We start from the raw sequence: 139004 nt of genomic DNA, 5'->3' as shown, positions 1-139004 counted from the left end.
AAATTTGTCATTCTCATTCTTTATCTAACAAACAACTATCAAAAAGGAGGTGAGAATATGAACAGCATATTCTATCATCAGGAAATTCCATATTTACAATGACTGCAAGCACGTTTACTTTTATCGAAGTGAAATGCTTTCCCGTGCAACTAATTAAATAATCAGCCATTAATCATCACGTAATGACACTAATTCATAACAACTTTTATTCACTACTAATAACGTATATGTATTAGGTATCAAACAGTAAGTTAAGCTATTACGTAATATTTTATGTCCGGCATGGCCAGGTGGGTTAAGGTGTTCGATTCGTAATCCGAGGATCGTGGGTTCGAATGTTGGTGGCTCTAAACATGCTCGTCCTTTCAGCCGTGGGGCGTTAGAATGTGATGGACAATCCCACTATTCGTTGGTAAAAGAGTAGCCCAAGAGTTGGGGGTGGGTGGTGATGACTAGTTGTCTTCCCTCTAGTCTTACACTGCTAAATTAGGGACGGTTAGCGCAGATAGCCCTTGAGTAGCTTTGCGCGAAATTCAAAAAACAAACAAATAAACGTAATCTTTTCTTGATTCAAAGTAATCAGTGACAATAATAAATTATAATCAGAATTATTAGGTACGACAGTTATATCTTAATAAATATGTTCCTATATTTACAACGTTCAAATCAGAGGTTTGATTCCCCTCGGTGGACTCGGCACATATCCCAATGTGTCTTTGCTTTTGGAAAACATACATACACACCCTATATCATTTTGACGTCAATTGCATTGCTCCTAGGCATAGTCGTCGTATGGTTACATACTGACTTATTATACGCCAGCAGCAATTTACTAAAATGAAAACACGTAGCCATCGACGCAATCCTACAACATTTACCCCTGCGCAATGATGACACGCAAAATCGTGAAGCGTTCCACATTTTTTTTAGCCCTGAAAAGGACCAAAATAATATTCAGTTTTACAATTACAAATACCAATCTGGCAAGAACATAAGTACGGGGAGGAGGAAGAGGTCATAGAAAACCTGACCCTCCAGGGTATGAACTTTTCTTACCCAAACACCGAGAGAGAGAGAGAGATCTTTTCTTGATTCAACTTTACGTTTGGTGAAAAAAAGAAATTTGTTAATATATAGTTTAATTTTTCAAAACACAAAATCACTCCTCTGCTCATTACGTTTGTTTGTTTTTTTAATTTTGTGCAAAGCTACATGAGGGTTCTCTGCGCAAGCCACTTCTAATTTAGCAGTGTAAAACTAGTCATCACCGCCCACTTCCGACTCTTAGGCTGTTCTTTTACCAACGAATAGTGGGATTGGCCGAACACTATAACGCCCCTACGGCGGAAAGAAGGAACATATTGGTGCGACGTGGATTCTATCTAGCAACCCTCATATTAAGAGTAGAACGCCTTAACTACCTGGCGTTCCGGGTCCAACGCATCGCTTTCAGCTCAAGTAAGAACCTGAATATCTAGAAAATATAGTAGTTTAGAATAATATCTGGAACTGATATTTAATATATAAATATTAGTGAACCAGTTAATCAGTATGTTAACATTGAGTCAGTTTGCATAGTTCAAGAAAATATTTAGAGTGAAGTGTTAGTTGCTGCATATATCCAGGTACTCTTTTGTTTAATCAAGAAATCGCGCTGTTAAGTTAATTTTGTTACATTACTCGCAGTACCATTAACAGGGAACTTCTGTTTGAGTATTATTTAAGAGGTTATTTAGGCCCAGCTTCAAATTTAAAAAAATTAGCAGCGGGAGATGGTCCAAATTTTATACCTTTTTTTCCCGAGTTTATATTTAAAAAACCAAGAGGAAACCCGCCGCCCAATTACAAGACAATGTAACAGCTGGGGATATGCCTGTTTTAGACAGAAACGAAATAATAAGGAATGGATTTCGAATTATTTTCAAACAATAATTTAAAAGAATTCACCCAATGAAAGTTTGGATTGATTAAAATTTCGCTCAAAGTTACATAAGAACTAACTACGCTAGCCATCTCTAATTCAGCAGTAAAAATCTAGAAGGAAATCAACTAGTCATCACCATCCACCACAAACTATTGGGCTATTATTGCAATGGTAGGGCGAAAGGGTGAAAGGGTGATCCCGACCCTAGACTCTTACATTATAAGTCAAAAGCCCAATGAAAGAACAATTGGTGTCAAAAGTTACTTTAATGAAAATAAAATAAAACTCATTTGAGTGCGGATCGTGATGGGAAACCAACTAGAGACTGTTGTTTCAAATTACGCACAAAGCCACACAATGGGATATCTGTGCTCTGCCCACAATGGGTATCGAAACCCGGTTTTTAGCGCTGTAATTCCGAAAACATACCGCTGAATCACTGGGGAGCCCTACTAAAGATAATAAAACAATAAGAAAGGAACATAGAGAAGAAGACGGGTCATTAAAAGAAACTCAAGCACAAAGAGATAGAAAATAAAAATAAAGAAAATGTAAATTTGATGAAAAGGACAGAAAATCAACCAGAAAATCCTAGAAAGTATCTCAGATTTAGAATGCTCATCTCTGCCAGTTAATCCCACGTATTGGAACTTTTGGTCTTTGTATATGTACAAAGTTGATCACATTGATGTTTTTGATCATCAGATTAGTTTTCCGGCACTGATTATCATGCTATAACTTGTAGGTGTTTTCTCGAAGTATTACATCAACCAAGCTAGTTCATGCTCTTCCCTCGCTGAGCCATCAATGTGTCTGTAAATCGAATGTTAGTAATTGTCTCCAATAGTGACAGTACCTGCATGATCTTCCAAGGTATAAGTCACTCATATCCATCAATATTTTAGTAAATCCAATGGTAGTGATGATCTCCAACACTGACAGTACCTGCATGATCTTCCAAGGTATAAGTCACTTATATCCATCAATATTTTAGTAAATCCAATGTTAGTGATGGTCTCCAACATTGACAGTACCTGCATGATCTTCCAAGGTATAAGTCACTCATATCCATCAATATTTTAGTAAATCCAATGGTAGTGATGGTCTCCAACACTGACAGTACCTGTATGATCTTCCAAGGGATCAGTCACGTCAATACCATCAATGCTGTTTGTAAATCGAATTTTAGTGTCTCAAACCGATTGTCTCAAATACTGAGAGTAGCTGCATAATTTTCAAAAATACCAGTAACGCTAAGCCATCCATGTTGTTTATAAATGGAATGTTAGTAACTGCCTCCAGCACTGAGAGTAACTGTATGATCTTCAAAGGTATCAGTCACGCTGAGTCCATCAATGTTGTCTGTAAATAAAATGCTAGTTATTGTCTCCAATACTGATAATACTTGTATCATATTCCAAGGAATAAGTCACGCTAAGCCCATCAATGTTGTCTGTAAATTGTATGTTAGTGATTGTCTCCAGTCGTGACATTACCTGCATAATCTTCCAATGTATCAGTCACGTTACGTCCATTAACGTTCTCGAATGTTAGTGATTACCTTCAATACTGACAGTATCTTGATGATCTTCCAAGATATCAGTCTCGCTAAGCCATCAATGTTGTCTGTAAATTTAGTGTTAGTGATCGTATCCAGAACTGACAGTACCTGCTCTATATTCCAAGGTATCAGTTATAATCCTTACTATAAAGTCGTTGAAGGTAGGTGAGAGGTAAGAGTTTACATCCTTGTCGACCTCCAGCTCTTGTTTGAAAGGAGTCCCCAAAACTACCATTTATGAGGACTGCATCATAGTCCTTCTGAAACGTTCTCATTCACTCAAAGAACATCAGTGTTGATTATGTACCTCTTCATAATTGCCAAAAAGGCCTTCTTAAAGTCTGTGAAAACACAATAAAGATCTTGGTGATATTTGAGATGTTTCTCACAAAAGATTCTGAGATTGAAGATCCATTCTTTAGTGTTTTATCTTGTTTGAAACTCCGCTTGTTCTTCAGTAATGGTGTTTTTCGCTTAGAGGCGTTTGAGCCTGTTTAATATGATATTTAATATTAATTTAATTACGTGATTGATGAGGCTAATCGTTCGGTAATTTTTAGCACAACTGTAAGTTTCCTTTCATGAAAAGCTTGATAACTTCAGACTGGATCCAAAGGGTAGGCCATTTTCTTGTCTGACAGATCATATTGCAAATTGTTGTAAGGTCTTCTCATCCATCTTGAATCAGTTCTGCTTGGTTGTTTACTTCACCTGACTTCTCTTTCTTCATTTATCTCACACCAAACATGCTCGCCCTTTCAGCTGTGGGGGCATTATAATGTGACGGCCAATCCCAATATTCTTTGATAAAAGAGTAGCCCAATAGTTGTCGGTTGGCTGTAATGATTAACTGCCTGCCCTCTAGTATTAAGCCCGACATGGCCAGGTGGGTTAAGGCGTGCGACTTGTAGTCTGAGGGTCGCGGGTACGCATCTCCGTCGCACCAAACATGCTCGCCCTTTCAGCCGTGAGGCGTTATAATGTCACGAACAATCCCACTATTCGTTGGTAAAAGAGTAGCCCAAGAGTTGGCGGTGGGTAGTAATGACTAGTTGCTTTCCCTCTAGTCTTACACTGCTAAATTAGGGACGGCTAGCGCAGAGAGCCCTCGAGTAGCTTTGCGCGAAATTAAAAAAAGAAATAAAACCCTCTTGTCTTACATTGCAAAATTAGGGACTGCAAGCTCAGATAGTTCTCGTGTAGCTTTTTTCGAAATTCAAACCAAACCAAACCAATGATATCACTGCATTTTATATTTCTTAAGTTATTTGAGGCAGCGTAGTTCCAATGAGGCTCCATTGGTCTTGTGGTTGTGTAGCCTGTCGACAGATGGAGGACTCCTTATTTTTGTATGATATATTTTTCTGATTTGTCTTGGACGGTTGTGGCTGGTCCTTGTTTTCACGGTTTAAAGTCTTTTATAAGTTGATATGACTATCTACTTTTATCGTGTTCAAGTTTTCTTCAGTTTTGTTGCACTATTTTTCTGTTCGTTTCTATACAGATATGAATAAGGCAAATATTTTTAAATTTTGTTGTTGACTTCTTTGTATTTTTGTACTTCTTCAAGATTGCTTCTTCTCTTTTCCAGTTTTATCTTTTGTCAACTTGGTGAAAAAGATCTGGTATGACCCAAATATTCATAGTCCAATGGTGTTGCCAAGGATCTTGTTGGCTGTGTCAATTACTGATGTGTTGAGGGTGGTGACGATCGAATCTAGGTCTGTGTTTTCGTCAGCCAGGATGGTAAGAGATGCAAAGCCCCCTACCAATCATTGCTTGCAAGGTTTTTATCACATCCAGGTTCTTTTGTTTCTCAAGGTTTGCTGATTTTCTTCAGATTGAAGATGAAAAGTATCAATAAATCGTTATCACTTCTGATGCCTGCTTCTGGAAGCCTTTGTGTTCTAGTCACTTCTGATGTCTGCTTCTGGAAGACTTTGTGTTCTAGCTACTTCTGGAAGCCCTTGTGTTCTAGCTAATTCTGATGTCTGCTTCTGGAAGACTTTGTGTTCTAGCCACTTCTGATGTCTGCTTCTGGAAGACTTTGTGTTCTAGCAGTGTTAACTCTTGTTAAAAGACACTTTTTTACCATTATGTAGTCAATCTGGCTGTGATGTTCTCCTTCTGGACTGTGTCAGATTCATCTTCTAGTTGGTTTGTGAGGACCAAAAGTACTAGTCAACATCAGATTGTTATATGTAGCAAATTCCAGGCGCACGAGTCCTTTTTTATTTGATTCAATATTGTAGAATCGCACACAGATACCTTGCCAGTTTGCCTGTACATCCTCACCAATTTTTGTATTCCATTTTTCTTGTATGACATCAACAAAGTACTAAATGACATAAGTGAGATAAATAAAGCCATTAATGTGGCAAAAAAAAACCATCAATGAGTACAGAAAATAAATTATTAAATGCAAGGATCAAACCAACCACATCTTTTTCTGTTGACTCAAGTGCTCCAACCAAAACATCACCTACTACAAAATATGGAATAAAATAAGTTATTTGGTCTACGCCTATTATCAGCAGTTCATTTTAATTTGTTACTGCAGAACTGTGTCCGGCATGGCCAGGTGGTTTGGGCGCTAGACTCGTAACCTGCGAGTCATGGGTTCGAATCTCCATCACACCAAACTTTCTCGCCCTTTCAGCCGTGGGGACATTATAATGTGACAGTCAATTCCATTATTCATTGGTGAGAGAGTAGCCTAAGAGTTGGCAGTGAGTGTTGATGACCAGCTGTCTTCCCTCTGGACTTACACTGTTAAATCATGAACGGCTAAAGCACGTAAACCAAATGTATCTTTAGGAGAGTAGTCAAAGCAAACAAACAAACCTTTGTGGCTTATTTGCCTTCTCGACACGGGTGTTTGGGTTTCTTGGAACATATTACAGTGTCTTTGTCAAAAATATACAAATTTTCAGCAAAATGTTTTTGCATTGCATTATTAGCTAACCCTTGCGAATTAAGTGTTAATTACAAAAATGTTAGTGTGGCGAGACACACTTTTAAATAAGGAATGCTGTGCGCCAGTTCTAAAATAACCATTGTAATTTTAAATTAATATTTTGCGTAAAATAATCATTGAGAGACTGTAATTAGTATTTTGTAAAAAATAACCATTGAGAGACTGTAATTAATATTTTGTATAAAATAGCTATTGAGAGACCGTAATAAGTATTTTGTATAGATTAAAAATACGTATTTCAAATCTTTTTATATATGTATAGTTTGTAATCTCAAATATTTGCATAGAAAGTGAGTGTGGTTATTGTTAAGGATGACAACATGTGTGTGTGCTTTAGTTCTAAACGATCCACTCCGAATCAACTTGAAACTTAAACAGTGAGCTAAGTCTGTAGAAATAGAATTCAGCCTAAACATATCCGTATACTGTTACAAGTGCTATTATTCTAGTAATAAAGACAAAATATAAAGCTTCTTGAACACTCATGAATTATGTGGCAACAAAACTGAAATGTAAGTAATTTTTAAGTATATGTTTTAAGTAAATGAATCAAATGTTGAATTATAACTACTGTATATGATAATGCTAACTTCATTAAAATACATCAATGATAAAGTTGTTTAATTTTTTTAATAATCACCGTTGGAAGCCTGGTACCGAATTTCAAACTAGTTCTCTTCTAGGCTAAACCTTGTGGCTTCTTTTCTGAGGAAGCTTCGACAGTCAAATGTTGGTCTTCCTAGGTCTCTCTGTGTATCTTGCCAATGATGTGGATGATCGCATGGTAACAGCTGGAGGCACTGTACAAACCCTATGGCTTGTCTGCACTGCTGCTATCTTTGTCGAGATCTCTTTTTTTTTCTTGAAGTTCCACGATTCGGACACCATTTGGAATACACCTAGCACAAAAAATTTCCTTTGATTTCTGGATGTAATGATCCCTCCAAGAGTGTAAACACATCTGCCAATGTTACGAAGTATCTACGCTATAACCAATGATGGTACAAGTCAAAAGGATCCTCTAACATTTCAACTTCACCTGTATGGATAGTATCAATAACCAAAAAGATTCCTATTGCTGGGCCACTTAGAGGCTCTGCTCCGTCAGATGATATTGCACTGAAATGGTTCCATGCTGGGACTCCTATGGACTTTCCAGTAGTAGGGCTTTTATGAGTGATTATGGGCTGGTCAACCCTTGAAGACCTTAGGCTGGCCCATTCACTGAAACTGTAAAATCTCTCAAGTCAAATGCATGGGCAAATAACACTTATTTATCCATGGGTTAATTGAATGTTAATGATACCTTGGCACTCCCTACCTCTTTTAAAACTTCATGCTCATTGTTGTAAAGGTCATCCTAGTTGTCTTGAAGCAGTTGCAAGACTTTGTGGCTTGAAAATGAATCCATGAAAATGAAGAAGATTTAAGCAGGAACTTTCTGGATCTAAAGATACTGATTTTGGCTGAATTTTGAGGTTATATACTAAGAATGCAAACGGTTGAGCTAGTTCTAACTGTTTAAAAGTTGATTCAAGTGCATATGTCAATGGGGACTGGTAACTTACAGTTATGAGAGATTACATGTGCTGGTCAAATAACACTCTTCAGGCGTAATTCACGCTCGTGGTCGCCTGTATAACACATATTAAATGGAATGTTAGTGATCCCCATACCCTTGGTTTCCATGGATGCACTTATGATCAATCACTCTTGGCTGTGTTGCACTTGGTAATTCCTACAAGATTACAGACACATTCATACCACGTATCTGGTCTGACTTCATTGACTTACATCATCTGATTACCATAAAAACAGAACTCCTTTCCAATTGACATTACCTCTGATTGCAAGAGATCATGATGCCCTTTCATTGCATGTTCATACAAATCAGCAGAAGGATGATCAGGCTGTAGTCATATGGTGTAATACATGCATGGTATTTCATGCCACAAATGGTCACTATACCTTTCAAATAATAAGGCTTCTGACCTCCGTGATTGTTTTACCTATTATGTGATCGAATATAAACCCCACAGTATAGTCCATACATAATGTACTCTTAACTACTTGATGGCTTGTAAATAAGATTGGTAATATCCTTTCAACAATTTGGTACTCAATCTAACGATGATTTTAGCTTTTAAATAATTAGCTTATCCTATCCATATCGATCAATGAGTTCTCTGTCATATGGGGCCGACTCTACCTGGCTTGTCAAAGGCCATCAGACTGGCACCTTTTGTTCCTTCTTCAATGAAGTTAACTACTTTATGGTCGGCAGTCATTATTTCCAGAATGTCTATGTTTTTTACTTCCTCATGGTCTCCATGATCAAAAACTCTAAAACAGATAAGGTCTCGCTGAATTGCGAGATAACACAATCAAGTTTCGGTGTTGCGGGTGCAGGCAAAAACCTATTGAAAAGTAGTATTCTTGGTAAAATTGTGGCTCAACATGTTAACATCACCATTGTTTTTTAAAGTTTACTCACTACTTCAGTAAAGCAGGTCAATTCAGATGAAGAACCATCTACCATACAAGTAGTGATAGTAGGTTTTGATGAAGCAACCACAGTCTAGCAGTTTTTTCTACATTGTGCAGTACATGCAGGCAGGAACTACAAGCATTCAACTATCATATCCGAATATATTTTATACTCCATCCTGCAAATACGATAGCATTGTTTTCTCTCCATCATCAAAAGCATTAATGTCCATTAAAATTTCACAATCCTAACAAGAATAGGCCAGCAGTGAAGTTTTCACTAAAGTCAGTTTTAGGGATCAGAAAGCTTACTTGCTCTTCTAACTTTATCCAAAGTGAGCATCATCTTCTGAGAGAGCCAACAATGATGCTGCTGTCTTCAAGAAATAAAAAAAAACTCTACTAGGACACGAAACTATAAAAACTGAGAATTCTTACTTCGTCACAGGTCGAGGCAAATATTTAACCATAGTTATCTTAGCTGTAGTGATTCCATCTCTCTACACTATTTAAATAAGAAATGTATACGACCGTTCACATTTTTGAACACTTGTCGAGCTTCAGTTTCAAGCCTGCTTTTTGATTGCATTAAAATACCATCTTTAGATTCTCAGACGCCAACTCATATGTAACCAAACACTAGAATACTGTTGACATAATTCAATCCCCTGAATAAATGCTCTATTGACCATTCAAAAGTGGTTGGAACATTACACAGATTGAATGACATGACTCAGAACTTGTACAGTCTGTCTCAAAGGCTAAAAGCAATATTATCCTTGTTTTCATTCTCCAGCTAGAACTCCTAGTATCTACAAGCTAGATTTAACAATCTAGACTAATTGAAGCCTTATGACATATTCAGTCATTCATATGCTCACTGTATTGGGACAGTATCAGTCCTAGTTACTGTTTTTACTTACAAAAATATGAAATTTAACAGGAAACAATTTGTGGTTCATTGTTTCTGAGCTCGACTTGAGTGGCATTCAATAACATTTCCATAGATAATTAGCTTACGTGTTATACAGACAAAAATGATGGATAAATTTCATTGCACGTCTGTTCATATTAGGCCTATTCCAGATCTTAGGAGAAGACTAGTTTTATTCTGTGGCTGACACTTCCTAAAATAAAGCATAGATTTACTTCTTCACTAACTCTACCACCATTTACAAGAATAAAGTCAGTGTCTACTAGTCAAAATGGTCATCTGTCTTGGAGGACTTAATGGATTGCAAGATCCACTAAGGTTCTTGCTGCTCCGTTGTTTACCAAGAACTCAATCCATTTGTTTACCAAAAATTAAATTTCTCCCCTTGTACCTTCATTGGTATATATCAAACTCCACTCAGCCTCTACAAGGCTGAAATGACCACCGAACTTTTTGATGCATTCTTTCACTGTGGCCTTTTAAGCCAGTCACCACATTTGACTTGAGCTCCATTAATTTCCCAAAGAATTTCCCACTATGCCTATTGCTTGTTGCTCCACTCTCTGAACTTGTTGGTTCAATGGTTGATATCGTCACTTCTGCATATCTTGTATTTTGACAACTTGTTGACATAATAAATTGGTGAGCATCTGTTAAGACATTGGTTGAACTCAATAGTTTCTCTGGCTTTGCTGTTTTGGAAAGCATGAACATTGTCAGTACCAGTGAGTCATTTGTTCACACACAAAGTAGATGTTTTGCTTTTACCATCTTCTAAGACAGATGGTGTTGATAGGTAGCTCATGGGTGAGCCTGTTATGTTTGTATGTACTGTGGTGCAGGTGTTTGTGTAATAACTAACATGTTCTGTGACAAGTACCCTTTAGGAGAAGCTAAATAGTTCTGGCCATTCACCAGAACACAATGTGGTTGTCAATAACCTCCATTGTGAAGATACCCAAGCTGGGTAATCCGTAAGATTAGTTGTCAATACACCAGTTATTATAGGTTTCTCCTTCTCTAATAGCCAGCTCAAAGTAACCACTTTATAGTGCATGGCTATCGATACTATTTCTGTGAGGGTTGCCGTGTCTTTCACTTCCAGGATTTACTGCATAAGTTCATTGTGCAAACCCTCAACAAACTTGTCATCCAGTATATTTTCTCGATCTGTTGAGGCCATTGATTGGGTAATCCACTCATACAAATGGAAAAGAATATCTATGTAGGTGTCTAATCTTTCACTGCAATTCTTTTCATAGCCTTAAACTTGGCTGGATAGATTGCATGATCTTTCACAGGGTTGAATCAGCAGTATAACTCATAAATAACAGTTGTCCAATCATCTTACTATGCCTTATCCAAGTTGTTGGTTGCATCAAGGCTGGTCTATATAAGATTAGAATAAATTGTTGTACAAACTACTAATAAATCTATTTACTTCAAACAGTCACCCACTTGAAATTCTTCAGAAAACAGTCTAAGTCCTTTTGTGCCATCCCCTTAAACATTGGAAGGGGGGCATGATCTGTCTAACATCGTTTACAGAACACTGTATTTCAGGTCTAAACCTTTCTTACTCCTAAAGAAAGCTGGGAGTAGTTGCCAGTGATTCTCTTATTTCTGGGTAGAAGACACTCACAGAGACACCAACAACTACTCGCAAGAGAGGTACATCCAATCTCTTTACACCACTGACTGGCAATCTTTACAGGAGCTGGAGCTGAAATACATAATGTGGCAATGTTCTGGGAGGTTGAAATAAACTTTGCAAATATTCTTGAGCTTTTCAGATGACAAACCATTTTGGCCGAACGTAACTGTTCACTTTTTCTCTCTCCAAAGTCGACTCCCAGGAGTACTAGCTGCTCAAATGGCCTTGGTGCTTCGGATGTGAGCAAACCGTCCTCAGTCAGCGGTTGCAAGTTAACCAATTCCATGACCATCACAACATCGGTCATAGTTCCATATCCAGGAGAATGCTTCTAAGCACAACGATTCTCAATATGAACATTTCTCTCCACTTGTGAACTCTTTCCATTAGTTTCAAAAATTCAGTTCCTTCTGTAAAAGCATTTATTAAAACGTTTTAAACTCAAGAGGTAAAGTAAGAGCTATTACACGTATTATGGATCACAAAAAATCCACAATCAATTATCTTTTGCATATCACACACGTTTGTCAATACTTTTATACTTGGGTCCAAAACAATTTCACTACAAGTATAAGATAAGCTGTGTTTTGCAAAAACAGCTGATTTAGCCTAAAAAAATGGAATGTTCCGTAGGTTAAAACGTAACCTGAGTACCTTGAGTGTGTGAATAATAAAAATACAACATAAAATTTACGATAGAGCACACAATCTATATCATGTTAAATAGAAAAAACAGCAAGAGTACCTTTGTAGAAAACAAAACAGTTGATCATACTAATATATTTTTTAATCTCTTCGTTTTCTTTTCTGGAATATCGACTAATTTAGAAACTAAAATGCGTTGTATTCCGGAATGAAGATCTTTCTTATCGTCTAGTAGAAATCGTTTCTCCAGAGTAAAGAAGATGTGCTCAAACTTCCAGAGAAACTTATTTTTGTCTACTCCACAGCACTCACGTCATGATTTTCATCTACCCACAGTATTGGTTAGCTGTGACATTTAGCGACGTAATCATCGGTCAGCAAACAAATATCACAATGTTAATTCTTAAAACCAAATCCTTCCTGTACTACTTCAGTATTCTGTGGGTTCGTCAGCTACTACAAAATAAAGAAAAAAAGAGTAAACAGAGTACTAGAACTTAACTCTTCCTGGACCACTTGTTGCTGCCCTGACAGTAAAGAAACCTAATGAATAAAAATGTTTTTAAAATCCCCATATTACTACAATAGGTACAAACTATATACTATACCCGAATGTTACAAAGAGTTGTGTCCTACAGCTTTAAAGACGATCTGCTTAAAAATAAAAGAGTAGCACACAACAGAAAACAGCAGGAAAGAAAATCACAAAAATCCACAAAATTTTGAAGAAACAAAAAAAGCTTATTAAGTCACCAAGGATGTCCCTTCCAGCTTCCAACCATAACCATCCTGTACTAATCATGTACTCAACCAGTCTTTACATGAACTCAGTTAACTTTCCTATTTCTACCATTCTTGAAGCCAACTTATTCCAAAGAACCACCATCCTTTTTGAAAAGTAATGTTGTCTAAACTGCAGAAGACTTCTACGCTGCCAAAATTAAAATTATGAACCCATAAAAGTTTGATGTATCTATGTTGTCAATGCTCCTAATAATCTTAAACACATCAGTCAAATCTACTCTGGTCTCAGAGAAAACAAGTTCAGAAATTTTAATCTCTTCTCATAAGACAATTCTACCATCTCAAGTATCATCCTAGTGGCTTTTTTCTGGATATTCTCTAACAACTTAATCCTCTTCTTGAGGAAGGGAGTCCAAAACTGTACACAGTACTTTAAACGGGTATAGTAATCAATACCGTGAAACAATAACATCTATTTTCTTGTAATCAATATTTCTATAGATACTACTCAAAATTATATTATTCTTATTGCAAGCTACAACACACTGTTCAGTTAAGTGGTTTTCAATCGCAACACCAATATCATTTTCTTCAACCACAGTATTTAATGTATTCCCATTTAAATTGTAACGACAGTTTTAAATTGCGAAAACCTGCATGTATCACTTTACATTTCGGATAGTTAAACATAATTTGCTGCATATTAACCCAATAAGTTAAATTATCTAAATATTCATGCAATCTGTAACATCTTTGATATAGTTAGTTCCCCTAAAATCTGACTATCATCTGTAAACTTCAATAATTTGTTAGTCATTTCACAGTTAATATCATTAATGTGAACCACCTGAAGCACATCGCTTATAAATGTGATCCAATCAGAGTTAATTCCATTTATTATTCCTCCAGCTATCCAACTATATTACTCCAGCTATCCAGCTATATTACTTCTACTATCCAGCTATATTACTCCAGCTATCCAGCTATATTACTTCTACTATCCAGCTATATTACTCCAGCTATCCAGCTGTATTACTTCTACCATCCAGCTATATTACTTCTACTATCCAGCTATATTACTCCAGCTATCCAGCTATATTACTTCTACCATCCAGCTATATTACTTCTACTATCCAGCTATATTACTTCTACTATCCAGCTATATTACTTCAGCTATATTACTCCAGCTATCCAGCTATACTTCTACTATCCAGCTATATTACTCAGCTATCCAGCTATAGTACTCTACTATCCAGCTATATTACTCCAGCTATCCAGCTATAGTACTCTACTATCCTATTACTCCAGCTATCCAGCTATATTGGCTTCTACTATCCAGCTATATTACTCCAGCTATCCAGCTGTATTACTTCTACCATCCAGCTATATTACTTCTACTATCCAGCTATATTACTCCAGCTATCCAGCTATATTACTTCTACCATCCAGCTATATTACTTCTACTATCCAGCTATATTACTTCTACTATCCAGCTATATTACTTCAGCTATATTACTCCAGCTATCCAGCTATAGTACTTCTACTATCCAGCTATATTACTCCAGCTATCCAGCTATAGTACTTCTACTATCCAGCTATATTACTCCAGCTATCCAGCTATAGTACTTCTACTATCCAGCTATATTACTCCAGCTATCCAGCTATAGTACTTCTACTATCCAGCTATATTACATCTACTATCCAGCCAATTTTCTATCCAATTTAATAGCATCGCTCCCATGCCTGCAGATTTAATTTTTGTAAGAAGAAAAAAATAGTAAAAATACAGTATATCTTCTTCCCAGTAGGAGAGATATAACCCTAACATTTTCTCTTCCTGGTATGGCCTTATTGCTGGGGCATTGGATTAACATTCTGCTGGTCGTTTGATCAAATCGCGTCATTCAGTATCCTTATTCCTTCAGCCATGAAGGCTTTGAATGTAACGACCAATCAATCTTTTCGTTTGGAAAGAGTATTCCGAGAGTTAACGGTAGGTAATGATGTTTAACGTTGGTTTACTACTTTAAAACTAAGAACGGCTATCTCTCGAATATTTTTGAGCGAAGTTCAACAAAACAAACATAATTTCTCTATTACAGAAATGAAGATATTAGAAAAAGTGAAGAATGTCCTCTATAAGACAATTGAAAGTATCAAATAAACTGCCACTGTCTCTCTCTAATACATCTATTAATAAAATAAATGATTATATCAGGGTAAAAAGTGACAATCCAATAGGTGCAGAAATATGGTTAAAGTAAAATATAATACGTAGGATGCAAACAAATTAATTAAAACAATATACACTGCTGGCCAAAATCTTAAGGACAATGAACATAAAGAAAAAATATGCATTTTACGTTGTTAGACTCAACCATTTATTTGAGTAGAGCTTCGAAAGATGAAAATAAGAAAAGGAAAAAAAAATAATATTTAATAGTGAAAATGTGAACATTATGAAATTAGCCTAAATACTAGCTAGTCAAAAGTTTAAGACCATAATGAAACGAAGCGTTAATCGGTAAACATGTAACGAAATGTAGTTATTTCTGTTCAAGCATTAGCGTTGTCAACATCTCCGACTGACATCTCCTGTGTTACATTGGGTAAAAACATGACATAGGCTAAAAAGTTGACATAGTTTGAACGTTGCAGAATTGTCGAGCTGTGAAAGCAAGGTCTCTCTCAACGTGCCATCGCTGGTAAGATGGGAAGGGACGTAGATTTTTTACACCCGTTGGGGAGGATGATTTTTACAAGCACTTCTATGGACTGTTCAATTTGCAAATTAGTAATTTTTGATTACGTGAACCTGAAAGCTGTAAACATGCAGTCACAGAGTAATCTTGTTGCCACGATACTTCAAGGTTTCCATGTAGGTTTGTATAAGTGAGATGTTGTGAACAAGCTTCAACTGCATGTTGCATTATTAAATTAGCCTTGTGTGCTCCGCAGTGATAAAACAAAGCTGATGGTTGCTTCTCTTTTATTTTTGCCTGGCATCCACTCTACGCACCACTCATGTTAGCGGCTCCATCATAAGTTTGTGCTCTTAATCCTGACAGTAGTAAATTGAGTCTAGTTAGTACATCAAGCATAGTCGAGGATATTGTTTCATCAGTTGTACTGGAAACACTGTACAAACCAAGAAATGTCTCATGGACGTCAAGGTTCCCATCTACGTATCGTACACATATTGCTTCCTGTTCGGCACCTATAACATCTTGAGTGCCATCAACCATTAATGCAAAGATTTTACTTTGCCGCACTTCGTGTGCTATGTTCCTCAATATTTGATGGCTGAACATCTCCATTATTTCATTCTGAGCCTGGGGTGATGTGAATGTGGTTTTCTTTGACAAGTAGGCTGTCAACTCAGGATCTTTCTCTTCCAGGAGCTTCATTAATTGCAGGAAGTTCCCCTCCGTATCAGTATGTCCACATAATGCTAAACCTTGACGCATTAAGAAACGTAAACTTCTGAATATTTTGGCAAGACTTCTTTTGCATTCTTCCTGCTACTTCTTTCTTCCATCATGTAGCTGGACAGTCACTGGAGCTAAATCAAGTGAACCTTCTGGAGATATAGCGAATCTGTGTTGAGAGGAGGATTGGTGTTCGTTGAATTTCTGTTTTGCCTTTTTCCAGTTGCAAAAACCGGTGGATATGAAGGTATACTCCACTGGCCTCTCCAATTTCTCTGTAAAAAGGCCTCTATTTTTCACCTTGGCACAATGAAAGCATATGACTTTTTGAATCTGATTGTCGAAGTGCAGCCATGGAAACTCATCAAACCACTTGTCCTGGAAGTTGATATTTTGAGATTTTGCTTTCTGTCGTGGTATTAGTTGTGCGTCTGGGTGATATGGCTTTCTACACTGTATCTGTGTAGTGTCAGATTTTTCATTACTGCACAAACTTGTTTCACAACTATCTGGTGGTTCATGATGTGCAATAGTTGCACAAGCATTTTCAGACTCGTCCCCTGATGAACATGGTATTTTCTCTGTATAACAAGTTTCTATTCCTTTGCTTGAGGTTGTTGGATTATCTGTATCTACATTGTCACTTGTAGTACTAGTAACTGGCTTATAGAACTGTCTAATATTGGAAAGTTTTAGACGCTTGCTTGTCATAATTGGAATCTGTTTCCCAGATGACTCAACAGGCTAAAATACAGTCTTTATTGAAAAACTCTAACGTACAACGAACGAAGATAGAACAGAATGGAAGTAGGACTGAACTGTACAATGTATTTAAGTCGAACGCGCGAACCTCACAGTGACAAGCGAGCCCACTGACCGCCTTGGCATCGCTGGGACAATAATGTGTGCTAGTTACAACATAAGTAATTGCAAGTTTCTCGAAAAATACTTAAACAATCACAAATATATTATATTCCTGTTAAAGCTCATCAAAAGGCAAACACGTTGTGATATAATGTCTATAAGCACGTCTATTAAATGAAAATACCTGAACAAAAACTAGCAATACAATTAGAGTAGAGGCTTCAGGTCGTTGAAATCGCTCCTTTTGTGTTCTAATTATACAAGAAAATACAATATTTTTACTATCTATGATAAGAGAATATATTGTTCTTTTACCATAAAGCAAGCACCAGCACTTTATCAGAGGGAGGTGATAATCTGAAATTTCATAGATTAATGAGGGCCACAAACACAGGTCTAATGAGCCCTGTTGTAAAATCAAGGCTCAGACTAAAGGGAGCGGAGGGGGGTGATGTCGGGAGCGTCTGGATCCGAGCGCCCCAAACCTGTCGTTAACTATACACTAAACGTACACTATGGTCAACGTCTTGGCAGCTAAAGAGAGTAAGGCGTTCGACAATAAAACCGGCTAGACATGCATAAGAACAAATGGCGTAGGAACACCGCACAATATACACATAAGATTGATGCAGGTACAAGCTACAAATGGCCTACCAGATCTAGATCACAGGAGTTTACGCTTGGTAGTAATATTTTCGAATTTCGTGCTCTGTTCACTCTGTTATGATGAAAATTTTACTTAATTTTACACTACGTACAAGACATAGGTAGATTATGTGATAGTGTTTACAAGCCTTACATGTATACTTAGGCCTACTGGCTGATACTTACGAACTATCGCTTAGATTGAAAAGCTTAGAAGCGCGCCTATATTAAAGATATACATTTCGACTACTGAAAAAGCCTAAATCTAGGTCTAATTATGTAATTCGATTGATATGAACACGAGAATCAGAAGAACAAACACACGATTTGTAGGCCTGTGATGCAATAAAATAAGTCAACAGACCAAACTGTAGGGGGATGATTGTATGCATCATACCTCCACCTAAAATGAAGGGGGTGTATCACTCCCATCCCCCCAGAATCTACGCCCCTGAGATTGGGCGTAGTAAAAATGCTGTTGCAAATTTCTTAAAAGACTCTGAGGGATACAGAACGAGAATTTCAAGTGGTCGGCCCAAGAAAATTTCGCTGGCATTGAGTAGGAGGATTCAACGGGTTGTCTAGCAAGATATCAGACGATCGTCGAACCAGATTAGAGCCTTACGGACGCAGAATGCAGCTCAAGAACAATAAGACAACATCTACGAGAGAAAGGCTTTAAAAACCGTAAATGTCTTCAAAGGCTACGCCTCCTTCCACACCACGAAACAGCTCGGTTAAACTTTGCTGAGAAGCACCAAACATTGAACATAGGTTTTGTTCTCTGATGAGAAAACATTTAACCTGGATGGTCCAGATGGCTTCCAACGTTACTGGCAAAATAAGGATATCTCACCAGAGACATATTCTACACGACACAGTGGAGGAGGTTCCATTATGATCTGGGATGCTTTCTCCTTCCATGTAACAATGGAGCTTCAAGTTATACAGGGGCGTCAAACAGCAGCTGGCTATATTTGCATGTTTAAAAGAGCATCCTTATTGACTGAAGGCCCTCGCTTGTGTGAAAATGACTGGATTTTTCAGCAGGACAACGCTGCAATACACAACACCCACAAGACAAAGGACTTTTTAATGGCGAATTACGTGATTCTTTTGGACCATCCAGCGTGTTCGCCCAAACTGAACCCCACTGAAAATGTTTGGGGGTGGATGGCAAGGGAAGTATAGAGAAATTGACGTCAATTCCAAACAGTACATGATCTTCGTGAAACCATCTTCACCACTTGGAATAACATTCAAGCCAGCCTTCTGGAAACGCTTATATCGATCATGCCAAAGCGAATGTTTGAAGTTATTCGCATTGACGGCCGTGCAACTCACTACTGAGACCTCTTGTTGGGCATTTCCTACCCAAAAGAAGTTTAGAACTTCTTTTTTTGTGTGGTCTTAAACTTTTGACCACCTGGTATTTAGGCTAATTTCATAGTGTTCACATTTTCCCTATTAAATGTTTAAAAAGGTTTTTATTTTTATTTTTCCTTTTCTTATTTCCATCTTTCGAAGCTCTACTCGAATAAGTGATTGAGTCTAACAACGCAAAATGCATATTTTTTCTTTATGTTCATTTTCCTTCAGATTTTGGCTAGCAGTGTGTGTTTATCATATAAAACACAAATTTTATGCGTTCTTTCTTATTATTTTTTAAATTGAAATTATTATTACTCGGCGTTGCAGAAATTTTCTCATTTTATTATATGTATTTGCTTTTGTATACATTATATGTTGTGATTTTCTAAACAAGGGCCCTTTTATATCTAAATCGAAAATTAATTAAATATATTCTTCGCAAAGTAAACAATGTCATAAAGATTGTAATGTCAGTTACGTTAAAGTATTTTGTTGTTTGTTTTTTAATAAAACAAATTAAGTTATTATATAAAGTTATTTTATATTTAAAACTTACAAACTTTCTGAGCCTGGACCACATGTAAGTCAAAATTAATCTCCATTGCACATACGTAATAATATGCAACTCTAACTATGCAATACACTTTACTGTCTTTTCCCGTTTATAAATAATTCTATATATGAAAAAAAAAAGAGTTATAACACAAAGTTCTGTAAATCGTGACAACAATCAATCAGACTAATTTTCAAATAAAGGCTACAATTGAAGAACTCCAGGCTTTTCATTTAATAAAATTACGTAACTGGTATTTTTATTTTCATGTATGCTCCCAAAATATATAAATAACAAACAGCTACCGTTCTCAACGTGGGTGTAACCAAAATGAGAAATTCTAATCCTTGGTACAACTGAAAGTGATGATCTGTATACATATGTGTAAGTTTTACAGAAATATTACGAAATATTCAACAAAATTTCTACACTTTTCGTGTTTCAAGTTGTAGTTTATAATTTTTAGAAATTATTAATCCAGGGGGGCCGTGTCTTTTAATAATAATATGCTTGATTTAAAGGAGCATGCGTATTGCTTGATGACGTATGTTCTCTGTTAATGTTATGGCGGAAGTCGAAGCAAAGAAGAGCAATAGTGGAAAAGGTCAGTTTGAAAAATAAGCTTGTTTTTATTTCTGGTTGTTGTAATTTTCATTCTTTTACAAATAATTACCATTCACAATTCATTTTTATTCATAAGCAATTGATGGAATTTACATTATTTCTTCACTTTAAGTTACTCAGAAGGGGAGGGGGCTGTAATTTGTAAAGTGACTTTATTTCATTTTAGACTCTTCGTACTCGTATTATGTAGACATACTGATACCTGGGTGAATCAAGATAGAGACTTCAGTCGTAGGCTAAGGTTTTTGAAAGGAAGCCTTATATCTGGTAACATAATAACTGATCTGAAGTTGCTACTTTATTTTAATTAATAACCTAGTACTAGTCAAAGGTTTAATTACCTATAATATTTCATGCGTGTGTATATATATACACACACATACATACATACATACATAGATAACATTAGTATTAATCGTTAGTATGATTTTAGTTAAGAGTAAACCTTAAACCTTAAAGAGTAAATAGCGAAAAAATCACGCCCAGTGGCTCGCATTCCATCTACGTGACACTTGCGAAGCTCAAAACCTTGAAGAGCTTCCACATTTCTGTCACAGAGAAATAAATCATATTCTTCTGTTGTTTTTTTTCTATTTGCTTGTGTTTCAAAATATTAGCGTTCTAAACTGTAACTTATGAAAATTGTTATAAAATGATAACTTAAATTTCATTATTCATTTTGTACATAATTCTAAAACTTCTGAAGTTATAATAGAATAATTTACCTCATGAAAACATTCATGTAATGCTAAAATTTCTCAATAATTCATTTTATAATTGATTTCTGGTAGCAAAGGCAAGTCTTTCTTTATTGTAAATAATGTTTTTAACTGTAAATTAGCAGTAGGTTATTGATTTCTGATATTTGGTAGTGACAAGAGTAGACTTTACATTTCTAGTATTTAGTGATGACTAGAGTTCAGCAAGACATCTTAGAAGTTTTAATAGAAATATTGGCAAGAATATTTTTCAGTAGTGAATAGTTTAATCATAAAAAAAAAAGAATTGGCACATATTTGAAAACTGAAAATCTCAATGATAAATATGCACCCTAAAAACTGAGATGTATGCAAATTAAAGTACTGAGGTATTACAACTGTAGAGGCATTATTTTATGGTCATTTCTACTACTTGTTGATAAGAGTAACAGTTGGTAATGAGCAATGCAGACTAATCACCTTCCCTTTAGTCTATCACTGCTGGATTAGGGATGGCAAGTGCATACAGCCCTTGTACAGCCTTGTGTGAAATTGAATTATGAATCATAGGTGACTGTGGCTTTTTTCATAGCTTCAGCAATTTTGGTTTAGATGTAATTTTTGAAAACCATAACTGACAAGTTTTCATTAGTTTTGTTGTATTAACAGCTCTTTAAATTTTTAACTAATGTGACTAGGAACTTCATGAAGCTTAAATTAAAAAGAAAAAAATTACACCATCCTTGTAAATTAATAAAGGGTAAATGTAATAGTTTGTGGAATGCAAAGCATTGTAGGATGTAACGTACTAAATTACTGTATGGTTTCATATTTAATTCTATAAACCAAACTTGGTTATACCCCCTGATAAGAAAGCTGTAAGTCTTAGGATTTAACATCCCTCAAATCTATTTCAGTTCCTTATGGTTGTTGCAACAAATAGCCTAATGTGAATTTGATGTAACACAAAGAAACAAACCAGGTGATGTATAAATTTATGAGCTCATTGCTTAATTGTTATTTTCAAAAACTAAAGTTTCAAAGTAATTTGTTATCTGTGTTGTGGAATAAATAATAAATATTTGCTATTCAGTAACAGTTGAATCTTGCATTTCAATTCCAGTACGATTTTCAGTTAAAACGTATAATAGAAATCTTTGAAATTTGGGCTGCGAGTTAATCCTTCTCAGACAGGTAAAGGCCATGTCATCGCATTTGTTGACTTGCATTGCAAATTGCTATTTTATGAAATTGTCAAGCATTTTGGAATCAAAGTATATATTATAATTGAAACATTAATATTATATATGATTTAAGTTCATAATTTAAAAGCAAATATTAAAATAACCCATGTGAATATAATTTTAGTGAGTATCGTGGTATGTTTGATGGAGCACTGTTTAAAATTAGATTTTTCTGATGTCAACATACTTAGTTGATAGCTCCATATAAATTAGGATCTCAAATTACACACACACACACACACAAGCTAGAATATAAAGTAAGAATATCTTGATTTTATATTTCCCTGAGATATGGATTATGTACTGACTCAAACTGTCATAAATTACACTTATTTCAGTATATGGCATGTAAATAACCAATCAACAGCTTAGAATGACCCCTGAAGGATTATTCAGCCATTTTAGTCTGTGAAAAGGCTGCCCCAATTTGATCAAACCAAGATTTCAAGAAACTATGCTGTATCTTTTGTTTGCTTGAAGTTTTATATTTTTTAAAATCTAAGTAAATTTTAGTTACTAAGTTTAACATATTACAGTAGATTTTTGTGGTATCAGTAGAGTGATTTATTATTTTTTGGCTATCCAACTGTATATATCAAAATCTAAAAATTCATATCCATGTGCAAAATTTTAAAAGGCTCAGTAATGAATGCCATCAAAGGTCATAGCTAGAAGAGATAATTGTTTGCTTTACATTATTTATTGATCTGTATTTTCTAAATGGTAATAATCTGTATACATGTATAATAATTGAAATGTGACTGTATCAGACCAGTAAGAAAAAAATGTATTTTCACAAACAATTCTTTAGTAAAAATATTTCATTAAAAAATATATTTTTTGTGAGCAAAATACTTGTAATCTTGTATCAAAAGTTACAGTGCAAATACCTGACGTGCAAGTGTGTAGACCAACTTGTGTATATTATGCCAAGCCCATTGTGAAAGGGTTAAATGGAAAACAATTTCTAGTTGTGTTTCATTTAGTAAAATCCTGAACACTGTATCGGTAAAGTTGTGCTGCCTGTGGTCCCCAAGACAAAGTTCACGGGGCTTATTTTTTACTGTAAGCTGACCTTTATACCACACATCAAGCAGCTACGGGTCATATGTACAAAGCAGTGAACATCTTCTGTGTCCTCTCTTCCACCACTTAGGGTGCAGATCGATGTTCTGTGCTGAAGATATATCGTGCTGTTATTCAGTTGAAACTCGACTATGGATCACTTGTCTATGGCTCTGCCAGACCCTCGGTCTTAAGGATGCTGGACCCCATTCATCATCAAGGACTTCAGCTCTGCACTTGGGCTTTCTGCACTTTCCCAGTTCAGAACTTATACACAGAATCTCATGAACCATCTTTTCACTTCTGCCATTTGCAACTGTTTTTACTATATGATTTGAAACTTTGTTCCTTACCAAAACATCCCACCTGGGGTTGTGTTTTCCTTCCATGGTGGGCCATACTTTTTCAGAACAGATGATCTGCCATTGCTCCTTTTGGCCTTTGTATCCAGGCACAGTTGGATGAATTGAGTCTGTTTTTGGATAACATTGCAGAATCCACTGGTCAGCCCATCCCACCATGGCTTATTACAGTTTCCAAATGTGACCTTTCTTTAAGTCATATGAGAAAGGCAGATACTCCTGATTGGAAGTACCGTCTTTTATTTACTGAACATCTTTTGAACAATCTTTCCATTCCAATTTATAAGGATGGTTCCAAATCAGGTAATTTTGTGGGCTCTGGCATGGTTTGTTGCAGTTCGGTGGTTGCGTGCAGAATCCTCACTACAGCTTCTGTGTTTACTGCTGAACTGTACACCATTTCTCTTGCCCTGGATCACACAGAAGCTAAGCAGTACCCAAACTACACTATTTATACTGACTTGCTTAGTTTTCTACTGGCCCTGGAATTGCTTCACTTTAGTTCACGTCCTGTTCTTGCTGATATTTAAAACTGACTGGCTCATTTCTCTTGAACATCTACTTCTATACAGTTTTTCTGGATGCTGGTATTTGAGGGAATGAGCTTGCAGATACTGCAGCCAAATCTATCTGCTCTGGCACTATCACTGCTGTGCCTATTCCATACATGGACTATGGTCCTGTATTCAAGGCTTAGCTCTGTGCAAGCTGGCAGTGACTTGGAGTGAGCAATGCAAAAACAAGCTTCTCCAAATAAAACCCTATATTGGACTTTGGCCATCTTGCTTCCATAAGGATTGGAAAGAGGAAGTTGTTCTATCTAGACTATACATTGGTCACAGTTTTTTAACTCATCATTTTCTTTTATCTGGAACTGATGTACCAGTGTGTAGTTTGTGTAACACTCAAGTTACCATGAGCCACATTTTACTTTCTTGCCATTGTTACGACTCTCAACGATGGCACCATTTTAAACATGTTCTGTTCCAAGGCTTGTCCGTAACATCAGACAGTGTTACTGGTGATGGTGACACTGTCCACCTTAGTTATGTTTTTAGTTTGTTAAAGGACATCAATCTTTTTAATCCCATTAAATTTAGATCTTTTTTAATGTGATTCCCTTTTCAGAATCACAGTCTCTCTAGTTTGATTTGAAATTAGAAAATGGTTGTAATGTTAAATAACTCGAAACCAGGACTGGAAAAGCCAACTTCAGGTGACTAACACTGCTGTTTGAACTACCCATTAGTTATCCTGGGGAGTTATTATTAAAATTTTGCTACAAGTCTTTTAAAACTTTCATACTTTTTGAAAATGGCTATAACATCAAATAACTTGGAACCAGGACTGGAAAGACCAACTTCAGATGACTGACTGCAGTTTTTGTACTTGCCTGTTAGTCTTCCTGGCAAGTTATGATAATTACAGTTATGCTACAGAAAGTCCTTTTAAAATTTGTATTACTGTAATTGTTCTCTTAATGTTGTAGACTAGATGTAAACATTGGTTTTATGCTGTTTGTTTTTTTAACTTTGTTTTGTTTTACCTTAATTTCCTTTTATGAATTTTACTAAATTTTAACTTTTTACCAGATGTTCGGTGCAGATAGCCTAGCTGCTTTGTGCCATAAAACACTAAATCAACCAAACTTCTACTAGTGCTAGTAGCATTTAAATTTGAATTTTCAAAGTTATTTTAAAGAGAAGCACCTGGTTTATGGAGCATAATTATTGTGTAATAGACTGATGTTTCTATTATAATGTAGTTTAAAGCCTGCTTAATAGATTGTTACAACAGTATTTACTAGATGTAGATCACTGAAGTGATAGATGTGCATTATATTTTGTGTAAGTAATTTTTAAGTTTAATCATAATTTTATGTATCAGCTACAAAAATATTGATATTAGAAAGTAAATATTGAAAATAATAAACAATGAGGGTTCAAAGTTTTCAAGATGTTTTATTTAAATACTTAACTCTCAGTAAACTGTACATGATTCAACCTTTTGCAGACTGCCATTAAATATGGTATTATACATTTGATATGTGAGTTATCAACATTTCATGTGACTGCTGATTGCACAAGACTGTGTGTGAAAAATACTTGATATGGTAGACATGGATATTGGATGACGCTTCAGATAAAGTTTTAGAGATTGTGCAAACGGAATGTGCATATTGTATAACAAAAGTATCTTGTTCTCACAAGAACATTCTGTTCTGACTTGTCAGTCTTCAATCAGGTTGCTTTCAGAATTTACCAGACCCATTATTATTATTATTATAATAATATCTGTATTCAATAGATTTGTGCTGTTGACTGAAAGGGTGTCACACATCTTAAAGATACACTGTGTAAAGTAGTTTGTTGTCATCATTACTTCCAGATGGGGTTGGTTCATTAAATTGACCCTGTGCATGTTAATATGTAATTGTATAAGAAGTAGAATGAATATACCAGCAGAATTCAAATATAGGTGTAATTGAAATTTAGTGTTTCTCAAGGTCACGTGCTAATGGCAGTTGTTATTAACACTTTTGCTGTGGGTTCTGTATAATATACACAATTTTGTCTACACACTTGCATACATTTAGTATTTGCACTATATCTTTTGACACAACAAGTGTATCTTTACTAAATTTGGTAGACTTTTAGTTAAGATTACAAGTGATATTCAAAAATCAGATTTTTTAATTAAATATTTTATATTTAAGATGTGTTTGTGAAAATAGTCTGTTTCATTACCACTCTTAGTGTAAAGGGATTTCATGTTATGATTAAAAACCAATCTTTCATGTATTACCTGTGTAAACTCTAAAACCTCATAAATATATTTCAAATATTTATTTTCTATAAGACTATTTTCTATATTCTTCCATAAGGTTTGTCACCTGACCAACATTGTAACCACTAAAAAAAAAAAAGTAAATAAATATAAGTTGTGCTTTTTTGTGCTAGAAATACTACATATTATACCAAGCAAATAAAAATACTTAGTGTAAGTAGCTTCAGTCTCATAATGCTATATATGTATTATTATTATTATTATATTGACCTGCCAGTCATGCCTACCTAACATTACACAACTTGGATTGATGCAATGCATGTGACATCAGGTCACCTATCCAGTAATTTTTGAAACTGACCTTCAGTCTTCCCTGTCTTGGCTGTGCTTTAGTGGACTAGTATTTGGTAATATACAGTCACATTTCAATTATTATACATTACATATATATGTATAGATTATTAGTGCTAAGAAATAAATTATTAAACTTATTTTTCTTAAAATATACAAGAGTAAAGCAAACAATTCTCTTCTCACTACAAGCTTTGTACATGGTTGTTGCTGGACATTGGCTGCTAAACCTTTTAAAATGTTGCACATGGAGGATATCAAACAAATTATTTTAAGTTTTTTTATACTTGTACAATTGAATAACCAAAAATTCATAAATAACTACAGTAATACTGTGGAATTCCACAACAATGTATTAAGTTTAGTAACTGAGATTTATTTAGATTTTTAAAGAAATGAAACTTCGAGCAGACTAATGATACAACCTATCTTATTGATATCTTGGATTGAAAGAATGGTAGTCTTTTCACAGATTAAAATGACCTGAGAAAACCATTCTTGGAATATTCTAAACTATTGATTGGCTATTCTCTTGTCATATACTTTAGTATGAGTAAATAAGCTGTTTGTAAAATTTGAATGAGAAGAACAGGTCCACAATTTTTGTTTCAGTACATAAACCATATCAGGAAAATATAAAGAGGTTCTTATTTTATATTCTAGCTTGTAGATATTAGTAAGTTGAGTTCCTAATTTGTTCAAAACTATATATTTTTAGTATTTTGACATCAGGAATGTGTAATTTTAAAGTGCTACATTTAACATTCCATGCGACTCACTAATGTATATAATGTTCTTTTAATATTTACTTTTAAATTAAGAAATTAACTAATATATAATATTAATGTTTGAATTACAATCTACAATTTGATTCTGATTTATTCACATAAATTCATAAAACAGTTGAATAAAATTTTAAATTCAAGTCAACAAATGTGATGACATGGCCTTTGACCCATGACTTGTTGTGAAAGGGTTAACTCTTCCATTACAGGTTGGATAGAATCCACCCAGCTCATAACCACAAAGATATCCATGGGAGTAAGCATATTATGACTTTTGATGATGTACCCATATTTACAACATTTTGCAGGTCATTTGTTAAACATTAAAAATATTTTTATGCATCAGAAAATTTCAAAATATTGCATGTGAAATCTTTATATCTTCTGATAATTATAAACTGTTTTTTAAGATCGAAGTTTATACTTTGTTTTCTCTATTAAACTGGAATCTGTACATTTTCAGACTTGACAGATCTTATAACCACCACAAAAACATGAAATATAAATTTTCTTTCTAGAGTGACTACATATAATTCAAACACAAATGTTTAGTCTAATTAACATAAATAACATTATACATTTATATATGTTTATTACTCTTAGTATACTGACTTTTCAACCATTATTGGATAATATCACAAAATTTATAATGTAATGAACATGTCTTCATGTTATCATATCCAGTATTATAAATGTCTTGACTGGGTTTAAGTACAATAGTATTTTGTAGAATATAGTCACATTTCAGTTATGTTATTACTATTTACAAGTAAGTATTTAAACTTGTTTTTCTCTAAACATAAGACAGTAAATAAGGTAAAGCAAACAATTATCTCATAGTTACAATCTTTGCACTTACTTGCTTTTTGTTGTAGCTTGCTAAGCTTTTGGAAATTTGTACATGGAGAATGTGAAACAAAATTTTTAAGGTTATATATACATTAGAATAACCAAAAACTCAAAAGTAATATATCAATATCATAGAATTCCATTATTTGATGTTTAGTAATAAAGCTGTATTTCAGTCTTTACAAAAGGCATAAGATTTTGAACAGGTTACTTTACCTGGTAGTGCAAATAGTGCAACTATTTCACAACAAACTTACTGACAAGTTAAATAACATTTTTAGTGCTGGTCAACAAATGTGATCCATGTGGAAAGGGTTAGTGTAAAGCTTTTATTTTTTCTTGAGAGGAAGGAATTTAATATTTGGAAATATCTTTTAGAACATTCACATATGTCAGACCAAGTGCACATTTTTAAGGCAGACTAAACTCTAAACTTGTTCTGCTTCAGTTTAATAATGTTAAATATAAACTAATATAACTTTAAATATTTCTGAAGTGCATCTACCTGGGTGTTCTGGTTTGGCAATGATATAAAACTTCTTCTACCTCAACATTCCAAACAGATAGTTTTCTCTGCCTAAAGAACTTCTATTTCTAAAACTTAAAAGGTGTTTGACTTGTATTTTTCATAACTTTGTTTTATTCAGGAACTCCAAGTTTTTATAATGCAGTAATTAAAACTAAGTAATCTATTTATCCTTACCATGAGAGGTCAAAGGCCATGTCATGTTCAAAATTGTACTAAACTGCCATTTATGAATTTATATCAGTAGGGCTAGTACCATATTTTAGTTATAATTCAAACTATAGTAACAGACATTAGCTAATTTATTAATGCAAGAGCATTAAAATATGTGCCAAAAATAGATTTTATTGAGTTGCATAGCAGGTTGAGTGTAGTACTGGTTCAAATAAAGATTTGAGTTGCATAGCAGGTTGAGTGTAGTACTGGTTCAAATAAAAAAGATGTGAGTTGCGTAGCAGGTTGAGTGTAGTACTGGTTCAAATAAAAAAGATGCGAGTTGCATAGCAGGTTGAGTGTAGTTCTGGTTCAAATAAAAAAAGATTTGAGTTGCATAGCAGGTTGAGTGTAGTACTGGTTCAAATAAAAAAAGATTTGAGTTGCATAGCAGGTGGAGTGGGGTACTGGTTCAAATAAAAAACAGATTTTGTGGAGTTGCATAGCAGGTAGAGTGGGGTACTGGTTCAGATAAAAAAAACAGATTTTGTTGAGTTGCATAGCAGGTTGAGCGTGGTACTAGTTCAGATATAAAACAGATTTTGTTGAGTTGCATAGCAGGTGGAGTGGGGTACTGGTTCATATAAACAGATTTTGTTGAGTTGCATAGCAGGTTGAGCGGGGTACTGGTTCATGTAAAAAACAGATTTTGTTGACTTGCATAGCAGGTTGAATGTGATACTGGTTCAAATTAGATGTTTGTGATGTCAAAATACCAAGTCTGTAGTTTTCTAGGAATTAAACTCAAATTACTAATATTGACAAGCTAGAATATAAAGTAAGAGCCTCGTATCTTTTTTAATTTGCTTAGATATGAATTGTGTACTGAATCAAACACAGTGGCCCTATTCACCTCTTTCCATTTTTGGAAACAGTCCCATGTATATACATTTCAATATATGATGTAAACAACCAATTGACAGTCTATAATGTCCCACTTACAGTTTTCTTAGCCATTTTAATCTGTTAGAGTGCTACCACATTATTTAGAACTAAAATTTTAAGGAGGTATGTTTTGTCTTTAGTCTACTTGAAATTTCATAATTTTTATGCTTAAATATAGCTTAGTTACTAAGCTTCATAAATTATACATTTTTATGGTATTTTTGATATAGTAATTTGATTTTGCTGGTTATTCAGTTGTGTGTATAAATCTTAAGAATAGTTTGTTTTATGTCCTCCATGTGCAACATTTTAGAAAGTTTGACAACTGAGTTTGATGGTTGTAACTGAAAAATATGACTGTTTGCTATACTTCATTTACTGTTGCTTATTTTAAAAGAAATCTTTAATTTATTTCTAAATAGTAGTAACCTGTGTACATATGTATTATAACTGAAATGTATATTTCACAAAATACTAATTAGTAAAACACAGCCAAGACTTTGTAGTGACTAAAGATAATTATTGGACACAGTAAGATCAGTGCACATATACCATGCCAATATATAAAAAATATATGATATTATGAGACTTAAGCTATTTAGACTAAATATATAACACTGTTTTAGTTTGTTATAACTGTGATTTAGTCTGTACTTATTCTGCAATGATAAAAACTGTTTATTCATATCCTGATTTTTTTATGGTGGTTAGAATGTCAAATTTTATGGACCTCACATTCCTAGGGTAGAGAAAATAATGGACCAAATATAAAGTCTTACTAAAAACAAACATTTGAAATGTATTTATGTGGTTTTACAGATTACAAAAACAATATTTGATATTTGTGGTGTAAAGAATAGTTTTCTTAATCATAATAGTCACTTTCTACTCAGACTAGTAATAAAACTCTATTTTCATAAATAAATCTTTAATAAAAAATATTTAATTAAAAATCTATTATTTTTTTATTAAATATACTTGTACTATTTACCAGAAGTCTACAAAAGTTTGTGAATGTACACGTTTTGTATCAAACATTATAGTGCAAATACTTAATGTGCAGACAAACTTATGTATTTTATATGAAATCCATTGCAAAAGGGTTGTATAATGTTCAAAATAATATAAACAGGTTTGTTGTCTCTACGCTATAGGACAGGTTGTATAATGTTCAAAACAATATAAATAGGTTGTTGTCCCAAAGCTACAGGACGGGTTGTATAATGTTCAAAACAATATAAATAGGTTGTTGTCTCTACGCTACAGGACAGAATAAGAGATTTGTTTACGTACCACATATACAATTTACTTCATCTTCCATTACAGAACTTTTTACAGGTATTGTTGAACTGCTTAACAAGTGGATGTCATAAATGTGTAAGTTAATTTTAGTAGCATTATGTGGAGTGCAAAGTCTTGTTTTCCACTTACTGTGTTTGAAATAGAATACATGCAAGCAGCATAAAATGTTTTGACTTGGTAAGTTACTGTAAGTATGTTTTATCATTAGTATGGTATTAACTTTTATTTTTCTTGGTTTGTTATTAATCAACTATTGGTAGAATTTGATTATTTGGTATTTGCTAATTCATTTATAAACTGGTTCATTAAATCTTTCAGCTTGGGATTGGTTTCGGGGACCAAACTCAAACATTGAGTGCTTCTTTTAGGTTTTACGATATAGCTTAAAGTAGCAGGCATATTTTCAAAACTATTTTGCAGATTATCAGTAAACATTAAAAGGCTTTCATTCACAAATTATCAGATTTCTTTCTTCATTTTAAGGTTTAAGTGATGCTTTTCTCATGCTTTTTTTTCAATGTTGCTTATCCAACATGCAAAGTAATTTTGATTTTAAGATTTAAAATATTTTTGTGCTTCATATGATTTTCAAATTTTACATGCAATATCTTTATAACCTCCAGATAATTATCAAATATTTTTTTCAGAACTATTTTATCTGCATTATCAAATCTGTATGGGTTTGACCAACTTTGTAACCACCATTAAAATTATGAAATAAAATATAAATTATGGTTTCTGTGTTTTAGAATGCCTTAAAATTATAATAAAAAATGTTTAGTCTAAATAGCTAAAATGTCATAACATTATACATTTATTCTTTTTATTATAGTAACCTTTTAGCCATGCCTAGCTAACATTACAGATGCTGCAATGACATAAGTACACTTGTGTTACTGTATCCAGTAATATAAAACTGACCTTTACAAAGCCTTGGCTGTGTCTTAGTGGACTAGTATTCTGTAAAGTAAAATCACATTTTGGTTATGATACATTATTACTGTTTACAAATAATTTCTTACATTTATTTTTCTTAAGATGGAGAGCACAAAATAAAAAGGTACAGTGAACAATTATCTGTTTTAGTTACAAATTTGTACTTTTTGCTACTTGCTGTAGATTGCTAAGTTTTATCAAATTTTGCATGTAGAAGGTGTGAAAGGAATTTGTTTTAGGTTTTTGTACATACATTTTAAAATAATGAAAAATTATAAATTGTATACAGAATTTCACTGTATTTATTAGGCTTTGTAACTAAGTTATATTTGGGTTTAAAAACATCAAATTTTGAGCTTGCTGAAGTCTTACCTTTCTGTTTGCCCCTGAAGATGAAATAGAAAACCTTATAACCTGCATGCCTTGGTTGGTTCAATAAAAATATGAATATCTCATAAAACAGAAAAGATAGGAGGTTTGTATTTTATATTCTAGCCTATCAATATTGGTAATTTGAATATCTACTTTTTAAGAAACTGTAGACTAATTTGATACCTGTTTTATTTAAATACATTCATAAAACAGCAATTCAATAAAATTTGGATGCTCGCCCTTTCAGCTGTGGGGGCATTATAATGTGATGGTCAATCCCATTACTTGTTGGTAAAAGAGTAGCCCAAGAGTTGGTGGTGGGTAGTGATAACTAGCTGTCTTTCCTCTAGTCTTATATTGCTAAATTGGGGAAGGCTAGCTCAGATATTCCTCGAGTAGCTTTGTGCAAAATTAAAAACAAATCAATAAAATTTTTAATGCAGATCAGCAAATGTGATGATGTGGCCTTTGACCTATGTCAATAGGATTAATTGATTCGTACATTAAGCTTCCTACAGGTCATGTTTATTTAAGTAATTTATTTTGCTAGATACTTGCTAAATATTGTCATTTGTACATATGCAGAAAATATTTTCCCATACATTGTATGAACATTTCCTTCTTGGCAAAAAAATGATTAATGATGCTTAAATACAACCATGCAGTCCACATTGCATTTGTTTTACTAATGTGCAGTAATGCCATAGTGATGTCAGATTAATTGATAAATAATAAAAACTTGTCACTTTCACAATAAGAGTAATATTTTTATATAGAGGACATCACACTTACAGTACCCAGTTAGACAATATATTTATGTACATTATTTGAATGAGATAAACATAAAGTTGAAATTCACTAAAAGATGACTCATCTTGTATTTGATACCATACTGGCAAAATTAACTTATCTGACAGTTTTATCGTATTTGATAAGCATAATAATAATAATAAAAAAAAGTTTACGAACACTGAAACTCAAACTTCAGTATGTCTGTTAAAAAAATGAAAACAGAGTTTTTAAAGTAGAACCAAACTCCTACAAAATACCATTTATTAAGCTTTCTGCTGCTTATATATATGTTTATAGGTGAGCAACTTAAACCTGATAGCAAACATTGTACATCTGTTACCATGTTAATCTTTTAGTAAAGTTTCTTTGTTACCTATTCAATGTATCTAAACTGTATAAAATTGTTTTTCTTATTGAAGACACTTTTTGTAGCTATCACAATTCACAACAAAAGGAACATTTATAGAAGCTGTAGAAGAAACCTAAACTAAATATTTATATATTTTTTGGGTCATAGTTTTACCATGGAATTTTTACATGTGTGATTGTCCAACATGTTTTTGTAGTAGTGTATGTATCACTCTGTCCTAAAATCATTTATTACATGTATTTGCATCAACCCTAAAAAGGTGGAGCTAGAATGCTTGACCCAAACTCAATGTTAGTTAAACCTTTTGTTACATGTAGCTGGTATATCATAGATATTACATTATGTTTAATTTTCCTGTGTCATGCATGAGCACTGATGTTTCTGGTAGAGGAAATATGAAACAGGAAACATGAATGGTAGGACTAGAACAGGGTGGAACTGATGATACTGGTAGAACAATTCATTTTAATTATCATGTTTGTCTACTGTTACTGTATGTAAAATAAACTTGTACAGAATTGTATGAACTTTTGCTTGAATTTTTTTCATACATTTTGAAATGATGTTTGTAGAATCTTAAAAACATGTTAGCAATAATTATATGTACTTGTGATTTTAATGATTGTTTGAAGAGAACCCAATAAATGTAACCAAAATAGCATTATTCATTATCTTCATACTGAGCAGAACACTGAACCTAATATAGAAATAACTTGTAACTCAATATTCTACAGTTTCTGTTCTATCATTTATTTCTCTGATTTTTAATTAACAATAAATATTGCACATTATTTCTAGTAGGTTCCTTGACTGTTTGGTGAAAAATACCATCTTGAACAGTTTCCAGAAACATTTCACCTTCATTTCCCAATCTATATGCCCAAAATTAAAATCATCTATGATTATGACTTTCTTAACAGCTGAAATATTATATTTTCTCTATATAGCCATTAACATAAACCCAAATGGATTTCTCCTTGCTGTTATCTTAGATACCCTTAATTTTGGTAGGATCTAACTCACATTTTACTTATAAAGCCACTTTTCTTCCCTTCTTTAATATTCTATCTATATTAAATAGCCTGTAATATATTTTTCAAAGAAACGTGTCATGAAATCATTAAACTGTTTCAGTTATTACCATTATATCAGTCTTTTGTTCCTACCAGTGCTCCAAAGTTTTCTTATACTTCTAGCATAACAATAGTAACAATTAAGCCTATACATAAAACTACTTCCACACTCATTTCCTATAGTGAACATTTTTATGCGTATTATAAATAACACTTGTTCATTGCACATAACAAAGTGTGAATGCTTAACTCCTACACTAGTCTTGCCAATTGTATTTATACTTGTAGCCTGAAAGTAAATTCTTTATGCCAAATACCAGTAGCTTATTTGTTAACACTTAGTATTAAGCCTAACGTTTAAGAAACAATTATATTTTATCACTATTTTATCTTCAAGCATATAGAATTTAATAAGTTAATTGTTAGAACAGTCAAACAGTAAACCAGTTTTAAGACTGTTTTATTTAATAAAATAATGTATTTTCCCCGGTTTCACGATGTATCTGTAACTTATAATATACTAAGCCTAAAGTACCGCCTATTTTTAGGTCGTAATAACATGTAAACCACTAAACTTTAATTGAAAACTTGACCATCATACTGTTATTTACTAGAATTAATATATTTGGTTACTGTTGTGTTATTCAAGTTAAATTATTACAAATTTGAATACTAATATTAAATAACATTCAGAAATCTAACACTCATTAACAGCATAAGAGCCTGACTTTTCGACCTTCCTCTTTACTGTAGGCCTGCTAGTGAAATCATATAACCGTGTGAAAAATATTTTTATTTTCATCCTTGACTTTGAGTTAACATACAAAATAAAAAAGAATTCAAATACATATAAATTTTGAGGTAGACCTGCATTTGTAATAAAAAATATTTATACAGAATTTTAGATATGGTAGTAATGGTACAACATGCATCGCTTTTGAAACCCAAGTCTTACGATGTACCATTAGAGGGGGGGGGGTAGTCAACATAGTCCGACTACTGTCTGAAGGAAGAAGATTGTCACTTAATTTACAAAACGTTGTTAATATTGTTCAGTGAATGTAATTTTAAAGTGATAACATTACATTCAAGTCTTCATATGTACCTGGACAGTGCGAGGGAGGAAACTGCTTGTCACGAGACAGGAACATCTGGCTTGATGTTGGTGAGCTTAAGACGATTTTGAGCTCAGGGGCAAAACGTTTCAAAGAGGGTATCCTTATTTATTTTCTTTCCCTGTCGAATACCACCGGTAATAATTCAGTCACATAATGAATATTGTAAAGATAGATATAGAAATACACATTTATTATAAGCCAGTTATTAATCGCATGTTTTACTCTTTCACATTTTGGCCTAATAGTGGTTAATATTGTATTTCTTCGTACTGATGTATATTTTAGAGAGATTTTAAGTGACGGATTTAGAATTCACTGCTTTATCTTTCGTTTTATATACAGCGATGTTCACGTAATTATTTAGGTTATCTGGTTTCAATGTGGGTTTTATCTCCAGTGTTAGAGCGATTCCATAAATCTGTTACAACACTGCGTATTCAGTGATGTCGAGAAAACCCACTTGTAGAGAAATATATATGCAAAAATGGCTCGTTTGGGTTGAGAAAATATTTTTGTGAACCTGACGATGACCGAAGAAGGTCGAAACGTCGTTCGCTCTTCTATATAAAATATTTTCTCAACCCAAACGAGTCGTTTTTGCATATATAACACTGCGTATTGTCCAGTTCATTAGAAATTACCATGTTGCTATGGCGACAATGACTGCAAATTCTTTATAAATTACATAGTACAGTAGATCATGTCTGCTGGTTTAGATGCCAACAAGACTTTGATGTTCAGCTGTTTCTGTGGTTGAAGGATAAGTTATATTTATAATTGGCTAAAGAAAACCAACGAAGGTCAGGAAGTTGTGCATACACCAGTTAGAAATATTCTACCCGTCGTGACACCCACGCGCGCAGTCTGCCAATAATATACAACGACCAAAAATGGAAAGGCCACACCGTTGGATGGAAGTACGTTGAAATGACGTGGTTCTCCAAAGACGCGACGTGATTAATTTGTTGGCGTGACACAAAATGATGAATTTCAAACATGGTATTGAAAGGTTTACTTTTATAGATCGAGTACAACAGTACTGATAATTTATGTAAAAAGCTTGGACTGCTAGAGACAATATAAACAGTAAACTGGAAGGTATCTGCTGTTAATATTAGATTTAGTTGTGAAGATAGCAGAGTCCAAGTAAGACAATATTATCTGTTTAATGGACAACAAAAAAAGTGTTGAGATATAGTATTAACAGTGCAAATGAGAATTTCAAACCTTTGTCTTTTACAAAGTACCTGTTGTTAAATGTATTGGGATTAGCTGAGCAACAATACTTAAATTTGTAAATATATTTTAATAAATGGTTGGGTCACTTTTATTAAATGAAACCAACATTGTCCAACGAACTTATGATAGGATTTTGATGTTTTTATAGGTCATGTACTAGCATGTTTTCCTCAGCATGGAAAAGTATTTATTGTATTATCGTGAAGTATAGAGTTAAGGTGAATAGTAAAGTTTAAATTGTTCGATCAGACGTACCTAACGTGTGTGTCGGTTGTTTCGGTAAACAATGCAAGTTGTTCGATCAGACGTACCTAACGTATGCATTGGTTGTTTCGGTAGAGAAGTAGGTGCAGAAAGATTGTTGTCATAATGGGTGTTGCTGCTTTATAAAAAATTAAATCATTTAGAGTTGGACAAATAAATGGTAGATGGGTTTTAATTATATTAAGTGTAAGAAAATGCATGGGGGTTATCATAATTTGAATTATAAGTATAGTGGAGATTGGAATAACCTTAGCAGTGTTGTGAAACAAAAGGATCTTGGTGTAATAGTCAATCAGTCTTTAAAGCCAGCCAAGTAGTTTGCTGTTACTAGTGGTAAGGCAAATAGTATTTTAGGTTGTATCTCCAGAAATATTGAATTCAAGTCTAAACAGATTATATTTTCGTTGTACAGGTCACTGGTCGGAATATTGTGTTCATTCACAATAGACACTGAATCGTTGAAAAGAAGGGTTCCTAGAATAGAGAGGTTGTCATAGAAAGAGATTGAAATCTCTCATATTGTTTTCTTTTAAAAGTTACGGGAATCTGATTGAGGTGTTTAAGATGTTAAGTGGAACTGACAGTATTAATGAATCTTTTTTTTTTATCATATTTAACAGTGAGAACAGTGGGACTAGACAACACAAACAGAAACTTTAGCAGGGTATTAATTATCTTCCACTAAGTTTCATTTTTTTAATAGGGTGGTTGGCCTTTTGAATGGGGTTGCCTTCAGAGGTTGTAGAGGCAGTAAATTTAAGTGGGTTTAAGGAAAAGTTCTTAATAGGTATAAGGACGGCTTCTAAGATTTTATTTTTTTTTAATTGAGATTTGAATGTGTAATAGCAGAACTGGATGAACAAGTCACGTTGTTATATAGTTATTATGTTTGAAACATTTGTTTCTCCATTACTGATTAGTCTATTTGTATAGTTACAATGTATAACCTCTTTTCCATGTTAGTTATTAATCAAATGTTATGTCACATATACTTAATAGTATAAATATATACTGTTTCTGTTGATCTCAGTATTCGTATACAGTCTGTGACTTGTTGGTGATAAATGAATAATTAACATGCACTCCACTTGTTTTAAAAAGTATTTGTGTTCAGAACAAGTTAAACATATGTACAACATATCTTTTATGCTGTAGAGCTTATAGACTTTTTATGAACCCTATATAATTGTTTTCCTCTTGTCAAGACTTAGGCCTTTTTAGTTGCTTTAGAAATTCAGTTAAGGCAATTACTTTTCTCTGTTACTATTGCCAGACTACCCCAGCATAGTTTATTAAAGTTTCATTGAGTTACCACAGATGTATCATACTAAAATCATCTGTGTTTTTCAGTGTACACACAGGCAGGTTCAATTACTTTAGAATTCTCTTTGACAAAATGAAGTCGAGATAAAACGAATAGTTTATGTATCAACTGGTTGGGCGTGTATTATTATTAGACCTTCATTCTCTATCTGAACGTCTCGTACGTGACTTTGTTTCTCGTCTTTTTCTGTATCCAGCTCGTCTCTTATTGCTTATATGTTTATTATTAAATTGTATGCTTGCTATATATATTCTCGATATCAATAAATTTTACGTAAAGTTTCATTATTTCGACATCAGTGAGTTATAAACATAACGTACAACTGTTACCGAGTTGGTCATAACATTTATTTTAAAATATTGTCATGTTGTGAACGAACTAGACAATTATAACACACAAATTGGATAAATTAATATCTAATATTATTAGTATTGATTGAGTTACTTTAGGTGAGAAGGCTTTAACAGTATTTATCTCTTCCTAGTTCCATTACTTGTTAGCCTTGATCTATATAGTGACTGTTTCAAAAGATTAACAGTTTTATATTTTCCATTATTTGTTAGTCCTGGTTTATACTGTTCAGAAGGTTCTAACAGTGTTTATTTTCACCGTTATATAAGTCTGATTTATAGTTACGTTTATTTACAGTCCAAGAGTGCGTTTAAAATGCTAATGTTTTATCATCTTTTGGTATATGTGCGCTGTTCTTTTGTTAACTAGACTGCTAAGTCTGTTATGCAATGGAATTCCAATATTGACTCATTTCGTTAGTCACTCTGACTGTTCTTTCAGACGTTGCTTACTATTTTTGCATTTACCAAATATACACTATTAGCTTCGAAACGCTAAGTATACTCCTGTGTGATCACGCGCAGCACTCACGTCTGAACTGGAATAAGACAATGAACCTGAAGAAGAGCTCACTGCTGCTTTTACTCGGGTGTTTCTATGATATGGCAAAAGTCTTATGAACTTGCATAAGTATTTAGTATTTCATTTATTTCGAAACTCTCAAAGCGACACCTTTCTCACGGTGATGTTTCATGCACAGAATTGTTGAACTATCATGTCTATATAATGTTTGAACTAAAGGCGTTATTAAGTGCTAAAGTATTCGGGGCTCAGACCCAGGGATGCTGGAATTTTCGGCGTTTCAGTGTGATACCGATCATGGTTTTCTATTCTGAATTTTCAAGACGCTAACTAGGGATTCAGGGCACTAGAATCGGGGTAGGCACCTTATGCCAGAGCATAATGACACTTCTGTTTTGAAAATATTTCTAGGTCAGAAAATGTTAAAGAACTTGCTTTTTAAGCATGGAATAAATTGACCTTGCCAAAGGGCAAATCAATACGTGTTCTTACTGTGACGTCAAACTTCATAATATCGTTTTTGATACACGAATGTAAAAAAGACTATATAGTGTTAAGAAATTCACCACATTTTTTGTGTTCATAGTGTGATGCGTGATATTTCCGCCTTATATACTGACCACTGTTATTGGGTTCAATGGTGTTTTTTTTTTTTTTCAATCGTTGTTTCGCATGTTGTCTGTGTTAACAGGAATGTAACGTTCCGAAATGAAACGTATCAATATTATTTTTCTTTTCAGTCTTTTATGTATATCTAATTTATGGTAATTATTCATCTTAATAGAACTTTCAGATTTTTCCATCGATTGTTTAATGGTCGGGTCTGATTTTATTTCTTATTCTTAATGAGTAAAGGTACTTATATCTACTGTGTAGTGTTCTCACACTTAGGGTGGGTTGAGGTACCTCGGTAATGGCATTTTGTTTAGTATAAAACCCATAGCAATGATATCTTAGATAGTTACGAATTTTGTAAAGAGATGAGAGCTATTACGTACGTAAATGTGGTAGAATATCGGTGTATTCTGGGTGTAGTGTTAATTGAACGGTAATATGTATATAGTTTGTTTTATTGCAGTGTGAAGAGTGATATATTTCCGTAGCAAATAAATGACCAAGGAACTTGATACTAGCACGTTTTGATCCAGGTAAACATTTGTGACTGAATGCTTACCATAAGAAAAAAATCTTAGTTTTTGTTTTCGTTGGGTTGTTAGTTGTACTAAAGATACGAACCCCCTAATGGCCTAGTTTCTGTCTGGACTTAAGACGCTAAAATTGTGTTCGATACCCGTGGTTCGCACAGCACAAATAGTTCATTCGTTCTGTATCTGTGCGTTTACCAAAAAGCAAACAAACCAAATCTTAAAAAATAAAAACAGTACTAGTAGGCAGTAAGAGACCTATCATGAAGAGACGTTTTGTTCTAAAACCTCAAAACCGTAACTTAAAAAGTAGAAACACAGCAGTAAGAGACAAACAACCCATTTGTCCTTAAATTGTAACATTTGATATGCTGACTACGCGAGCTATATGTGTCATGTGACTTCTAGTTATTGATAAGTACTAAAACAAACTGGTTGTAAAACTGTCATGAATGTCGTGTTCTGCCTGAGTCCACATGGCTTTAGTTTTGTACACAGTAAAAGGAAACGGAACATGATTATAGTTTAAATGTATTTTGTTTGAGGGCGCCACATTCTTAGAAAGGACGCCAACAACAAAAGGAGAATAGTGACGGTGAGTGTTCCATGTGTGCACGAGCTTCCTGTAGGTTTTTGGCAAGTATTCGAAATGCAAAGAAATAGACTGGCGAATCAGAGACCTGGTCGAGAAGGTCGACGTTTCTGGTGTTTTGGAATATGAGTTGTTTTACCCACAGTAAATGTGTATATTATTATTGTATTTTACTGCGGTATACGCTGACAAGTGTCGAATATAGTTGAAACTAGGCCATTAATCGTATAGGTTAAGACGAGAACATTAGCCTCCAAATGTGAGGTATAGGTGAGATAGTATTTCAGTGGCTAGACTAATTTTATTCAGTTTATATACTATATTTGGCAATAAGATGTAACAATGTAAATGTTAGTAACAACATAGAAACGTAGGTAGCATTAGTGTAGAACTATCTTTTCACCTTTATTACGTAATTGTTACTAAGACCCCGCGTTTTACGAGCTGGCAAAGATGTTTTGTACCTGATGGAAGGCACTAGTATTAGGCCTGCCTATTACATATTTATGTGATTGAAATACACATAATACACTTCTAATTTTTGAAATTACCTAAGGGACCAGATGAGGAACATAATACCAATAGGCTTTCATAACACAAGCCGTATTTACACGTTTCCGGATCGGTTGCTAGGTTTCACCTGTGTGAAATGTATGTGTGCAATATTTTTTTTTAACATAATTTAAGTTCTTCGATCTCACGATCTCACGCTTGTATTGAGGAGGGTGGGAATTTGACGTCATCAGATGTCATAGGATGTTCCAATGCGAGCTGTGATATTCTGTTTGATGAAATGTGTATATGAAATATTATTTTTAAACGCATTTGATTTGAAGTCATGAAGGAATTATTAAAAGGAATATGAAAAAAACAAAACAAACGTGCAGTCAAAGTTTCTAACTTGTTAGGACTGTTAATTTTCAACTGCAGAACAGATTGTGTTCAGTACTTACTGTATGAAATACAATTTTAAATTGTTGGTATTCAAAACTTTGTAGGTTAATCGTTGTCTAGTGGATAATACTAGTAAAACATTCGTTACCAGTTTATACTGTTAGTGACACATTGTCTAGTGGCTAATACTAGTAAAACGTTCGTTACCATTTTATACTGTTAGCGACACATTGTCTTGTGGATAATACTAGTAAAACGTTCGTTACCATTATATTGTTAGCGACACATTGTCTAGTGGCTAATACTAGTAAAACGTACGTTACCATTTTATACTGTTGGCAACACACTGTCTAGTGGCTAATACTAGTAAAACGTTCGTAACCATTTTATACTGTTAGCGACACATTGTCTTGTGGATAATACTAGTAAAACATTCGTTACCATTTTATACTGTTAGCGACACATTGTCTAGTGGATAATACTAGTAAAACGTGCGTTACCGTTTTATACTGTTAGCGACTCACTGTCTTGTGGATAATACTAGTAAAACGTGCGTTACCGTTTTATACTGTTAGCGACGCACTGTCTTGTGGATAATACTAGTAAAACGTGCGTTACTGTTTTATACTGTTAGCAACACAGTCTTGTGGATAATACTAGTAAAACGTACATTACAGTTTTATATTGTTGGTGATTAGTGCATTGCTAGTAGATGTGCTAGTTTCAGGTTTAATATGAAGTTATCTAGGAATGGTGGGGTTGGGTATAATATATAGTCATCTAGGAATGTTGGTTTCATGTGTAGTATGTTGTTATCTGGGGATGTAAGTTTCAGGTTTAAAGGTGAATTTCACAGAAAAAAGAAATAAATCTTTGCAGTCAAAAGAACTACTCATACTGATTAATTTTGCAGGTTCACATTTGTTATGAAAAAAATGTGCTAATAAATGAAATATAGAACTTGGTACAGAAAGAGCTCTTGCCGAGTGGCAATCCAAACATTTTAGTTTTTATGTTTTTTGCTGGGAAAATTACTGTGACATAATAGTTGCCAAACAAATTGCCAATGCCAGTACATTGAATGTAAATAAACATGGCCAGTACGTACGGAGAAACAGAGGCGGAGTCTGTTTTGACTTTGTGTTCTGAACAGTGTTGAGTAGCACCGTATCAATTCGAATCTACTCTGAACGAACCTAGAACAGTTACTTTTGACAAAGATCTGACAAGTTCTAGTGATGAGGACAGTTCCACGAGTGAGAGTAGTGGAACTGTGAGTGATACTGATAGTGCCCAGGCTGGTTTCGAGTCGGTCATACCTCAGTGGAAGAATGGTAAGCCTAAGGCATGACAACATATATGGTCTGTATTATTTCACATGCAATTTTAAGCATCTCGAAACCTGTCTGGTGTTTATAAATTATTGGTATCACTTACAGGGTTTTATTTGTTTATAATTTGTCGACTATGGTAACTAATACTCGGCCCCTCCTCAATCATTGTGCCGGGTATTTATGACTCATAACAAAATGAATTTCAATTATACGCCTTAATTCTGTCTATAAAATCAAACTAGATGTAGCATTCTGAATAGTTAATTTATCTTGAAATGCTATATTTGAAAAATGAAATTCTTCAAACTTTTCCATATTTAAAAATGATACAAAAACATCTACAGAATGATCTACCAGCTTTTAAACTTGGAATATACTCTATTTGGGATAGATTTGTCCACTGTCTAGACTAGGAAATCAAGGTTTCACTGACTTTCAGCTGCCACGAATGCAAAACACGCTCATGAATGTGAAATGTGTATGTCTAGTTACATTCTTCAAAAACTTGTACTTTTTAAATTATTATATTATACTAGTTATTGTTTATCACTTTATTCTGCACACATACCTTTAAGTTTGTTCTTTTCGTGATGGCAAGGGATGGCGTCAGAGGGGTGGAACCTGTACACTGCAGGCTGAGATCAGTCCTCAGCTCTACACGAGGAAAGATGGTGGGGACGATCTTGTCTACTGCCGATGGTTTTTACAGTCTCAATCTGCCTGGCTTGAAACCCATGAAATCCAAAACAGTGGGATCCAACACAAAACATGAGCATTCAAAGTGATCTTGACAAAGCTTTGCATAGTGTGAAGGTGTCCAGTTCTTCCTATTGACCATCCGCACACACTGTCGCCACCTTGCCGGTTCCTTTTCCTTGCACGGAAACGAAAAGAAGCTTTTGCTCGATGCCGAACCGTTTTTACAACCATAAGCAACGCAGTAAACCATGTTATTATAAAACAAACATAAAGTAGCAATATAAAGACAAAAAATAGTATCATAAAGTCTGTAATCCAAAAAAAGCACTGAAAGGAACAAAATGGTCGTCGCCCAACGAAGCGTGTTTGGCAACTATTACGTCATAGTTGTAAAATATCTCGGAAACAGCCGAATGACTGAGAGGAACTTGAGTGTGAAGACCTGCATATTTTGTTTCATTTTTTACTCAAAAACTAAAATGTTTAAAAATATGGCAATCACACAGGAATTATACCTAACCAAAGTACAGTTTCTAAGGCAATTATTAAATTTGTTGAAAATTCACCTTTATCGTAGTAATCTATGAATGTGAGTTCTAGGTATATTGTAGGGGTATAATATAGAGGGATTTAGAAATTCTAGTCTTGGATATTAAAGGGGTATCTTGTATATTATTGTCTTTGTGTAGTTTTACAACAGTTTCAGATTATAGATTTAGAAGTGTTTTCACAGGTGCCAGTATGAATGAAAGTGAGTCACTGACCCTGGCCATGTCTGCAGAGAATAAACTGTCTTCAATGACTAAATCTACTGAACAGAAAGGTTTGTCAGTGGTTGATACATATTTTAATTCATCTCTTCTGTTTGCTTGATTTTGTTTCAAATTGCTGTTGTGGTGAAAGAAATACAGTTAACCATAATAACATGCTTGTAATAATATTTCAGAAGTATTACTGATTTTGTGTAGGAACATTAAACTGGTAATCAGTGTACGTAACCCAGTCATTTATTAACGTTAAACTGGTAATCAGTGTAGGTAACTCAATCATTTATCAATATTAAACTGGTAATGCTGTGTATTAAATACAGTTGTTGAACTCAATCTGTATTATAGTTTATACCATAAAAGGTGAAACTAAGCTTTACAAATTGTTTATTTTTACAGTTTCTAGAAGTTTATTGCTCTCTGTATTTAATTATTGTGTTGAAGTTTATTACTCTCTGTATTTAATTATTGTGTTAGATATGTATTGGTTATCATAAAAGGTGAAACTAAGCTTTACAAATTGTTTGTTTTTACAGTTTCTAGAAGTTTATTGCTCTCTGTATTTAATAATTGTGTTGAAGTTTATTACTCTCTGTATTTAATTATTGTGTTAGATATGTATTGGTTTGCTCATGCTGCTGATCCACCTCAAGAAAAGCCACGACGTGGCCTGGGCTCCCAGTCACCTGATTCTCCAGATCTAGAGAATGAAACTTTGTCACACTCACCTCCACAGCAACGTGTAGAAAGTCCCTCTAAACAACATGATATCAAAAGCCCTAGTGAACCTCAAATACCTCGTACCTTAGCAGGTAAGGTCACTTTCTTGTCACTAATCATCATGGTGTTATACACTGAGTATAAGTTTGGGAACTTGATAGTGGTAGCAGTATACATTACTGTTAATAAGGAAAATGTTGCTATACACCTAAGTTAATATAGATACCTAGAAATTTAGCAAGTATCTTAGTCTACCTTGTAATTATACAATGTGGTGTTAAGCATCTCAGTGAACATGAAAACACTTGGAAACTTAGAAGGTATATTAGCTTCCTTTCTGTTTATCAACATGGTGTTACACATTTTAAATAACAGTTGATCTTTCAGAAACATTAGATTTGTTTAAGCCATACTGTAAATTAATGAATTATATAAACTTCAGTTAGATGATTTAAATAGTTGAAGCATAAATTAAACATTGTGTAGCTTGCGTGAAACATGTGCTAGAGGTTTTATTTTTGTTGGAATGAAAGTGTTGACTGTGTAGCTTATTATTTATTCATATGTTAGATATATACTGGTTTGCTCAAGGCGGTGAAGCACTGACACCTTCAGCAGACCTAGCCAGTGACTCTGGGTTTTCAGGTAGGAGTTGTACTAGCTGGCTGATCTTTCTAACACCCTGGACACTCATCAGGATTGAAAGCATGATTGTATTTGAATAGCAGCTTGCTGCATGGTGACACTAATAAGTCTTGGAAGGAGTGCTTGAGCTTGTGATAAAAGTTGTTTAAAATAGTAGAGATTCTGCTAACGTGTGACAAGTTTTCAGTATCCTTGCAGCATCTTCTAGTTGTATGCATGAAGAACCATAGTCTATGAACGGTCAGTAACTTTGGTAGAGATTCTGCTAATGTGTGACAAGTTTTTAGTATGCTTGCAGTATCTTCTAGTTGTATGCATGAAGAACAATAGTCTATGAACAGTCAGTAACTTTGGTAGAGCATATTAAATTGCAACCTTGCTTTTTATTTGGCCAAGGTGTGACATGCTATGTTGATTTGACTCTCTGAGACTTTCTTTATTATAAGAAAATTGTTTAAACACATCCATAAATTGTTGAAGTGTTTCATTATGTGTATTTATGATTAATTTTTATTTATAGTACTTGAGAATGTTTTCAGCTGTGTGTAAAATCTTTTAATGTTTTACAATGATACTATGAAAAACATAAACAGTACCTTGAAAAGAAGTGTAAGGAGTGTGAAAAGCAATGAGCTTGACAACACTTTCAGAGAAAGATGTCTCAGGAGTGTGAAAAGCAATGAGCCTGACAACACTTTCAACGGAAGATGCCTAAGGAGTGTGAAGAGCGGAGAGCTTGACAACACTTTCAACGGAAGATGCCTAAGGGGTGTTAAGAGCGGAGAGCTTGACAACACTTTCAACAGAAGATGCCTAAGGGGTGTTAAGAGCGGAGAGCTTGACAACACTTTCAACGGAAGATGCCTAAGGGGTGTTAAGAGCGGAGAGCTTGACAACACTTTTAGAGAAAGATGTCTCAGGAGTGTGAAGAGCAATGAGCTTGACAACACTTTCAGAGAAAGATGTCTCAGGAGTGTGAAGAGCAATGAGCTTGACAACACTTTCAGAGAAAGATGTCTCAGGAGTGTGAAGAGCAGAAAGCTTGAGAACACTTTCAACGGAAGATGCCTAAGGAGTGTGAAGAGCAGAAAGCTTGAGAACACTTTCAACGGAAGATGCCTAAGGAGTGTGAAGAGCGGAGAGCTTGACGACACTTTCAACGGAAGATGCCTAAGGAGTGTGAAGAGCGGAGAGCTTGACAACACTTTCAACGGAAGATGCCTAAGGAGTTATAAGGTTAATGATATGAATAATGCTTTTAAGAGCAAGAACGGCTTGGGGTCAGAGGACTGAGAAGGATGGGTAATATTTTCTGGAGAAGACAAGCATGTCAGTAACCTTTTCAATTTAAGGAAAAGGAAGTTAACAATAAATTACAATTTGATTGACAATGTTATTGAATATTATTTAGCAGTCAGTTACCATCTTGTGGTTTTTAAACCAACACTTTTTATGTATAAATAAAACAGTTTGATCTGAAGGGTAAAATTCAGTTAGGTATTGATAAATAGTGGAAAAGCAGAGCAGAAAATGGAGAAAAAAAAAGACTGGAAGTCATAAAGAAGTGGAATGTTTAAGGCACAGATTTACAATAATGAAAGAAATATAAATCAGAATGTTTTTAAAGTATTGTAATAATGGGAAATGTGTTCAGAGGTTGAGTTTAGTGTCGAGACCAGGGGTTTTCATGTAATAAGTGTTCATAAATGATGGATGTGTAGTCAAGACCTGGGGTGGGTGTTTGTGAAGTGGGAACATTGTAATTGTGAGAGAGAGATAATGAAAATGGGGTGTTTGTTGTCAAAATCAGTGTTTTAAAATATTAAAAAAATATATCAGATTATGAACACCAGCATAAAGGTTTATTTTTTAACATTTATGATCATTGTCACTTTCAGGTTTTAGTTTACACATTAGAAGTTTTAAATAATAACTCTAGCTCTATTTTAACAATTTCTTTTACCCAGAAATAGTGTAACTGATATCTTATCAGTTTGTAACCTTTAATTATCATAATTGGAATATATTTAAAACTGTTCAATCTTATATTTTTTTTACAGCTCCAAGAAGCTTTATGTAAACAAGGTATTGAAAGGTTTTTAATAATTTTTATGCCCATAAGAAAGCCAACATTTTTGTTTGTTAAAAAAATATTTTGAAAATACAATAAGACAATTCTTGTTTTTCCTGCATCATATCACAACTCCTACCAGAGGACAGCTTTAAAAGTTTCCAGCAGATAGGAGGAATTGTGTCAATGTAAATTCAATACAGTAAAGAGTGAATAAGTTATGGTTTTCTCACTAGATGTAATTCCTGTGAACAATGCATTTTGTGAAGTTTTGAAGACAACAGATCTGTGAATTTGTTTACAGTGTTTCTACATGTGCTTTTTGTCCCTAAAAGTGTTTTCTTATTAAATTGTAATTTGTTTAGATTATGGTAGTTTCTTTTGTAATCCTGACAAGACATCAGATACAATAACAAGGATAAAAAATGTCCTGGTGATTCATATCCATATTTGTTTCAATGCTGCTTTTAAGTTTATCACACTCAAACAGTAAGGTAAATAAAACAACTTGTAAAATGTTTAAAACAAACATTTTTATCAAATACAAGTTTGTAACTAAACTGTTATTAGTAGAAATGTTATTACTAAAATTTCTCGCGACACCATTTTGAAAGGTCTGGTCTTTCATCACTGATAACCCATTGTTAGTACTTGTAATGCTTTTTTTGACTTGTAGTTGACAATGGTGACTTATAACATTGGTGAAATAAGATTTTAAAAGAAACATTCTAATAAAAAGTTGAAATTTATTGAATGCATAAAATGGAACTTTCTTATTGACAATGAAAAACAATCCTTAGATGAGTGGAATCATTTGTAGTGTTTTTCAAAAAAATTGTTATCGAGTTTTACACATTTAGTAACATAGCAAATGATATAAAAACTAAGTCAACTTGTATGAAATTTTCAAAGCTGAATCTAAAAGCTATTTAGTAAGTTTGTCAAATTTGATGCAGTGTTTGATTATTTTCATTGTTGATGTTACTGACACCTTGTTTCTGTTGATAAAGGGTTGGAGTAAGAATGGTGCTTTATTGTACTACTTGTTTGTATTGTTGAGAGGTGTTTGTACAGTCTTGTAGTTACGTTGACTTTGATATGTCTTTCTTTTTTAACAAGCTAGCTGTCTCATTCACAATTTAATAATGGAATACTTTCAGATGGGAAAGAAGCCTTGTGTCCATTAACACAAAAGGAAAGGGAAGAAAAGGCGAGATATATTCGTGAGAAACAGGCAGAAGAACGGCTTCGTCGCTTTAATGAGATAAAGCAGCAACAGATGAATGCTCAGCATAACAGAGAACAACAGGAGGAAGAAAGAAGGCGAAAAATAGAAGAATACCGTCAGCGAGACCAAGAACGTCGTAATGCTGTTGAAGAGAGAAAAAGACAAATCTGGGAAGCAGAACAAGTACATTTGTTATTTCTGTTTTAACAGCTTGTGAATTAAAACTTGTATATAATTATACCTTGGTTTTCCATGATAGAACATGGTGTGTGTGTGAAGTTTATAGTCTAATTATTAGGCAACTTTTTCAGTTTGTTTAAAGAAAACTCTTTTTTCTAATAGTTTGTTTCCACAAAGTAAACATTTTCACCTTGTGTATCTTTATTGTTTGTATTTGCATAAGTTAAAAAAAAAAAGCGGAACATTCTTAAAGAACTACAATTAAAAAAGGAATTCGTGAATTTCAAATTTTATTTTTAGAGCACTAAAGGTCAAGTAAAGTGGTCAAAGGTTATATGTCTTTTTGAAGTTTTTTAAAATATGGAATTAACATACTGGTGGAAATGTCATATTTTACCAGTGCTTTATTCTGTTTAAATTTTTTTTTTTTTTATAAGGCTCTCTTTAGTCTTAACTCCCATGCTACAGGTAGGTCGGTCGATCGATGCATGTCACCTTAGTTTCAAAATTTAGTTAAACTACTTTATTAACAATAAACTTTATCAAAATATGGTCAATAAATCAAATTTTAAGTTTTATATTTAAAAACCCTCAGTCCTTTCTAAGATGACATCAGTTCTGTCGAACGTCCCTTTTCTGTAATTTATTTATTGTCCCCTGAGAAATACAGAATTTATCAAATTACTACTCATTACAATACAGGTATTACAAGGAAAATTTTGATATTTTATAGTCATCTATCTTATTTGTTTACAGATCCATAAAACAGAAAATGAGATCCATTAGTCACACCTACCTGTTGCATCTTCTCTTTTGCTAATTACCAGTAATTCTCTCATGTCCTGTGTTATATCATTTATAAGTTGTAGAAAGGCAGAGTTTTCTTTGTACTGAATAAGGTATAATGCTAAATTGTTGTCAGTTTGGAGTATTGACAAGTGTATCTTCACTTTGCAAGTTTATCCAGCAGTGTTCAGATTAAACACTAAAGAAATTATTTTAAGCTCTTTTTTTTGTTAACCCTAAATGCGTCTTTCTACAGATATAGGTCAAAGATCATGTTATTGTATTTGTTGACTTGCAATCTAAATGTTCTATTTTAATAAAATAGCGAAAAAACAGTCAATAGGTAAACGACCATGTCTTGAAGACTCTGAGCAGCAGTCTTCAACATCTGTAACACACGTACCCCATTTTCTTATATTACATTCTCTTTCAGAAAAACCTTTAGGGCAAATGTCTCCCTTTTTTATTCAGAAGGAACTAGAGGGACTTGCTGGCTCTCCAAAGTCAGTAAAGAAGCTTTGATCTGGAGACATATTGGTTGAAACATCCACATCCCAACACAGTGAACTCCTCTTGGATTCAAAGTCAGTTGGGGATGTACCTATTGAGGTTTTCATCACGAGGAGTTATTGTTGAGTGGGATTTGAAGAACTTTTCTGAGTCAGAGATTCTCGCTGGTTTCTCCACTCAAGGAGTTTCTGCAGTGAGGTGCATCTCCACTCGCAATTACATTGCAGACAAATATCCTCGTTTTGACAATTACATCACCACGTGCATCTGCCACCATCAAGGCAGGTTATCTAAATTGCAGGGTATGGCCGTACGTTCGAAACCCTCTCCGATGTTTCTAGTGTCAGAGGTTTGGCCACTCAAAGACATCATGTTGTGGTTCCCTGACATGTGCTTGTTGTGGTGGCAAGGACCATTATACCTATGAATGTGAAAAGGACTCGCATTGTGTAAACTGCAATTAATCTCACCCTTCCTACTTTCGTTCGTGCCAAAAATGGTTGGATGAAAAAGAGGTGCAGCGTTTGAAAATGACTCGTAACATTAATTATCCTGAGGCTCGGAAATTGCTGTCCACCACTTCATCTCGGACACATGCTGCTGCACTTCGTTTCACAACTACAGTGGGAGTGCAGACAGATCTCTCTTTGCCTTCAAGAGAATCGTTTTCAAAACAAATGAAAAGCCTTTTGACCTCCACGGTTAAAAAGGTTGATGAATCAACTTCTACACCAATCTATGTTCCTCCCATACATTCCAACAAACCTCAATCTCCGAATCCTTTTGTTCCAAATACAAGCATTTCTTCAGATACATCTTTTTCTCCCACTACAAGATGCAAAACAATCGTTCGTTCGCGTCCTCAGTCACTGGAAATCCCTTCCAACAACAAAGACCTGCCCATTCAACCCAGGGCAGGATTCATGGAGGTCGATAGACCTCCTCCGAATAAGGACAGTAAGGAAAAAAAACATGGTCATAAACAGAAGGGTTCTCCAGCCACTTTGCCTACCCATTCATTAAAAATGGCCACCTTGATACAATGGAACTGTCAAGGTTTACGTTCTAATCTGGATGACTTCAAAACACTGATTGCTTCCTACCATCCTGTATGTCTTTCCTTACAAGAAACATTTCTGAAACCTCCCGATACAGTCATCTTTTGGCAGTTTTCTCTGTATAGAAATGACAGGCTGTGTGATGGACAAGTGCATGGAGGGGTGGCACTGTTGGTTGATCAGCATGTGCTCACCTCTGTCTTTGTCACTCAACACACCCTTGGAGGCTGTTGCCATCCCTGTTTCCTTGGTTCATACCATCACTGTTTGTTCTCTCTGCCTGTCCCCTAGAGAGACATAATCATTTGGACCTTGATGCTCTCGTTGAACAGTTGCCGTCTCCCTTTCTAATCCTGTGGGACTTTAATGGAGTCCCCTAGAGTTATGTTTTGAGTGTCACACTTTTCAGTATAAAGATTAATGCCATCACTGAACAACTCCCTCTCACTGTTGCAAACAGGCTCTATGTAGACAACCTTCACATCTAGTGTCAGTCGTCAAACATGAGATATATTGAGCGGCAACTACAAACTGCCTTCAATCGTGTAATGAAGTGGACCATGGCAAATGGCTTTAATTTCTCTCTCTCTAAAACTGTTTGCATGCACTTTTGCTGCTAACGGGGTATTCACCCTGATCCTGAACTCCGTATCGGTGAAGTTTTGCTGCCAGTGGTCCATGAGACCAAGTTCTTGGGGCTTATCTTTGACTGTAAGCTGACCTTTATACCACACTTAAAGCAGCTATGGGTCAAATGCACAAGAGCACTGAACATCCTCTATGTCCTCTCTACCACCAGTTGGTGAGCTGATCGATGTTCTATGTTAAAGATATACCATGCTCTTATTCGATGGAAACTCGACTATGGATCTATGGTCTATGGCTCTGCCAGACCCTCGGTTCTAAAGATGCTGGACCCCATTCATCATCAAAGACTTCGACTCTGCACTGGGGCTTTTCACACCTCCCCAGTTCAAAGCTTTTACGTAGAATCTCATGAACCTTCTCTGCACCTTTGCCGTTTGCAACTGTCTTTACTATATTCTTCGAAACTTTGTTCCTTACCAAAGTGCCGCCCACTAGTAAAGCGGTATGTCTTCGGACTTACAACGCTAAAATCAGGGGTTCGATTCCCCTCGGTGGGCTGAGCAGATAGACCATTGTGGCCTTGCTATATGAAAAACACACTCCTTACCAAAGCATCCCACCTGGGGATGTGTTTTCCTTTCTCAGTGGGCCATACATTGTCAGAACAGACAATCTGCTATTGCTCCTTTTGGCCTTTACATCCAGGTGCAATTGGATGAATTGAGTCTGTTTTTGGATAACATTGCAGAATCCACTGGTCAGCCCATCCCACCATGGCTTATTACAGTTTCCAAATGTGACTTTTCTTTAAGTCATATGAGAAAGGCAGATACTCCCGATTGGAAGTACCGTCTTTTATTTACTGAACATCTTTTGAACAATCTTTCCATTCCAATTTATAAGGATGGTTCCAAATCAGGTAACTCTGTGGGCTCTGCCATGGTTTGTTGCAGTTCTGTGGTTGCACGCAGAATCCCCATCTACAGCTTCTGTGTTCACTGCTGAACTGTACGCCACATCTCTTGCCCTGGATCATATTGAAGCTAAGCAGTAGTCCAACTGCACTATTTATACTGACTCGCTTAGTTCTTTACTGGCCCTGGAAGCGCTTCATGTTGGCTCACACCCTGTTCTCACTGATATTCAAAACCAGCTGGCCCATTTCTCATTAACATCCACTTCTATCCAGTTTTTCTGGATACCAGGCCATGTTGGTATTCATGGGAACGAGCTTGCAGACATGGTAGCTAAATCTATTTGTTCTGGCACTATCACCACTGTGCCTATTCCGTGCATGGACTATGGTCCTGTATTCAAGGCTTGGCTCCATGCCAGCTAGCAGTCAACTTGGAGTGAGCAATGCGACAACAAGCTTTTCCAAATAAAACCCTATATTGGACTTTGGCTATCTGGCCTCTGTAAGGTTTGGAAGGAGGAAGTTCTAACTAGACCACTCATTGATCACAGTTTTTTAACTCATCGTTTTCTTTTATCTGGAACTGTTGCACCAATGTGTAGTTTGTGTAATCCTCAGATCACTATAAACCACATTTTACTTTCTTGCTGTTGTTACGACTCTCAATGATGGCACTATTTTAAACATGTTCTGTCCCAAGGTTTGATCGTAACATTAGACAGTGTTATTGGTGATGGTGACACTGTCCACCTTGATAAAGTTTTTAGTTTTTTAATGGCCATTAATCTTTTTAATGTCATTTAAGTGTTTGATATTTATTACACCTTTTTAATTGTGGTTCCCTTTTAAAAGTGTCAGTCTCTCTAGTTCGATTTGAAATTGGAAAATGGCCATAACATTAAGTAACTTGACACCAGGACTGGAAAGGCCAACTTCAGGTGACTAATGCTGCTGTTTGAACTATCCATTTGAACTACCCATTAGTAGTCCTGGTGAGTTGTTGTTACAATTTTGCTGCATGTCTTTTAACACTTTTATTACTTTACTTTTTGATAATGGCCATGATGACACAACCTGGTACCAGGACTGGAAAGGCCAACTTCAGGTGACTGATGGTGGTTCTTGTACTTACCTGTTAGTCTTCCTTGAGGGTTATGAACATTACCATTGTGCTACAGAAAGTCCTTTACAACTTTGTAGACTGGATGTCAACATTGGTTTTATGCCATTTTATGTTTTTAATTGCTGTTTTGTTTTTACCTTCATTTGCTTTTATGAATTTTACCTTCATTTGCTTTTATGAATTTTACTTCATTTGCTTTTATGAATTTTACTTCATTTACTTTACTTTTACCTTTTTACCGGCCATTTAGCAAATTATTATTACAATTTTGCTACATGTCTTTTAAAACTTTTATTACTTTACCTTTTGATAATGGCTGTTATGACACATAACCCAGAACCAGGATTGGAAAGACCAACTTCAGGTGACTGATGGTGGTTCTTGTACTTACCTGTTAGTCTTCCTTGCGGGTTATGAACATTACCATTATGCTACAGAAAGTCCTTTACAACTTTGTAGACTGGATGTCAACATTGGTTTTATGCCATTTTATGTTTTTAATTGCTGTTTTGTTTTTACCTTCATTTGCTTTTATGAATTTTACTTCATTTACTTTACTTTTACCTTTTTACCGGCCATTTAGCAAATTATTATTACAATTTTGCTACATGTCTTTTAAAACTTTTATTACTTTACCTTTTGATAATGGCTGTTATGACACATAACCCAGAACCAGGATTGGAAAGACCAACTTCAGGTGACTGATGGTGGTTCTTGTACTTACCTGTTAGTCTTCCTGGTGGGTTATGATCATTTCTATTGTGCTACAGAAAGTCCTTTACAACTTCTCTTACTCTGCTTTCTCTCTTAACATTGTATACTAGGTGTCAACATTGGTTTTATACTTTTTCTGTTTTTAAATGATGTTTTGTTTTACCTTCATTTCCTTTTATGTATTTTACTACATTTAATTTATTTTTACCTTTTTACCAGATGTGTAGTGCAGATAGCCTAGCTGCTTTGTGTCATAAAACACTAAATCAACCAACCAACCAACCAACTTATTAGGTTGAATTATGTAAGATAATGGAAATAATATAAATAATTCTTCACAAGCTATGTACATAAGCAGTTTATTGTTATTCAATTCAGTACAATAACACAAGTTCTTATTCAATTACTTTTATAATTATGTCTACAGAATAAACTGAATAATACTTGTATCTTGATCTAGATTATTGAAGAGAGTGAACTCAAATTTTTTATACTAGTCACATCACTGTATTTAAGTTTTATTTACGTGCATAATACACCAAAAAGTATAATAAATAACATTCAAAAAGTAGACAAATTCTCTTATATGATAGATCAAAACCCCATCACACCAAATATGCTCACCCTTTTAACCCTGGGGGCATTATAATGTGATGATTGATCCCACTATTCATTGGTAGAAAAAAATAGTCCAAGAGTTAGCATTGGGTGGTGATGACTAGCTGCCTTCCCACTAGTCTTACACTGCTAAATTAAGGATGGCTAGCACAGATAGCACTTGTGTAGCTTTGTAAGAAATTCTTAACTAGCAGACAGTTCTGTTGGTTATAGGTAATATACAATTAAACTAATAAAGAATTATGAAATGGAAGGTGTGGTCTGATTTTCTACTTGATATCTCTGTAACCAAAAACAGATGAAGATTATATGGCTTGTTTGAGCAAAAATGATTTTATATAGTTAATTTATGTTAAATTTTGCAATTTTTGAGGGGTGGTGGATAAAGTAGAGAAAATGACGTGCCAAGGTAAAATGTGTCACGCTAGGGGATATTGCAGGTGTTGTTTGATACTGCTTTGTAGAATTAAGAACTTATAACTTGTATACTATTAAAATTTGAATTATTAGCTAAGATTTTATGTAATTCTAATTTGTATAAGGTAAACACAAAGTAGTTTAATAAACTTTAGAATGTAAGACACTATAACTGTGTTATGTGCAGTAAAGGATGCCCATAGTGATAGGGTCAGTAGCTAGTTGTCGTACAGTTTGTTTTAATCCAACTAAAACAACTCGTTTTTAAAATAGTATTTACTTCTTAGGAGAGAAGAGAGGCCTTGCTACGAAGAAATCTAGATCGAGAATCAAAGCTAGAAGCTCGACGTTATGCACAGAGAAGTTCCACGTCATTTGTTTTTGGCAGTTCTACTCCTAGAACTTTAGATTTGGATGTTGGTATCTTAGGAGGTCGCTCTTCCTCAATACTCTTTGCTGCGAGCGGTGGACGCCGCTCTGAAGAAAGAGATGTTGATGGAAGTAAGAAACGAGCTATATCTGCCTGTAGTCTTGACCGGAGACCAGGTAGGAATGTATACATGTATGGATTAGTACACTTTAATAAAACATGAACACGTATACTATTTGTAGTGTAAGCTGTATTATTATTATTATTATTATTAATTTATTGCAATCTAGCTGAGAACTATAAGACTGCTCAAAACTATTATGGTGGAGGTCTTTTACTGTACTAGATTCATGTAAATAATTTAATATTTTTACTAATAGTAGAAATCTAAGTTTTTAAGATACAGTAAATGAGGTGGTCTCATTTTATCTTACCACAATAGTTTAATATTCTTACTCGTACTAGATTCATGTAAATAATTTAATATTTTTACTAATAGTAGAAATCTAAGTTTTTAAGATACAGTAAGTGAGGTGGTCTCATTTTATCTTACCACAATAGTTTAATGTTCTTACTCATACTAGAAACTGTAATTAACTTTTACAGATGCAGTAAATGAGGCAAGTTCTACTAAATCTGTTGATCAAGTTTCCTTCAAGTTTTTAACAGATTTAGTTAATTACAGTATTTCCTTCTGATCAACATGCTTTGTTTTTAACAGATTTAGTTAATTACGGTATTTCCTTCTGATCAACATGCTTTATGTTTTGTGAAAATAAATAAATTATTGTTACAAGTAGTACTTCTCATGAAACAAATGACTTGTTTAGCAGTTTTGTTTCTTGTAACATACATACATTGCATTGACTATAGTTACTTCTTATCAATATAAATCATAGTTTTGGAATACAGCGTATATAATATTTGGGTTCAGCATTGTTTATTGTGTCTTATAAAACTAGACATTGCTTTGTTTTTTGTCTAGTGATAATATATATACCAGTTGTTTTGTAGTGCAGTGTCTAGTGATAGTATACGTGATACCAGTTGTTTTGTAGTGTGGTGTGTAGGGATAATATACATCATACCAGTTGTTTTGTAGTGCAGTGTCGAGTGATAGTATACGTCATACCAGTTGTTTTGTAGTGCAGTGTCTAGTGATAATATACATCATACCAGTTGTTTTGTAGTGCAGTGTCTAGTGATAGTATACGTCATACCAGTTGTTTTGTAGTGTGGTGTGTAGGGATAATATACATCATACCAGTTGTTTTGTAGTGTGGTGTGTAGGGATAATATACATCATACCAGTTGTTTTGTAGTGCAGTGTCGAGTGATAGTATACGTCATACCAGTTGTTTTGTAGTGTGGTGTGTAGGGATAATATACATCATACCAGTTGTTTTGTAGTGTGGTGTGTAGGGATAATATACATCATACCAGTTGTTTTGTAGTGCAGTGTCTCGTGATAGTATACGTCATACCAGTTGTTTTGTAGTGTGGTGTGTAGGGGTAATATACATCATACCTGTTGTTTTGTAGTGCAGTGTCGAGTGATAATATAGGTAATACCAGTTGTTTTGTAGTGTGGTGTGTAGGGGTAATATACATCATACCAGTTGTTTTGTAGTGCAGTGTCTAGTGATAGTATACGTCATACCAGTTGTTTTGTAGTGTGGTGTGTAGGGGTAATATACATCATACCAGTTGTTTTGTAGTGTGGTGTGTAGGGATAATATACATCATACCAGTTGTTTTGTAGTGTGGTGTGTAGGGATAATATACATCACAACCAGTTGTTTTTGTAGTGCAGTGTCCAGTGATAGTATACGTCATACCAGTTGTTTTGTAGTGTGGTGTGTAGGGGTAATATACATCATACCAGTTGTTTTGTAGTGTGGTGTGTAGGGGTAATATACATCATACCAGTTGTTTTGTAGTGTGGTGTGTAGGGGTAATATACATCATACCAGTTGTTTTGTAGTGTGGTGTGTAGGGGTAATATACATCATACCAGTTGTTTTGTAGTGTGGTGTGTAGGGATAATATACATCATACCAGTTGTTTTGTAGTGTGGTGTGTAGGGATAATATACATCATACCAGTTGTTTTGTAGTGTGGTGTGTAGTGATAATATACATCATACCAGTTGTTTTGTAGTGCAGTGTCCAGTGATAGCATACGTCATACCAGTTGTTTTGTAGTGTGGTGTGTAGGGATAATATACATCATACCAGTTGTTTTGTAGTGTGGTGTGTAGGGATAATATACATCATACCAGTTGTTTTGTAGTGCAGTGTCTAGTGATAGTATACGTCATACCAGTTGTTTTGTAGTGTGGTGTGTAGGGGTAATATACATCATACCTGTTGTTTTGTAGTGCAGTGTCGAGTGATAATATAGGTAATACCAGTTGTTTTGTAGTGTGGTGTGTAGGGATAATATACATCATACCAGTTGTTTTGTAGTGCAGTGTCTAGTGATAGTATACGTCATACCAGTTGTTTTGTAGTGTGGTGTGTAGGGGTGATATACATCATACCTGTTGTTTTGTAGTGCAGTGTCGAGTGATAATATAGGTAATACCAGTTTTGTGGTACATTATTTTCTTATGTGAATTAGATATTGATGATTTGAAAAATTTCAATTTATAAAATTACTTACCTGTTACCTGTTATCAGTGATGACGAGAAACCTCTTTCTTTGTGAACCTGACGATGACCGAAGAAGGTCGAAACGTTGTTCGCTCTTCTATGTAAAGTGTTTTCTCAGCCCAAACGAGCCGTTTTTGCATATAAATGTTTTAACCTTTTCACATCAGTTTTAATCATGACCTCCATTTTTCACAATTCATAAGGCTTTACTGAGTTACATTGACAGTTTTACTAAACTTTCCTATCAATGTATGGTAATTAAGTTATGTGTATTGTAACTCAAGGTTTGTTTCATTATTTGAAAACAAATAAAAATATTTAATTTTCTGGTTTCTTTGTTACTGATGTTACCATTTCTTCTCTGTCACAATGTAGTTGTATATCTGGACAGAATTGTACCTATAGATTACAGTTTATCTGTTTCAGTTCAGATTCGTTTATTTGAACTTAGTGATCACCTAAAAATAAACCACTTATCCATTGACTGTATTTACTCCCCTCCTTTATATTTGAATTACATATTAACAATCAATATAAACAGCTCATTCTAATCTACAGTGTTTCAAGTGTTATTTTAAGGTTTCCTTAGAGTAATTGTTACCAAACAGCTAAAGTATTGTTTGCTGATTTCATCCTTGCTAGTAGAGTTGTTGCCTAGATACATATTAGTTAGGTAGATTATTAAATTGTATATAGGTTTTTACTTTATATTTTCATTAATCATGTGCAATTTAAATTAATCATGAAAGGCTTAATATTATTTTACTACAATCAAATCTGTGCCTTGAGGATTAACTTAATACATGAACAGAAAAATATTTTGCCCAAAGCAGGGATATCTTTGCCAAAGGTACAGTAATGTCTCAAGTACATCAGTTGATGCCATAAAAGATGGGAAAGAAAAATAAAAACATCAAAAGTAAACTAAAAGTGACAATTTACTGTTCTGGAATTACAGATATAACCAACATAAGATACTTTCAGGTTATTCTACAAATAACTAGAAGGTTTGGTGTACATTTATCTATTTTTAATGTGAAATATTTCATTGCACCATATGTTTATATGGCAGAGAAAGTGATAAAATATAAAGATTTCCTTAAGAAATTTTTAATTTCATTTAGGAGATTTGAGTTTTTATACATGAAAATTAAACAATAATGTTAAATATTTTTATACGTAACATACAATCACCTACAATTTGAACTTCTCAGTGTTTGAGTGTGAAAAATACAATAAGTAACATTTCGTTTTTTATTGAAATAGTAGACAAAAATCAAAATTAAATATTTTGTGAAACTACAATTATTTGGCAAAGTTGATCTCAAGTTTCAAACAATATAGTTTTAATAGTTTTACTTAATCTGCACAGAGTGTAAGTTTGTAGACATCAAAGAGTTGATAATTTATTGAATATCAACACAGTTTTTTCTATTTGTAATGTAGTTTTCTGTTTAGTTCTTTATCTTAATAGACAATTTCCTGGAGAATGTAAATGAAATCATCAAAAGGACACATGACAGGAAGTTTTAATTTGTTTTAGCTATCATATTTGAAATTATTTTCATAAAAATTAAACCCTTTTTAGGTGTCGTACTATTGGTATAAAAATAAAGACTATAGAAACTCATACTGACTTTTCTGCCATATTTCAAGTGTAATTTCTAGGTAATAATAAATGTTGATCTGTGTAACTTTTGATTTCATCACAAATATCTTATTCCATTGTTCTTTGAAAAAGAAAATTAAGGTATTAAGAAGGTATCTTACAGAGGACTGATATATTTCAGAAGGAAATGATGACTGTATGGATGAAAACGGAGGCTTTGAGCCTTGCGTTAAATTGCGTGAACCAAATATAGATTCCAGTGCTCTGCAAGATCGTACTTTTAAACGGAGGTCATACGGAGGCTTGGCCTCTGAGGAGATCAAGGCTTGCCTAACTATGACAGATGGTAACACTACCTTCCTTGCTTCACCTGATGCTGGTAGTGGGGATCCTTTCTTAGACTTGCATTCTTCTGGTTGGTTAATTGGTTCAGGGGTAATAGTTGGTGAGTAGGCATCTGTAACCACCAAGACTGCGTGAGAGTCCGTATCTGGTCTTGCTTAGTTCGTTCCCCTGATCTTCTATTCATAAAACTAACCTGCTGTAACTAGAGAATGGCTCTTTCTGTAGAGCTCTAACTCACCCTGTTTAACAAATGAATAACTAGTGCTTAAAGTGTGACAATAGGCAGAAGACTCCTCTCTGCCAAAGTGCATGAATAACCATAAAGTTTGTTCTTAATGTTAGATTTACATCTGATAGCTATTGGTACTTTACTGTGTACACAGGAGCATTCATCACTTCTTTCATTATGAATAAATAAGTATTACTCTGTTATTGAAAACCTCTTCAAAGGTTTAGAACTGTATAATTCTTGAGTTCTAATAATTCAGATACTAGAGGTAGATTAATAGGATGAGAAACAGTAAATCAGTTTGAAGATGGAAGACCAATGTATGTGAAAGATATTCTATGCTTTAGTTGTGTTTTGCATGTGTTGCTGTTTTGTTATAATGCTTTCCTTTGTTTCATTTTCCTTGCTTTAAAATGACATAAAATGTTTGTTTTAGAACAGTAAAAGTTTATTTTGTCAAGTTAATTTCTTTTTGTTAGCGTGGAAACTTGTAATGCTTTTATATACAAACAGTCGAAGAATTCACAAAAATTGTAATTTTTATAAAGTTTTACACATGTTACTGAAAGTGTTTTCTGATGGTGTTGGCTCTGGAACTAGGTAGTGAATATCAAAATTTAATTTTATATGATTGCCATAAAGACATTACATGTCATTAAAAACATTTGTCACAGGTATTATCAAGTCAAAATAATGACATTACTTGTCAGATTGACAGACTTGTAATTAACTACAGAAGTGTGTGATGTTTAGATTGACAGAACTGTGTGATGTTTAGACTGATGGACCTGTAACTAACTACAGAAGTGTGTGATGTTTAGATTGACAGAACTGTGTGATATTTAGACTGACAAACGTGTAAGTAACTACAGAAGTGTGTGATGTTTAGACTGATGGACCTGTAACTAACTACAGAAGTGTGTGATATTTAGACTGACAAACGTGTAAGTAACTACAGAAGTGTGTGATGTTTAGACTGATGGACCTGTAACTAACTACAGAAGTGTGTGATGTTTAGACTGATGGACCTGTAACTAACTACAGAAGTGTGTGATGTTTAGACTGACGGACCTGTAACTAACTATAGAACTCTGCAATGTTTAGACTGACGGACCAGTAACTAACTACAGAAGTGTGTGATGTTTAGACTGACGGACCTGTAACTAACTACAGAAGTGTGTGATGTTTAGACTGACGGACCTGTAACTAACTACAGAAGTGTGTGATGTTTAGACTGATGGACCTGTAACTAACTACCAATAAATTTCTTTTCCAATTGAAAGGAACACAATTAGTTGCCATTAAGAAAGTAATGACAGTTATTATATGACTATTGTCAGTGTCATTGATTTTGGTAGTGATAAGTAAATCATTCTAAAAGGAGGGAAAAACAGTTCTCAATTTACCTACTTTTATTGTTCATTAATGGGAATTTGAATGAAATTAAGTTTTATGGCATTTGAAGAATGTTTATTTTTAACAGTTTTTAAAATATATGACTGTTTTTTATTAAATGGATCATCTGCATCTTAATGTTTGTTTACTCTTAGTTAAAAATTTTTCTTTAGGTGAAGATGCCATGACTCGTAGCTTGATATGTATGTCTTCCCGTGGCCGTCGGAAGACGGACTTGACTCCATCTGTTCCCTCCTCGTGGGATCGTTCTTCTAGAACACAGTCTCCAGGTATACAAACCACAAGAGCTGTTAGCACGTCCCGTCTGGATTTACTGGCACAACCTCGCCGTCGCTACACAGGATCCGTGCAGCAAGGAACAGGGCAGGTCCAAGCAGCAAGTATGAGCAAAAGCATGTTAAATTTAGCTAACTCTGTACCTTTCTCTAGACAGAGTAAGAAACCCCAGTGTCCTCCCAGGGCAAAGGAAAAATCTCGTAGCATGGTACACCTTGCTGGCCCTGCTATTAACCCTCACAGTACCAAATCCTCTACCACTCTTTTTTCTGGTTCCCATCCACAGGCCCCTTCCATTAGTGCCCCTCGTGGTCCTAAATCTTATTTATCACAGAGTTTGCTGCACTTAGCTGTTAATCCTCGCCCTACTCGAACCTCCCGTCTTAGAAAAGAAGTTCTCTCTGCCTCTAGCAGGAGCGGTCAGTCTTCTTCTGTGACTGTACCCAGGAGCACAGAAGCATTAAACCTTCGACGCTCATCTTTTGAAGGTATGTTTCGTCATGTACTTGTGTCATGCTTGACTTTGTATTTTGGTTTGCAGATGAGTTCTTTCTGTTGCATTTCCTGATTATTGGTATTTAATTTGAAGCCATCAAAAATTGTTCACTTTTATTCAACAGTCATCATTATGTGAAATGTGCATGAACATTGTTTGCTTGGCTGGTTTGCTCTAAGTATAGAATCAAAATGTTATTGGAGTGAGTTATTCAACAGTTATAAATAAAAGTATTAATTTAAAGTAATGTACAACAATTAATAAAAAATAGTGAAAGATCTTGATTTGGATGACTAGACAACAACAACAAACCAAAGTAGTAATTTTTAATACAAATAATTATTGGGGTTAGTCAACAATGATCAATGGAAAGTAGTAATTTTCAATACAAATAATTATTGGGGTTAGTCAACAGTGGTAAGTGGATAGTTGTAATCTTCAATACAAATAATTATTGGGGTTAGTCAACAGTGGTAAGTGGAAAGTTGTAATCTTCAATACAAATAATTATTGGGGTTAGTCAACAGTGATAAGTGGTTAGTTGTAATTTTCAATATCAATGATAAGTGGAAAGTAGCAAGACATTCTTGCAGCTTATCACTGGTTGTGATTTTTAGGTGATGTAGGCAAAAATTATTTGAGTTATATCTACAATAAAACTAGTTAAATTTATTTTAAAGTGAAAGAAGGTCATAAACATGTAAAGAATACACTTGAGAATTAAGATAAGTATCTTATGTGTGAAAATTACCAGTCGGGTGTAAGTTTTAGGATATCTGTACTGAGTATTTTACTTATATTTAAACATTGTAGTGTGTACAAATCATGCTGTTTCTTTAACTAATCCAGTGGGTTATCAAAGTGACAGTAGGAAATTTAGCATTAGGTATTTACTGGTAATGTGTTAGTTTAACCTGGGTGTGTTTATGTCTAAAAGTGGAAGAAATGTGATGCTTTATAAAGAAAAAAAAAAAAAATCTCCTATATCTTATGTCCTGTTTTTACATTGAACTTAATTGTTTTTATTTACACAAACTTTTAATTTTTTTCAGTAGAATACATTTTATTCTGGTGGTGGTGGATATGCTCTGTTCCCTGCCCTCCAACCTTGACTTAGCTGTGTAGCTCACGGTGATGTGGTGGTGGTGTTTCTTTAGTATACATTTTGTTGTGGTTATGCTTCTCTTGCTTGTAGTTTAGAACCTTAAGTCTGCTCGTTTAATGAAGCTTGGCATTAAAGGTATTCTTGCTTTATGTGCAAATATAGATCTTACTTCCTTCTACACAAACTTGTATGTATATTACAAGTGGTCTAGTTATTTTGTAAGTATAGATGAGGTTCCTTTCTTCAACACAAGCTGGTATACTACAAGTGCTTTAATTATTATGTAAGTATAGATCTGGTTTCTTCGTCCTACACAAACTTGTATATTACAAGTGCTCTAGTTATTATGTAAGTATGTGTAGATCTTGTTCCTTCTTCCTACACTAACTGGTATATTACAAGTGCTCTAGTTATTATGTAAGTATGTATAAATCTGGTTCCTTTTTCCAACACTGACTGGTATATTACAACTGGCCTGTCTGTTATGTAAGTATAGATCTGGTTCCTCCCTTATACCCACACGTGTGTATTAGAAGTGACCTATTTATTATGTAAATATAGTTCTGACTAGATCTTGTTTTCCTACAAATCCAGTGAGATTCTGCCTATCTTATAAATGTATCAGGTCATCCCTCAATTAATGTCCAATTTTAGGTTCAGAAAAAGAAAAAAATTCAAATGCTTTTAATGTTATTTAATCAATAATGTATGTTCCGTTATTATTAATTACTTCCTGTTAATAATTCACAAACTTCTGAATGCCACTTCTATAAAATTCTTGGGGTTTGGAGGAAAATAATGTAGAGAGGGTTGCTTTGACATCTTCATGTGTTCTGAGCTCTTTTCCATCAAGATAGTTCTGCAAACTTTGGAATAGATGATAATCAGATGGACCAAGATCTGGAAAATGAGGAGGATGTGGAAGTTTTTCCCAGTCTAGCTCTTCAGTCTTTACAGATGTTGTCCTTGCTGTATGGGGATAACATACAGGATGCATAATCCTGGTGTAACACAACACCTTTACGATTGATCAAAGCAGGCTTCTTCTCTTTCAGTGCAACATTCAGATGATCTAACTGTTAACAATAGAAATATGATGTAATCGTTACATTGAGTGGCAGCAACTAAAAGTGGATCACACCAACAATATCCCACCAAATGCTTAACAAGACATTCCTAGGGTGGAGATCTATTTTGGGCTGTGCTTTAGCCAGTTTACATGCATTTAGCCATTGTCTGGAGTGCTTAACATTTTTATAAAATATCCCTTTTTCATCTCTTGTCACTAACCTCTCCAAAAAAGATGAGTTACATTCACGAGAGTGCAGAGAAGTGCAAATGTCCACTCTTGCTCTAGGGTTGGCTTCTGTCAAATCACAGGGAACCCATTTTCCAAGTTTTGACACCTTTCCAAGCTGTTGCAGATGACGATGAACTATAGAATGGGTTGAATTAAGGTTCTGTGCTCGTTCTTCGACTGTTACAGCACAATCTTCATCAAGTGCAGCCAGCAGCAAGTCATCATTAAACTCAACAGGACTACCTGAATGTGGTACATCATTTAAGCTGTAGTCACCTGATCTGAACTTCTGTAACAACCTTCAAAATTTTCTTTCATTGAGAGACTCTGCACCTTGAATGTTTCGTGTAGTTTCTGCTGCACTATTGCCTTTTTTAAACTTATAAATCATTATATGCCTAATGTGTTCCTCAGACACATCCATCTTCTCCAGGGTTTATTTGATTAATGATCTGAAAAAGTAAAGTTGGGTTAGTTCTTTTATTTGTCTGAATATTTTTATACACATCCTACTACATATTTTAGTCATTAAAGTCTTCTACAAAGACAGAAATGATGTAATTTCTGTATTAAATTTTTGGACATTGCTAATGGGATGACCTGATAGATCTGGCTCCTTCCTCCTATAAAACCTTGTGTATTACAAGTTTCCTATCTAATTTGTAAGTATGGATGTAGTTCTTTTCTCCTTAAAATGTTTGTGTACTAGAATTAACATATTTAACATGTAAGAATGGATCTGTGTCTTTTTTACCCATATAAACTTGTACACAATTAATGTATTTAATTTATGGTACAGACCTGTCTTTCTTGACACAGCATCCAGTTAATATTTAAATACTTTCCTTCCATTTACTCAGGCTTGTCTACCATACTAAATTGTTTTCTAATTCTAACAGTTTGTTATCTTAAACAAGTCTTTACGTACATTGTTTGGAACAGTTTTTATTTAAACATCAGTATCAATATCTGTGTTCCTTTCTCTGTAATAGTTCAGTGATTATGTTTACCTGTGTATTTGTATTTGTTGTACCTAAAATATACAAGAATTGAATATTGAAATGTGTAATGCAGTGTGTAACTTTATATTGAGCAGATACACTCATAATTCAATATGACACTTGGGAATGGAATTGAATTTCTAAATATTTACTTAGGATTCTCTTATGTAACTATACTGTAAGAATATTCAATGATTCACAAGGTGAACTAAATGTTTAATGATTTACATATTTTGACTTTTAAATTTTACATTTCATTTGGAATAGTTACTGTTTTATCATGGAAATTTGATGGTTTTTTATGATTTTTCATAAAAAAAAAGAAGCAAGATACTGTTCAGTAAAGTGGCACATTCCATGTGTGTGTGTGTGTGTATATATACAATATTTCACAAAGTACCAATATTTTAAATAGCCTAGCTTTATTGGTTGCCAATAATTTCTTTTTTTTGTTAATCTGATGAGTTTATTAAATGAACATTTAAATTGTAATTAATTATTTAATTTACTTTCTAAGTTTATTGATTAACAAAGGAAAACTTCCTTAATTTATAGCCATCCGAAAGGATCCCTCCTCAAGGCCTCAAAGCTCATTGTCTCAAGCATCTGACGTTTCACCATCTTCTAGTCAGGCCTCTGCAAACTTGAGACCCCGCACTTGTTCACGACGTCCTCGACCTATTAGCATTGCAGGCAGCACTCCCGATAAGGCTATTCTTGAATCAACAGCCAATCACCGACAGGCACGCAGTGTGGACAAAAAAGGTAAGATGGCTTTTTATTTTATAAGTAAGGTGCTCTGGGAGATGTCCTTTAGTAATGCGAGTAAGGTGCTTTGGGAGATGTCCTTTAGTAATGCGAGTAAGGTGCTTTGGGAGATGTCCTTTAGTAATGCGAGTAAGGTGCTTTGGGAGATGTCCTTTAGTAATGCAAATAAGGTGCTTTGGGAGATGTCCTTTAGTAATACAAAATCTGTCACATCTTGGTGTTAATAAAATTAGTCTAAAAACCACACATACTAATTACTAATGTAAGTTCTACTTTTGTCAATAAATATAAAAATTCATCTGCTTACAATGTATCAGTTATTTCTTGATTTTTGTTTAGTGTATATTAGTATAACAGAAACTTCATCTTGTTCCTTGATAATGTTCTTCTACACTATTGTATATAACATTTCTTGATATGGTGAGTGTTCTGTGATAGTCTGTTAGTAGAACTAACTGTAATAATTATTGATCTAAAATTATTTTATTTGTAGATCAGATTACTTGGTTATTCTTAAGTTTGTTTATAGAAATCAAGTGAACAGTTATCAGTCAGATAGTTGTTCTGAACAGTTTGTTTATAGAATTCGGGTGAACAGTTATCAGTCAGGTAGTTGTTCTGAAGAGTTTGTTTGTAGAAATCAGGTGAAGAGTTATCAGTCAGGTATTGTTCTGAAGAGTTTGTTTGTAGAAATCGGGTGAACAGTTATCAGTCAGGTAGTTGTTCTGAAGAGTTTGTTTGTAGAAATCAGGTGAACAGTTATCAGTCAGGTAGTTGTTCTGAAGAGTTTGTTTGTAGAAATCAGGTGAACAGTTATCAGTCAGGTAGTTGTTCTGAAAAGTTTGTTTGTAGAAATCGGGTGAACAGTTATCAGTCAGGTTGTTGTTCTGAAGAGTTTGTTTGTAGAAATCGGGTGAACAGTTATCAGTCAGGTTGTTGTTCTCAACAGATATGAACAAGACAATATGCCATAAAATGTGTTTTTAAGTGTATATTTCAACATTTCTAAGTGCTTTTGATATGAAAAAAAAATTTCCCAAGTTGAGTTATATTTTGCTATTAGTAGTTGCACAAGCATCCAGAATGTCGCGGGCTAAACCTACTAGCCCAGAGGTTTCTAAAGAAGTGGCTAAACCACCGACTACTCATAAACCAGCAGTGAAGCAACGTCCTGCAGCTTTAAATCAGAAACCAAAGGTTTGTGGATGTGATACATTTATTTTTATTTATACAAAATGTGTTGTATATCAACTGATGTGTGCTCCATAATTGTTAAACTTGTTGTGGATTCTGGAATAGCCATAAAATTTTGAAAATTTAGTGTTTGTTAATTAATGTTTTTCTTGGGTAGCTTTTAGGTTTATACAACATGAAAACCATGCATTTTACAAATATTGTGTTAGGTTTGTTTTGAGTACCAGTTGCTTTTATATATTACAAACTAAAAATAAATGTTTCTTGGATGTATCAGGTGTTGTTTAAAGACTGCATAATAGCACTATTAATTATAAAGAAACTCGGAGCCAGTTTATTTTTTAAAATTATGTTCTATCGGCTGTACTGTGTCTGATTCTTTCACACAGATACCAACTTCAGCTGAACCTGCAGCTCCGAGTGGTTTATCAACTGAAAGAATTTCCATTGTGACTGAACCTCCAGCTCCAATTGACATAGCAGCTGCAAGTATCGAGACTTCCTCCGCTAAAACCATTCCTCTTTGTGATTCTAATAAATCAGATGAGCATATTAATAAATTAGAAACCATGAAAGATATTCAAGAAACTCCACCTGAACCTGCTGTGACACCAGAAATTGCAACAAAAACTGATCTTGAACCTGAAATCTCATTAAAGTCTGATCTTAAGGTTGAGATGTTAATGGATGCTGACATTGAACATGAGATCCCAACTGAAGTTTCTCATAAACCAGGCATCCCAGTGGAAACAGTCCCAAAACCTGAAATTCAAACCCAATTGCCTCTTAATGAGGTAGAATCAAGGCAGAAAATTGAATCTTTTAAAGATGAGCCACTTGTCAAATCTCCTCTGAAGAGCGAGACTCCATTAAAACCTTCACCTGGTGTGGTTCTTACTCCAACAGGTACACCCACTGGGAAGCCAAGGATTACTTCAGAAGAAGAAGCTAAAGCAGCTCTGGCAGAAAAACGAAGGCTAGCTCGAGAGCAAGCAGAAAGGGAGGCAGAGTTGGAAAGACAGAGACAGGAGGAGTTGAGGTCAGTATTTTATTTATATTAAATATGCTATCATTTATGATGTTATTGTGATGTGCTCTGTGTTCGAACCAAATAACTTTACGTGTTTTCCAGTTTACAGTAAACTGTTTACACTTAGATGAAAAGGGTGTTTAATAAAAAAAAAAAAAAAGTTTGTTGCAAAACTCTTGTTTTACTGTTCAGTTAAGTTTTTTATTTATGGTGAACTTTTTCTTGTGAAGTGTGAAAAAGTTTTCCTACAGGCGTAAAGAAGAAGAGAGATTGAGATTAGAGGAAGAAGAGCAGCGGAAACAGGAGGAAGAACAGATCAGGTTGGCCGAAGAACATCGTCGTCAAGAAGAAGAAAAGCTGCAGCGAGCTATTGAAGAGCAGAAGAAACGTGAAGAAGAAGAACAGAAGAGATTTGAAGAGGAATCACGTATGGTTAGTGGTTATCAGTGTTTTCCTGTGAGGTGTTAACATCTAACATTCTTGAAGTATTATATCTTGTTAGTTGGAGTTCTTACTTTCAACATTCTTGAAATATAGCATCTTATTGGTTGGAGTACTTAGGTTAAACATACTTGAAGTATCACATCTAATAAAAAACAACAACAGTCATCTCATTTATTTTTGTTACTATTGGCCAACTAATAAAAGAGAAACACTAATACCTCATATTTGTTGTTGATACTGTTGGCTATTTTTAATTACTTCTTGACAGAAAATAGTTTGGTTAGTCCTGATAGATCTGTCTTTTTATACAACAATAAATAATGGTTATTACTTTTTGAAAACGTCAGACAAAACCAACCCCTCCACTAGATTCGAATTAAATTATACAACAATAATAAATTTACTTTCTGAAAAAAAAAGACTGGGAGTTTGTGTTGGATTGGTAAAAACCTAAACCTGTTTATTAAACATAATTTTTAATTTCTATAACAAGAAAGGATTTGCTTTATTTGTTTGTTTTTAATTTGATGCAAAGCTGATCTGCACTAATTGTCCCTAATTCAGTAGTGTAAAACTAGAGGGAAGGTAGCTACTCATCACCACCCACTGTCAACTCTTGGGCTACTATTTTACCAGTGAATAGTGGGATTAACTATCACATTATAATGCCCCCATGGCTATAAAGGCGAGAATGTTTGGCGTGACGGGTATTCGAACCCATGACCCTCGGATTACGAGTCGAGTGCCTTAACCACTTGGCCATGCCAGGCCAACAAGAAAAGAATGGAGGTTTTCAACTTTCTTAACCAGTCCATGCCTGCTTCTACAGTATTAAAGAATTCAATTCTGCTGACCCCCAATCTGTAGAAAATATTGTTAAACATACAAATTATAAACATAACATAATGTAAAAAAAGTAGTGAATTTATACTTTATTTAAAGCTCTTGTAGTGAAAGGGTGTTACCAGCCAGTTACTTTTTCTCTAGTTAGTAGGTACAGTGGGTGTTACCAGCCAGTTACCTTCTCTCTAGTTAGTAGGTACAGTGGGTGTTACCAGCCAGTTGTCTTCCCTCAAGTTAGTAAGTCCAGTGGGTGTTACCAGCCAGTTGTCTTCCCTCTAGTTAGTAGGTACAGTGGGTGTTACCAGCCAGTTGTCTTCCCTCTAGTTAGTAGGTACAGTGGGTGTTACCAGCCAGTTGTCCTCTAGTTAGTAGGCACCCTCCAGTTAGTAGGCACAGTGGGTGTTACCAGCCAGTTGTCTTCCCTCAAGTTAGTAGGTACAGTGGGTGTTACCAGCCAGTTGTCTTCCCTCAAGTTAGTAGGTACAGTGGGTGTTACCAGCCAGTTGTCTTCCCTCTAGTTAGTAGGTACAGTGGGTGTTACCAGCCAGTTGTCTTCCCTCTAGTTAGTAGGTACAGTGGGTGTTACCAGCCAGTTGTCTTCCCTCTAGTTAATAGGTACAGTGGGTGTTACCAGCCAGTTGTCTTCCCTCAAGTTAGTAGGTACAGTGGGTGTTACCAGCCAGTTGTCTTCCCTCTATAAAACAGTACAAACTTAGTGACAGTGGAAGATAGTTTTGGTCTTGTTGTTACTTCAAAGAGACAGTGAGTAAATTTAGTGGTAGTGGGAACCATTACTAAGTTCTCAAGTCATGAAGCATTCCATTTGCAAATTAGGTAGGTTTGTGCTTAAACACAAATAAATATAATGACAATATTTAAAATAATCAAACATAATATAATAATCCAAAACCATTATTGCAGTTAATTTATTCTTTTTGCAATAATACATTTAATTGTAATTTTGATATATCAGTTGATGGAATAATAAAACTCAATTTCAGTTAGTCCATTATTTTTTTTTGCATCAGTTTATTAGTTTGTGGTGTATTAACTGATTAAATCATGCTGCTCTGTTTGTAGTAGCCTTATATTAAAATAATTGTATTAAAATTTAAAATATGAAACAACCTAATTTACAGAAAGCTGAAAAAGAAGAACAGGAACGACGAGCCAGAGAAGAAACTGAGAAGCAGCGAAAAGAACTTGAAGAGAAGTTGAAGAAAGAAGAAGCTGAACGTGCTGAAAGAAAGAAGGTAAGATTGGAGTGTTTATACAGAAAGAAGGTAAGATTGGAGTGTTTATACAGAAAGAAGGTAAGATTGGAGTGTTTATACAGAAAGAAGGTAAGATTGGAGTGTTTATACAGAAAGAAGGTAAGATTGGAGTGTTTATACAGAAAGAAGGTAAGATTGGAGTGTTTATACAGAAAGAAGGTAAGATTGGAGTGTTTATACAGAAAGAAGGTAAGATTGGAGTGTTTATACAGAAAGAAGGTAAGATCCGAGTGTTTATACAGAAAGAAGGTAAGATCCGAGTGTTTATACAGAAAGAAGGTAAGATTGGAGTGTTTATACAGAAAGAAGGTAAGATCCGAGTGTTTATACAGAAAGAAGGTAAGATCCGAGTGTTTATACAGAAAGAAGGTAAGATCCGAGTGTTTATACAGAAAGAAGGTAAGATCGGAGCGTTTATACAGAAAGAAGGTGAGATCGGAGCGTTTATACAGAAAGAAGGTGAGATCGGAGCGTTTATACAGAAAGAAGGTGAGATCGGAGCGTTTATACAGAAAGAAGGTGAGATCGGAGCGTTTATACAGAAAGAAGGTGAGATGGAGCCGTTTATACAGAAAAAGGTGAGATGGAGGCGTTCATACAGAAAGAAGGTGAGATGGAGCCGTTCATACAGAAAGAAGGTGAGATTGGAGGCGTTCATACAGAAAGAAGGTGAGATCGGAGCGTTCATACAGAAAGAAGGTGAGATGGAGCGTTCATACAGAAAGAAGGTGAGATGGAGCCGTTCATACAGAAAGAAGGTGAGATGGAGCGTTCATACAGAAAGAAGGTGAGATGGAGCCGTTCATACAGAAAGAAGGTGAGATGGAGCCGTTCATACAGAAAGAAGGTGAGATTGGAGCCGTTCATACAGAAAGAAGGTGAGATTGGGCGCCCATACAGAAAGAAGGTGAGATTGGAGGCGCCCATACAGAAAGAAGGTGAGATTGGAGCGTTCATACAGAAAGAAGGTGAGATTGGAGCGTTCATACAGAAAGAAGGTGAGATTGGAGCGTTCATACAGAAAGAAGGTGAGATTGGAGCGTTCATACAGAAAGAAGGTGAGATGGAGCCGTTCATACAGAAAGAAGGTGAGATTGGAGCGTTCATACAGAAAGAAGGTGAGATGGAGCCGTTCACAGAAAGAAGGTGAGATTGAGCGCCGTTCATACAGAAAGAAGGTGAGATGGAGCCGTTCATACAGAAAGAAGGTGAGATTGAGCCGTTCATACAGAAAGAAGGTGAGATTGGAGCGTTCATACAGAAAGAAGGTGAGATTGGAGCCGCCCATACAGAAAGAAGGTGAGATTGGAGCGTTCATACAGAAAGAAGGTGAGATTGGAGCCGTTCATACAGAAAGAAGGTGAGATGGAGCCGTTCATACAGAAAGAAGGTGAGATCGGAGCGTTCATACAGAAAGAAGGTGAGATCGAGCGTTCATACAGAAAGAAGGTGAGATCGAGGCGTTCATACAGAAAGAAGGTGAGATCGGAGCGTTCATACAGAAAGAAGGTGAGATCGGAGCGCTCATACAGAAAGAAGGTGAGATCGGAGCGCCTCATACAGAAAGAAGGTGAGATCGAGGCGTTCATACAGAAAGAAGGTGAGATCGGAGCGTTCATACAGAAAGAAGGTGAGATCGGAGCGTTCATACAGAAAGAAGGTGAGATCGGAGCGTTCATACAGAAAGAAGGTGAGATCGGAGCGTTCATACAGAAAGAAGGTGAGATCGGAGCGTTCATACAGAAAGAAGGTGAGATCGGAGCGTTCATACAGAAAGAAGGTGAGATCGAGCCGCTCATACAGAAAGAAGGTGAGATCGGAGCGTTCATACAGAAAGAAGGTGAGATCGGAGCGTTCATACAGAAAGAAGGTGAGATCGAGCGTTCATACAGAAAGAAGGTGAGATCGGAGCGTTCATACAGAAAGAAGGTGAGATCGGAGCGTTCATACAGAAAGAAGGTGAGATCGGAGCGTTCATACAGAAAGAAGGTGAGATTGGAGCGTTCATACAGAAAGAAGGTGAGATTGGAGCGTTCATACAGAAAGAAGGTGAGATTGGAGCGTTCATACAGAAAGAAGGTGAGATCGGAGCGTTCATACAGAAAGAAGGTGAGATCGAGCCGCTTATACAGAAAGAAGGTGAGATCGGAGCGTTCATACAGAAAGAAGGTGAGATCGGAGCGTTCATACAGAAAGAAGGTGAGATCGGAGCGTTCATACAGAAAGAAGGTGAGATCGGAGCGTTCATACAGAAAGAAGGTGAGATCGGAGCGTTTATACAGAAAGAAGGTGAGATCCGAGTATGTATACAAAACTGTTACTGTAGTGTAAGAAGTGTAATATCTTAGTTTGGGAACTTACTGTAGTGTGTGTGTGTGTGTGTAAGAAGTAATATTTGTATAAATAAACAAAACAGTGAGTTTGTGATACTAATAGAAGAAAATGAATCTAGTTAGATGTTGACTCTAACTACAGACATATGGCTTTCAGTAAATGAGTAACTTAGAATAATTAAAGAAAGTGTTTATGTTTGATTGAATAATATGTATAATAAGAAAGTATTAAAAAACAAAGTTTATGAAACTTCTGAGTAAAGTTTTGTTATTTATTCTCAACTCTAGCGTGTGGAACAGATAATGAGTAGAACAAGGGCTAGGGGAACAGCCCAGTTAACAGGAAAGACAGATGTGGCAGAATCTAGCAAGACTCCTTCCCCTGAGAATGAACAAAGACAAAGTTTAGATGAAAAGAAATCTCCAGAGCCCTCTGATGGAAGAGAAGTGAAACAAAAGACTTTATGTTTTAGTAATATCGATCAAAAAGCTGAAGGAGATGACAAGGATCCAGTCACTGTTGTTTCGGCCGTTAGTGAAACTAAAAACCTCCTTGTAGACACATCTAACAATAAAAGTGTGGACTTACTAGCTAACGTAGACAGCAGTATTGTTACAAACAATGATTTGATTTTTCCTGTCATTGATCAACAGTGGAATAAAGAGCTATCACTTAAAAGTGTTAGCAATAATTCACATACAAATGGTTTCCATACCAACAGTCAAAATGATGGCCTCATCAATGGTACAGGGTAAGTTAAACTCTTCAGATAAGTAATTTATCTTCACATGCATTGTTTTTTTATCTTTTGGTACTTTTAACTAGTTAAATATGGATATCATTGTTCAATACATAGAACCTCTGAATGTTTACTGTAACAAACAAGGTAGCAAGCAATGAATTAATTTTTAGTATGAATCAAAATAGGAATTAAATTGTTCATTTTTCACATTACTACAAACAGCTGATTATCTCAGTGTATTCCTGCATCATAGAACTATTAATGAAATAGTGTTTATTTTCAAATATGTGTAAATGAAACTTAATTTTCTGTGCACAAATAGTGATCAGTGTAGATACGTAGTAAGTTGAAAATATTGTCAACATTCCTTCTCAAATATGAAATTGGATCAATAAGTTAAGCACATACTAATTTGATTTATAGATATGACTTAATGCCAAAGCAAAATGTAATTTTTATGTCAGGTTAAAGGAGTTTTCTAGGACTTGTTATCAATTTGGTAAATTAACCTGGAAATTGTACACATCATATCAAAAACTTACTTTTTCAGTAGTAGCAAAATATATATTTTTATACAGGTGTATTGTTGTTGTTTGGTTAAAGATTATTCTCTTATGAGTGTGCATGTGTAACTTGTTGGTGGTAAATTAGAAAAATTAAATGAACAACACACACTTTCAAAATTATATCCAAAATAGTTGCAACAAATTCTTTACACTGTGTAGACATCATAGACATGTCGTAAACCTTTTTAGGTCCTTTTCTGTTGCCAAAAGCCCACTGAGGTCTATTCAGTTGGTTTAGAAATTAGGTTAACAAGCCAAATTATGTCTTCTTTTTTTTTTACCAATACCAGTGTCCCAGCATAGTTCTTATGTTTTATTAATTTACCATGGTTGTATCCTATACTTCTAAAATTATCTGCTCCTCTTTCTTATTTATGCCTACTTCCAAAAAATCTAATTTAAATTCTATAGATGTACATTCAGTTTCTTTACAACTCTCGAACAAACTTTTCTTCCTGTCTCTGTAACACTGTCAGTCTCACTCTAATACAGGGGTTCCCAACCTTTTGGCACTCCGACATGAAAATGTAATTGATGAAATAAAATTAATGTTATCCCAAGCTACTTCTAACAAGGCTTTGTGACCCCCCTGCCAAGGCTTCGTGACTCCCTGGGGGATCGCGACCCACCGGTTGGGAACCCCTGCTCTAATATATATACCAGCCATTAAGCTTATAGTAACTGTTAGACCTTGCTCCGTATCTCTTTTAGAGGACCTTTCACTACCTGCTCTGTCTGTGCTTGCCTGCTGTTTGGTACTCATCTCATACTGTTTACAAATTTATCACTAATTTGTTTGCTTGCTGTGTATCCAAGACATAGATAAGTTTCATGTCACATTCTGTAACTGACAATAGCAAGTTACAAACACAGTATGACTCGTGTGTTATGTAACTTAGCTCATCATAACATTCACTTTTAAGATATATACTTCTCTCTTCATACAAACAAATCCTAACAATCTTAAACATTCTTGTACATAGTAAGTCAATAATATCTACATTGAACCGTTTTTTATATCATGATACATCAAAAGAACAGTGAATATAAGATTTGGGAAAGTAATATTTGATGTGTTTGGTCCTATCCATATTTGAATGAACACATCTTATGTGTACTTAACTGTACTGCTAACAAGTCATTGTCTCTGTTTCTGTCTAGGGAACTATTAATAAACAAGTCATTGTCTTCATTACTGACAGGCAAACTCTTAATAAACAAGTCACTGTCTACATTACTGATAGAGGAACTATTAATAAACAAGTCACTGTCTACATTACTGATAGAGGAACTATTAATAAACAAGTCACTGTCTTTGTTACTGACAGACGAACAAGTCACTGTCTTTGTTACTGACAGACGAACAAGTCACTGTCTTTGTTACTGACAGACGAACAAGTCACTGTCTTCGTTACTGACAGACGAACTATTGACGAACAAGTCACTGTCTTCGTTACTGACAGACGAACTATTGACGAACAAGTCACTGTCATTAAACACCACTATGTTACTGTCAGAAGTACTGTCATTAAACATGTCACTGTCTATGTTACTGTGTACTTTACTAACAGAACAGTTGTTCATAAACTAGTCACTGTTAGAGCAACTGTCAATAAACAAGTTGTTGATTTCACAGAAACTTGAAGAAGGAAGAACCACTATTAGACCTGGACACCACAATCACTTCTAGTGGTCACCACTCAGAATTTGAACAGTTAATAGATATTTCTAATACCAGTCCTGCTCAGCATCATGTGCACAGCTTGTTGAGTAATGTTGACCAGCTCAACTCCAACAGGGTTACTCCCATTATAGCGTTTGAAGAAGTTACTAGAAAACAGGAGGCATTGATGCCTGGTAGGTGGTAGGATAATACATTTGTATAACATTCATACTATAGCAAAGTAATGTTACCCTTTTAACATTAGTTGTGATGTCATAGTTTGTACAATTTTATTGTAATATGAATTGAAACAGGTTTATAATTAATGTTTTCTCTGTGTAACATCATGTGTCTGAATAAATGTTTTATAAAACTATAGTGTATTTATTTGTTTCAGGTTATTGTAGATAATGGGAGTGTAAAACTAAGCCTTTTCATTATTTTTGATGCAGATCTCCTTTCTTAATGGTTGTACTCTGTAACAAGTAGGAGGTTCTTGGACAAAGGATAAGGTGAATTGCTTTGTCATCATTGAAACTGATGAGGTAGGATCAAAATGGAGAAGAACAGACAGAAAAGAGCCAATGAATTTGTGTGATGTTGTGTTTTAGAAATGCTGGTTCTGGAATGTGAAGAATATCCCTTGCTCAGTGTTCAAGTTAGCTCTGATGTTTAAATGTATCATTATATTTCTACAGTCTTCTCAGTATGTGGTCAACCAGACGTCTTAAAATATTTAATTTAATGGATTTCAGAAAATTTTCTTTCTTGTTTTAGATGTGCAGAAAACCAAATAAGTAATTAATTAGCTTTAGTCATTCAATTATTAAGAACAATGACCAATCAGTGTGGTTTCTTTATTGCTCATTCACACGTTAAGTATTACCGTTTATTTATCCTGTGGAATGTGGTTTAAAGGATTGTAAAAATTAATATGAGAAGATATGGGATGGTTTTCTTATTTTACACTTTTGTATTGGTTCTGCTTTTGCTGTTTAACATCCGTATTTCTTAAGCAGTTAGACTCGCATCTGAACAGCACGTCATTGATTGCAGATGAAGAATTTCACTTTTGGAGGCTTAGAAAGTATTAGCTATATTTACTTCTCTAAAGTACGACAAGTAACTGGGTTCCATCAACCTGCTTTGTAGTTTTAATTTTCTCAGAGATGAGGGCTAGGTTAAACTACCATCAGTGTAATGAATTCTAACACTTTTAATTAGATAACTGTTTCGTGTGATCCCCATATTCCTCCCTTAGTTTAGGAGGAGTTGTCATGGCAACAGATATAATGTGTATTATAATTAGTAAATAAACTGTACTAACTGAATATGTTGTATGTTTTTGTTATTCACCAGTACGTTTACTTATGAAGATTTAATAATTGCACCTGTTATGTAAGAAAACAAACAATTTAAACCAAGTGATAATGCATAATAAATAGTTGAAGTAGTTTCCAGTCTCTACTAATAGTTTATTCAAATGTTCATATGTAACATTTATATACCAGAACTAGGAACATTTTGTACTTAAATTCTAAAGTAGTAGAGCTATAATTCAGATTTTAAGGGGGAAAGGATATTATTATTATTTTAGAAGTTTTAAAATCTGTCGACATCCTCTCAGTTTTATTACCTTCAAACGTATGTAGTCGTCATGCATGACTGGGCTGTGTCATTATCTGTGAAAAGTTTTTTCAAGGATTTTGTGTTAATATTATAAACAATTAAAATATTAGTTTTATTTTCACTTACTATTAATAACATTAAGGATAATCTTTGATTTGGGAAAATAGAACAGTGAACTATACAAGTACAGTGAACAACATGATAAAAGAAATCACCTTGACTGGGAAGTAAGTGTAACAACGTGATACAGGAATCACAGTGATGTTCAGTGTGTACAGTGCACAGTGACATTCAGTATGATAGCAGAGTAGCCCTACATCCATGGTTGTATTACATGTACACTTCATATTGTTGATCTTTACAAGGATATCATGTTGATATACTAGGATATCAGTTCTTTGTCAGTGTGTGAATGATTGAAATAACAATTGTTAGTGATTTATGTGTACAACCTTAACTGTCAATAGTAAGTCTAACATATATACATTGTTCTTTACTTTTATATATGTACAACCTTAACTGTCAATAGTAAGTCTAACATGTATACATTGTTTGTTTCTTGCGATAATTGCGATTGTGGTATATGGTATTTATTTTTTGTATCACCCAAACCTCTTGCAAATCAACAGTCTCGGTAAGATTAGGTTGTCTGTCAGATATGTACTGTAGCTTGAATCCCCTCACAAATAAACAATTTCATCATGAAATTGATTTTAATTATGATATTAAAGTGTAAAAATTTCAAATAATATAAGCTTTTAGTAGTAACTTTATTGTATTTGTCTTCGTTTCTGTATAACCTGATATACTTGTGAAAACTCGTACGTGCTTAATTTGTTTGTGTGTAGGTATTTGATTAAAATCCCGTACAAAGCACAGCTGGTTCCGAGACAGTTAAAATCAGATGCAAGTTAATTTGGTCATGATTTGATTGATGTATGCATATGAAGTCCAGTTTGTTATTTCTGAATGTTTTGCAAATACTTTTTGCTTGACCAAACACTACAAATATCATTGTCTTTTGTTTGAGAATTATAGTTTACACATTCAGAATCACCTTACGTGTTTTTGATTCAATCAGACCTTTTAATACAGTCATTGTAGTGCATGATATTATTGTCCTCATCATGACTTTGATAGACTAAAGGGAATGTAGCTAGTATCACACCATCCACCCCCAACAATTTGATAGACTAAAGGGAATATAGCTAGCATCACACCATCCACTCCCAACAATTTGATAGGTTAAAGGGAATGTAGCTAGTGTCACACCACCCACCGATAACACTTTGATAGACTAAAGGGAATGTAGCTAGTGTTACACCACCCACTGACAACATTTTGATAGACTAAAGACTGTTTTCACGAACGAATAATGGAATTAGGTATCACATTAAAACACCCTCACGGCTAAAAGGGCAAGCATGTTCATTCGCAGGATTCGAACTCTCGTCACCTACACTGCAATGCAAGTGCCTTAACCATCAGCCCATGCTATGCCTATTATGCATTCTGTCACAATAAAATCATCCGATACAGATGGCCCTACCAAGTAAGAAGACGAAATAATAAAAATACATCTGGCAATATTTGATGAATTCAGCCAATATTTTTGTGACTTGACTAATGTCAAACGTGTTTTGTTATTTACACAGGTGTTCACTAAAACTCACCAGATTAGTGTATGTTGGAAGTAGATGAGGTTATTGTTAAGTAGCGATGAACATGTGGTTGGGATTTGTATGGGAGGGGCACGTGATAGGTTCTAGTGCAACAATCACCAAACATGTAAATACACATTTATTACATGAATTATTTTACAATGTGGTCGAAGTCTCACACTTGTAGTACCTACAGTAACAAAGAACGTTTGGTGACTTCAGGGACGCTTATGACTAATCGTGAAACTATATAATTAGTGACTGTAACAGGTGTAACGTCTTAGAAGAAAACAACTTCTCAAATGTTTGTTCGTAAATTGGTATATTTCTGAGTATATTGATTTAAATGAAACGTGTTTTTACTACTGAATTATATTAATATAAAACGAAACGTTTTTCGTCACATTCCAAGGTTATACTGCCATCAGAAATTCACTAAATTCCACGAAACTGGCTTTTTATTTAAAGTGTTGGAAAACTATGTTATTGGAGAGTGCGCGGTTAGCTTATTGACTTCCAAGATCTACGTTCAGCATTCGATTCTTCATAGTGGACAGATGGCCAAAATTGGCTATGTGCTAAATCAAACCAAAACATTTTTTTATTACAAGTTCAAAAAGGAGTAAGGTTCGTTAAGAGTTTCATTTTATTCTAAAATACACTGGTTAAAGTGTATTCTATGAAGAAAATACGTAAATATCTAGTTCTGGTTCAGTGTTGATACAACAAAGTACACAACCATCTCTTCAGAAATTGATTTGGTTAAATGTTCAACGTTGATAGAAAGTATCAAGTTCGAAATCCATCAGACGTTTCAGTATCTTGATAACATTTCTTTATTTCAAACCAATGTTAACAATAATACACCATAACATTAATAGCACCCGTAAATTTAGACAAACCACTGTTAACAGAATAACACCATGACACCGACAACACCCGTACAACCAGTGTTAACAGCATGACACTGACAGCACCCGTGCAAACAGTGTTAATAGCTACTTGTAGCTAAGAATATATAAATATATAAACTTGTTAAATGTATTTATTATACGACAAACCTAGCTCATTACACATGTACATTAATTCCCTCCTTTGTAAGCTCTGTTGAGAGATTGCAAGTTTTATTTTATAACATGTACAGGTCTCAAAATATGTTTAAGCAGCAGTGAAATGTGATCCGTAGAATTTCGAACGCCTAACCCAGGCAGTCTGACAAGTAAGCCACAGCAAACTCTGTCCCAACTTTTACGAAAGGAAGTACACCTAAAAATGTTGATTAACTAAGTTGATATATCTAAATAATGCTATTTTTCGCAAATAAGATATATTCAAGAATATACGAAAGAAATGTATGTGAGAAAGAAATTTCTGAACACAAATACAGGAACAGAAGTTTGATTAAACACAACCGCAAGTATCGTAAATGGGCAAAACATCTATCTTTGTGTATCGAGATTGTGAACAAGTTTCAATTCAAATAACTTACGATTTTTAGAGGTAACTACCACGCACTGTCCGTGAGGATTTCACATGATTGAATCTTTTTAAAATTGTGATTTTTATCTAACAGTTAGTTATTATTCAAATAGCTTTACCTGACTTACATAACAAGACCTAGCTTCACTTGACTTACATAACAAGACCTAGCTTCACTTGACTTACGTAACAACAGAACTTAGCTTCATTTGATTTGCATAACAAGACCTAGCTTCACTTGACTTGCGTAACAATAGGACTTGGTTTCACTTGAGATACATAATAACAGGACTTGGTTTCACTTGAGATACATAATAACAGGACTTGGTTTCACTTGAGATATATAATAACAGGACTTGGTTTCACTTGAGATATATAATAACAGGACTTGGTTTCACTTAAGATACATAACAACAACACTTGGCTTTACTTGAGATACATAACAACAACACTTGGCTTCCCTTGGGGTACATAACAATACGACTTGGCTTTACTTGAGATACATAACAACAACACTTGGCTTTACTTGATTTACATAACAAAACTTAGATTCAATTGTCTAACGTAACAACCAGACGTAACTTGAATGGCATGATCTAATTAGCACGTCAAAAGAACCTAACCTCCTCACCTTATTTATATGGTAAAGTAGCTCAGAACCTAACCTCCTCACCTTATTTACATAGTAAAGTAGCTCAGAACCTAACCTCCTCACCTTATTTACATAGTAAAGTAGCTCAGAACCTAACCTCCTCACCTTATCTATATAGTAAAGTAGCTCAGAACCTAACCTCCTCACCTTATTTATATAGTAAAGTAGCTCAGTCTCTCCAGAATCTAGTACTTTTAGAGATGCTCTCGACACATTTGAGTCATCAAGGTTATTACTCAAAGAATATATGAAAAGGATTTAGTTTCGCCCGAGTTACACGTAAATATAACTTAGTGTATCTTGAATTACAAATATCAGATCTTAGTATCTAGGGAGGTACAAATACATTTTCCTATTCTTAGATTATGTCCCACGAGAATATAAAAGGATTCTCTAATAAGATGTTAAATACAACAACAAACAAACAACTCTTTCAGAATAAGTTTCTTCAAATTAATACCAAAACTAAAACAACACTATTCAACAGTATCACGAAAACAGCGAAAAATTACGAAGCTAAACCTAAATCAAATCATCGTACGTTATAAAGTTCCGTGGAGAAAAAAAGCACCAGGAAACGTTCCTTCTATGGTTTGACGCTTGCGCAGTGAGTTGTACTGTATATTATATAAATTATCACTTTCTCGAGGTGATAAAAATAAGTCTGACTTCATGAAAAACTTCACGAAAGTAGCATCAAAATTTTGGAAAACTCGATCATGATTGGCTGCACAGAAGTGCCACCTACAGGGATTGTGATTGTTATATATAGTCACTGGGTCACGTGGTGGCAGGAGTTGATGGTGTGAAAACTGTTGTAGTTAGAGAGACGAAATTTTATCATAAAACCTGTTAAAAATAATTTCACTTTCTGAAAGCATAATTTTAACAAAAATTCAACAATCGAACGACATCGGATGGATTTTTATAATATTTACACAAAGCCCTAGTTACCGGAGAATCTAATGACAGCAACGATACTGAATCTACAGTAACTTTCAACATATGACTTCAGCTGACCACACAGGCAAGCAGACAGTAAGTTTAATACGTATAGTTACTACGTAAAGCAACATGCCAAATCTATGTACCTGTGGGCGTACAAGAAACAACCTTTTTGAATTTATGATAACGAAAAACCTACTTGAAGTAAAAATGTATTTGAAAGACGCCTGGTTTGAGTGTTGAAACTTTAATCAAAATAAAGTTGTTTTTGCATTTCGAGCAAAGCTACATGAGGGATATCTACACTAGTTGACCCTAATTTAGCAGTGTAAGACTAGAGGGAAGTCATCACCGCCAACTCTTGGACTACTCTTTTACCAAAGAATAGTGGGATTAATTGAGACATTATAACACTCCCACGGCTTAAAGGGCGAATACGTTTGGTGCGACGGGGATTCGAACTCGCGACCCTAGAATTACGAATCGAAAGCCTTAACCACCTGGCTATGCCAGACCTTCAGCTTTCACTTCATGTTCGAGTTAACAAAGAAGATCGAAACGTTGTTATCTTTTCATTTAAAGTTTCACTACCCGTACCACCTGTCTCTAAAATGCACTTCTTCCATTTAATACGTATATGGTTAAAAATTATTCTTAAAATATAAAAAGACAATCAAGTTATATGATATATTGAATACTGAATACTCGTTTAATATGTTATATATCTTAGCTAGATTGATAACTACACAAAACATTCGTATAACTACGGACACTAATGTGTTATATATCTTCAGTAGAATGACACTTAAACAAAATAGTGTTCTAACTAAGATAAAAAATGTGTCGTATATCTTAGGTAGAATGATAATTACACAAAACATTGCTGTAATTAGGATCACTAATGTGTTATATATCTCAGGTAGACTCATAAGTATACAAAATAGTATTGTAACTAAGGTTACTAACGTGCTATATATAATAGGTAGATTAATAATAACACACAACAGTGTTCTAACTAAGATAAAAAATGTGTCGTATATCTTAGGTAGAATGATAATTACACAAAACAGTGTTGTCACTAAGTATATAATGTGTAATATATCTTAGGTAGAATGATAATTACACAAAACAGTGTTGTCACTAAGTATATAATGTGTTATATATCTCAGGTAGAATGATAATTACACAAAACAGTGTTGTCACTAAGTATATAATGTGTTATATATCTTAGGTAGACTGATAATTACACAAAACAGTGTTGTCACTAAGTATATAATGTGTTATATATCTTAGGTAGAACGCTAATTACACAAAACAGTGTTGTCACTAAGTATATAATGTGCTATATATCTTAGGTAGAATGATAACTACACAAAACAGTGTTGTCACTAAGTATATAATGTGTTATATATCTTAGGTAGACTGATAATTACACAAAACATTGTTGTCACTAAGTATATAATGTGCTATATATCTTAGGTAGAATGATAACTACACAAAACAGTGTTGCCACTAAGTATATAATGTGCTATATATCTTAGGTACACTGATAATTACACAAAACAGTGTTGTCACTAAGTATATAATGTGTTATATATCTTAGGTAGAACGATAATTACACAAAACAGTGTTGTCACTAAGTATATAATGTGTTATATATCTTAGGTAGACTGATAATTACACAAAACAGTGTTGTCACTAAGTATATAATGTGTTATATATCTTAGGTAGAACGATAATTACACAAAACAGTGTTCTCACTAAGTATATAATGTGCTATATATCTTAGGTAGAATGATAACTACACAAAACAGTGTTGTCACTAAGTATATAATGTGTTATATATCTTAGGTAGACTGATAATTACACAAAACAGTGTTGTCACTAAGTATATAATGTGCTATATATCTTAGGTAGAATGATAACTACACAAAACAGTGTTGCCACTAAGTATATAATGTGCTATATATCTTAGGTACACTGGTAATTACACAAAACAGTGTTGTCACTAAGTATATAATGTCTTATATATCTTAGGTAGACTGATACTTACACATAACAGTGTTGTCACAAAGTATGTAATGTGTTATATATCTTAGGTAGAATGATAATTACACAAAACAGTGTTGTCACTAAGTATATAATGTGTTATATATCTTAGGTAGACTGATAATTACACAAAACAGTGTTGTCACTAAGAATATAATATGCTATATATCTTAGGTAGACTGATAATTACACAAAACAGTGTTTTTACTAAGTATATAATGTGTTATATATCTTAGGTAGAATGATAATTACACAAAACAGTGTTGTCACTAAGTATATAATGTGTTATATATCTTAGGTAGACTGATACTTACACAAAACAGTGTTGTCACTAAGTATATAATGTGTTATATATCTTAGGTAGACTGATAATTACACAAAACAGTGTTGTCACTAAGTATGTAATGTGTTATATATCTTAGGTAGACTGATAATTACACAAAACAGTGTTGTCACTCAGTATATATTGTGTTATATTTCTTAGGTAGAATGATAATTACACAAAACAGTGTTGTCACTAAGTATATAATATGTATATATCTTAGGTAGAATGATAATTACACAAAACAGTGTTTTTACTAAGTATATAATATGTATATATCTTAGGTAGAATGATAATTACACAAAACAGTGTTGTCACAAAGTATATAATGTGTTATATATCTTAGGTAGACTGATACTTACACAAAACAGTGTTGTCACTAAGTATATAATGTGTTATATATCTTAGGTAGACTGATAATTACACAAAACAGTGTTGTCACTAAGTATATAATGTGTTATATATCTTAGGTAGACTGATAATTACACAAAACAGTGTTGTCACTAAGTATATAATGTGTTATATATCTTAGGTAGACTGATAATTACACAAAACAGTGTTGTCACTAAGAATATAATGTGCTATATATCTTAGGTAGACTGATAATTACACAAAACAGTGTTGTCACTAAGTATATAATGTGTTATGTATCTTAGGTAGAATGATAATTACACAAAACAGTGTTGTCACTAAGTATATAATGTGCTATATATCTTAGGTAGAATGATAATGACACAAAACAGTGTTTTCACTAAGTATATAATGTGTTATATATCTTAGGTAGAATGATAATTACACAAAACAGTGTTGTCACTAAGTATATAATGTGTTATGTATCTTAGGTAGAATGATAATTACACAAAACAGTGTTGTCACTAAGTATATAATGTGCTATATATCTTAGGTAGAATGATAATGACACAAAACAGTGTTTTCACTAAGTATATAATGTGTTATATATCTTAGGTAGAATGATAATTACACAAAACAGTGTTGTCACTAAGTATATAATGTGCTATATATCTTAGGTAGAATGATAATTACACAAAACAGTGTTGTCACTAAGTATATAATGTGCTATATATCTTAGGTAGAATGATAATTACACAAAATTGTGTTGTCATTAAGTATATAATGTGCTATATATCTTAGGTAGACTAATAATTACACAAAACAGTGTTGTCACTAAGTATATAATGTGCTATATATCTTAGGTAGAATGATAACTACACAAAACAGTGTTGCCACTAAGTATATAATGTGCTATATATCTTAGGTACACTGATAATTACACAAAACAGTGTTGTCACTAAGTATATAATGTCTTATATATCTTAGGTAGACTGATACTTACACATAACAGTGTTGTCACTAAGTATATAATGTGTTATATATCTTAGGTAGACTGATAATTACACAAAACAGTGTTGTCACTAAGTATATAATGTGTTATATATCTTAGGTAGACTGATAATTACACAAAACAGTGTTGTCACTAAGAATATAATTGCTATATATCTTAGGTAGACTGATAATTACACAAAACAGTGTTGTCACTCAGTATATATTGTGTTATATTTCTTAGGTAGAATGATAATTACACAAAACAGTGTTGTCACTAAGTATATAATATGCTATATATCTTAGGTAGAATGATAATTACACAAAACAGTGTTTTTACTAAGTATATAATGTGTTATATATCTTAGGTAGAATGATAATTACACAAAACAGTGTTGTCACAAAGTATATAATGTGTTATATATCTTAGGTAGACTGATACTTACACAAAACAGTGTTGTCACTAAGTATATAATGTGTTATATATCTTAGGTAGACTGATAATTACACAAAACAGTGTTGTCACTAAGTATATAATGTGTTATATATCTTAGGTAGACTGATAATTACACAAAACAGTGTTGTCACTAAGTATATAATGTGTTATATATCTTAGGTAGACTGATAATTACACAAAACAGTGTTGTCACTAAGAATATAATGTGCTATATATCTTAGGTAGACTGATAATTACACAAAACAGTGTTGTCACTAAGTATATAATGTGTTATGTATCTTAGGTAGAATGATAATTACACAAAACAGTGTTGTCACTAAGTATATAATGTGCTATATATCTTAGGTAGAATGATAATGACACAAAACAGTGTTTTCACTAAGTATATAATGTGTTATATATCTTAGGTAGAATGATAATTACACAAAACAGTGTTGTCACTAAGTATATAATGTGCTATATATCTTAGGTAGAATGATAATTACACAAAACAGTGTTGTCACTAAGTATATAATGTGCTATATATCTTAGGTAGAATGATAATTACACAAAACAGTGTTGTCACTAAGTATATAATGTGCTATATATCTTAGGTAGAATGATAATTACACAAAACAGTGTTGTCACTAAGTATATAATGTGTTATATATCTTAGGTAGACTGATAATTACACAAAACAGTGTTGTCACTAAGTATATAATGTGTTATATATCTTAGGTAGACTGATAATTACACAAAACAGTGTTGTCACTAAGTATATAATGTGTTATATATCTTAGGTAAACTGATAATTACACAAAACAGTGTTTTCACTAAGTATATAATGTGTTATATATCTTAGGTAGATTGATAATGACACAAAACAGTGTTTTCACTAAGTATATAATGTGTTATATATCTTAGGTAGAATGATAATTACACAAAACAGTGTTGTCACTAAGTATATAATGTGTTATATATCTTAGGTAGAATGATAATTACACAAAACAGTGTTGTCACTAAGTATATAATGTGCTATATATCTTAGGTAGAATGATAATTACACAAAACAGTGTTGTCACTAAGTATATAATGTGTTATATATCTTAGGTAGACTGATAATTACACAAAACAGTGTTGTCACTAAGTGTATAATGTGTTATATATCTTAGGTAGACTGATAATTACACAAAACAGTGTTTTCACTAAGTATATAATGTGTTATATATCTTAGGTAGACTGATAATTACACAAAACAGTCTTGTAACTAAAGTATACAATGTGCTATATATCTTAGGTAGACTGATAATTACACAAAACAGTGTTGTCATTAAGTATATAATGTGTTATATATCTTAGGTAGAAAGATAATTACACAAAACAGTGATGTCACCAATATATAATGTGTTATATATCTTAGGTAGACTGTTAATTACACAAAACAGTGTTGTCACTAAGTATATAATGTGCTTTATATCTTAGATAGAATGATAATTACACAAAACAGTGTTGTCACTAAATATATAATGTGTTATATATCTTAGGTAGAATGATAATTACACAAAACAGTGTTGTCACTAAGTATATAATGTGTTATATATCTTTGGTAGAATGATAATTACACAAAACAGTGTTGTCACTAAGTATATAATGTACTATATGTCTTAGGTAGAATGATAATTACAGAAAAAAGTGTTGTCACTAAGTATATAATGTGTTATATATCTTAGGTAGACGATAATTACACAAAACAGTGTTGTCACTAAGTATATAATGTGTTATATATCTTAGGTAGAATGATAATTACACAAAATAGTGTTGTCACTAAGTACATAATGTGCTATATGTCTTAGGTAGAATGATAATTACACAAAACAGTGTTGTCACTAAGTATATAATGTGTTATATATCTTAGGTAGAATGATAATTACACAAAACAGTGTTGTCACTAAGTATATAATGTGTTATATATCTTTGGTAGAATGATAATTACACAAAACAGTGTTGTCACTAAGTATATAATGTACTATATGTCTTAGGTAGAATGATAATTACAGAAAAAAGTGTTGTCACTAAGTATATAATGTGTTATATATCTTAGGTAGACGATAATTACACAAAACAGTGTTGTCACTAAGTATATAATGTGTTATATATCTTAGGTAGAATGATAATTACACAAAATAGTGTTGTCACTAAGTACATAATGTGCTATATGTCTTAGGTAGAATGATAATTACACAAAACAGTGTTGTCACTAAGTATATAATGTGTTATATATCTTAGGTAGAACGATAATTACACAAAACAGTGTTGTCACTAAGTATATAATGTGTTATATATCTTAGGTAGAATGATAATTACACAAAACAGTGTTGTCACTAAGTATATAATGTGCTATATATCTTAAGTAGAATGATAATTACACAAAACAGTGTTGTCACTAAGTATATAATGTGCTATATATCTTAGGTAGAATGATAATTACACAAAACAGTGTTGTCACTAAGTATATAATGTGTTATATATCTTAAGTAGAATGATAATTACACAAAATTGTGTTGTCACTAAGTATATGATGTGCTATATATCTTAGGCAGAATGATAATCACAAAAAACAGTGTTGTCACTAAGTATATAATGTGTTATATATCTCAGGTTGAATGATAATTACACAAAACAGTGTTGTAACTACTGAAACTTATGTGTTATATATCTTAGATGGAACGATAATTACACAAAACAGTGTTGTCACTAAGTATATAATGTGCTATATATCTTATGTAGAATGATAATTACACAAAACAGTGTTGTCACTAAGTATATAATGTGCTATATATCTTAGGTAGAATGATAATTACACAAAATAGTGTTGTCACTAAGTATATAATGTGTTGTATATCTTAAGTAGAATGATAATTACACAAAATTGTGTTGTCACTAAGTATATGATATGCTATATATCTTAGGTAGAATGATAATTACACAAAACAGTGTTGTCACTAAGTATATAATGTGTTATATATCTTAAATAGCCTGATAATTCACAAAACAGTGTTGTAACTACTGAAACTTATGTGTTATATATCTTGAGTAGAATAATAATAAGTCAAAAATTGTTGTAACTAAGGTAAGTAATGAGTTATATATCTTAGGAAGACTGATAATTATACATAATATTGGTGTAACTACATATAGTGATGTGTTAAATATCTAAGAAAAACTGATAATTACACAAAACTGTGTTGTAACTACTGTAATTTATGTGTTATACATCTTAGGTAGATTGATAATTACACAAAACATTGGTGTAACAACGATAATTAATGGGTAGTCATACACATTATCATACGTAGTCGGATAATTACACAAAACAGTGTTGTAACTAAGGTAACGAATGTGTTATATGTCTTGAGTAGACTGATAATTATGCAAAACAGTATTGTAACTGCAGTAACTGATGTGTTCTGTATCTTCTGTAGATGAATAACTGCACAAAACAGTTTTGTAACTAAAGTAACTAATGTGTTACATATTTTAGGTAGATTGTTAAATACATAAAACATTTGTGTATCGCAGGTAAGTAATGAGGTTTATATCTGAGGTAGACTGAAAATTACACAAAACTGTTTTGTAACTACTGTAACGTATGTGTTATATATCTTTGATAGATTGATAATTACACAAAACAGTGTTGTAACTAAAGTAACTAATGTGTTATACATCTTAGGTAGGTTGATAATTACATAAAACATTTGTGTAACTACAGATACTAATGTGTTATGTATCTTAGGTAGAATAATAATTACACAAAGCTTTGGTGCAACAACGATAAATAATGTGTTATATATCATAGTTAGTCAGATAATTACACAAAATAGTGTTGTAACTAAGGTAACAAATGTGTTATATATCGTAAGTAGACTGATAAATATACAAAAAAAACCGTTGTAAGTATGGTAATTAATGTGTATATATAATAGGTAGACTGATAATTACACAAAACAGTGTTGTAACTAAAGTATATAATGTGCTATATATCTTAGGTAGAATTATAATTACACAAAACAGTGTAAATACGGTAAGTAATGAGATTTATATCTTAGGTAGTCTAATAATTACACAAAACAGGGTTGTAACTACTGTAACATATGTGTTATATATCTCGAGTAGGATGTATTTATAAGAGGTGATTTTCTCCAGCTTTACTTATAACTGGTGGTCTTTACTAACTGTACTTATAACAGGTAATGTTTACTGGTTGTATTTATAACAGGTGATGTTTACTAGTTGTACTTGTAACAGGTGATGTTTACTAGTTGTACTTGTAACAGGTGATGTTTTCTAGTTGTACTTATAACAGGTGATGTTTACTAATTGTACTTATAACAGGTGATGTTTACTAGTTGTACTTATAACAGGTGATGTTTACTAGTTGTACTTATAACAGGTGATGTTTACTAGTTGTACTTATAACAGGTTCAATTTACTGAAGCTACCTATAATTGGAGGTCTTTTCTAGCTGTACTTATAACAGATAATCTTTACTAACTATTCTTATAACAAAGGTTTTATTACCTTTAGTTACTGAACACAATTTAGGTTTTATTTATTTTATGATGTGTATTAATGTCTGTTGAAATTGTCTAGTGTATTTATTATGATACACTTATTGATTAGTTTGTTGATAGCTTGATTACTTCATATTTGGGTTTTTGCTACTTATAAAATACATTCTTAATAGATTTTTTTTATTTCCCAAACGTAGTCATAATAATTGGCGACCTGTTTTTTTTACTCAAAATTCTATATTCAACTTCAAAAATATAGTGTGGTGAGACAATATGTGTAGTGATGGGTTGTAATGGTATGGATAATTATTCTTACAGTTGCTCTTTACAGTTACGAGGTGTTCAGCTGACGAGCAGTTATTAGTTCATGTGATTTTAAGATTTATGTTACATTTGAGATTGACTAAAATAGGCCCCAGTATTATATCATAATGTTGTTTTTCGTCAATCCGAAGTCAGTTCAGAATTGTTGAAAATTTACTTACAGAATTATTAAACTAAAGTTTTCGTGTAATTTTTTGAATGTAAACGTTCGACATAATTTCCAGGTTTTAACGACTGTAGGCGTTCAACTCTTAATGTGAGGGTCGCGGGTTCGAATCCCGGTCGCCTTTCAGCCGTGGGGGCGTTACAATGTGATGGTCAATCCCACTATTCGTTGGTAAAAGAGTAGCCCATGAGTTGGCGGTGAGTGTTGATGACTAGCTGCCTTCCCTCTAGTCTTACACTACTAAATTAGGGACGGCTAGCACAGATAGCCCTCGAGTAGCTTTGTTCAAAAACAAACAAACAAAATAATTATTTTTAATTATCATTAATGAAACAAGTGATTTCCTTCATCATTTCTAAATAAAAGATCTCAGTCATTGTTTGATTTTGATCCATGCCCAGTCTGTTAAATAAAGTTTTTGTTTAATATAGCTGTGAGGTTTTACCTGGAAGAAAACTGAAGAAGGGTTATAAAATTTTATTTCACTTTCAGCACTTATCTTAATGTCTTGTCAGTTAAGGAATGGAGGGGCCGAGGAGGGCGCCATTGTTGGGCTGTGTTTAGGGCATTAGTTGCTATTAATCCAGCCCTTGTTAGAATTCTTAAGTTTAAAACATTATACAGAAAGAAAAAAGTAAAACTATTATAAAGGGTAGTTGGTTAAATTGATCATTTTATAAGGAAATTTTGGTAGAAAATCTTTATAAGCAAATTTCAGTTTAAAGTTATGCTCTAAACAATATAGTAAAGTGTAAATGCATAATATATAATGTAGTGTTTCTATAGTCCATGGTTTGAACAGTTTTTGTAGTTGTCCATTTGGTCTAAAACAGGAACTAAGGATTTACATTCAGTAATAAGTAATTTTTATTAGTTCGTCAGTTTTATTAATTCTTGTACGTTTTGTACACAGGAAGGACTAATTTTCGTCAGATGCTAAAGAAATCGGATGAACTTTGATCTGTTTAAGAGATGTGTACTCAATACACATTTCTCTAACGTTTCACTAAGTCATGTGATAGTCGTTCCTGTGCACACAGTACATTTGTTAGAGTTTTGTTCGACAAGTTGTTGTTAAAGGTCCTAAGTAAACACTTTTCTCAGTATAGCTAGAAGAAAAACAAAAGTACATGTCTGAATAGTTTGAGATAGAATAGTTCTTTTATAAAGACAACTTGAACATAAATGGAACACAATGTACAGATTTCTATAAAATGGGACGTCGTGCGTCCTTTGTTGATGCTTCTGCTCTTCAGCTTCATTCATTTTCTGCTTGGATACGACAAGGAAAGGCAAACCCCACTTCAGTGCGTCTCATCTAAACATCCATTCAACACATCAAATCTTTCACATATTCGGGAGAGTGTGTTCACATTTCGGAGGGGTTTGGTGCAGGAATCTTCATTTAGAAAGAAAATATTTGTGTCTTCTTTTTTTCTGGGTAAAGATTGTATGTTTGTACTGAAGTGTTGTGTTTGTTTAATGTGATTGACATTACAGCTCGCTTCATCCTTTAAAAAAATCGATTCGCATACAGAATAATGGCGTCTAGTGTTGATGTTAGCTTTATATCCAAGAGTTTCAACTTCCAAACTTGCTCGTGACAAACTGATTTGTCTTTTGATGGTTTCCTTTCAAATTCCTCCCTTTTTCGATACAAAAGTACATTAAAAATCTCTGATCTATATTGTTTTTAGTATTTCAGTTAGAGGTTTAATGTCTTGTGCTATTTCTTTTTGTACCTACTTTGTAGAAAACACAAGTTGGAGTTTGTGTAATATCATATCGGTATGACAGTGGGTAAGAAATAAAGATAAATCACCACGTGTGATTTTTATGTTAATTGATATTGTTCTTAAAACGAAACCTAAAGCAAAGGTAGAAGGAATGTGTTTAGTTTTCGGTTACTTGCCAATTATAGACAAGGTAAGAAAAGACTAGTCTTAGTAACAATGAACTATATAGTTGTGAACACTTTAAATTCACTAATAACTTAGGGTGATAACTGAATTACCACGCCTTAAGCTACAAGATTGGAGATTAAAAATCGTAAAGATTAAAGTTCTAACATTTTCTGTACGATGTCGAAATATGTGAGAGACAAAACAAGTATCAAACATATATTCTTATGACGTATGATACGAGAAGTCATCCTAGTTTGGAACACAACCATTAGGATGACTGATAGCAGAAATCAATTGAGTTTGGGACACAACCATTAGGACGTGTTATTCTCGAAATCACCCTATTTTGGGACACAACCATCAGAATGCTGTACGATAGGAAATGGGCTCTAAGGTTGTACGATGTTATCTGGTATGAAGACTATTTACAGTACTGAGCTGGGACGAGAATATTTACAGTACTGAGCTGGGACAAGAATATTTACAGTACTCTGTTAGGACAACAGAATATTTACAGTACTGAGCTGGGACGAGAATATTTACAGTACTGAGCTGGGACAAGAATATTTACAGTACTCTGTTAGGACAACAGAATATTTACAGTACTGAGCTGGGACGAGAATATTTACAGTACTGTGTTAGGACAACAGAATATTTACAATACTGTGTTAGGGCAACAGAATATTTACAGTACTGTGTTAGGACAACAGAATATTTACAGTACTGAGCTGGGACGAGAATATTTACAGTACTGTGTTAAGACAACAGAATAGTTACAGTACTGAGCTAGGACGAGAATATTTACAGTACTGAGCTGGGACGAAAATATTTACAGTACTGAGCTAGGACGAGAATATTTACAGTACTGAGCTGGGACGAGAATATTTACAGTACTGTGTTAGGACAACAGAATATTTACAATACTGTCTTAGGACAACAGAATATTTACAATAGTGTGTTAGAACAACAGAATATTTACAGTGCTGTCTTAGGACAACAGAATATTTACAATACTGTGTTAGGACAACACAATATTTACAGTACTGTGTTAGGACAACAGAATATTTACAATACTGTGTTAGAACAACACAATATTTGCAGTACTGTGTTAGGACAACAGAATATTTACAGTACTGTGTTAGGACAACAGAATATTTACAATACTGTGTTAGAACAACAGAATATTTACACTACTGTGCTAGGACAACAGAATATTTACAATACTGTGTTAGAAGAACAGAATATTTACAGTACTGTGTTAGGACAACAGAATATTTACAATACTGTGTTAGGACAACAGAATATTTACAGTACTGTGCTAGGACGAGAATATTTACAATACTGTCTTAGGACAACAGAATATTTAGAGTACTGTGTTAGGACAACAGAATATTTACAATACTGTCTTACGACAACAGAATATTTACAATACTGTGTTAGAACAACAGAATATTTACAATACTGTCTTAGGACAACAGAATATTTACAGTACTGTGCTAGGACGAGAATATTTACAATACTGTCTTAGGACAACAGAATATTTACAGTACTGTGTTAGGACAACAGAATATTTACAATACTGTCTTAGGGCAACAGAATATTTACAATAGTGTGTTAGAACAACAGAATATTTACAATAGTGTGTTAGAACAACAGAATATTTACAGTGCTGTCTTAGGACAACAGAATATTTACAGTACTGTGTTAGGACAACAGAATATTTACAATACTGTGTTAGAAGAACAGAATATTTACAGTACTGTGTTAGGACAACAGAATATTTACAATACTGTGTTAGAACAACAGAATATTTACAGTACTGTGCTAGGACAACAGAATATTTACAATACTGTGTTAGAAGAACAGAATATTTACAGTACTGTGTTAGGACAACAGAATATTTACAATACTGTGTTAGGACAACAGAATGTTTACAGTACTGTGCTAGGACGAGAATATTTACAATACTGTGTTAGGACAACAGAATGTTTACAATACTGTGTTAGGACAACAGAATATTTACAGTACTGTGCTAGGACGAGAATATTTACAATACTGTCTTAGGACAACAGAATATTTACAGTACTGTGTTAGAACAACAGAATATTTACAGTACTGTGCTAGGACAACAGAATATTTACAATACTGTGTTAGAAGAACAGAATATTTACAGTACTGTGTTAGAAGAACAGAATATTTACAGTACTGTGTTAGGACAACAGAATATTTTCAATACTGTGTTAGGACAACAGAATATTTACAGTACTGTGTTAGGACAACAGAATATTTACAGTACTGTGTTAGGACAACAGAATATTTACAATACTGTGTTAGAACAACAGAATATTTACAGTACTATGTTAGGACAATAGAATATTTACAGTACTGTGCTAGGACGAGAATATTTACAATACTGTCTTAGGACAACAGAATATTTAGAGTACTGTGTTAGGACAACAGAATATTTACAATACTGTCTTAGGACAACAGAATATTTACAATACTGTGTTAGAACAACAGAATATTTACAGTACTGTCTTAGGACAACACAATATTTACAGTACTGTGCTAGGACGAGAATATTTACAATACTGTCTTAGGACAACAGAATATTTACAGTACTGTGTTAGGACAACAGAATATTTACAATACTGTGTTAGAAGAACAGAATATTTACAGTACTTTGTTAGGACAACAGAATATTTACAGTACTGTCTTAGGACAACAGAATATTTACAGTACTGTCTTAGGACAACAGAATATTTACAGTACTGTCTTAGAACAACAGAATATTTACAGTACTGTGTTAGGACAACAGAATATTTACAGTACTGTGTTAGGACAACAGAATATTTACAATACTGTGTTAGAACAACAGAATATTTACAGTGCTGTCTTAGGACAACAGAATATTTACAGTACTGTGTTAGGACAACAGAATATTTACAATACTGTGTTAGAAGAACAGAATATTTACAGTACTTTGTTAGGACAACAGAATATTTACAGTACTGTCTTAGGACAACAGAATATTTACAGTACTGTGTTAGAACAACAGAATATTTACAATACTGTGTTAGAAGAACATAATATTTACAGTACTGTGTTAGGACAACAGAATATTTACAGTACTTTGTTAGGACAACAGAATATTTTAGTACTGTGTTAAAACACTTTTAACAGTACACACTCATACGATCGTAAAGAAACTAAGATTCTTAAACCAAAGAATTAATAATAAAAGAAATGACATCGATTTCATTCCATAATGTAGAAAGGAACAACTAACCTCTAGTTTTGTAAAAGTAAAACTATCAAAAAAATTTAATTTTTAATCAATGTACAAATATTATCTAAAATTTACAGAAAAAACTGCTTAAAGCCATGTTGAACACGAAATACAAAGAACTACATGACTTACAAAAGCAAGAAATGAATCTAGACCATCAACTGGCACGTTGCATTAAACCAGAGATTTATGGACTTATACAACGAAACATAAACCAAATCAACACAAGGAATGATATTGACAAAAAGATCTGTCACAACATAAAAACTAGAAAAACTATCATGCAAACAACACAATACTGTGTATTCAAACAGACACCAACACGACAAACCGTTGACTTACCTCATAATTAACAGATCCGACCGACAATTAAACACAGACGAGATACATATACTTAACAAAGGACTCAACTTCACAATAGCACCTAGGTACATTCCAACCATAGAAATAAAAACATGTTTTGAAAATCTAGCCAGGAGACTTGTGATTCTTTCTACAGAAAACAAGAAAACAACAATTTCACAAAACAAAAAAAACTAAAAACAACCTTACAAAAAGAGACATTAATTCCATTAAAAACCTAAAACAAGACAAAACATTAAAATTCTAATAGTAGATAAAGGTAACGCTATAGTCATAATGAACACGAATGAATACATTAAAAAAATGAAGAACTTCCTATCAGACACAAACAAATTTAAACCAATACACACAAATCCAACAGACACATGAAACACAACTAAACAAAATACTACTAAAAATGAAAAAAGCCAACACAATTTCACAAATACTTTATTCTTACCCACGCAAGACTGCCTCACGCACACTACAAATATACGGCATCTCCAAACCTCATAAACCAGATTGTCCATTACGACCAATGATGTCCACTTATGAATCGTTTAATTACAATTTTGGTAAATATGTAGCATGGGCATTCTCAAAATATGTAACATCAGCCAGCTCATTCATCAAAGACTCCTTTAATTTTAAATCTAATCTTAATCAACTTAATCATAAAGCCTTAATGGCCAGTTTCGATGTTATATCCCTTTTTACAGAAGTCTCAACTGCTGAAGCCTGCAAGATAGCCTTAGAACTCTATATCCGAAACCCTAACCCATCAACAGACATTCCCAGCAACCAAATAGCAACCCTCACAGAATTTACCACGATGAAGACAAACTTCATGTTCAACAATCACAACTATATACAAACAAATGGCCTAAGGATAGGCAACCCAGTATCACCAGTTCTAGCCAGTATTTTTATGACACAAGTTGAAACACAAGTAATTAATACAGCATTACATCCACCACTATTCTGGTACAGATATGTAGACGACACGATTGCGGGATTCACATCTACAGAACAGAAACTTATTTTTTTCAATCACATTAAGTCTATACAACCCAATGTAGAAAAATGGAAACCAGATTCAAAGAACACAAAAAGTCACCTTCACACGTTTTCGAACACTGCAAATCAAATAAACACAACATAACCACAGAAAACACCCAAATATTAAATAAAGAAACAAACATAAACAAACGCAAAATTAAAGAAGCCTTACTTATACAACAACTCAAGCCCAAAATAAATCAGTACAAAGGAACACCTTTATACCTATATTAATAAATATAACCAAACATCAAGCACGCCCTCTACATTCCTAGACTCAGTTACACAACCTCCTTCAAACATGTGGTCAGCTATCGGTCAGTTACCTCTTTCTTTCTTTGTGAACCTGACGATGACCAAAGAAGGTCGAAACGTTGTTCGCTCCTCTACATAAAAAATTTCTCAACCCAAACTAGCCGTTTTTACATATATATTTTTGTCTACAAGCGGGTTTTCTCGTCATCACTGATTATTATTTCACCAAACACCGTCAAGTACACCCAAAATCTTAAAACCGAAACAGATATATTTGAAAATAGAAAAGGAAGAGGCAGAAAACCTCAACACAATGGCATTGATGTTAAGTATCTTCATTTATGTAGCCTTTGGGACAGAAAGAAGACTGCCACTAATCATAATGAAGAGATAAATGGCTATGTAACAAATGATAGAAAAGGGTCCAGGTCTACTGTTTCAAGAAGACTCGGTGAGAATGGTTATGTACCAGTTAAACAACATTTACTGTTATCTTCAGATATTGTCAAGAAACCAAAGTTTGATAAAAAGTACGAAACTGGACTGTTGGTCATTGGAAAATGTTGTTATGGACAGATGATTCCATGTTTGAAGTATCAAGAAGACTCAGTGAGAATGGAATATTTGGTTATGTACCAGCTAAACAACCTTTACTGTTATCTTCAAATATTGTCAAGAAATCAAAGTTTATATGCAAAAACGGCTCGTTTGGGTTGAGAAAATATTTTACATAGAAGAGCGAACAACGTTTCGACCTTCTTCGGTCATCGTCAGGTTCACAAAGAAAGAGGTAACTGACCGGAAGCTGACCACATGAAAGGGGTTGTGTAACTGAGTGTCGGAATGTAGAGGGCGGTATTAGATGTTTGAATATATAATTTATTTATTTTATTATATTAATATAGGTATAAAGGCGTTCCTTTATATTGGTTTATTTTGGGTTTAAGTTGTTGTATAAGTAAAGCTTCTTTAATTTTGCGTTTGTTTATGTTTGTTTCTTTATTTAGTATTTGAGTGTTTTCTATGGTTATGTTGTGTTTATTTGACTTGCAGTGTTCGAAAACGTGTGAAGGTGACTTTTTATGTTCTTTGAATCTGGTTTCCATTTTCCTACTTGTTTCTCCAATATAGAAGTCGTGGCAGTTATCACATTGTATTTTGTAAATAATGTTGGTGTGGTGTTTGTCAGTGTAGTTTTTACATAGTATGGACCTCAGTTTTGTGCCTGGTTTTGAATACATTTGGTATTAACTGGAATGTCATATTTTTTACTAGTTTTTGCCAAATGTTGGCTATTTTTCTGCTGATGCCGGGAATATATGATATGCAGCAGTATATGATATCGTGATTTTTTGATTCGTGAGATATATTTACTTTTGTTGGTTGATTTTGCTTTCTGTCTAGGTGTGTGCGTATAATGTTTTATACCGTTTATGGAGGAAACTTATTGATGTTGATGAAGTATTGTTTTATTTTGTCTAATTCATCGTTAATTTTATCTGGTGAGCATAGTTTTATGGCTGTGTTTATTTGGTTTCTTAGTATGTTGAGTTTTTGTTTTGTTTCATGTGCTGAGTCCCAAGGAATGTATAGTCCAGTATGGGTGATTTTTCAGTGGATTTCTGTTTTGAATTGTGTGTCGGTTCTTGTAATTTTGAGGTTAAGAAATGATATTTGATTGCTTTCTTCCTGTTCACATGTGAAGTTAATGTTGGGATGTATAGAGTTAATGTGATTGAAAAAATTAAGTATGTGTTCTGTAGATTTGAATCCCGCAACCGTGTCATCTACATATCTGTACCAGTATAGTGGTGGATGTAATGCTGTGTTAATTGCTTGTGTTTCAACTTGTGTCATAAAAATATTGGCTAGAACTGGTGATACTGGGTTGCCCATGCTTAGGCCATTTGTTTGTATATAGTTTTGGTTGTTGAACATGAAGTTTGTCTTTATCGTGGTGAATTCTATTAGGGTTGCTAACTGGTTACTGGGAATTTCTATGGTTGGGTTGGGGTCTCGGATATAGAGTTCTAAGGCTATCTTGCAGGCTTCAGTGGTTGGAACTTCTGTAAAGAGGGATATAACATCAAAACTGGCCATTAAGGCTTTATGATTAAGTTGATTTAGATTAGACTTGAAATTAAAGGAGTCTTTGATGAATGAGCTGGCTGATGTTACATATTTGGAGAATGCCCATGCTATATATTTATCAAGATTGTAATTAAATGATTGATAAGTGGACATCATTGGTCGTAATGGACAATCTGGTTTATGAGGTTTGGGGATGCCGTATATTTGCGGTGTGCGTGAGTCGGTTTTACGTAGGTAGGAATAAAGTGTTTGTGAAATTGTGTTGTCTTTTTTCATTTGTAGTAGTAATTTGTTCAGTTGCGTCTCGTGTGTCTTTGTTGGATTTGTGTGTATTGGTTTAAATTTGTTCCTGTCTGATAGGATGTTATTCATTTTTTGGATGTATTCATTCGTGTTCATTATGACTATAGCGTTACCTTTATCTGCTTGAACCTGACGATGACCGAAGAAGTTCGTTCATCTACGTAAAATATTTTCTCAACCCAAACGAGCCGTTTTTGCATATAAATTTCTCAACAAGTGGGTTTCTCGATATCACTGATTATTAAACCAACGTTTGATAAAAAGTACGAAACTGGACTGTTGGTCATTGGAATAATAGATGGAATAGTTGACCAGAGCAACTACTATCTGAATCTAATCTCTCACGGTTTCCATATTATTGGTAAAGGATTCTACTGCTAGGCAGATAATGACCCCAAACACTCATCCAACCTATGCATAAATTTCTTTGCTAAGAAAGAAGTTGCTGGAGTCATTCAAATGATGTAATGACTGCCACAGATCCCTGGTCTCAATCCAGTTGAGCAAATCTGGCATTTTATAGAAAAAAATTGACAAATCAAACGTTACTTCAAAAGAAACTTTACAGGAGTGTTTTAGAGACATTTATAGTAAAAAAAAACACTTTGAATAAATAAGTTACAACAATGCCTGAAAGACAATCTGTAGTTATTAAAACAAAAGGGGAGACGAAAAATACCAACTGTTTCCCTAAATCAAGCAGATAAATAAAACACGGATGTTTCACTTGTGATTTACCTTCCATTGTTCTTAGAAGGTAGACTGAAATATAATGTTTGTCTTAACACTTACGTACAGTACTACACTCAGTTTTCATTCTTCACAAAAAAATTATATCGGCTTACTAAGGAGTTGTGTAGTGTAGCTATCTTGGATGATTGTACAACTTAAGTTTCATGGTATTCACTCACGATACAGTACAATTAGAGACTTACTTTTGATGTTAGTTGTGGATGATACAGTACAATTAGAAACCTGCTTTTGATGTTAGTTGTGGATGATACAGTACAATTAGAAACCTGCTTTTGATGTTAGTTGTGGATGATATAGTACAATTAGAAGCTTACTTTTGATGTTAGTTGTGGATGATACAGTACAATTAGAGACTTACGTTTGATGTTAGTTGTGGATGATACAGTACAATTAGAAACCTGCTTTTGATATTAGTTGTGGATGATACAGTACAATTAGAAGCTTACTTTTGATGTTAGTTGTGGATGATACAGTACAATTAGAGACTTACTTTTGATGTTAGTTGTGGATGATACAGTACAATTAGAGACTTACTTTTGATGTTAGTTGTGGATGATACAGTACAATTAGAGACTTACGTTTGATGTTAGTTGTGGATGATACAGTACAATTTGAAACCTGCTTTTGATGTTAGTTGTGGATGATACAGTACAATTAGAGACTTAATTTTGATGTTAGTTGTGGATGATACAGTACAATTAGAGACTTACGTTTGATGTTAGTTGTGGATGATACAGTACAATTAGAAACCTGCTTTTGATGTTAGTTGTGGATGATACAGTACAATTAGAGACTTACTTTTGATGTTAGTTGTGGATGATACAGTACAATTAGAGACTTACTTTTGATGTTAGTTGTGGATGATACAGTACAATTAGAGACTTACTTTTGATGTTAGTTGTGGATGATACAGTACAATTAGAAACCTGCTTTTGATGTTAGTTGTGGATGATACAGTACAATTAGAGACTTACGTTTGATGTTAGTTGTGGATGATACAGTACAATTTGAAACCTGCTTTTGATGTTAGTTGTGGATGATACAGTACAATTAGAGACTTACTTTTGATGTTAGTTGTGGATGATACAGTACAATTAGAAACCTGCTTTTGATGTTAGTTGTGGATGATACAGTACAATTAGAGACTTACTTTTGATGTTAGTTGTGGATGATACAGTACAATTAGAGACTTACTTTTGATGTTAGTTGTGGATGATACAGTACAATTAGAGACTTACGTTTGATGTTAGTTGTGGATGATACAGTACAATTTGAAACCTGCTTTTGATGTTAGTTGTGGATGATACAGTACAATTAGAGACTTAATTTTGATGTTAGTTGTAGATGATACAGTACAATTAGAGACTTACGTTTGATGTTAGTTGTGGATGATACAGTACAATTAGAAACCTGCTTTTGATGTTAGTTGTGGATGATACAGTACAATTAGAGACTTACTTTTGATGTTAGTTGTGGATGATACAGTACAATTAGAGACTTACTTTTGATGTTAGTTGTGGATGATACAGTACAATTAGAGACTTACTTTTGATGTTAGTTGTGGATGATACAGTACAATTAGAAACCTGCTTTTGATGTTAGTTGTGGATGATACAGTACAATTAGAGACTTACGTTTGATGTTAGTTGTGGATGATACAGTACAATTAGAAAATTACTTTTGATGTTAGTTGTGGATGATACAGTACAATTAGAGACTTACTTTTGATGTTAGTTGTGGATGATACAGTACAAATAGAGATTTACGTTTGATGTTAGTTGTGGATGATACAGTACAATTAGAAACCTGCTTTTGATGTTAGTTGTGGATGATACAGTACAATTAGAAACCTGCTTTTGATGTTAGTTGTGGATGATACAGTACAATTAGAGACTTACGTTTGATGTTAGTTGTGGATGATATAGTACAATTAGAGACTTACGTTTGATGTTAGTTGTGGATGATATAGTACAATTAGAAACCTGCTTTTGATGTTAGTTGTGGATGATACAGTACAATTAGAAACCTGCTTTTGATGTTAGTTGTGGATGATACAGTACAATTAGAGACTTAAGTTTGATGTTAGTTGTGGATGATATAGTACAATTAGAAACCTGCTTTTGATGTTAGTTGTGGATGATACAGTACAATCAGAAACCTGCTTTTGATGTTAGTTGTGGATGATACAGTACAATTAGAGACTTAAGTTTGATGTTAGTTGTGGATGATATAGTACAATTAGAAACCTGCTTTTGATGTTAGTTGTGGATGATACAGTACAATTAGAGACTTACGTTTGATGTTAGTTGTGGATGATATAGTACAATTAGAAACCTGCTTTTGATGTTAGTTGTGGATGATACAGTACAATTAGAGACTTACGTTTGATGTTAGTTGTGGATGATATAGTACAATTAGAAACCTGCTTTTGATGTCAGTTGTGGATGATATAGTACAATTGGAAACCTGCTTTTGATGTTAGTTGTGGATGATACAGTACAATTAGAGACTTACGTTTGATGTTAGTTGTGGATGATATAGTACAATTAGAAACCTGCTTTTGATGTTAGTTGTGGATGATATAGTACAATTAGAAACCTGCTTTTGATGTTAGTTGTGGATGATACAGTACAATTAGAGACTTACGTTTGATGTTAGTTGTGGATGATATAGTACAATTAGAGACTTACGTTTGATGTTAGTTGTGGATGATATAGTACAATTAGAAACCTGCTTTTGATGTTAGTTGTGGATGATACAGTACAATTAGAGACTTACGTTTGATGTTAGTTGTGGATGATATAGTACAATTAGAAACCTGCTTTTGATGTTAGTTGTGGATGATATAGTACAATTAGAAACCTGCTTTTGATGTTAGTTGTGGATGATACAGTACAATTAGAGACTTACGTTTGATGTTAGTTGTGGATGATATAGTACAATTAGAGACTTACGTTTGATGTTAGTTGTGGATGATATAGTACAATTAGAAACCTGCTTTTGATGTTAGTTGTGGATGATACAGTACAATTAGAGACTTACGTTTGATGTTAGTTGTGGATGATATAGTACAATTAGAAACCTGCTTTTGATGTTAGTTGTGGATGATACAGTACAATTAGAGACTTACGTTTGATGTTAGTTGTGGATGATATACTACAATTAGAAACCTGCTTTTGATGTTAGTTGTGGATGATATAGTACAATTAGAGACTTACGTTTGATGTTAGTTGTGGATGATATAGTACAATTAGAAACCTGCTTTTGATGTTAGTTGTGGATGATACAGTACAATTAGAGACTTACGTTTGATGTTAGTTGTGGATGATATAGTACAATTAGAAACCTGCTTTTGATGTTAGTTGTGGATGATACAGTACAATTAGAGACTTACGTTTGATGTTAGTTGTGGATGATATACTACAATTAGAAACCTGCTTTTGATGTTAGTTGTGGATGATATAGTACAATTAGAAACCTGCTTTTGATGTTAGTTGTGGATGATACAGTACAATTAGAGACTTACGTTTGATGTTAGTTGTGGATGATACAGTACAATTAGAAACTTACTTTTGATGTTAGTTGTGGATGATACAGTACAATTAGAAACCTGCTTTTGATGTTAGTTGTGGATGATACAGTACAATTAGAGACTTACGTTTGATGTTAGTTGTGGATGATACAGTACAATTAGAAACTTACTTTTGATGTTAGTTGTGGATGATACAGTACAATTAGAAACCTGCTTTTGATGTTAGTTGTGGATGATACAGTACAATTAGAAAATTACTTTTGATGTTAGTTGTGGATGATACAGTACAATTAGAAACCTGCTTTTGATGTTAGTTGTGGATGATACAGTACAATTGGAGACTTACTTTTGATGTTAGTTGTGGATGATACAGTACAATTAGAAGCTTACTTTTGATGTTGTAGATGATACAGTATAATTAGAAACTTACTTTTGATGTTAGTTGTGGATGATATAGTACAATTAGAAGCTTACTTTTGATGTTGTAGATGATACAGTACAATTAAAAAATTACTTTTGATGTTAGTTGTGGATGATACAGTACAATTAGAAAATTACTTTTGATGTTAGTTGTGGATGATACAGTACAATTAGAAACCTGCTTTTGATGTTAGTTGTGGATGATACAGTACAATTAGAAACTTACTTTTGATGTTAGTTGTGGATGATATAGTACAATTAGAAACTTTTGATGTTAGTTGTGGATGATACAGTACAATTAGAAGCTTGCTTTTGATGTTAGTTGTGGATGATACAGTACAATTAGAAGCTTACTTTTGATGTTGTAGATGATACAGTACAATTAGAAACCTGCTTTTGATGTTAGTTGTGGATGATACAGTACAATTAGAGACTTACGTTTGATGTTAGTTGTGGATGATATAGTACAATTAGAAACCTGCTTTTGATGTCAGTTGTGGATGATATAGTACAATTGCAAACCTGCTTTTGATGTTAGTTGTGGATGATACAGTACAATTAGAGACTTACGTTTGATGTTAGTTGTGGATGATATAGTACAATTAGAAACCTGCTTTTGATGTTAGTTGTGGATGATATAGTACAATTAGAAACCTGCTTTTGATGTTAGTTGTGGATGATACAGTACAATTAGAGACTTACGTTTGATGTTAGTTGTGGATGATATAGTACAATTAGAGACTTACGTTTGATGTTAGTTGTGGATGATATAGTACAATTAGAAACCTGCTTTTGATGTTAGTTGTGGATGATACAGTACAATTAGAGACTTACCTTTGATGTTAGTTGTGGATGATATAGTACAATTAGAAACCTGCTTTTGATGTTAGTTGTGGATGATACAGTACAATTAGAGACTTACGTTTGATGTTAGTTGTGGATGATATACTACAATTAGAAACCTGCTTTTGATGTTAGTTGTGGATGATATAGTACAATTAGAGACTTACGTTTGATGTTAGTTGTGGATGATATAGTACAATTAGAAACCTGCTTTTGATGTTAGTTGTGGATGATACAGTACAATTAGAGACTTACGTTTGATGTTAGTTGTGGATGATATAGTACAATTAGAAACCTGCTTTTGATGTTAGTTGTGGATGATACAGTACAATTAGAGACTTACGTTTGATGTTAGTTGTGGATGATATACTACAATTAGAAACCTGCTTTTGATGTTAGTTGTGGATGATATAGTACAATTAGAAACCTGCTTTTGATGTTAGTTGTGGATGATACAGTACAATTAGAAACCTGCTTTTGATGTTAGTTGTGGATGATACAGTACAATTAGAGACTTACGATTGATGTTAGTTGTGGATGATATAGTACAATTAGAAACCTGCTTTTGATGTTAGTTGTGGATGATACAGTACAATTAGAAACCTGCTTTTGATGTTAGTTGTGGATGATACAGTACAATTAGAGACTTACGTTTGATGTTAGTTGTGGATGATACAGTACAATTAGAAACTTACTTTTGATGTTAGTTGTGGATGATACAGTACAATTAGAAACCTGCTTTTGATGTTAGTTGTGGATGATACAGTACAATTAGAGACTTACGTTTGATGTTAGTTGTGGATAATACAGTACAATTAGAAACTTACTTTTGATGTTAGTTGTGGATGATACAGTACAATTAGAAAATTACTTTTGATGTTAGTTGTGGATGATACAGTACAATTAGAAACCTGCTTTTGATGTTAGTTGTGGATAATACAGTACAATTAGAGACTTACTTTTGATGTTAGTTGTGGATGATACAGTACAATTAGAAGCTTACTTTTGATGTTGTAGATGATACAGTACAATTAGAAACTTACTTTTGATGTTAGTTGTGGATGATATAGTACAATTAGAAGCTTACTTTTGATGTTGTAGATGATACAGTACAATTAGAAAATTACTTTTGATGTTAGTTGTGGATGATACAGTACAATTAGAAAATTACTTTTGATGTTAGTTGTGGATGATACAGTACAATTAGAAACCTGCTTTTGATGTTAGTTGTGGATGATACAGTACAATTAGAAACTTACTTTTGATGTTAGTTGTGGATGATATAGTACAATTAGAAACTTTTGATGTTAGTTGTGGATGATACAGTACAATTAGAAGCTTGCTTTTGATGTTAGTTGTGGATGATACAGTACAATTAGAAGCTTACTTTTGATGTTGTAGATGATACAGTACAATTAGAAACCTGCTTTTGATGTTAGTTGTGGATGATACAGTACAATTAGAGACTTACGTTTGATGTTAGTTGTGGATGATATAGTACAATTAGAAACCTGCTTTTGATGTCAGTTGTGGATGATATAGTACAATTGGAAACCTGCTTTTGATGTTAGTTGTGGATGATACAGTACAATTAGAGACTTACGTTTGATGTTAGTTGTGGATGATATAGTACAATTAGAAACCTGCTTTTGATGTTAGTTGTGGATGATATAGTACAATTAGAAACCTGCTTTTGATGTTAGTTGTGGATGATACAGTACAATTAGAGACTTACGTTTGATGTTAGTTGTGGATGATATAGTACAATTAGAGACTTACGTTTGATGTTAGTTGTGGATGATATAGTACAATTAGAAACCTGCTTTTGATGCTAGTTGTGGATGATACAGTACAATTAGAGACTTACGTTTGATGTTAGTTGTGGATGATATAGTACAATTAGAAACCTGCTTTTGATGTTAGTTGTGGATGATACAGTACAATTAGAGACTTACGTTTGATGTTAGTTGTGGATGATATACTACAATTAGAAACCTGCTTTTGATGTTAGTTGTGGATGATATAGTACAATTAGAGACTTACGTTTGATGTTAGTTGTGGATGATACAGTACAATTAGAAGCTTGCTTTTGATGTTAGTTGTGGATGATACAGTACAATTAGAAGCTTACTTTTGATGTTGTAGATGATACAGTACAATTAGAAACCTGCTTTTGATGTTAGTTGTGGATGATACAGTACAATTAGAGACTTACGTTTGATGTTAGTTGTGGATGATATAGTACAATTAGAAACCTGCTTTTGATGTCAGTTGTGGATGATATAGTACAATTGGAAACCTGCTTTTGATGTTAGTTGTGGATGATACAGTACAATTAGAGACTTACGTTTGATGTTAGTTGTGGATGATATAGTACAATTAGAAACCTGCTTTTGATGTTAGTTGTGGATGATATAGTACAATTAGAAACCTGCTTTTGATGTTAGTTGTGGATGATACAGTACAATTAGAGACTTACGTTTGATGTTAGTTGTGGATGATATAGTACAATTAGAGACTTACGTTTGATGTTAGTTGTGGATGATATAGTACAATTAGAAACCTGCTTTTGATGTTAGTTGTGGATGATACAGTACAATTAGAGACTTACGTTTGATGTTAGTTGTGGATGATATAGTACAATTAGAAACCTGCTTTTGATGTTAGTTGTGGATGATACAGTACAATTAGAGACTTACGTTTGATGTTAGTTGTGGATGATATACTACAATTAGAAACCTGCTTTTGATGTTAGTTGTGGATGATATAGTACAATTAGAGACTTACGTTTGATGTTAGTTGTGGATGATATAGTACAATTAGAAACCTGCTTTTGATGTTAGTTGTGGATGATACAGTACAATTAGAGACTTACGTTTGATGTTAGTTGTGGATGATATAGTACAATTAGAAACCTGCTTTTGATGTTAGTTGTGGATGATACAGTACAATTAGAGACTTACGTTTGATGTTAGTTGTGGATGATATACTACAATTAGAAACCTGCTTTTGATGTTAGTTGTGGATGATATAGTACAATTAGAAACCTGCTTTTGATGTTAGTTGTGGATGATACAGTACAATTAGAAACCTGCTTTTGATGTTAGTTGTGGATGATACAGTACAATTAGAGACTTACGTTTGATGTTAGTTGTGGATGATACAGTACAATTAGAAACTTACTTTTGATGTTAGTTGTGGATGATACAGTACAATTAGAAACCTGCTTTTGATGTTAGTTGTGGATGATACAGTACAATTAGAGACTTACGTTTGATGTTAGTTGTGGATGATACAGTACAATTAGAAACTTACTTTTGATGTTAGTTGTGGATGATACAGTACAATTAGAAACCTGCTTTTGATGTTAGTTGTGGATGATACAGTACAATTAGAAAATTACTTTTGATGTTAGTTGTGGATGATACAGTACAATTAGAAACCTGCTTTTGATGTTAGTTGTGGATGATACAGTACAATTAGAGACTTACTTTTGATGTTAGTTGTGGATGATACAGTACAATTAGAAGCTTACTTTTGATGTTGTAGATGATACAGTACAATTAGAAACTTACTTTTGATGTTAGTTGTGGATGATATAGTACAATTAGAAGCTTACTTTTGATGTTGTAGATGATACAGTACAATTAGAAAATTACTTTTGATGTTAGTTGTGGATGATACAGTACAATTAGAAAATTACTTTTGATGTTAGTTGTGGATGATACAGTACAATTAGAAACCTGCTTTTGATGTTAGTTGTGGATGATACAGTACAATTAGAAACTTACTTTTGATGTTAGTTGTGGATGATATAGTACAATTAGAAACTTTTGATGTTAGTTGTGGATGATACAGTACAATTAGAAGCTTGCTTTTGATGTTAGTTGTGGATGATACAGTACAATTAGAAGCTTACTTTTGATGTTGTAGATGATACAGTACAATTAGAAACTTACTTTTGATGTTAGTTGTGGATGATACAGTACAATTAGAGACTTAAGTTTGATGTTAGTTGTGGATGATATAGTACAATTAGAAGCTTTCTTTTGATGTTGTAGATGATACAGTACAATTAGAAACTTACTTTTGATGTTAGTTGTGGATGATATAGTACAATTAGAGACTTACGTTTGATGTTAGTTGTGGATGATATAGTACAATTAGAAACTTACTTTTGTTTTTATTTGTGGATGATACAGTACAATTAGAAACTTACTTTTGATGTTAGTTGTGGATGATACAGTACAATTAGAAACTTACTTTTGATGTTAGTTGTGGATGATACAGTACAATTAGAGACTTACTTTTGATGTTAGTTGTGGATGATATAGTACAATTAGAAACTTTTGATGTTAGTTGTGGATGATACAGTACAATTAGAAGGTTGCTTTTGATGTTAGTTGTGGATGATACAGTACAATTAGAAGCTTACTTTTGATGTTGTAGATGATACAGTACAATTAGAAACTTACTTTTGATGTTAGTTGTGGATGATATAGTACAATTAGAAGCTTACTTTTGATGTTGTAGATGATACAGTACAATTAGAAACTTACTTTTGATGTTAGTTGTGGATGATATAGTGCAATTAGAAACCTGCTTTTGATGTTAGTTGTGGATGATATAGTGCAATTAGAAACCTGCTTTTGATGTTAGTTGTGGATGATATAGTACAATTAGAAACTTACTTTTGTTTTTATTTGTGGATGATATAGTGCAATTAGACTATTAGTTTTGATGTTATGTATGGATGATATAGTGCAATTAGAAACTTACCTTTGATGTTATGCAGGAATGAACCAATGAGACACTATATCTTAACAACGTTTCATATTATGTGTGGACAAATCTGTAGTTTTGTATTGTATGATGTTATGAGAGTTTTGTTGTTGTTTTTTATTAAACTGATTACATCACTTTGATTAAACACTCGGTACATTCAGCCACACGTACAGTTTTTCACAAAGCTGAACCTCACTACAGTTTCACTCTGTATTTTGTGTTATTATTTCGTTAGTAAGAATGAATATAGGCCCAGAAAACTTGTTTCCTCACGTGTTTCTGGTGAATCGAAGAGTTTGATACAGTAGTTTTTGACATACATTACTGTGTTACTGAACTGAAAAAATAGTTGATGTTATGAACCTTTTACGTAATGTTAGCCCCCGTTACATCAGAACTGTCAAAGAGGAATAATTATTTTCTCTTTCTTAGAATCACAGGATGGAAGATGGCGTCTTCCGTTACATGAGAAACATGAAGGAGGAAGTGATTGATGGTTTCAGTAGAGCTGAGACAAGTATTCCGCAAAATCTAACTCTCAAGCCGTCACACGTGCTTACAGATGTAAGTATTTATAAACTTATCTTACTCAAAAGATGATCCATTACGCTTGTTTGTGTATTAGCATACATCATCCAGAATTTGGCAACTGAAAAATGTCCAACAAGTGTACATTGCTTGTTTGGTTTTAGGGTTTTTGCCTGAGGATATGAAATGTCCTGAAATAAGAGACATTTCTTTGTTTTACAGAATTCTTGTTTTGTGTTTAAAGACACAACTGAGTACTAAAATGGAGTATTAAATGTAGACTTAGCTTGGAATATGAGTATAGAATACATAATTACTACGGAATACAAGTATAGACATATAGAACATAAGTACAGACTTACTTTGGAACATAAGTCTATAGAATATGAATTATGAGCTTAAACTTATTATGCACTATAAGCACAGAAGCACATTGAATTGTTCAGTGTAGGCTTACCATGCAATATGACCATGAACTTGTTACGGAATGCAAATATAGACTTACAAATGAAATTAGATGTAGACTTATATGGAGTGTAAGTGTAGACGTGCAGTAGACTGTAAGTGTAGACTCACAATGGAGTGTAAGTGTAGACGTGCAGTAGACTGTAAGTGTAGACTCACAATGGAATGTAAGTGTAGACGTGCAGTAGACTGTAAGTGTAGACTCACAATGGAGTGTAAGTGTAGACGTGCAGTAGACTGTATGTGTAGACTCACGATTGAGTGTAAGTGTAGAGTGACTGTATGTGTAGCAGTAGACTGTAAGTGTAGACTCACAATAGAGTGTAAGTGTAGACGTGCAGTAGAGTGTAAGTGTAGACTCACAATGGAGTGTAAGTGTAGACGTTCAGTAGACTGTATGTGTAGACTCACAATGGGGTGTAAGTGTAGACGTGCAGTAGACTGTATGTGTAGACTGACAATGGAGTGTAAGTGTAGACGTGCAGTAGACTGTATGTGTAGACTGACAATGGAGTGTAAGTGTAGACGTGCAGTAGACCGTATGTGTAGACTCACAATGGAGTGTAAGTGTAGACGTGCAGTAGACTGTATGTGTAGACTCACAATGGAGTGTAAGTGTAGACGTGCAGTAGACTGTAAGTGTAGACTCACAATGGAGTGTAAGTGTAGACGTGCAGTAGACTGTAAGTGTAGACTCATAATGGAGTGTAAGTGTAGTCTCGCCACACTTTACTGTTCAATAATAAAACGTAAAAAAATTCACGTAATGTTTACGTTTTTTAATCACTCGGTGCTTCCAGAGAACTTGAATAGCTCATGGATTTTAAGGTATTTCAAGACTGTTATTTGTGTGTCGTGTATGATACGTTCTGTAATTAGACGAAAGAGAAATTTTTGAAAGTTAGATTTAGTTTTGTGAGGTAAAAATGTGTATTGGTTGTATATATGTTTACTTTTTTTTTACATACAAAAACAGCTACTATAGACGTCATCTGTAGATATTGCTAGAACGTCAGATATCTGTAGAACATCAGATATTGGTACAAGGTCAGATATCTGTAGAACATCAGATATTGGTAGAACGTCAGATATCTGTAGAACATCAGATATTGCTAGAACGTCAGATATTTGTAGAACATCACATATTGCTAGAACGTCAGATATCTGTAGAACATCAGATATTGCTAGAACGTCAGATATTGCTAGAACATCAGATATTGCTAGAACGTCAGATATCTGTAGAACATCAGATATTGCTAGAACGTCAGATATTGCTAGAACGTCAGATATTGCTAGAACGTCAGATATCTGTAGAACATCAGGTATTTCTTGAACGTTAGATATCTGTAGAACATCAGATATTGCTAGAACGTCAGATATCTGTAGAACATCAGATATTGCTAGAACGTCAGATATTGCTAGAACATCAGATATCTGTAGAACATCAGATATTGCTAGAACGTCAGATATCTGTAGAACATTAGATATTGCTAGAACGTCAGATATCTGTAGAACGTCAGATATTGCTTGAAAGTCAGATATTGGTAGAATATCAAATATCTGTTAAACACCAGATGTCTGTGGAACGTCAGATATCTAACAATCACTAACATTCAATGTGATTTTCAATAGTTTATTGTTCAGTTACGGTGTATTTTAAATAGTTGGTTAACGTATTTGTAAGTGTTGACAGAAAACTCGTTGAAATATTTCGTTTATAGCAGTCTGACATTATCATTTGTGTAGAATGTTTTACAACACGTTTTCCTGAAATACTTTTTCAGGTTCTCGGAGTTTGGAGTACAGAGTACATTCCTAGAGGCACACGGTTCGGACCTCTAGTGGGAAAAATATACAGCAACAATAATGTCTCAGCAGAAGTTCAAGATGAGTACTTGTGGAGGGTAGGTATCAGTGTAAGACAAAAAAAAACATGTAAATATAACGCTGTTATATTATATTCCGTATAACCAAATCACATGTTTTAGGTGCCGTGTTTAATTATTATACAGAGTTATATGGACTTTTAACCCCATATTTTATTTCATTTGGTTTAACATAAAATATCACATTGTAGAAAGCCTGATACAATATCAGTCAGTAGAATTGGATTAAGACATACCTACTGGTACTGTATCATCCCAGTTAACTAAACAGAAGTAACGAGTTCTGGTCACATTAACTTTTGATGCGTGAGTAAACTAACAGTCTTCACACTGTTCTAGACTTACCAAAACTTCTACACCGATGATTTTTACGCCGGAAAGGTTAACTGGATGAGTTATGTCTGTCCAGCTTACTCCAGCGAGAGTCAGAACCTCGTGGCTTGTCAGGTCATGGAGCACATTTACTTTTATACCACCAGGATGATCGCTCCAAATCAGGAACTCCTAGTGCAGTATTATCCTTTGATGAGAAGACTCACTCGTGAGAGAATTCGTAAGTTACGCTTAACGTCTCTGTTCCGTTAGTATGAGTAATTAATGTTCTACGTACAATTTAGTTGTTATTTTTACTTAATAATATTGAAAATGACACCTGTTATCAATTTTTACTGTGATATATCAAAACGAAAGTAATAAAGAAATGGTTCTTTACTGAATATAAACACGTTTACATTTTTCTCTGACAGTAGCGGCGTTACAGAAGAGAATAGGCTCACCGAAAAACCACCCTCGTCACCAATTTAATTCTATGTGCATAGAGCATATGTAACGCGTGACACATGAAAACACGTTCACAACCCTTTTAAAGGAAGACAATCTAATATATCCTACAATAATAGATATAGCTTTTAACCCTACTTTTTTATATTAATGGTACTATTTACTATCATAATAAATAATTATTTATTTAATTAAATTTTGCCTGAAAAATACAGAAAAAACATGCGATAAGTAGAATATACAGTCATGTGAAAAAGTTAGGACACCCAATGAAAGCCTGTGTATTTTTGTAACGTTGTTGGATATATAGATATTTAATCTCAATTTTAACAATACTGAGATATTATAGGAATATAACTAGACAATTAAAACTGAAGAAAAGACTTTTTAAGATCTTCTGTAAATGTAATTATACAAAAATGCATATTCTGAGGAAAAAGTTAGGACATCCCCACATTTATACCCACATAAAATGGCTCAACTCACAGACAGGTGTATCACACCAGGTGCACCCGATTAGAAGATCGTTACTCAGCATTTTGAATGAGGCTTGACCTATTTAAACCTCAGACATTTAGTTTGGTGTGCTCCTGACTGCTGAAGTGAGAGTGAGCACCATGGTGAGAGCAAAAGAGCTGTTTGAGGCCTTCAGAAAGAGAATTGTAGCAACTTATGAGTCTGGTAAAGGATTTAAAAAGATCTCAAAAGATTTTGAAATTAGACATTCCACTGTCCGGAAAATAGTCAACAAGTGGAGGGCTTTCAAAACAATTACCAACATGCCCAGGTCTGGTCGTCCAACCAAGTTCACCCCCAGAGCAGACCATAAGATGTTAAAAGAGATCTTCAAACACCCTAACGTGTCATCACGGAACCTACAGCAGGCTCTGGCTATTGTTGATGTGAAAGTGCATGCCTCTACAATCAGAAAGAGATTGCACAAGTTTAACTTGCATAGGAGGTGTGCAAGGAGGAAACCTTTGCTCTCTAAGAGAAACATCAAGGCCAGATTGAAGTTTGCCAAGAAAATGTAGACAAAGACCAGGACTTCTGGAATAATGTTCTTTGGACAGATGAGTCCACAATTGAATGATTTGGACACCAGAACAGAGGACATGTTTGGCGTAAACCAAATACAGCACTCTAGGAAAAGAACCCCATACCAACTGTGAAGCATGGAGGTGGAAGTGTCATGGTTTGGGGCTGCTTTGCTGCAGCAGGACCTGGACAGCTCACAATCATAGAATCCACCATGAATTCTACTGTGTATCAGAGGGTGCTTGAGGAACATGTGAGACCATCTGTAAGAAAATTAAAACTGAAGCGGAACTGAACCCTGCAACACGACAATGACCCAAAACATACCAGTAAATCCACCAAGAACTGGCTGAAAACTAAGAAATGGAGAGTCCTGGAATGGCCTAGTCAAAGCCCAGATCTTAATCCCATTGAGATGCTGTGGGGTGACTTGAAACGGGCTGTACATGCAAGAAACCCCTCAAACATCTCACAGCTGACAGAATTCTGCATTGAGGAGTGGAGCAAACTTTCTTCAGACCGATGTCAGAGACTGGTAGATGGCTACAAGAAGCATCTCACTGCAGTTATTTCAGCCAAAGGGGGTAACACTAGCTATTAGGGGTAGGGTGTCCTAACTTTTTTCTCAGTTAGAATATGCATGTTTGTATAATCACATTTACAGAAGATCTTGAAAAGTCTTTTCTTCAGTTTTAATTGTTTAGTTATATTCCTATAATCTCTCAGTATTGTTACAATTGAGATTAAATATCTATATATCCAAAAATGTTACACAAATACACAGGCTTTCATAGGGTGTCCTAACTTTTTCACATGACTGTATTACACATCTATCAAACCTTTTCTGGCTTTCTAACTAAGCAACCAGCTCTGTTAAAAATTAAACAAACCTGGTCGATATGTTTATTACGGGTTTTTATTGGTTATATATAATACAGGAAAACTATTAGTAAGATATGAAAGGGAAGACTGACAGGATGGCATGACAAGAGGGCCCTGCTATATTATTTGGCAGCTCTATAACTAATCAAGGTTGTAACTTGCCTCAGCGATGGAAAAATTAGTCTGTTCAACTAAGGTACCAGTGTCAGTCTGTTCTACTCAGGTACTAGTGCCAGTCTGTCCTAATCAGGTACTAGTGTTAGTCGGTTCTAATGAGGTACTAGTTAACACTAGTGATTGACACTGGTACCTTAGCAGAATAGTATAATACAAGTACCTGAGTAGAATATACCGACACCTGTTGGTATTAATGTTAGTCTATTCCCTTCAGATACTAGTATCATCCTATTCTACTAAGATACTAGTATTATCCTTTTTACTAAGGTACAAGTGTCATCCTTTCTACTAAGGTACCAGTGTCAGTCTGTTTTACTAAGGTATTAGTGTTATCTATTCTACTCAGGTACTAGTATCATCCTATACTGCTCAGGTACCAGTGTCAGTCTGTTTTACTAAAGTATTAGCGTTAGTATATTCTACTAAGGTACTAGTATCATTAAATCCGACTTAGGTACTAGAGTATCATTCTATTCGACTAAGGTACCAGAGTCAATCTGTTCTACTGAAGTATTTGTGTTAGTCTATTCTACTCATGTACTCGTGTCATCCTATTCTACTTAGGTACTAGTATCATCCTATTTTACTCAGATACTAATATCAGTCTGTTTTACTACGATATTAGTGTTAGTCTATTCACCTCAGGTACTAGTATCATCCTATTTTACTCAGGTACTAATATCAGTCTGTTTTACTACGATATTAGAGTTAATCTATTCTATTTAGGTACTAGTATCATCTTATTCTACTGAGGTACCAGTGTCAGTCTGTTCTACTGAGGTATTAGTGTTATTCTATTCTACTCAGGTACTTATCATCCTATTCTACTCAGGTACTAGTATCATCCTATTCTACTCAGGTACTAGTATCATCCTAGTTTTACTCAGGTACTAGTGTCATCCTATTCTACTGAGGTACCAATGTCAGTCTGTTCTACTGAGGTATTAGTGTTAGTCTATTCTACTCATGTACTCGTATCTTCCTATTCTACTCAGGCACTAGTATCATCCTATTTTACTCAGATACTAATATCAGTGTGTTTTACTACGATATTAGTGTTAGTTTATATTACTCAGGTACTAGTATCATCTTATTCTACTCAGGTAGCAGTGTCAGTCCGCTTTACTACGATATCAGTGTTAGTTTATTTTACTCAGGTACTAGTATCATCCTATTCTACTCAGGTAGCAGTGTCAGTCCGTTTTACTACGATATTAGTGTTAGTTTATTTTACTCAGGTACTAGTATCATCCTATTTTTACTCAGGTACTAGTGTCATCCTATTCTACTGAGGTACCAATGTCAGTCTGTTCTACTGAGGTATTAGTGTTAGTCTATTCTACTCATGTACTCGTGTCTTCCTATTCTACTGAGGTACCAGTGTCAGTCTGTTCTACTGAGGTATTAGTGTTATTCTATTCTATTCATGTACTCGTATCTTCCTATTCTACTCAGGCACTAGTATCATCTTATTCTACTCAGGTAGCAGTGTCAGTCCGTTTTACTACGATATTAGTGTTAGTTTATTTTACTCAGGTACTAGTATCATCCTATTCTACTCAGGTAGCAGTGTCAGTCCGTTTTACTACGATATTAGTGTTAGTTTATTTTACTCAGGTACTAGTATCATCCTATTTTTACTCAGGTACTAGTGTCATCCTATTCTACTGAGGTACCAATGTCAGTCTGTTCTACTGAGGTATTAGTGTTAGTCTATTCTACTCATGTACTCGTGTCTTCCTATTCTACTTAGGTACTAGTATCATCCTATTTTACTCAGGTACTAGTATCACCCTATTCTACTCAGGCACTAGTATCATCCTATTCTACTCAGGCACTAGTATCATCCTATTTTACTCAGGTACTAATATCAGTCTGTTTTACTACGATATTAGAGTTAATCTATTCTATTTAGGTACTAGTATCATCTTATTCTACTGAGGTACCAGTGTCAGTCTGTTCTACTGAGGTATTAGTGTTATTCTATTCTACTCAGGTACTTATCATCCTATTCTACTCAGGTACTAGTGTCATCCTATTTTACTGAGGTACCAGTGTCAGTCTGTTCTACTGAGGTGTTAGTGTTAGTCTATTCTACTCATGTACTCGTGTCTTCCTATTCTACTTAGGTAGTAGTATCATCTTATTCTACTCAGGCACTAGTATCGTCCTATTTTACTAAGGTACTAGTATTATTCTATTCTACTCAGATAGTAGTATTATCCTGTTCTTCTCAGATACCAGTGTCACTTTGTTCTACTAAGGTATTATGTACCTAAATATCGTGTTGGTGTACGTTTTTTCTTTTATGTTAGAAGTCAACCAGGTATATTTCAGAATAATATGTTTTCTCTTAAACCTTAACTTTATACAAATGGTACCACTACACTAAACAACTATTTATTCAGTTACATAATGCATGAATCAATAATATTTATTATTCCAGTTTTTAATGAACTTTTTATCCCTCTTTCCCGCAAATGAAATATTCGAAATTGTGCCAAAAACTTCTGATCCATTCCGAGGTCTGCGAGAACTTTAGGATCTAGTACAACGTATTACTGAACAGTTTCGTTTGTTTCTGATCAATGATCTGAGTCGGAGAGTATTATATATCGCCATAAAGAATTCTTATGAAAAAGTAGATAGGGCGAAGTCGAACTAAAATACATATTATAAAGTAAACAATATTTTCACACTGTTATGAGTTCTACGATTTTTAGTTGAATGTTCTTTTACTCAGTTTGAGACTGTAGACTTTATGGTTTCGTTAAAAGTTTATTTATAAGCCCTTAAGGTAAGATAAAATATGATCAAACTGGCCAAATGTAAGAAACCACAATTATTACCAGGAATGATTTTCAAGGTTGTATTTTAAAACATTTGCGAATCACTAAATTAATACATTACTTTAAATCTTGCATCATCTTTTATTGTATAATTTTTTCAATAAATGAAATATTTATTACAATTAACTTATTTTTTTTGTGATAAATTTGTTATTTTCAGAACAACAGTTACAAACTAATAATGAGCACTGTTTCATCACGGGCTTGTATCAATTTACGCCAATAGAGGTCAGCACACGTACCGAGGAAATTTTACAAAATAAGAGTGGCCAAAAAAGCATGTTAGACCCATCAAAAAATAAGGGTCATGGCTTAGGTTTTAACATTAAAGAATTGAAAATGGAGATAGCTAAAGACGTTCATGATGAAAACGAATTAAGGAGAGTTACGATCAAGCTACCAACAGCTTACCAGTATCGAAGTGAAGACAACTTGAAACAAAAAGAAAAGGAAAAGAAAGAAATCACACTATCTGATTCAAAAATTAATGTTTTGGAAAATAAAAATACATTAAAGGATTGTAAACAACGAGAATCGTCTGCTTTTAAAACTTACTCAAAGAAAAGTTCCCAAATGTTGGAGGAAGGACTATCTATTAAAAAACTAGAAAACATTCTACCTCATAAAGCTTTTCAAAAAGAGGTAATGTTATCAGATATTTTCCACGGAAAACACTTAAATTGTTCACCAAATCCTGCAGCTATTTGGTTTAATCATACTACTGATTCACACCAACATTCTTGCCACACAGCTAGTCATTACAGCAGCCACACAGAATGTCTTGCCTCCATGTTTAAAACTAAGAACATTTTCTCTTTGGCTACTCACCAGCCAAATTGTCTGTATGCGAACCAACTGCCTCATCAGATATATTATCCTCCCTACATGATCATGTATTCCACTCATTTCTTAGGTTTAGACAGTCCCGTGCATAGTTTATGTACGGGGTTGTCTCACCAGTTCAGAGTCGTTCCAGGACAACAGCCTTCTTTGGATTCCAAAGGACCCCACACTACAGCTACCCAATCTTCTCTTCAAGGACGACTCTCACTGCCTCTAAAGAAGAAGAATGGAAAGTTGCACTATGAGTGCAATACTTGTTTCAAAACCTTTGGACAACTATCTAATTTAAAAGTCCACCTTCGAATCCACTCAGGCGAGCGGCCATTCTGTTGTGTCATTTGTGGAAAAAGCTTCAAACAACTGGCCCACCTTCAGAAACACCATTTGGTTCACACAGGAGAGAAGCCACACAAATGTGAAGTTTGTAAAAAGAGGTTTAGCAGTCCCAGCAATCTGAAAACCCACCTAAGACTACACAACGGACAAAAACCATACGTTTGTGATATTTGTCCAGCCAAGTTCACACAGTTTATCCATCTCAAGCTTCACAAGCGATTGCACACCAATGAGAGACCATACACTTGTGAAACGTGCGAAAAAAGGTACATCAGTGGTTCTGGACTGAGATCACATTGGAAAAATACATCCTGTCGATCAAATGCCGCATATAGAACAGAAGAATGGATGTGATAGTCATATTATTTGTCGAATATTGGAATCTAAGATACTAGCTAGCTTGATACAGATTACCACTAAGTGCGTTCAGACAAATAAACTGAATAATTCAACAGTTTATAAGAGTTTGTAAATGACTGCATAACGGACGTTATCTTAACTTGATGAAAAGCGTCAGTTGAAAAACAAGTCTTGTGCACGAGAGTTTATCAGTAAAGCTACATGGAAATACACTGTTTAACAAAATTGTCACTTCACGGATGATGGTGGTGTGTTCTATTGGTTACGTGTATTATAGTAATTATCACTTTGTGAATGGTGACATTGGTGGTATGTTCTGTTAGTTATGTGTAATGTACTAATTAACACTGTAGATTGTGGTATTGATAGTATGTTCTCTTGGTTACGTGTAGTGAACAAATTCACATTTTTGGATGGTGATATAGGTAGTATGTTCGGTTAGTTATATCAAGTGTGTTAATTATCACTTTGTGAATGGTGACATAGGTAGTATGTTCTGTTAGTTATGTGTAATGTACTCATTAAAACTCGGTGGATGGTGATGTTGGTGGCATGTTATGTTAGGTATGTATAATGTACTGATTAACACTCGGTGGATGGTGACATTGGTGATATGTTCTGTTAGGTATGAGTAATGTACTAATTAACACTTTGTGTATGGTGACATTGGTGATATGTTATGTTAGGTATGTATAATGTACTAATTAACACTTTGTGGATGGTGACATTGGTGGTGTGTTCTGTTAGGTATGTGTAATGTACTAATTAACACTTGGTGGATGGTGATGTTGGTGGTATGTTGTGTTAGTTATGTGTAATGTACTAATTAACACTTGGTGGATGGTGATGTTGGTGGTATGTTATGTTAGGTATGTGTAATGTACTGATTAACACTCGGTGGATGGTGATGTTGGTGGTATATTCTGTTAGGTATGTATAATGTACTAATTAACACTTGGTGGATGGTGATGTTGGTGGTATGTTCTGTTAGGTATGTATAATGTACTAATTAACACTTGGTGGATGGTGATGTTGGTGATATGTTATGTTAGGTATGTGTAATGTACTGATTAACATTCGGTGGATGGTGATGTTGGTGATATGTTATGTTAGGTATGTATAATGTACTCATTAACACTCGGTGGATGGTGATGTTGGTGATATGTTCTGTTAGGTATGTATAATGTACTCATTAACACTCGGTGGATGGTGATGTCGGTGGTATGTTCTGTTAGGTATGTGTAATGTACTAATTAACACTTGATGGATGGTGATGTTGGTGGTATGTTATGTTAGGTATGTATAATGTACTGATTAACACTTGGTGGATGGTGATGTTGGTGGTATGTTATGTTAGTTATGTGTAATGTACTGATTAACACTTGGTGGATGGTGATGTTGGTTGTATGTTATGTTAGGTATGTATAATGTACTGATTAACACTTGGTGGATGGTGATGTTGGTGGTATATTCTGTTAGGTATGTATAATGTACTAATTAACACTTGGTGGATGGTGATGTTGGTGGTATGTTCTGTTAGGTATGTATAATGTACTAATTAACACTTGGTGGATGGTGATGTTGGTGGTATGTTCTGTTAGGTATGTATAATGTACTGATTAACACTTGGTGGATGGTGATGTTGGTGGTATATTCTGTTAGGTATGTATAATGTACTAATTAACACTTGGTGTATGGTGATGTTGGTGGTGTGTTCTTCTAGTTTTGTGTGTTGTATTAATTAACAATTTGTAGTGTATAAGAATAGAATGCAGAAGTATGATAGGTGTCCGAAACGTTTTTTCACACACAGAAGCCAAATAATGTGCCGAACGCGGCCATGTTGGTACCATACTCTTCAATTTATAATACCTGTAAAACAAGAGAATCCCGAGAAATGTCAGAGGCCATTCTTGATTCACTTCCTCTGGTGTTGAGATCCGCAAAATATTTTAAGACATCATTCTTGTTACCTTCTATAGTTAATCTTGATGGTATGGTCAAAGTGAATAAATGATAAAAACTCCGGTTCAATAGTTCGCCAAAGACAAGGACTAAAGACCAAAGTTGATTTTAGAAAGTTTGATAATTTAGAATGTATTTCTACACTTTGAAATTGTTGTTTATCCTTCTGTGAAGATCTTGGATTGATACCGAATGTTGAAAAGTTTAAGCCTAAAGTTGGAAAGTTTAAGCCTAACAGTTACTTAGTTTGTTCTGAGTTTTTGAGCTCATTATTATTTTTCTGGATTTTTTGAAATTTCAATAAATATTATTTGTGGTTCTGAAGTAATGATGCCTACCACAATATTGTCTTTTTTATTTTTTCAAAAATCTATTTATATTAAAGGGTTTTATAACATCAAAAATTTATATCTCAAGATATTGTAAAATCAAAATTGTAGCTATTTGTATACAAGGTTTTGTTTAATGAAAATTATACTTATTTATACCCCAGAGTATTATTAAGTCAAAAACACGCTTATGTATTTCCCAGTGTCTTACTATGTTAAAAACATACAGTATCTTATTAGATAAAAACAAAAAACGTGATAATATATTCACCAGTATCTTATTATATCAAAAACATATTCGTATCCTAAGATCTCATTACATCAATAACCCATTTATTTATACCCCATATTCTTATTAGATCAAAAACATACTTATTTATATGACAGAGCCTCATGAGAATAAAAACATATTTATTGATATTCCAGAGTCGTATTATTAGATCAAAAATATAATTACTTATATGACAGGGCCTCATGAGCTTAAAAACATATTTATTGATATTCCAGAATCGCATTATTAGATCATAAATATAATTACTTATATGACAGGGCCTCATGAGAATAAAAACATATTTATTGATATTCCAGAGTCGTATTATTAGATCAAAAATATAATTACTTATATGACAGGGCCTCATGAGAATAAAAATATATTTATTTATATTCCAGAGTCGTATTATTAGATCAAAAATATAAATACTTATATGACAGGGCCTCATGAGAATAAAAACATATTTATTGATAATCAGTGATGTCGAGAAACCCATTTGTTCTATGTAAAATATTTTCTCAACCCAAACGAGCCGATTTTGCATATAAATATTTATTGATATTCCAGAGTCGTATTATTAGATAAAAAATATAACTATTTATCTGACAGGGCCTCATGAGAATAAAAACATATTTATTGATATTTCAGAGTCGTATTATTAGATCAAAAATATAATTACTTATATGACAGGGCCTCATGAGAATAAAAACATATTTATTTATATTCCAGGGTCGTATTATTAGATCAGAAGTATAATTATTTATCTGACAGGGCCTCATGAAATTAAAAACATATTTATTCACATTCCAGGGTCGTGTTATTAGATCAAAAACATAATTATTTATATCATAGTCTTATTAGATCCAAAAAGTATTTATTTTTACCCCATGGTCCTATTAGTTTGTTTGTTTGTTTTGGAATTTCGCACTAAGCTACTCGAGGGCGATCTGTGCTAGCCGTCCCTAATTTAGCAGTGTAAGACTAGAGGGAAGGCAGCTAGTCATCACCACCCACCGCCAACTCTTGGGCTACTCTTTTACCAACGAATAGTGGGATTGACCGTCCCATTATATACCCCCACGGCTGGGAGGGCGAGTATGTTTAGCGCGACGCGGGCGCGAACCCGCGACTCTCGGATTACGAGTCGCACGCCTTACGCGCTTGGCTATGCCAGGCCTAATCAAAAACGTACATATTTACATCCCAAGGTCTTATTAGATAAAAAAATATATATACTTATTTATATTCCAGGGTCTTATTGGATCAACAACTTACTTATTCATATCTCAGGGTCTTATTAGATAAAAACAATTACGTATATATATATCCTAGAGTCTTTTTAGGCCGAAAGATATTTTTTTGTAACCTAAAGTCTTATTCGATCAAAACTGAAAAGGTTTTGTATTTGTTCTCTGACATGTTAATTAATATATGTGATGTATTATTTTGTATGGGTTAAAAAAAGAACCCCTGATTAGTTTCCTTCCTCCATACGTCTCTTCAGTCCACACGTAGTTAATAATTTTGTTCATAAGACTAAGGGGTTATACTCCTCCCTTTACCTCATTGTCAGACCTGAGGGGTCATGTTTCTTCTTATAGCAAAGAAAACATCTCTGAGTTTGTTAGAGTTACCTATATCATCTGTTTCATGGTGTTTTCTAATGATCTAAACACATTACAAACCATGATTCATAATTACGTGAACTAACTATTGATTTGAAATATATTATTATTCTGACAAACTAACTAAATTACTGTTACACTAATTTCGTGTTCAATAATATTTCCACTTGGATGATTCGAGATAATCGTATTTTTCTCCTAGTGGAGCTGATAGTGTTTCTATTGTCCATCTGAAACGTCATTTAAGTTTTCTCTTACTTTCAGAAATTCATGAATAAAACAGCAGACATACAGCTGTATATTAGTGAAACTGTTTACATAATTTTTTGAAATAATAGTTTCCCTTCAGGTGTAGCTGTTACTAAAGATAGAACATCATGTTTACGTTGCTAAATATGTTATCCTTAATCTTGTGAAGTGATGGTAATATATTATCTTCAATCTTATGAATTTATGATAATATGTTATCCTCAATCTTAACAAAGGAAGAAAACATTATCCTCAATCTTGGGAAATGCCGATAATATGTTTTCTCAATCTTGTGAAGTGATGATAATATGTTTCTTTAATCTTGTGAAGTGATGATAATATGTTATCCTCAATCTTAACAAAGGAAGAAAACATTATCCTCAATCTTGGGAAATGCTGATAATATGTTTCTCAATCTTGTGAAGTGATGATAATATGTTTCCTTAATTTTGTAAAGTGCTGATAATATGTTTCCTCAATCTTGTGAAGTAATGATAATATGTTATCCTCAATCTTGGGAAGTGATGATAATATGTTTTCCTCAATCTTTATGCGTGTTAAAATATATATTCAATTAATAAAACAGAAAAAATTCTATTTAATGCTTATAAAACAGCTTAAGCCCAAATTGATATATATATATATCAAAGTAGACAAACGATTGATTTTCACTTTATTTTTATGTGTCAAGATAAAGGTCAATATCAGCATGTCAGGACCTTCCATTCAACAAGGTGTTGATGTTAGATAGCAACTGTTTATTTAAACAAACATTGCTGATTTAGTAACAGCTCACAACAGAGGGAAACTGATATCAGCCACAATATCCAGATAAAACTATAGATAATTATTTCAGAAGGTTATACAAGTTTAGTGCATGAACTGTACAGTAGACAGTTTTTCATGTGAACATTTCCTTGATCTAAGAGTTGTCAAAGTGGCTTTAATAACTTACAGACATCTTGAGTACAAATAGTTGTGTAACATATCTGGTTCTTTTATCTATAACAGACTTGTACTTTTAACTAAAAGCATATCGTATTTTATGTAGATAGATAAACATACCAAGCTTGGAATTCCTTCTTCAATAATATGCTATGTATTTAACTAATTTAAAGTCTTAAAAGAAAACCATAAAAACCACCATGATTAAGGGCCTTCATATTTTAAAAATATCGTAACGATATGTAACCTAAACACAATTTGTCACACGTAACTGGTTGTGATTAACGATATGTAATCTAAACACAATTTGTCACACGTAACTGTTTGTGATTAACGATATGTAATCTAAACACAATTTGTTGACCAAATACTGTAACATTACATAAGACCTTTTAAAGTCTTAAAAGAAAACCATAAAAACCACCATGATTAAGGGCCTTCATATTTTAAAAATATCGTAACGATATGTAACCTAAACACAATTTGTCACACGTAACTGGTTGTGATTAACGATATGTAATCTAAACACAATTTGTCACACGTAACTGTTTGTGATTAACGATATGTAATCTAAACACAATTTGTTGACCAAATACTGTAACATTACATAAGACCTTTTAAAGTCTTAAAAGAAAACCATAAAAACCACCATGATTAAGGGCCTTCATATTTTAAAAATATCGTAACGATATGTAACCTAAACACAATTTGTCACACGTAACTGTTTGTGATTAACGATATGTAATCTAAACACAATTTGTTGACCAAATACTGTAACATTACATAAGATCTTAGTTGTTCACCAACTACATTGATGTAAACATTGACCAAATACTGTAATATTACATAAGACCTTGGTTGTTCACCAACTACAGTGATGTAAACATTGACCAAATACTGTAACATTACATAAGATCTTAGTTGTTCACCAACAACATTGATGTAAACATTGACCAAATACTGTAATATTACATAAGACCTTGGTTGTTCACCAACTACAGTGATGTAAACATTGACCAAATACTGTAACATTACATAAGACCTTGGTTGTTCACCAACTACAGTGATGTAAACATTGACCAAATACTGTAACATTACATAAGATCTTAGTTGTTCACCAACAACATTGATGTAAACATTGACCAAATACTGTAATATTACATAAGACCTTGGTTGTTCACCAACTACAGTGATGTAAACATTGACCAAATACTGTAACATTACACAAGACCTTAGTTGTTTACCAACTACAGTGATGTAAACATTGACCAAATACTGTAACATTACACAGGACCTTGGATGTTCACCAACTACAGTGATGTAAACATTGACCAAATACTGTAACATTACACAAGACCTTAGTTGTTTACCAACTACAGTGATGTAAACATTGACCAAATACTGTAACATTACACAGGACCTTGGTTGTTCACCAACTACAGTGATGTAAACATTGACCACATACTGTAACATTATATAAGACCTTGGTTGTTCACCAACTTCAGTGATGTAAACATTGACCACATACTGTAACATTATATAAGACCTTGGCTGTTCACCAAATACAGTGGTGTAAACATTGACCAGATACTGTAACATTATATAAGACCTTGGTTGTTCACCAACTTCAGTGATGTAAACATTGACCACATACTGTAACATTATATAAGACCTTGGCTGTTCACCAAATACAGTGGTGTAAACATTGACCAAATACTGTAACATTACACAGGACCTTGGTTGTTCATCAACTACAGTGATGTAAACATTGACCACATACTGTAACATTATATAAGACCTTGGTTGTTCACCAACTTCAGTGATGTAAACATTGACCACATACTGTAACATTATATAAGACCTTGGCTGTTCACCAACTACAGTGGTGTAAACATTGAATAACTATTCTTGATGACGAGAAATCCACTTGAAGTAAAAATGTATCTCAAAACGGCTGATATGCGTATCAACACTTTTAGTAATAAAGCAGAGAACAATGTTTCGACCTTCCTAGGTCATCTTCAGGTTAGGAAAGAGAGAGTTTGCAACTGACCGTTGACGAGCATGTCTTAAGGACGAGAGTATAAACAGGTAAGGGACTATAGGGGGCGTTGTAGTTAGATGTTAGGTTATTAATTAGTATAGGCATAAAATGTGTTCCTTTATATTGTTGTAATTTTGGTTTTAGTTGCTGTATAAGTTGAGCTTCTTTGATTTTGCGTTTGTCTATATTTGTTTCCCTACTTAATATATGGGTGTTTTCTATGGTTATGTTGTGTTTATTTGATTTGCAGTGTTTAAAAACGTGTGAAGTTTTTTTTTCGTGACCTTTGAATCTAGTTTCTATTTTTCTGCTTGTTTCTCCAATATAGAAGTTGTGACAGTTGTTGTATCGTATTTTATAAATAATGTGTGTTTGTCGGTGTAGTTTTTACATAGTATGGACTTTAGTTTTGTACCTGGTTTTTGAATAAATTTGGTGTTTACTGGAATGTTGTGTTTTGTTATAAGTTTTTTTCCAAATGTTGGTTATTATTTTGCTAATATCGAGAACATATGGTATACAGCAGTATAAGATTTTGTAGTTTGTTGTATCTTGGGATTTACTGTTATTTGTTTGTTGTTTGTCCAAATGTGTGTGTGTATAATTTTTTCAACGGTGTTTAGAGGAAATTTGTTAATGTTGATGAAGTGTTGTTTTATTTTGTTGATTTCATCGTTAATTTTATCAGGTGAACATTGTTTTGTGGTTGTGTTTATTTGGTTTCTTAATATATTAAGTTTTTGTTTTGTTTCATGTGCTGAGTCCCAGGGAATGTATAATCCAGTATAGGTGATTTTTCTGTGGATTTCTGTTTTGAATTGTGTATCAGATCTAGTGATTTTGAGGTTAACAAATACTCTTTCGTTAGGTTTTTCCTGTTCACAGGAGAACTTAATGTTGGGGTGTATCGAGTTAACGTGATTGAAAAAACTAAGTGTGTGTTATGTACATGTGAATCCAGCAACTGTATCATCAACATACCTGTACCAGTATGGTGGTGGGTGTAATGTATCATCAACATACCTGTAGCAGTATGGTGGTGGGTGTAATGTATCATCAACATACCTGTACCAGTATAGTGGTGGGTGTAATGTATCATCAACATACCTGTACCAGTATAGTGGTGGGTGTAATGTATCATCAACATACCTGTACCAGTATAGTGGTGGGTGTAATGTTTCATCAACATACCTGTACCAGTATGGTGGTGGGTGTAATGTATCATCAACATACCTGTACCAGTATAGTTGTGGGTACAAGGATGAATTGATCGCTTGTGATTCAATCTGTGTCATAAAAATGTTGGCTATAACTGGTGACACGGCCATATTTTGGCCATTTATTTGTTGGTACTTTTGGTTATTGAACATAAAGTTAATTTGAAAGTCAAAGAACACGAAAACAAGATGTTCCCTCTTGAGGAAGACTTCTCTTTTCGATGTTTGAAGTAGAATGAGGTAGTTTATGGAGAATTGCTGTCAACAGAACCAAACTGAGTGAACAAGACAAGTTTCTTTGATTTGAGGAACCAAAGTAAACAATCTTTATAGAGACAACTAATCTAAGTAATTGGACGATAGTTAGAAGGAACCTTGGGATCATTTCCAGGCTTAGAAAATGGGAGAATAATAGCCCAGCGCAAAGAATCAGTAAAAACATTTTCCTACCAGATACAGTTAAAACCAACCAAAATAAAGTATCAGTAAAGCATCAGTAAAAACATTCTACTACCAGATACAGTTAAAACCAACCAAAATAAAGTATCAGTAAAGCATCAGTAAAAACATTCTCCAACCAGATACAGTTAAAACCAACCAAAATGAAGTATCAGTAAAGCATCAGTAAAAACATTCTCCAACCAGATACAGTTAAAACCAACCAAAATAAAGTATCAGTAAAGCATCAGTAAAAACATTCTCCAACCAGATACAGTTAAAACCAACCAAAATAAAGTATCAGTAAAGCATCAGTAAAAACATTCTCCTACCAGATACAGTTAAAACCAACCAAAATAAAGTATTAGTAAAGCATCAGTAAAAACATTCTCCTACCGGATACAATTAAAACCAACCAAAATAAAGTATCAGTAAAGCATCAGTAAAAACATTCTCCAACCAGATACAGTTAAAACCAAACAAAATAATAGCAAGAGAGGCAGGAAAAAGAGAGACAGTACTGCATCTCATTGTAATATTATTCGGTCTGACTGATGTACTGTCAGAATGAATTGTTAACATTATTCGGTCTGACTGATGTACTGTCAGAATGAATTCTTAACATTAATCGGGCAGAAAAGAATGGTGGAAAAAGAGACAGGAGTGGACGTTGACTTACAAATTTGCTTATCTATAGAGGGAGAAAATTCTTCACATAGTTGGAGAAAGATTCTGTTGGAGACGTGGAAAGATCGGTCTGCATAGCCATTGTATCAGTGAAATGTGGTACAGCACCGTATGTCCGAGATGGAGTTGGGACAATAATTCCTGAGCCTCGAGATAAGAATTGATGTTAACCATTTTCAAATGCTGTACCTCTTTTAATTCCACCCACATTGGGCAAGAACGAAAGAAAGAGGGGTGGGAACCATTAAAGTTAACAAAGTGTGGTTTGTAGGTGTCATGGTCTTTGTCACTACAACAAGCACACGTCAAAGATCCCTTTAGATATCCAGATCAATGGCACTGGAAACACAGAACATGTGACCGTATCTTACAGTTCAGATAACTTCCATTGACAGAGGCAGGTGGACATGGTGACGTAAACGTCAAAATTATAACATTGATAGGCAGAATAATTTCTTCCTTATGAGTAGAGACACGACTAACTGCAGAAACTCCTTAACTGGAGAAATCAGTGAGAATCTCTGACTCTGGGATGTTCTTCAAATCTCTCTCAACAATAACTCCTCATGAGGAATTCAAAGTAGCATGAGGTGTAATTTCAATGAGTATATGAGTGGTCTCAGAATTCAGGAGGAGGTCACTGTGGTTTGGGGTAGATGTTCCCATCAATATGTCCTCAGAACGTAGCTTCTTGATGAAGAATCAGCAAGCCTGAATGAAGAAAAAGAAGACATAAACTGTATGGTTACGTTAGATAAAGAACGAAGGATTAGAAAACTAGGTACAGAATCTGATGGTGGTAGTGACTGTGTAACAGAGTAATCTATGGATGGTGGTGGTGGTTCAGTAATAAGCTGTTGTTTTACTTCATTTTAAGGATCTGGTCATCCATAAGAAAGTTCAGCTTCCACTCAGTCCACCCACTATGGAGTCCTTCAAGGGGATGAACTGTAATACAAGGATAATGCAGCGATGCCAAGGATTTGAGAGCACTGTACCCAATCACTAGCATCAGACATAATGTACACAACACCAAACACTGATACTCTCAAGGATTTGACAGCACTGTACCCAATCACTAGCATCAGACATAATGTACACAACACCAAACACTGATACTCGGTTAACCCGGTGTTGGGACTGGACCCCTTAACCGCCAGGATTACCTTCTCTAGGATCTCGACGTCCATCCACTTGTTTGCCGTGTGTGGTGACTCGAAGAGGAGGACTTCATAAACTTACCTGAGAGGTCCCCTCACTACGTACAAGTTTCCTCACCGCGGGGTCAAGTTAAGGTTTAAAGTGTTGTTCATGTCTGGGTAATACCATCCATATAAGACTTGGAATGTTCAGTTGCTTTTGGTAAAGCATTGTCTTTGTTTACAGACTTTACTGTTTAAATGCGAACATTGTACTTCAGTCAGTATGTTCTCAGTGTCAGAGTTATGCCTAATATATGGCACGTTTAATTTACAAACATTTGTGAAGTTAAGGGATGTTTTATTTTGATGAGCAAAGTCTATAAAGCAATATACAGTCAAACCTTTGACAACAAAACATTGGTTCACGATGGTATTTGTTACTAATAGGTTTGTTTCAAAATATGGTAACAAAACATTGGTTCACGATGGTATTTGTTACTAATAGGTTTGTTTCAAAATATGGTAACAGTTGACAGCTCATCATTCCATCGTCAAGAAACGTTACTTTAACTCCAAGTTTTTAGTTCAAGTGTTGGATCAGTTTTCTTTATTTTTTTCTATATATTTTCGTTTAATATTGAATAATCCAACCCAGTATCTAAACTACTTTAATACAATTAATTTTTAGGGTTAGGTGTAACAGATCGGTTTTAGTTCTTGTTAAATAGTTAGTGGAAGGTTTTACTTTCATGGAACTCAAAAGTTCGTTCTTTGATCCCTGCTCTTGTTTTACAATCGCTGTCTTTTGTTTCACTGTTCCCTGTTTTCGTATTATATTTTCTTGGGACAAAACACAGACAAGTATCGGACTATGATTAAAAGAACACACAGGTTTATTACGGTAATCAGTTTTAATCACTTCATTGTTAAAGGTTCATTGTTCTAGTAATGTTCACATTGTTTAATAAATAAAATTGTTTCTCGTAAAGAAACGTGATATTACACACATCACTATTTCTCTTCTGTAGTTCTTATAGCTTATATAATCTTACGAAAGTGTGTCCTAACTAATACTCGTATGATATTATCTAACACTGCTGGGTACAAGTTAATCAATGTTTCTTTAAGTTCTCCCCAGTGTTGAAAAGCAATTTTAGACCCGAATATCTTCCACCATTCTCCCTTCAGACAAGAAGCTACAGTTTCTACCCATTTATTCTCAGGTCCTAGATACAAATAAATATATCTAAACATTTAAGACACGAAAATATATTAAAACATGTCTTACAGTCGAAACTCAATAGACAAGGTTGACTTAAGTCGATGTATAGAATGGATATTACCTGGCGAGATTAAAAGGGAGATTTGGATTTTCTCTCTTATAGAGAAGATATCTTACGGGTTTCACAACTTCTCTCAAACAGCTTACCACAGAATAACTAACTCTCTAACAGAAATACTTTCAAACTCTAGTAATTTATTAGTTAACGAAACTCAAGTTGAGAAATAACAGAAATCCTTCGTGAGAACTTCTGTGTTATCTAAACTACACACACTGCTACAATTAGTGTTTAACAATTTATTTACAACAAACACCCTTACAAATAAATTAAACACTTACAAAAACATAATTAATAACAAGAACTTCCCACAAACTTTAATATAAACCAATAATAAATTAAACACTTACAAAAACATAATTAATAACAAGAACTTCCCACAAACTTTAATATAAACCAATAATAAATTAAACACTTACAAAAACATGATTAATAACAAGAACTTCCCACAAACTTTAATATAAACCAATAATAAATTAAACACTTACAAAAACATAATTAATAACAAGAACTTCCCACAAACTTTAACATAAAACACCCCCCAGTGGCTCAGCGGTATGTCTGCGGACTTCCAACGCTAAAATTCGGGTTTCGATACCCGTGGCGGGAAGAGCACAGAGAGCCAATTGTGTAGCTTTGTACTTAATTCAAAACAACAATATAAAACAATAATAAACTAAATACTTACAAAAACACACCTAATAACCAAGATTTTCTCACAAATATTAATATAAACTAATAATATATTAAACACTTACAAAAACACACCTAATAACCAAGAACTTCCCACAAACTTTAATATAAACAAATAATTATGGAACCAGAAAAAAGATAACACACTATTCAAGCAACAGCTTTCATAGTTATGTGGGCTCGGCATGGCATATGGTGTTCGACCCCTCATCTGAGGGTCGCGGGTTCGAATCTCGGTCACACCAACTATTCTCGTCCTTATAGCTATGGGAGGCGTTATACTATAGAGAACAACCTCATTTTTCGTCGGTAAAAGAGTAGCTCAAGGGTTGGCTATTTTCCTTTTAGTCTTGCATTGCTAAGTTAGGGACGGCTAGGCCTCGTGTAGATTTGTTTGAAATTCACAAACAAACTTTAACTATACCGCTTTATAGGTGTCTCGTGAGTTATCCTTGTTTAGTGAAAGCAAGGTATTTATTGACAGGGTAGGAAACGTCATATGACGATAAATGTACATATAACTGTGCAACATTAATATTATCTGAACGTTACCGTTAGGGCAGTCAATTTCACCATATACACACACGTATATATTTACTCAAAATACAAATTATTACATACAAGGTGAGTTAGGGACTAAACAAATTCATAGATAAACTGAACAATACAACTAAATAATAAATGAAAGATAAAGGCGAACGTAATAACAAATATACTACAATACAGTCTATTACAAATTTTCTGACCCTATTACAACTGTAAAAATATATTTATTTCACTCCATTACAAATAATACATTCAATATCACAATTATCGTCTTTAGTTTTGTGAGACGAGATGTTAGTATTACAAATAGTATAATTCTATGGATTATTAGAATAATTATCGTCTTTAGTTTTGTGAGACGAGATGTTAGTATTACAAATAGTATAATTCTATGGATTATTAGAATAATTATCGTCTTTAGTTTTGTGAGACGAGATGTTAGTATTACAAATAGTATAATTCTATGGATTATTAGAATAATTATCGTCTTTAGTTTTGTGAGACGAGATGTTAGTATTACAAATAGTATAATTCTATGGATTATTAGAATAATTATCGTCTTTAGTTTTGTGAGACGAGATGTTAGTATTACAAATAGTATAATTCTATGGATTATTAGAATAATTATCGTCTTTAGTTTTGTGAGACGAGATGTTAGTATTACAAATAGTATAATTCTATGGATTATTAGAATAATTATCGTCTTTAGTTTTGTGAGACGAGATGTTAGTATTACAAATAGTATAATTCTATGGATTATTAGAATAATTATCGTCTTTAGTTTTGTGAGACGAGATGTTAGTATTACAAATAGTATAATTCTATGGATTATTAGAATAATTATCGTCTTTAGTTTTGTGAGACGAGATGTTAGTATTACAAATAGTATAATTCTATGGATTATTAGAATAATTATCGTCTTTAGTTTTGTGAGACGAGATGTTAGTATTACAAATAGTATAATTCTATGGATTATTAGAATAATTATCGTCTTTAGTTTTGTGAGACGAGATGTTAGTATCACAAATAGTATAATTCTATGGATTATTAGAATAATTATCGTCTTTAGTTTTGTGAGACGAGATGTTAGTATTACAAATACTATAATTCTATGGATTATTAGAATAATTATCGTCTTTAGTTTTGTGAGACGAGATGTTAGTATTACAAATAGTATAATTCTATGGATCATTAGAATAATTGTTCAAATAATTATGTCATTAGCTTGTAATTAAACACGAACCTACATAATAGATTGTCTATGCTCTGCTTATTACGGGTATCGAAACCCATATCACAGAGTTATAAGTCCGCAGACATACCGCTGTGTCACGTTGATAAGCTAATGTAACGCTTATGAGAAATTCTGCTTAATGAATAGTCACGTTATGATACAAAGGAAAGTTAAAAAAAATAGAGAAATAACATTTTGCACAGAAAACAGCTTTCACTGATATTGACGTAGGACTAGTTTCTGTGCTTCATATTAGTTACTATGGAACCAGTAACCTCTACTAATCTACCATAAATGTTTAGTAAGTGCACTTTCATTCGTTCCTGTAAATATTTATTATTAACATTATTTTTCATTTTACTTTTATGTTTTAAAGAATATAGATAAATGTTTTTAATTCAAGTTTGTCACGATAGGGAAAAATTACACGCAGCTCTGGGTCATGAGTTAGGTTTTACTTTAATCACAATGTACTTCAACT

The 139004-nt window shown here is 33.8% G+C and overlaps 2 protein-coding genes across 51 annotated transcripts; both read left to right on the top strand.

Moving 5' to 3' along the window:
* Positions 1 to 20065: 20065 nt before the first annotated feature.
* LOC143250436 (uncharacterized) lies at positions 20066 to 79834 on the top strand. Of its 50 annotated transcripts, none has more exons than XM_076500921.1 (17): positions 20330 to 20391; positions 40918 to 40987; positions 45237 to 45326; positions 45885 to 46082; positions 46561 to 46635; positions 49867 to 50117; positions 57132 to 57390; positions 61659 to 61922; positions 63620 to 64231; positions 68201 to 68410; positions 69477 to 69610; positions 69997 to 70646; positions 70868 to 71069; positions 73064 to 73177; positions 75820 to 76283; positions 78477 to 78697; positions 78956 to 79834. In XM_076500921.1, exons 3-17 carry the CDS (start codon positions 45245 to 45247, stop codon positions 78967 to 78969), a joined length of 3750 nt encoding a protein of 1249 aa, XP_076357036.1. In that variant the 5' UTR covers positions 20330 to 20391; positions 40918 to 40987; positions 45237 to 45244; the 3' UTR covers positions 78970 to 79834. The 50 variants fall into 50 exon arrangements, with proteins under 50 accessions (XP_076357063.1, XP_076357061.1, XP_076357062.1 ...); XM_076500940.1 differs by lacking the exon at positions 40918 to 40987 and adding an exon at positions 20578 to 20678 and having other exon boundaries at positions 20339 to 20391; positions 63620 to 63847; positions 70889 to 71069; XM_076500922.1 differs by lacking the exon at positions 40918 to 40987 and adding an exon at positions 27913 to 27959 and having other exon boundaries at positions 20343 to 20391.
* Positions 79835 to 84271: 4437 nt separating this feature from the next.
* On the top strand, positions 84272 to 126079 carry LOC143250435 (PR domain zinc finger protein 1-like). The gene is made up of 5 exons (XM_076500913.1): positions 84272 to 84962; positions 114087 to 114218; positions 116432 to 116551; positions 116873 to 117086; positions 122420 to 126079. The coding sequence occupies exons 1-5, from the start codon at positions 84930 to 84932 to the stop codon at positions 123790 to 123792; spliced, it is 1872 nt and encodes a 623-aa protein (XP_076357028.1). The 5' UTR covers positions 84272 to 84929; the 3' UTR covers positions 123793 to 126079.
* The last annotated feature ends 12925 nt before the right edge of the window (positions 126080 to 139004 follow it).

Source organism: Tachypleus tridentatus, chromosome 5 (genome assembly GCF_004210375.1).
Source record: "Tachypleus tridentatus isolate NWPU-2018 chromosome 5, ASM421037v1, whole genome shotgun sequence".
Taxonomy (NCBI): domain Eukaryota; kingdom Metazoa; phylum Arthropoda; class Merostomata; order Xiphosura; family Limulidae; genus Tachypleus; species Tachypleus tridentatus.
The sequence above is the reverse complement of the archived record's forward strand: the minus strand, read 5'-3'. Positions and strand labels throughout refer to the sequence as shown.

What these genes read in the sequence shown, in the direction of transcription:
- LOC143250435 (XM_076500913.1), top strand. Translation starts at nt 84,930, where the DNA reads ATGACTTCAGCTGACCACACAGGCAAGCAGACA. An exon ending in AAGATGAGTACTTGTGGAGG is followed by an intron (nt 116,552 to 116,872) that starts GTAGGTATCAGT and finishes ACACTGTTCTAG; the next exon opens with ACTTACCAAAACTTCTACAC. An exon ending in ACTCACTCGTGAGAGAATTC is followed by an intron (nt 117,087 to 122,419) that starts GTAAGTTACGCT and finishes TGTTATTTTCAG; the next exon opens with AACAACAGTTACAAACTAAT.
- LOC143250436 (XM_076500914.1), top strand. Translation starts at nt 20,334, where the DNA reads ATGTTCTCTGTTAATGTTATGGCGGAAGTCGAAGCAAAGAAGAGCAAT. An exon ending in TGGTTCAGGGGTAATAGTTG is followed by an intron (nt 61,923 to 63,619) that starts GTGAGTAGGCAT and finishes ATTTTTCTTTAG; the next exon opens with GTGAAGATGCCATGACTCGT. An exon ending in CTTTAAATCAGAAACCAAAG is followed by an intron (nt 69,611 to 69,996) that starts GTTTGTGGATGT and finishes TCTTTCACACAG; the next exon opens with ATACCAACTTCAGCTGAACC.